Source organism: Equus asinus, chromosome 8, assembly GCF_041296235.1.
Source record: "Equus asinus isolate D_3611 breed Donkey chromosome 8, EquAss-T2T_v2, whole genome shotgun sequence".
In the NCBI taxonomy this organism is placed as follows: Eukaryota; Metazoa; Chordata; class Mammalia; order Perissodactyla; family Equidae; genus Equus; species Equus asinus.
The window spans coordinates 44,368,025-44,512,203 of NC_091797.1; the positions used below are offsets into that span (position 1 = coordinate 44,368,025).

General features: G+C 42.5%; 2 protein-coding genes and 1 pseudogene across 6 annotated transcripts; all 3 read right to left on the minus strand.

Annotated features, from left to right (window-relative positions):
* Positions 1–5,022: 5,022 nt before the first annotated feature.
* LOC106837800 (butyrophilin subfamily 3 member A3-like) lies at positions 5,023–69,243 on the minus strand. Of its 5 annotated transcripts, XM_070515476.1 has the most exons (21): positions 69,087–69,243; positions 67,829–68,000; positions 64,828–64,912; positions 64,225–64,572; positions 62,587–62,868; positions 60,961–61,119; positions 60,755–60,775; positions 59,697–59,723; positions 59,208–59,234; positions 37,111–37,203; positions 34,214–34,234; positions 34,098–34,124; positions 17,789–17,868; positions 13,642–13,726; positions 13,040–13,387; positions 9,420–9,563; positions 9,218–9,238; positions 9,103–9,129; positions 7,941–7,967; positions 7,460–7,486; positions 5,023–5,958 (listed from the first exon to the last, which is right to left on the minus strand). In XM_070515476.1, the coding sequence occupies exons 2-21, from the start codon at positions 67,832–67,834 to the stop codon at positions 5,429–5,431; spliced, it is 2,385 nt and encodes a 794-aa protein (XP_070371577.1). In that variant the 5' UTR covers positions 67,835–68,000; positions 69,087–69,243; the 3' UTR covers positions 5,023–5,428. The 5 variants fall into 5 exon arrangements, with proteins under 5 accessions (XP_070371577.1, XP_044632993.1, XP_070371578.1 ...); XM_044777058.2 differs by lacking the exons at positions 5,023–5,958; positions 7,460–7,486; positions 7,941–7,967; ... (7 more) ...; positions 34,214–34,234; positions 37,111–37,203 and adding an exon at positions 56,952–57,672 and having other exon boundaries at positions 64,828–64,917; positions 67,855–68,000; positions 69,087–69,242; XM_070515477.1 differs by lacking the exons at positions 5,023–5,958; positions 7,460–7,486; positions 7,941–7,967; ... (7 more) ...; positions 34,214–34,234; positions 37,111–37,203 and adding an exon at positions 56,952–57,672 and having other exon boundaries at positions 69,087–69,242.
* Positions 69,244–84,990: 15,747 nt separating this feature from the next.
* On the minus strand, positions 84,991–101,039 carry LOC106837875 (butyrophilin subfamily 2 member A2-like; annotated as a pseudogene).
* Positions 101,040–101,659: 620 nt separating this feature from the next.
* On the minus strand, positions 101,660–112,218 carry LOC106837805 (butyrophilin subfamily 3 member A2-like). The gene is made up of 6 exons (XM_070515480.1): positions 112,081–112,218; positions 107,759–107,848; positions 107,158–107,505; positions 105,657–105,850; positions 104,414–104,440; positions 101,660–102,069 (listed from the first exon to the last, which is right to left on the minus strand). Exons 1-4 carry the CDS (start codon positions 112,094–112,096, stop codon positions 105,660–105,662), a joined length of 645 nt encoding a protein of 214 aa, XP_070371581.1. The 5' UTR covers positions 112,097–112,218; the 3' UTR covers positions 101,660–102,069; positions 104,414–104,440; positions 105,657–105,659.
* Positions 112,219–144,179: the final 31,961 nt, after the last annotated feature.

Genomic DNA, 144,179 nt, shown 5'->3' on the forward strand with positions numbered 1-144,179 from the left:
GAAAAACCAGAGACCTAGAGGCACAGACATAGAGAAATCAGCCAAGGAGACTTGGAACCACAGTTCTCATCAAGGTCAAACTTTCCTGTTACCTCTGTTGGTATCATTAACACCCTAACTTCTGTCTTGGGCTCTTGTCCTTTCCTGGCTCAAGTATCTCTGATAGATTGACTCATGAAACATTCCATAGAATAAGTCAACAACACAAGGATGAAGAGGGAAGTTTTCTGCTCTCTTTGTCTCACTTTTCTGGCTGGAGTGGCATTTCTTCAGTTGTCATTTCACGTTCTTCTATACCCTCCCTCCCTTCCATTCCTCCTCCTGGTGAATGAGGCTGTGAGACCTCAGGTAAAGCCAGTCCTGAAGAGCCTCCCCACTAGGAAGCTTCCTCTCTCCAGGGACTCTGTCTTTCCCTTCATCAGGTTCCCTTCCTCTATTTCCTGCCCCACCGACATCCCAGACCCATAGAGCTTCCCCTCCCTTTTGTACCTTTTAAAATTAACTTCTGAGGTTTCTTTTCTCCTCTGATGCTCAAATGATGATTTTCCATTTATCCCTTCTCTCTCTAAGCCACCCATGGACACAGTCTAACCAGAGTACCAACTGTCCGGAAAGCAGAGAAAAAAATTTTCATCGTCTCCCATTAGACAGTGTGTGCAAGGCTGTGGGATATGGAACCCGGGCCACCCTGTGACTACAAAGTCCTTGTATTTCCAATGAATGGTTTAGAGCTCATGATTGGATGACTGTAGGTCAGCCACCCAATGGAATCCCTAAGCCTAGTTTCTCACCAGTTACTAGGTAGAATACACAGAAACTTTGATAATTAAAATCAAAGAGTACAGAATAGCCTTTAGAGATGATATGGCCTTTTTATTTCCTTTTTCTGTTTTCAGAAGGAAAGTATTTCTCATTTTTTTGGTGAAATCTTGAGATTCCTTGTGGATTTTAGCATTGCAGCTGGCCAGAGGAGACGCCTCTGTGTGTAGAAGTGTGTATGGAGAGGTAGATGGGCCTGGGGTGGGGAGGTGACGAGGCGAACACAAGCAGCCCACTTCTCAAACCTAGGGGAATCTTGTTCAAGTTGTTCCCCTTGTGGGGAACAGTGGAAAGATAAGGGGGAACACAGGGAACGGTTGGAGGGTAGAGAATGAAGCAAGACAGCACTGCAGCAGTAAACTGTAGACCTTGTCATTCAGTCAAAAACCATTGAGGGAGAGATGCTGAGGATACTGAGAGGAAAACCCTTTTTTCTCGAGGAGGTGGCATTCTAGTGGGGCAGGAAGACGGCAGCAAAGAAAGACTTTCCAACTGGGCTTCATCCTCTGCCAATAGACAGAGCTATTGAGTCCAACACCCTTACACCCACACAATGCTCCCCTCCCTTGCTCCACAGACCGCAATCAGGCCTTTGTATAGATTTCTTCTAGAATAATCTTCCTGAGACACATTACTTTACATTTCCATCAAGATCCTAAATGCTCCCCCTGGAGGCCTCCAGTTCCTTTCTGATTCATTTCAGAACTGTGCAATTAATGCACTAGCATTATGTGTTAATCCACAGTATCCTTACAAGACTAGGATGCTCTTGGAACGGACAGAAGAGAGAGCTGTAAGAGTCTAAAAGCCTGGCCTGCATACAGTCTCTCTATGAAGAAAATAAGGCCCATGGGTTCTGGGGAAGTGTGTGTCAGAAACATCCAGTGAAGCCAGGCCTCAACCCCTGTGGTAGCTGACCTGAGCCAGAGGCAAACACATGAGGACCCATTGTTCATGACGTAGCTCAGCAGGAAACCAGGTCCCACCAGGATGTGCTACTTTAGATCATGACAACCTGACCCAATCATTCTCTGTCATGAGAGGGATAAACCTAGAGGGTGTGTTCCTTCCTTTGAAGCACCTCCAGCTGTGGATTCCTTCCAGGTGAGGCCAAGACATCTGGGCTCACAAAAGACATTCTTACTCTGTCCTGGTCAAATTCAAATTACTGTTACTCATGGAATCAATGAGCATAGTAAAATGGTTGTGTTAAGTTGAGAATTTTCAGGACTGCAGCAATAGTAAACAGTACATTTACTTTGTTATAAAAGTACAAATTTCACAGAACATGCAGCACCAAGAAAACCGGGCCCCTATAGGCACTGGAAACAAGGATGGGAAAGTTGCCTAAACTCTCACCATCTTGAACATTTCTCTCTGCATATCTGCTTCGGTTTAATCTCTCTGGAGATGACCTTCGTTTTGCTTCTCTAGACCATGGTGTGGATGGAAAATGCCTTCCCACAGCTCCCATGCATACCTGCTACTAGCCAGGTATCACAGGCTACATATCACTGAGCCATTCATTCAAAATATGCAAGGTATTAACTCTGGTCTAGTCTGGGTCAGATGTCCATCCCACATCCAGTCCACGTCAGGGGTCAGTGGGGCCACTTATAGGGACATGTAGTGGAAGACAGGAAGCCACCACTGCTAAATCGATGGGCTTGGAAGGAGGGCAGACAGGTCTTCACAGGCATTCACTATGTTGTCAGAAGCAGAGCTTTATAAACAAATGCTGTTGATACCCAATTTCCTAGTCCCTTGGTCTACCTCAAGTAGACAGTTTCCTATAAGATAACAATTTCCCAGGTGCCTGCCTTTCTTCTTCTCCACCTGAGAGCTTTCTCTAACACCACTGATGCTTGCTTCTTTGCATATACACAGCCTAATTGGAATTGCAGGGGAGTCAGCGCTTCTCCAGGTGCAGCATTCAACCAAAGGAGGATATGAGTTGTGGAAGAATGGCCCAGGCTCCCCATCAGTGCTAAGAAGATTGTGAGGTATATTCCACAATTTCACATGGTTTCTCAGAGTGTCCTGGGTGGCACCAAGCCCAATTTCCCACTTAACAACCAGTTAATTAAAGTACCCTTTGTACCATTTTCACTTAGTTAGTTTTTCTCCTTTTATTTATTTCCGAACTTTGGTTTTCTGGAATCTCTTCCCAAATAGACTACCTGAACTCAAGTCCTTGAATCAGGTCAGCTTTTGGGGATCCCAAACTAAGAGATGGGATTAGGTAGAAATTTCTCCACACATTGTATCCAATGGTGAGAATTGTATTTTCTGGAGAGGTGCACTCTAACATAGATACTAGGCTCTATCAAGTGAATAAAGGACTACAGATAAAATTTCCAAAAATTCACAAGAATCTCTAATCATGGAGGGCCTTAGTCTATACAGGGGCCTACCAATATGAATAAATCTTCCTCCTACAAAGTGATGCTGTGATGATGATAAGTGTAGTAAGCTAAAGAGTCCACACCATCATCTCTGCAAACTGTGAATATGATTCTTTACACGGCAAAAGGAACCTTACAGATGGAATTAAGGTTTTGGACCTTTAAGTAAGGAGATTATCTTGGGTTCTTAGGAAAAGCATCCTGGATTATCTGGGTGGACTCAATCTAATCACATGAGATTTTTGTTTCTGTGTGTGTGTGTGTGTGTGTGAGGAAGATTGGCCCTGAGCTAACATCTGTTGCTAATCTTCCTCTTTTTGCTTGAGGGAGAGTGTCACTGAGCTACATCTGTGCCAGTCTTCCTCTATTTTATGTGGGATGCCTCCACAGCATAGTTTGAGGAGTGGTGCTAGATCCACGCCGAGGATCTGAACCTGCGAACCCCAGGCTGCTGAAGAGGAGCGCAGAAACTTAACCACTATGCAACCAGGCTGGTGCCTAATCACATGAGGTCTTAGGAATGGAAGCAGGCAAAAGTGTCAAGAGATTCAGTGGAAGAACAGGATAGAGTCAAAGATTGAGAAGGACTCAAGCTGCTATTGCTGCTTTGAAGATGTAGGAAGAGGGTCACAAGCCAAGGAAGGTGGCAGTCTCTAGAAGCTGAAAATAGCTCTGAGCTGACAGGCAGCAAGGAATGGCAACCTCAGTCTTACAACTGCAAGAAACCCACTTCTGCCAACAATCTGAAGGAGCAAGTACACAGATTCTTCCAAGAATCTCAGGGACACCAGAAAGGAACACAGCCTGCAGGAACCTTGATTTAGCCCAGTGAGACCCATGTTGGACTTCTGACCTACAAAAATGTGAGATAATTAATTTATGTTGTTTTATGTCCTAAAATTTATGGTAATTTAAGGATTTTGTGAAAATGTTGCCATGGACTACACTGTGAAACTGTGGTCACTTAAAATCTAGAAAACACTCAGTTGAAGAGTGAAGATAATTCACAAATTTACTTAAGAAATGTAAATTGACTACCACATCCTGGGTAGAGGGGATACAGAAGTGAACAATAATAACGATGATAATGTAGAGTAGCCTTTCCCCAGTATCCATCAGTTGAAAGGAACATCCCTCAACATCAATGAGTGATCAGGGGTGGAAATATGCCTTTCCTGGAGATGGATTCTACAGTGAGATAAAAATACCACTAAAGTACATCTAGCTTCCTTCTTCCCAAATTCTTATTCCACAGACAATCTTTAGGTGTTAAGTTAGGCTGCCTAGAGACCTTCAAAGTAGGAGCATTTGTTGTGGCTCCATGATCACACATCACTTTGGCGGAGCGGGTACACATGTGCCCATTATTAGGTAAGAGTTTGGCCTCTAGTCCCTTCACATCCTGTATGATGCAGTCCCTGTGAATTCATTCTCTGGACCAAGTCATCCTGCAGACTCAATCCAATGAAGTGCTAGACACATGGCTCTGACAACCGACCTTGAGGGAAACAAGAGGGGTGTGACCTCCATAGTCACCTATAGGGATCCTTATGGAGGGGGTCCTGGAAAAGGTGCCTCAAGGCTGCATATAGGGCAGTGGGGCTAGAAAAGAAGAACAGGGTAGCTGGAATGGATGGGACAGGGGCCCAACCTCTCCCAGCAGCACAAGTTTCTGTGTGAATTATGTAAGTGCTTAACTTGGCCCCCTTCTTCAGTTGCCACATTCTCGAAAGGAGACTACCTCATGGGGTAGTTGTGAGGAGTAAATGAGTGAAACTCACTTAAAGCATTTAGCACAGCACTCAGTACATTTTAATTTATCTGTAAGTGTCAGTCATTATTATTTAAATCCCAACTGTCGCTCACTTGCTGAGTCACCTTTGGAAAGTTAGTTCACTTTTTTACACATCCCCTGTTTCTTTATCTATAGAAAGGAGACAATAATGTGGTACCACACGCAACTGTCATGTGAAATAATGGAATTAATATTAGTGAAGTGCTCCACACAGTGTTTGCATTTAGTCAGTATTTTATTGTTGTGATGTGTTGCTGTTAAGGAGAGGGCCCTCAGCTCCAGGATGGGCAGGGGGCAGCAGGGATGTTACCTCAGCCTCAGGGTCCCTATTCCCGTCAGCTGAGCCTGGGGTCAGTGGGGTCTCCAGGGAATAGTCAGACACTAGGGCAGTAACAAGGGAACTGTGCACTCACGTCAGCACTGGGCATATGGTCAAGTCAGTGGGATGCCATGACATCAGTCTGAAAACTGGGTACACAGGCTTAGAGAAGGAGGTGTGCGGGAATGTGTAGATGTGAGATCCATCCAGGGCATTGTAGAATGAGACCTCACCAGTCTCATAGTCCAGGAAAACCCCCACTCTTTGAGGAGGGTTGGAAATTGTCAAGTCTGTCCTGGGGTCAGTGAGAGCCTGATAGTCTTCCCCATTAGACAGGCTAATAGTCCAGAATCCATTCTTTGGTGACATATTAACCCTAAATACTCTCTCCACGTTCTTCGTACATATCCCGACACACCACTCTCCCCTGTACCCAACCTCAACCTCCCAGAAATGTCTCCCTGACCTGAAGCTGTTGAAGCCAAGCACACAGTGATGCCCCAAAAATCTCCTAAGATTGTTTGGCCGAAGCAGTTTTCTATCTGTCCACCACAGGCTCTTCTTGTCCCCAGAAACACCGAGGTTGGGGTGTGCTGTGCCCCGATCCAGAATCACATCCGCTGCAAAAAGATTGGGGCAGGCCATGGGGTCAGCCATTTTTCCTAGACCTCAGAACCTCAGCCTTTAAGACCTAGGCCTGGCTGAGAAGGTCTGGGCCAGAGCATGGTGTCCCCAGCCTGCCCTGAATGTGATCTTCTCAGCTATAATGAAAGAAATGCCCAGGGGTCTTATGTTCGGTGGAGAAGAGTTATCAGGGTCATGGTCTGTATAATCCAACATCTCAAGCTGGTTCCTTCCTTCCATCTTTTTCCTATTTCCCTCCCCAAAAAGACTCTGCCCACATGTGGTTTATAGTCACATAGATTTGAATTTCAGTCCTTGCTCTGTCACTCCTGAGCTGAATGACTTTTCATTTTCTGAAGACTCTTTTTCCATAGACCCAAGCTATGTAATGTCTTTGAGCCTCAATTTCCTTATCTGAAAAATAGGGATAAAAATACTAATCTTTAGGGTAGAAATAGACAATACGTTTTATATGTAGCCCAGGGCCGGACATGGAGGAAGTGCCTGATGTTATAGTAGCTCCATGCCTTTTCTGTGCTAGAGGACATGTTGGGGGCTTTCTGTGCTCCCAGATGCACTCTCCTACCTTTTTCTACCCTCTTCTGGGACCCAGAAATCTAGTGTCTATGGATAGCATCACTGGCCCCCTTGTGTCTGGTTGTCTGCTGAGTTTGCCAATGAGATTTATTGGCATTTGCCAATGCCGATAGTATTTATTTCCCCCACTTCCTCCTGTCAATATCAGATGGTTATTCTCTCCCAAAGGCATGACTCTTCTCAGGCAGCTCTGTCCTTGAGCTGCAGTTTCCTCTAGGCTCCAGTAGTTGCTCACTTTCCCTATTCCTTTAAGCTTATTGTTGGTGACCTCTCCCCACTATTGAGAGCCCTGGGGCACTTCACATTCCCTAACCTGCCTCCTGTCTTTGTAAGGAGTTCCTTTTCTAAACATCCTTCAACCACCCAGTTTGACCATGCCAGCTCTTACGTGGTTTTTTGACCAGTATACGTACGTTACCTCATTTAGTCTTTGCCTCAAGCCTCACATAATAGGGATTATGAAAATAATTTAAAAATGAGGAGAGTGAAGTTCAGAAACATTAAGTAACTTGAGAACACACAGCAGGAGGAGGTGGCATAAGAATCTTGGGAAAAGCAAAGATCTTTGTGCACTGCCTTTCTCCTTGGTCATTCCACATCCTCACTCTCCCTGCAGGATTAGTTCACTCTGCCTCTCCTTCTCTCACCTCTACCCTTTATGCCTCTTTCTTCCCATAAAGATCTATGGAAGCCGAGCAGAGCAATCTTCCCTGCTTCTCTGGGCTCTCAGCAGGAAGGCCCTGGATATGGACATGCTTTTGAGACAAGAACCTAAAGTCATCCACCCAAAACTCTCCCAGTCATAGGGACTTTTCTTCCCGGAATCTCAAGAGTTGAAGAGGAAAAAGGGAATATGTTCCCTCAGGTTGTTGTCCCTGGAACATCCAGTGATTCACTCACCAGCTTGGTAGAGGGCCATCTTCCATTCTGAAAGGCAGGAGACACAGATAAGGGAAGGGCATTATTTCTGTTCTTGCCCCCACTCATTCTCCTCACTAGGCCTTTTCTCTCTCCCTTTCTTCAGTCTCCCAATGTCCAGCTTCTTTCATCTGCAGCTATGCCAGATCAGACATATAACATCTCAGAAATGGTGAACTTCCTTCCCTCCATCATGCTGGGGCTGCAGGCCACATGGCCAGGCTGTGCTAGGGTGTGTGCATGTGTACCAGCAGGGTGAGGGATGTCGGAAAATGCCCAGATGCCTGGAAGGTCCTCTCTGAAGCTCCAGAAAAGCAATGGTGGTGTCCCCCACAGAAAATGAGCATCTGGGCTAGATCTGATTATTCCTACTGGGAATACCAATGGGTCGAGTGACAGAGAAATGGTTTAAATGTTTACAACACATGTGCCAGGAAACTCAGAGGACATCAGGGTCACTCACCAGCATAGACCTGAGACATCCCTCCACCTGCAATGGGAGAAAGATAGAGACATCACCTGAAATGTGTCATTTCTGAGTCATGTCCTTTCTCTTCCTTTGCACCCATCTAATCTTTCTTTTGGACAACTAGCCCCAACGCTTCCTACCATCTCCCTCTGCCTGTTCCATTCTCTTATCCCCTCTCCTCTTTAATATCAAGTCTGAGGACATCAATTCCATGCTGATGATTCCACAGGCACCATGGAAGTGCTTTCCTAGCTGAGACCCAGCGGATATATTCTATGTGTATCTATGCTCCCATTCCTGGGCGTAGGTGTCACTGTGTGTATACCTATATGTGTGAGTGTACTAGAATCCCTGTGTCTCAAGCTGTATTATCTCTTGCCTACTTCTGAAAAGAATTGGGCAACTTAATGAGGAAATTTCAGGTGAGACTTTTTAAAAAGCAGTTCTAATAAATCTATGACTACTGAGCCACTGTGACCACTTGTTTTTTGGAGACACTGTTCTCTCCTTCTTCCTTGATTTTCTCATTGTTTTATTTATTTATTTTTCTTATTCTTCTCCCCAAGCCCCCACAGTACATAGTAGTATGTTCTAGTTGTGGGTGCCCCTGGTTGAGCTATGTGGGATGCTGCTTCAGCATGGCTTGATGAGCAGTGCCAAGTCCATGCCCAGGATTCGAAGTGGCAAAACTCTGGGCCGCCAAGGTGGAGTGAGAGAACTTAACCACTGGGCCACAGGGCCAGCCTCATGATCTTCTCATTGTTTTAAATCTTACATTCTTTGTGTTCTTCTAGGCAGCCTACAGATTATGTAAAGCAACCAGTGAGGTTCCCAGCTTAGGGAAGTCACTTGATCTAGCGAGTTCCACCCCCCTCCTCCTTTCCTTTCAAGTGCACTCCTGGATATTCCTTCATGCTTTGCTGGCTGGAGAGTATATGGGCCCCTCCTGGAGAGATACTGAAGGATCTTTTCTACATTAAAAATCATGACTTTCCTTGCTTCCCTAACCATCAGCTAACCTTATTTCTCTCCCTTGGTAAAGGGATCCAGGATATTTCTCAGCCCTGGGCAGAGTTAGGAGTGAGGAAATAGACTGGGAAATATCCTAGCAGAGATTCTTAGATGCAAATTCAGAGAACATGTCAGAGCTACTCACGAGCCATGTACTGGATCTTTCTCCACTCTGCAATGAAGAAAGGTGAAGAGTCATTAACACACTTAAACCAATGATAGGGAGGCATATATGGATCCCTGGGGGAGTCATAACTTACTGAGTTCATGCTGGAGGTCCTCTGGAAAATAAGCCAAAAAAAACCATTATTGATATGGAGATGGAATGGGAAGTACCTCTGGAAAATAAACCTTACAAATGACCCAGTGCAGGGATAGATGCGCAGGATGGGGAGGGGTTGAGGTCTTTGGGGGACACCTTCCCCTGCGCCAGTGCCTTGGGTTCCCTCCCTGGTCTGATACCTCTTGCCTTTTCTTCCATTTGCTCTTTCTCTTTCTCCTTCTGCTGTCGGCACAGGAAGTAACCCATCCCCGTAAGAATCAGCAGCAAGATGGACAGTGTCCCCACCAAGGCTGTGATCCAGGGCCAGGTCCTCCAGAAGGGGTCTGCAATGGAATGAAGCTTTAGCCTCTCATCCTCAGGGCAGGGATCACAGAGCTTATTTCATGACATTACATAATCCTTCTTATTCTAAAGTATCATTGAACTTTGGGTAAGACTTTGGTACACTCTTACTGTAACATAATATCATTACTTGTCTTGAACTGTCTGCTTCTCACATCTAAATATGAGTTGCTTGAGCATCAGAATCATGTTTTTTCTAGTTTAATTTTTTAAAAGGTTACATTTATGGGCTGGCCCATGGCCTAATGGTTAAGTTCGGCAAGCTTTGCACCAGTGGCCTAAGTTTGGTTCCCAGGAAGAGACCTATGCCACTTGTCAGCAGCCATGCTGTGGTGGTGAACCACATACAAAATAGAGGAAGATTGGCACAGGTGGCAGCTCAGGGTGAATAGTCCTCAAGAAAAAAGAGAATAAGAGGAAGATTGGCAACAGATGTTAGCTCAGAGCAACTCTTCCTCAGCCCAAAAAAAAAATAAAAAGGTTCAAATATCAGAAAGACATAAAAAGTCATCCAAACCTCCCATCCACTGAATCCTCCCTCCCCACCTTAATTAGCCTCTCATCAGTCAGCTTAATATGGTGGTTAAGAATATAAACTTTGGAGCTGGAGGGCCTGAGTTCAAATTCAGTCTCCTCCATTTGACTAGCAACGAGATATTGGACTAATTACTTAACTGCTCTGTATTGGTGTCCTAATTCATAACATAGGGTAATAACAGTATCTCACTCATAAGTTTAAAGGATTCAATTAATGCTTATAAAGGGTCTGACACATAGTGAGTGCTAAGCAAGTGTGTTTTAAATTTTAAAAAGATAAAGATATACTTATTTTTTTTTTTTGTTTACACCAAACATAGCATTCTATACAAATTGCTCTGCATCTGGCTTTTTCTGTTCATCTTGGAGATTCTGCCATATTAGTACAGAGAGAATGTCTGCATTTTCTTTCCCAGCTGTGTAATATTCCGTTGCATAGAAGTTCCCCATCGATGGATATTTCCATAGTTTCTAGCTTTTTTGCTATTATAATTGATACTATAAGAAATTACATTTTACAGGCGTCATTCCATAGAAATGCAAGTATATCTGTCAGATAAATTCCAAGAACTGAGATTTTGGATCAATAAATAAGCAGTTTGGAGAAATACTGCTATATGCCCTCAACAGAAGTTATGCCAATTTACATTAAAAAATATACCAAAGTATACCAACAAAAGTCTAAAAGTGACAGTCTCCCCACAATCCTGCCATCAGAATGGGTGATGTACCATGTCAGTTTTGTTTTGTGTTGTTTTATTGCCAATTGTACAAGCGGAAAACATTTAATACACATTCATCTCTTGGGTGAGATTGGATCGTCTCATGTCTTATTTCATTTTCTGTGAACTTATAATTCATGTCATTTGCTCATTTTTCTATTGGGTTGTTTTACATCTTAAGGAGATTAATTCTTTCTCTAAGATGTGAGTCACACATTTTTTTCCTATTTTTTCATTTGTCTTTGGTTAAGAGTCTAATCTTTACCATCTTTCCCCAATTCCCAATGCCTGTCACAGTTTCTGGCACACAAGAAATACTCAGTAAGTATTTGTGACATAAGCAGCTTTATGGGGAAAGAAAAACATCCTTGGAGTAGGAAGAAGGCTCCAGATTCCTGCTCTGTGCCTTATATTCACTACAGAGACCCAAGTCAGCAACAGAGAATTACACATCCTCCTTCTTTCAGTAGCCACAGCCCAGCAAAGTATACCTGAGGCTAAAGCAGGGTACGGACCTGCAATGGAAATCCTGGCTGTCTTTTCCTTGCTGAGGAGGGGATTTCTGATGATACAAGATTCCCCTTCCCCAGAGCTGCCTTTCGCTATGACAGATGCTGCGACTGCATACAGACCAGCTCTCTCTGCAACCAAAGGTGCTGCCACAGCTGGAATATCCCCTCCCTTGGCATCTCTCCACTGTATTTGGGGCTGAGGATACCAGCAATCGTACATGCACTCCAGATGGATCTCTCCAGCCTCATAACTCTTCACTTCAATGTGAAAATCAGAACACAGTGCTGTGGAACAAAAATGTACCTGAATTCTATGGAACCTCCTGTAGTGATGAAAGTCTCAGAAGGAATCAGATGGCACTCTCACATGAGATAATTCAAGGGCTGTTTCACTAAGGAGCTGTTTTCAAAAGCCTGGTCACGGTGAGGGGAAACTACATGGAACAGAACGATACCCCAGGGAGAGGAACAGTGGAGCTGTTACCACCCACCACTAAACCCAAAGAGAGGCTTAGTGGAAGCCCTTTTGAAGACCTAAGAGAGTCATGTAGAAAGGGCTTTCTTAAGAAGAGCTGTGATTTTCTGGAAAGGAATGCAGCCAGCTTGAGGTCATCCTATATGGAGAAAGCCAGGAGGAAAAGTTCCTAGACCTCCTGTGGTGTATCTTCCATCTTTTGGCTGCAGCTCCCCATTGACCAAATTCATCCAGAAGCCACAGGGCAAGAGAGTGCCATGAGAAAGAGAAGTGCAAACCTTGACTTCTGGACATCAACCTGGTCTCACCTTCTCCTGTTGAACATAAGCAATTTCATGGAACATCAACATCAGACAAGGGCACTTTGCCACTAAGATGGGGCAAGACAAAAATGAGACCACTCAACAATCATGTTTGAATATAGAGAAAAACACAAATACTGTCCAAACCACAATCATACAAAACATTTCCCTATCCTGGCTATGAATGACTGCTGCTCCTTTCCCTATTACAGCTTTAACCTCATTCTAGTCTTCCTCCTAGGTAAGACATATTAAGACATCCAACTACAGAATCACACCCCCCACCTTCCTGACAGAATCCAGTCCAGAGCAAAGTCCCACTTCCATAAACCCTCCCCCAACTCCCCTAACACAAGTCCAAATTCTATAGCAAGTCTTCTCTAACACCCTCTTACTGAGACACCCCACGGTTCCCACATGGCATGTGTTCTCCCCCCCTGCAATAAGTAATATACATAAATTGGTCAACTTGAGGTGTGTTCCTGGAGGCCTTTGGCTGGAGAACATTGGCAGCATGGATGCTGTCCTACAGGTCAGCCTTCCAGGGCCCACCACAGTGTATACCCGGAAGGGCCACAGAAGTAATCTGGGACACAACTGAACCAAACGATTGTGTGCTGAGGAGATATGTTCTTATCCTTCCTATCCTTGACGTTCCATTTCCCAGCTTAGACCCTGGCAGCCAGCTTGAGAGAGATCTTTACTTGATATCACAGAGTATAGGAGGGATTCCTCCTGGAGGAAAACCTGTGTCTTTCCCAAGGGCCTCAGAGAAACAAAGAGGGAAGGCAGTGGAGGCAGTTCCTAATGACCAGCCAGGATGCTCTGAGGTGGATTTGGAGCATGAACTCTGCTTCTGCCCCCAGGTCTAAAGGAGTAACCAGTTCAGAACAAAAGTAGGAGCCTCACCTGCAACCTTCAGCTCCATTACGGCATTTTCAGAGAAGTTTTCATCTTGGAAATAACACCGGTAGCTCCCTCTGTCAGAGGATCTGACGTCGTAAATTCGGAGAGTAGCCTTCCCTTCAGTGATGTCATCTCTTAAAATCAAAGTTCTCCCTCGATACTCTGCCATCTGTTCGTCATCTCTTTCCTCCCCATTTGCATACATGTATACTACCTCCCTAAGGCTGGATCTCACCCACATCAGATCCATGATCTCCGCGCTCATCTTCGGGGAAAGATGACAGGGCAGATCAGCATATTCACCCATGAGGGCCAGGATGGGCCCAGAGGGTCCAACCACAGCAAACTGAGCTGGTCGGTAAAAGGAGAAGCTCCATCAGAGGGAGTTGGGGCATGAGGGTAAGGGAGGGATCTCATGCAGGGAGGGTGAGGTACAAAAATCCTAGAGAGGAACATGATCTTAATAGAAGTACAATTTGTCTGAACGGCATGTATACCTTCAGTTTGGGATGGGACTTCCAGGTATAAGAAGTTATCACAGGTTCTAACTGGACAATAACAGATAATTGTATGATTCAGTAACATAAATGCAGAATGTTCCCTACCTGAGCAAGGGGTAAGCAGCTGGACCAAGATGACACAGACAAGGAGGTTGAGCAGAGGGATGTGTAGGGAACTTGCCATTTTCATCTGCGCTGCAGAGAGATGATGGAGTCAGGCAGAAATTATGACTTGAAAGAAGATAGTGAATTCCACATCAAACCTCCACCTCCCCAGGGGCGATTCAGGGTGAAACACACAATCATCAGTGTGGTGACTCAAGATCCTCTTCTGCTACAATGTCTGCTTGGGAGAGTCTTAACTTTGAGTTCAACATGGAAAATCACCAACAAAAATATGTAATGTTAAATGCACATTTAACATCCAAATATTATTTATTTAGGGTTAAATGTATGTATATTAACCCTAACCCATCAGGAAATCCTTAGCTCTACTGTCCAGAATCCTTCCACTTTCCCACACTTCTCCTGCTATAGCCAGGCCCAAGCCTCCACCCTCACACTCTGATTAATGCAGGACCCTCCTCTCTGGGTCCCCTGATTCCACTTGTGTCCCTTACTGTCTATTCTCAACACAACAGCCAGAACGTTCCTTGTGTAACATCATGCCACTCTTCTGCTTAGCAGCTTCCAGTGGCTCCCAATTCCCTCACAGTAGATGCTGAAGTCCTTACAATGGCCAACAAGGCCCTCCAGGACCTGAAACTCTGAATTCATCTCCCCTATTCTACTCATCTTATCCAGCCACAGTGCCCTTCTTGCTTGTTCTTGAATAGGCCAGGACAGAGGACACCAGCACTGACTCTTCTCTCTACCTGGAACCCTCTTCCCCCAGATATCCACAAGGCGCACTCCCTCACCTCCTTCAAGTCTTTGCTCTCAAGTCAGTTCCTCCATGAGACCCTCTCTGACCACAGGTTTATGGCAAAATTCTCCCATACCCCTGAGCGTGCTCTCTTTTTCTCATTGATTTTCAGCATCTAACATATCCTGGGTTTACTGTCTGTCTCCACCTGCTGGAATGGAGCTCCACAAAACAAGGACATTGGTCTATTTTGTTTCTTAATGTATGATGAGCCCATAGAACAGTGTGTAGTTCACCTGGAACCTTTAGTAAATATTTGTTGAATGAGTGAATGGATGAGGGGTAACGTATTAACCCACCAATGCTCCTTAGAATTTTATATCTGTTTCGGTGATCAGATTAAGTGGTTGTCATCCCACAGGAAGGGAGGTGGAAAGTTGTGAAGACAAAGTCTGCCTCCATAATGACATGGTCTTTTGGTCTGGCTTAGAGACTATAGCCTGGCCTCCTCTTTTCCCACTGAGACTTGCCTATATTATTATATTTAATCCTATTTTTCAGTGAGGTGGGTTCAAGGAGCAAGAATGTCCTGCATATACATATAAGAGTATTACAACTCGGTGTGCTTCAGTGCACTCACTCTTCAGTGTGATTGTTCTTTGGGGGAGAAACATCCCTGGGAAGGAAATTATTCATTTCCTGTCTTCCCTTTTCCCAGGTGTTCACCAATGCTCCTTGGCTGATGGTCTCATGGCTCACCAGCAATGGAAAAGTTCCTGGTCTTAATTTCTCCACTACTAGAGAAGTGCCTTCAGAGGCAGAAATGTAAAAGCTGGCATTTGCAAAGAATGGCAATTATGTCAATCTAGGAGCACACAGCAGTCCAACAAAGCTCATACTGGTATGAAATGTTCAGGTTCTCCAAGGTCAGAATGAGGGCCCCTGCAAACTCCCACTCCAAGCTGAGTGCTGTCAACTGTATTTTGGCTCAGAAAAGCACCTCTGTCGTCTTTTAGGTATAGTATGTAGCATCAATGTGAACACTGCGATAAGGGAATTGTAGCCCTCACCAGCTGGCAAGGCTTGATTCTAGCTGAGTTCTAGCTTGGCTTCCATCCTAACCACCCCAAAGTTGGCTGCATCCCTCGATAGTGGAGATCTATGCCTAGGTGGATTACTCAGAGATAGGACTGAGATCTCTGGACCTAACCTCCTCCTTTCTCCCTTGTTTCTCTCCCATCATGTATCCTCTCTTTCCATGAAGATGTCAGGTAGAATGGGGTCCTGATGAATGACTGGAGGGAGTGTCCATCTGGGGAGCAACACTGTGGACTCCTCTAGGGCCCAACACATGGCCATCACCAAGTTCAGATCATGCCTCCATCAGACTCTGGTTAAAATCCAGGCAGAATCCCTGGTGGAGGCTCTGGAGTCAGTCAGAGGCTGAACCTACCACTGCTGAGTCAAAAGCCTAGTGAACGGGAGCCCTAGGAAGAAGACCAGTTCTCACCCATCTTTTCATTCATTCACTCAACAAATATTTATTGAGCCCACACTATTTGCCAGGCCCACTATGTATTAGGTGTAGGAAGAAAAAGGGGGTGGAAACTAGGTAATGGCTGCATGATTCACAAGTTGTGTAATCTCAGCCATGTGACAAAACCTATTTGAGCTCCAGTCACTCATGAAAGAATGTGAAATACGAACTTCAGAATGTGCAGAATTGGCCCAGTAATTTTACTTCCAGATATCAGGTCCAGTGAAGTACTTGCATGCATCCAGAGAGAAGCATGTGTAAAGATGACACTGCAGCATTGTTTTCAAAATCAAAAAAGTGATCAAAACTCTAACTGGCCACCCATAGGAGACTGGTTAATTAAATAATGTTTCACCCCTGTGAAGGAATTCAATGCGGCAGTTAAGACTAATTTGTAGTCGGCAACCTAGATAATTAAGACCTATTAAGTGAACAAAATGCAAGTTGCAGAACAATATGAATGGTTCTATTAAAAAACAAAGCTATAAATTGTCATATACATTTTATTAAATTGCCATAAAAAGGGTCTAAAAGGACACAGGCTACACTGAGAATTGGGGATCGAGTGAAAGATGCTTTTGTCCTTTGTACCCTATACTTTGAAAATTTTTGAATGTCTTAAAGTTGAAACGTTTTCATGTAAAACTTAACAATTAATAACTGTTACAAGTAATTATAGTGGCTGAAACATATTAGTTTTTCAGAAAATACCAACTCGTCTAAAACAAACCAGCATGAGACCCCCGTCATAGTTCTGCAAGTCCAGGAACTGCCGGGGGACAAGATAGCAGAAGTCTGAGCAGCTGGCACTCCTTCGGACCCTTGCCTGAAACCTGGACATGACCGCAGACAAAATGTTGCCTTTCAGGACATTCTCTCCTCTTCAAAATATTCTTTATGCTACTTGAGAGAGGACGATATTATTGTTATTATTATAGGTAACAATTTGTCTACTGTCCTCAGAGTAGAGAATATGTTTTCACTTATTTTAGGGTATTTATTGTTTTTGCTCCTGACTATAGACAATTTTAAAGTGGAGAAAAATATAATGGAAAAAAATTTGGATAATCTGTGAGAGTAATATTATACTTTGCTTCACGGTAATGTAAATATTTCTGGAAGTATTTTGGCCATATATATACCAAATGCCTTGGAAACATTTCATCCTTTGACCCAGAAATTCCACATTTAGGAATTGCACTTAAAGGAAAATAATGAGATATTAACACAAAGATTTATGTTTAAGGCTGTTCATCATAGTAAAATCTGCAACAGTAAAATGTACATACAATTTAAATATCCCAATTGGATCCAATTTTGTTACAATGATAAATAAAATTATTTATTAAAAACATGACACCTAGTGACTGTATGTAAATCCCTTTATGATTGTAAAATGTGTTGTTTATCCATCTTCTGATTGTTGTATATGTGTATGTATGTAGTATGTAGAGGTTGGTTCAGATTTTTCTATAATACAAATAATTCTGTAATGACTATCATTACATATACACATTTAAGGTACATCTCTTTTTAGTATCTCTTAGAATACATTCCCAGAGATGGCCAGGAGAGATCATAAGAGTCCTTTGCTCCTTTCTCACCAGAGTAAGTTCTTAAGGACATGCAGTTGTTAAGTTTCTTCATTCAGGTTGTCTCCCTCCCACCAAATTTCCCAATGAAGGTCCTTACTTTTGGCACTGCATCCCGCCCCCATCCCCTATCCCCTCACCACACTCACAAGCACCAAACCCCTTTCTCTAGGTGAGGACTTCCCTGTACCCACTCTCAACTGTTTAGCTGCTGTCTTTCCAGGGCGGTCCTGGCTTTTACCAGTTTCCCTCACTTACCTCTTGACAGTCCCATCTGAAGATCACAGCCCACAGAATGAAGGGAATCAATAGCTCTCCGTTAATGTTAACAGTCTGCTCTGGAAGAAAGGGAAAAGAAAGAAAGACTGCTCACTGTGAGAAACAGTAACAGAGTCCCTCTCTAGAGGAATTAGTTTTTTCTTGGCTCCGAGGGGTGTTTCTTATCAGTTGCTGGACAGATGCCAGCGGGAAATGTTAGAATGAAAATGAAACTGGACTGGACTATACAAAATGAAGAAAAATTTCAGCCCTAATTCCCACACAGTTTGTGTCTCTCTGTGTTTACCTGTTTGAATCATTCATGTATGTATATATATGTAGATATATATATAATATATATATGTATATATGCGTGTGTGTATAATCAGTATTTCATTATGTACACCCATTTTCTGTCTTTTATATCATAGTAGATTTATCAGCAGAATTAAGAAGAAAAATTTTAAGATTTTAATGTATGAAGAGAAGAAGACAGCCACTAATTAAAATGTTTCTGTGGCTGTTTGCTAACATCTGTGTGCATGTAGGGGGGCACATGGAGGAGGACATCTTCTACAACAGAGTAAAATGGAAGTACGAACAGAAAGAAAACCAGATCCACATTACCTTTTTAGCATCTCTGAAACTCAAGTCTCTGATCTATGACCAAATTGTGTAACTTTCAGGTTTCCAGAGACAGTGCTGCCAGTGACTGATGGGCGTGTCCTCCATTTTTTAGAACAGTCTTATTTGGAGTGCTGCTGAGCAGCTTCCTTCACTTTCTATGCCTTATTTGTGCTACATTTGTATTTTCATGTGTATTTGTTTCCACTCTGCCCACAGGATTCTGTATTCTCTGAGGTTAGACTCTGGATAGGCTGTGAAGGCTTTTTCTATAAAGTGTCTTTGGACAAACTGGCCCTACCTGTGGCCTAGGGTTTCCCAAGACACTTTATGTGAGTCTCACATCATTGGTTAATGCTCCTTGGGCTTTGATGTGACCTTGGCTGATGGAATTTGATTATATTCCAACTCTTTGAATTTAGGCTCTGTGCATGGCTGGTTGCTTGTGCAATATCTACTCCCTACTTCTTCTTAGTAATCAAACCCAGTTTGGGGAGGACTTGCCATTTGCCCATCCCCCTTTTAGATAGGAGAGAATGAGGGACTAAGTTTGAATCAATGATTTGTAGAGGGAAGTTGTTATGTTTTTCAAGAGGGTTCTATACTCATCCTACTTCCACTTTTTTTTTTTTGCCTAGAACATGGTCCTTGGAGCTGGAGTGCAGCAATCATCTCAGGACCATGAGGCACCCTTGAGAATGGAAGCCACATGCTGAGATGGTAGAGAATAAAGATCGAAGAAATCTGGTGCACCAATGCATCTCTGAGTTGCCAGACCAGCTCTGGACTGCCGCTCTCTGAATTCATTTTATACAAAAGGAGATCAAAATCTTGTTTTGTTGATGCCAGTGGTACTTCCAGTCTCTGCTGTTAGCAGCAAAATACAATTCTTCCCTCCTCATCACCCACTATCAACAGTTTATCATGAAACTTTTCAAACATAGAGCAAAGTTAAAAGATTTTTTCAATGAACACCAAATTTACCTACTATCTATATTCCATAGTGAACATTTTACGATAGTTGCTTTATTATAATCTTTCCTTCTGTTTATCCCCCCATCCATCCTTATGTATTTAAAACCTTATTTATTTATTTATTTGGTGCCTTTTAAATAAAGTTGCAAATATCAATGCCCTTTCCCCTGGATATTTTGGCACATCTATCAGTTACGAGAACCCCGTCGTGAAATGCGTGAGGCACCAATGCTGTGTCTGAAACACAAATGTAGGAGTACCTTTCAGTCACATGTTCTAAAAGAATCAGGGGTGTATATTTATCTGGGTATCTCTAGCTCCTAAATGCCACACCATCCCCACCAATATTCACAGTCTGGCCCCTGGTACCTGGCCACTCCTGGTAAGAGTCAGACTCCCTCCAGGAGGCTGTGTAAGCAGGAGGCTCCAGGATTGCCTCTCAGGAACAACTTGATATAGGGACAAGCACTGCCTCAGGGACCTTCTGTCCATTCCCTGACATCTCCTGAGAGAAGTGCTCTCTTCTCTGCTGATATCACAAGAAGGGAATAGATATTTTGGAGGACCTGTAGGATGCAGGGCCCCACAAATTACTTGAAGAGGGGCAGGCGTAAATCACTCGTGAAGGAAGCTGAGGAAATGCATGTAGTTGAGTTCAGAGACAAAATAAAATAGGAGAGTGGACATCACATTAGAGATGGGTTAGAAAGTAAAAGTTATCTCAGAATATAACCATCTTCCCTGTCAGTAATCAGGCTGGTGTAAAAGACATATTTGATAAAGCCAACTACATGGTTAACAGAAAGAATATTTCTCCCAAGATCATGATGTTGCTGCAAAAGGGCAAAACAAACCCTTCTCTGAGTGTTTCCTGCTTTCTTACTCACTGAGAAACTTTCTTTTAAAAATTCAGTCACCTTTCATTCTTTTGGATATGGCTCGCCAGTTTTCCCAACACCATTTATTGAAGAGACCTTCCATTCTCCATTGTACATTTTTTACTCTTTTCTGAAGATTAGCTGTACATTATCTTTTTCTTTTCTTTTTTTTTTTTTGAGGAAGATTAGCCCTGAGCTAACTGCTGCAAATCTTCCTCATTTTGCTGAGGAAGGCTGTCCCTGAGCTAATATCCATGCCCATCGTCCTCTACTTTATATATGGGATGCCTACCACAGCATGGCATGCCAAGTGGTGCCATGACTGCACCCGGGATCCAAACCGGTGAACCACAGGTGACGGAAGTCGAATGTGCGCACTTAACTGCTGCACCATCGGGCTGACCCCAGCTGTACATTATCTTAAACCAGACACAAAAATTAACTCAAAATGGATTAAAGACTTGAATGTAAAATGTGAAACCATAAAACTCCTAGAAGAAAACATTCACTGTTTTCTCTTTGACATTGGTCTTAGAGTATCTTTTCAAACATCATGTCTGCTCAGGCAAGGGAAACAAAAGAAAAAATAAACAAGTGGGGCTATGTCAGGCTAAAATGCTTTTGCAGGGCAAACAAAACCATAAAGAAAATGAAAAGACTACCCACCAACTGGGAGAAAATTCTTGCAAATCATATATCTGACAAGGAGTTAATTTCCAAAATATATAAAGAACTCATACAACTCAACAACAAAAAATGAAAAATGTGATCAAAATGGGCAGAGTATATGGAAAGATATTTTTCCAAAGAAGATATACAGATGGCCAAGAGGCATATTAAAAGATATTCAACATCACTAATTATTAGGGAAATTCAAATCAAAACTACAATGAAATATCACTTCACACCCACCAGGATGGCTATTATTAACAAGACAAGAAATAACAAGGATGGAGAGCATGTGGAGAAAAGGGAAACTTCATGGACCATTGGTGGGAATGCCAACTTGCAAACTGGTGCAGCCACTGGGGAAAAAAGTATGGACATGTCTCAAAAATCAAACATAGAAATACCATATTATCCAGCTGTTTCATAACTGAGTGTTTATCCAATGAATACGAAATCAATAATTTTAAAAGATTTATGTACCCTTACATTCATCGCAGCATTATTCACAATAGCTGACACGTGGAAGCAACCCAGGTGCCCATCTATGGATGAATAGATAAAGATGGTGTGGTACATATAAACAACGGAATACGACTCAGCAATAAAAAAAATTAAATCATGCCATTTGTGAAAACATGGATGGACCTTGCTTTCATGGATGGTATGCTAAGTAAAATAAGTCATAGAGAGAAAGACAAACACTGTATGATACAACACATATGTGGAAGATAAACAAACACGTAGAGAACAGATTAGTCGTTAGAGAAAAGGGATTGGGGGAGGCTGAAAGGGTTAAAGGGGCACATATGTATGGTGACAGATAACATCTAAACTATTGGTTGTGAACATGATGCAGTCTACATAGAAACTGACAGATGATAATGTACACCTGAAATTTACACAGTGTTATAAGCCAATATGACCTCAATAAAATAATTTAAAAATAAAAATAAATAAAAATTTGGAGTCTATCCAAAGTCCATTAAATAAGAATGAACTATCCCATTCTTGTCTGGAGGATGCAAGTTACTTTGACACAGAAAAGCAACTTTGATTTCCATCCTAGATGCTGGACTTCAGACAAGGGGTTTCAGGGCACAACATTTTCTTAACTTTATAGTTTCCAAGAATATAAGACCCCAGGTCTACTCCTCATGCAGACCATTACATAAAGCCTTTGGAGAGAAATATTTGTGAAATAGGGATGGAAAAAGTTCATTAATTCAGCAAATTTTTATTGACAAGCCACCATGTAGTAGGTATCAGCACTGAACTTCAAACTCGTGAGGAGAGGTGGCGTAATGGAGGAGTTAAACCACAGACTCTGAAGCCAGGTTTCCTGGGTGAGCTTTGCTAGCTTGTGACCTTGGGCCAGTTACTTATCCTCTCTGTGCATTAGTTTTTCTATCTGTAAAATAAGGATGATAATAGCATCTGCCTTTTTGGATTGCTGTTGTGAAGATGAAATGAGATAATTCAGGCAACTTTCTTACAACAGATTATACAGATTAAGCCATAAAAATGTATGTTAAGTAAAAACTAGATTTGGTCCTCCTTCTCAGAGTTGACAGGTTGGCATTTTCCCCTAAGGAGGGTGAGATGCCGGGGATTGATGCTCAAGGAATGCAGAACCGAAGGGTGGACTTCTACTGTTAACTTCGGGGGATGAGCTTGATAGATCCCAAAAGGAATTCAGAGACTTCTTACCTGTAAAAAATAGGTGGGTGTACATATACTTAACAATTCCAGTCCCTTTTGTACAGCAATTGTACTTTCAAGAATTGATCTTAACGCCAAATGCCATAGAGAAATTTATTCTCTGTAAGTGATGAGGGCTACGAAAAATGATTTACATACAAAGATGTTTATAGTAGTATCATTTGTAACAAAAAAGAAAGAAAACCATCTTCATTATGAAAAATATAAGATTAATGTTGAAGGTTTAGTGTTGCAGAATAAGCATGTCATAGGACAATGTATATAGCAAGGTCCAATTTTCATTAGAAAAACTCTGTGTGTGTGTGTGTGTGTGTGTGTATCTGTATAAGCACAGAAAAGAGTTAAAGAATATGCACTTAACTGTTGATAATATAATGTATTTTAAACATAGGAAGTTATTTAAGAAAAGGAGCAGTAAACAAATTCACAAACCAGAGACAAAATCTTGAAAACTCTGGCGTGAAAAGTGTCACTGAAATTGTTTGACAAGGAATGATTTGGATTCTCCGGGGTAATATTATGTAGCGTTAGATGTAAGACTGTTGACTGTAGCATCAAGTCCCAGACCAGCAGGTGACCTGGAGAAGTGGCTTTTCTGTGTGCACTTTATTTAGTATCTCCTAGGGTTGCATGTGGCTCAAAATGAAATAGAGTTACTGAATGAAAAGACTGAAACAGCAAAGTCCCTTCCAGATCCAGCTTCCTGCTGTGGTTCTGTTGCTCAGGCATTCAAAACAACCACTGCTTGTGGGCACTGGCCTTTCTTCTCTTTATGACATTTCCAAGAGATCAAGGTCAGAGATTGTAACCAAAAGTTTGGTCTCTGAACCCGAGGCCAATCCAAATAACGAGAACAGAGTCTTGAGTGGAAGAGGAAAGGTTTTTACTATGCCAGGCACAGGGAGCAAAGCAAGGGCTCATGCCTCAAAAATTGCTAGCTCCCAGATGAGGAATGGGTAGGGATTTTTATTTGGGGTTTTGGGTAGGGGAGGGGGGAACAAGTAGCTTGTGCAGCTCAGTGCTTTCCCACCAGCCTTGAGAGGCTGCTTGCAGCAAGGCGGTGGAGGGGGGAGGGTGAGATAGGAGGATGGCAGGTGGGCGTCCTTCGCGGTTGTCTCTTGTCTCCTGTTTGAGGCGGGTTCGGATTCGAGTGCCAGGAGTCCAGGAGTTGAGGTCTGGGAAGCCTCCGCTCCTTGATATTCTTGACACAGCAGCTTTCCAGGCAAACTTCAAGGACACATGATTAGCTAAACTTTAGTGTGCCTCCAATTCCAGGCCACCTGGGCTTTTAACAATTTGTAACTCCCATTTAGTTGTAAAGCTCCAAGAGTCAAAGTTTAAAGAAACAGGTATTTACATGTGAGTGGAGCTAGAGAAGCAGGAAAGGTGGTGGTGGGTTTTAGTTTTAACCTCATATGCGCTGGGTTCAATTTGGGGGAACTGATATCAGGGCTGATGTTAAGACCCTGTAACAAGATCACTCTCCAGGCCACTAGTTTTTAGTCTTTCCACCAGTATTTCTTGTCTCTTGAAGTTCCTTTTCCAGTTTCCAGCTGTAATGGCAGCACCAGAGAGACTCTCTTAACAAGACTCTGTAGGGTGGCATTGTCCTTTCTGGACTTCTGCACCATGTAACCCTGGAGCACTACAAACTCTCTCCAGCCTGTTTCCAGTCTCATGGAGAAATGACAAAGAAATGGCCACAGCTCTGAGAGCAAAGGTCAGAGGGGCTCCACCTCCACTGCTGTCTCAGGTGGAGCTCTGGAGGAGTGGTCCCTAGAAGTGGCTCCTCAACCCCAGCGCCCAGTTCTCCCCTGGAGGTTCAATTGAGAGAAAGTCTGGGGACTGATGACCTCAGGGGCAGATGGTCAGAGGGGTTGGGTGATAGAACCAGAGGCAGAAGAAAGGGTGGAGGGGCCCAGTGAAGGAAGCCTAGGGGAAAGTGTGGATGTGGGACCCATGAGGCACACTATAGAAGGAGAATCTCCAGGCTCATAGTCCAAGAAGATCCCCACCTAGCTGGGGGGCTCACTCAGGCGGAAGAGGGTCTGAGGAGAGGTGAGGGCCTGATACTTAGTAGCATACATTTCCACAGCCCAGAATCCATTTTGAGTTGACTCTGTGCATCCACACACCCTTTCCGTGTTTTCCTCACAAATCACAAGGTCTCAGTAAGTTCTGTCACCCACTTTGACCTCCCAGTAGTGTCTCCTTGAAGAGAAGGACTTGTGGCCCAGCACACAAGGGTCAGGAAAAAACCTTCCAGGTTTTTTTGCAGAGATCCTTCCTTGCATTTTTCTGCCTCACACTTCAGCAATCTTTAGCCAGAAAGAGTTCAAAATAGGCAGTGTCTGGATCCGGAGTCACATTAGCTTCAGAAAGAGAGAGACAAGAGAGGCAGCCAACTCTGGTATCCCAGGGCCCTCGGGGACTGGAAAAGAGGAGAAAAGAAGCTAACCCTAACCCATGAAGTCCCTTTCTTTCTCAAAACAGCTAGAGTGATAAGTATCTCTCAAATGTCCTCAAGAACATTTTTCAAAGAACCAGTGGGAGAGCTCAGAAAATTTCACAAGGAAGAGATAATGCAGATTCCTGAACCCTGGAGGTCCCAGGTCCCTGGGAGTAGGGGTGTTTAATCAGGAATCCCCCTTTCCCATCCCATCCTCTCCTCTCCCACAGCAGCTTGTACAAATCCCTCTCATGTCAGTGCACTGATATTATTTGTTTCATATTTCTCTCTTCTACTAGATTAGGACCTGAGAAAGTGGAGACTGTGTGCTCATCACTGCATTCTCACTGTCTAGCACTGTCAGTATCTGACTCCCAAGTGATGCTTAATAATGTTTGTAGAGTGAAGGAATGGGGAAGATCGTGTGGAAAGCCTTCAGCCATTCCTCTCTGCCAGCCTGAAGCCCCAGGGGATCTGGTGGAGGGCTACCTGGCCAGAGTTTTTCTGCCAACTGTGTAGGATCCCTGATCGAATCAATGCTGATCTTTAATAGACTTTCCCAGAATCTCAAAGCTTAGAAGAGTCACATGGGAGAAACTGTTGTGTTTTCACCAAATGCTGGTTCCTTTTCCCCATAGGGACACAGCTAGATGACATTTCTCAGCCTCCCTTGGGTACCCAGGAGAAGAATTGGCCCTTGAGAAACCTTCTGCACAATATTTCCACCCCTTTTTCCCCATCTCTTGGCTGAATACAGAATAGAGTGAGGCCCTAGAACATCCATGTGGAGTAGAGCTCTCATCTCCCCATATGATCTGTCTTGAACTCTGGACAGATGCAGAAATACACTTTTATCGTGTTTACCTAATGAGGTGGCAGGGTTTTTTGTTACAAAAGTTAGTCTACCTTGACCAATATGAGCCATCAGCGAAAGTCAGCTCCCTTTACAGGCTGTTTCTGTGGACAGTTGTCTTATGTGCTGGATACTGAGGACCCAGAGATGGTAATACACAGTCCCTGCCCTGTCAAGGAACTCAATCTTGAGACAAAGAGACAAATAATATCACTTCAAAGGGAAAGTATATAAAATCCTGTCAGATCTTCCTTCTAAAAGCTGTCAAATCTACCTTTGATTCTCTATTTATTTGCTTCAGAGAATCCTGTATAATTGATCACTTTCCTCATATATATACTTATACACAATACAGTTTATAAAGCTCAAACTATGTGTTGGGTGGTTCATCTGGAGCCAGTACCACAGACCTAAGCTGCTCTTTGCTGGATCAGGGCTTCCCTGTCTGACAGAGCAGTTAACCCAGCCTAATCTTCACTATGTCTCTGCTTTATTTATTTTCCATCAGCCTCGTTTTGTCAAATCCAATTGTCACTTGCCAGTTCCCACTTATTCAAACTCTCAGCCATGTTTGACATAAACATTTCCTCCTTCTTCACATTTCTTTCCTCAGATTCTGGCACACACACCCTCTTGGGATTTTTTTCTTATTCCACTGGTTACTTTTTCTCAATCTCCTTTGCTGGATCCTCCATTTCCTAACCTCTGAATGTCTGGGGGCGCTGGAGCTCAGTATCTTGAACTTTTGTTCTTTTGTCTCTGAACACTCTCCCTCCCTAAGGAAACTCATCCAACCCCAGGATTTTAATTACTACATGTGCACACATAACTCCCAAGTCTCCAGCTCCAGCAACTTCCAGACTCATTCACCCAATTGACTATATGACTTAAGTCCAAAAGATAATTTTTAATTCTCTCCCAGAAATTCCCTATCATTCACCCATTTGCTTTGGCCAAAATCCCAAGCAGAGCCTACCAAATGGACCTATCATCAAGTCTTTTTCAACTCTTCCTTCAAAACATATCTCTTATTCAACAATCGCTTTTCACCGTCTCCATCAGAGCCACCAGGATATCATGCCTGGCTTCCTTGCTTCCCATCTTGCCTCTGTATAGTCTCTATAGTCTATTCTCAAGACAGAAGCAGCCAAGCTGATCTTAAAAACACATAAATCAGATGCCGTCACTCTCCACCTCTAAAGTCCCCAGTTTTTTCCTATCACACTTAAAATAAATCCAGAGACATCATCATGGTTTGGAACACTTTCCATCATGTGACCCCTGCTTATCTCTTGCACCACACCTCCTATCATCTTTAGGCCCAATCACATTGCTCTTTCCAGGCACATGGATTTTCTTCCAGTTCCTCAAACACTCTGGATCTTTCACACCTTGGGATTGTTGTATCTGCTCCCCACTCTCCCTGGAACAGGGAAAGCCCCGGGTGTTAACATTTGTATTCCTTCCTATTATTGTGTCCTGTCTTAAATGTCATCTCCTGAGAAGGACCCTCCTAGATCTGCCTCTCATATTAAGTCTTCCCCCTTCATTCTCTATCCCTTTGTTTAGTTAGTTTCCTTCATGGCTTAGCATAAACACTTAGTAAATATATATTGCATAAATGAGGCCGTAACAAGAGAAAAACAATACATTACAAAGGACTATCTGAATCAGAGCAATGCAGGGAGAGTAGATGATGGAGTTGAAGACGACTTAGAAGGAAGAACTGACAGGATTGACTAGCTGATTAGAATACAGTGATAAGGAAAGAGGGCTCCTGCATGATTGAAGTTCTTTCTTGGGCAATTGTGTAGACAATGATATCATAATACAAATACCAGAGAAGGAAAAAAACTAAGTGTAAGTTGGAGGAGTTGGGAGAATATTGAATTTAACTTGGTCTGAGCTGCCGTGGGACAATCCAGATAGAGAAATTTTAGGGTTCTGGTGGAAATGGAACTTTGGAAAGACATTGAGATATGAATGTGGGAGTACTCCACATGTAGGATTCTCAAGGTGTAATGTAGAGTGACACGTGTATTTCACTACAGAGTGACAAGTGGATCCAAGAATCCCTGGGGAACATGTACATTTAGCAGACAGACAGGGAAGAAGTATCAGCATCTCTTGAGTCAGAATTAATCAGTTGAGTGACCTTGAACAAGTTACTTGAAATTACTGGGCCTTCTTCATGTTAAGGATAAGGAATCAGAGTAGATCTATTCCAAATTTGGAATGTGGGACCAGATTCCCTGAGTTTTTGTCTTAGTGTCACCACCTCCTGGATGTATGATTTAGTGCAAGGTTTTTACTCTTTTTGTGGATTAATTTACTCCATTGTACATGGACATCATAATGGCACCTACTTCTTACGGCTGATGTGAGGATTACTAAATAAGAGAATATACATAAAGCACTCAGACCTGTGCTTGGGCATGGTGGTAGCTGCTCAATAAATGTTGGCTATTAAAAATGACAATTTACAAGATTTAACTTAGACCTCCTTTCTAGTGTTCTTCATGGGGGAACAAATTATGAGGTGGTCTCTCTGCTCTGAGGAGAGAGGGGCTCAGGTGAACAGGGTTGCCAGGTCTCCTCTAAGATGCACATAACATACTTGAGACTGAATGTCATTTAAATGGAGGCTTTCTAGTTGTATCCTTAGGTTTTTGGTAATGAAAATGTTGAGGAGTAGAAAAATCCAAGAAAAAAAGTGTGTGGGGAGGGCTTTAAGAAGGAGAAAGATAGAAATAAGCCTAAACTGCTGGAAAGAAAAAGGTGAAGATGCTCAACTGGGATGAGGTAGCACTTGGTCATGATGCTGTGTGGATCTTCTCCGGGTCTCCGTCCATCGCCCACCAAACCAGGCCACTATTTGGAGCTGGAAGATGGAGAAAGAACACTAAGATCTTTTTTTAAGGAGTCCTCTGCCTGAGACCATAGTAATGAGACAGCCATTCACCAGCATAGGAGCAGGCTTTTCTCCGCTCTTCAACAGGAAAAGGAGAGATGAGCACTCCCTTGCAACAGCCAGACATTTCTTAGCCTTTTCTGTGCCCTGGTTGCCTTCCCATCCCCTCCTTGGTGCCTGCTTCACTCATGTCCAGGACTTGTCTGGCTGTGTCTCCTCAGCTTCTTCACAAGGATGTGTCCAGAGAGAAGGAGGCCAGAGGAAATGGACTCTTCTATTTAACCTTCCTGGTTTCTGACCATGGGTTTGGACTCTATTGGGAGCTCTTTACTCAACTCTTCTCATTTCCTAAATTAGAAGGATTTGTGCTTCAGTATCTGAAAAACACCAACATACGAAAACTCATGTGAAGGCTGTCATTACATGGGACACAGCCCTAGACACAGGACAGAACTATGCTATATTTACCCTTCTCTTTTTTTCAGTGATCGCGATCCACTCATTTCTCTGGTCAGGAACTCGATTCCATCTTCTCTTTTATCTTTTCCAAGACCTAGTGCAGTGTCCTGCATGCAGTAAGTGTGGCCAACTGCCTGGAAATGTGTCTCTTTTATTCATTTAGCCTCAGTGGGAAGCATCTATTTCTCATGCTTAATATGTCACCTCTTGCTGCCATTAGGAACTCTCAGGAACAAAGATGGTTTTTATAGCTTTATTTGGGGAGCTGCTCATGTGTTTTAGGAACTATGGTTTTATGGCTACTAGCTCACATTTTTTTCCTCTATCTCCATACATTGTTATCCATGACTCATTAGCCACAAAATCCAGAGCCAGTAATTAACTACTCAATTTTTCTTCATCTGTAGTGTGGTGATAAAATCAACATTTGCTTCTTAAGTTATCTGGGGAGGACTTAGAATAGCACTCATGCATATGAACCCTCCATGAATGTCATTGTCCTCCATTTTGAAATGATCATTCATGACCCTTGCACTTGACTCCCAAATCTACCTCCCCAAGAGACAGCATCATCAGGTGGGTGTCATAGGGTTGGATTTTTAGCCATAAGGTGAAGGGGAACCTCTGAAAATTTCAGGATGAGAAAATGTATACTTTGAAAATAGCAGTAGGGCAGGTTAAGAGGGAGGTGGGAGGCAGGGGCACCATTTGCATTGTATGCTCTGGAATGATGCCTCCTGGGATTGCACAATGTAGCTTGTCCTTTTTTGGTGAGCCAGATGGAAGAGGCAGGGAGACCAAGTAGAAAGCTGCTGTAATACTCCAGGGAAAAAATGACAAGAGCTTGAAGCAAGTCCGTTGCCTTGGGGTCAGAAAAGAGAGTAGTAGATTTGATTACTACTATTAATAATAGCTAATACTTATATAGAAACTGTTATGAGCTTGGCATTGTGCTTAGGGCTTTACATGTATTAACAACACAACAGGTAGATCCTCTTACTTCTCACATTTTATACATGAGGAAGCTGAGGTCCAGGGAGGTGCAATAACTCACCAAAGGTCACACAAGTGCTTACTGGCCGAGCTGGGACTTGAGTTTAGGCAGGCTGGCTCCAGAGTCTGTGTTCTAACCACTAAGCTGCGCTACTTTAAAGGAAGTGCAATTAATAGGACTTCACTGTTAGTCAGATGAGTAGATGAGAGAGAGTGAGAGGAGTTGAAAATGACAATCAGATGGTGTCACTCACTCAGATAAAGAGGGAGGACAGGGTTGGTGGGAGTTTAGTTTTGGTTACACTGAAAGTGAAATGCCTTCATGGCCTCTAATTGGAGGTGTCTAGTGGGCACTGGGCTCAGGGCATGGGTGGGGTTAAAGCCAGAAATTCTGGGGCTGGTGGTGGAGGGGTGGTAAGCTTACAGGGTAGAGCCCTGGAAATGGATTGGCTTCTGCAGGGAATGTGTGTAGTATGAAAACAGAGCCCAGCACTGAAGCTTGAGGAATATTAGCAGTTATGGAGCAAGAGGAGCAAGAATTCTGAGAAGGAGCTCCCCTGGAGTAGAGAAAGGACCAGGAGGGGATCCTGGGAATTGATGAAGCCAAATTAAGGAGGAAGACCTACTCAGGGAGGTCCATGAAGAAAGGATAGAGAAATGCATAAGTGACTGGGAGGCCGTTAGTGACTGGCAGGAACAATTTATATGGTGTGGTAGAGGAGAGATCAGTCATCACAGCATATAAGTGGAGGCCGTTCGTGTGTTCTTTTTGCTCGTAACTTGCTTGTGTGGAAGTAGATCCCTGGGGAGAAGTGAGGAGAAGCATATTGCCCAGGGAAGAGGGAAGGAAGGAGCTGGTAGAGATGGAAGAAGCTTGTATTCATTCTAGCCTGTTGTGTGGCTGAAGAATCCAGCCCTGATCACTTCCACTTCACCCCTAGGTATTAGCCATTCTCTTCTCTCAAACGGATCCTTGCGGCACCTCCTGGCTGGCTTTCAGGTTTCCATCTTGCCATCTCTCCCCATAGTGTGGTTTCAGTTTAGCATCTGAAGTAACTTCTTAAAACACTAGCCAGATCCAGTCCATCTTCTGCTCAAAACTTGTCAGTAGCTCCCTTCTCACAGACAAAGCCAAGGCCAGATGATAGTGATCAAGACCAAATCCCTCTGACACTGTCCCCTCCAATTCTCCTGGTCACTGCCTGTCCTCTAGCCACACCAGCCTCTTTCTACTCTTCACACAGGCCCCACATGCTTCTGCTTCTGGACTTAGGCGATGCTGTTCTTTCTACTTGAAATGTTCTTCCCCCGGGTAGTCCTGTGACTTGGCCCCCTACATCATCACCACCCTATTTTAAATTGCAACTTCTGATGCCATATTCCTTACTCCAATTTATTTATCTCCTCAGCACTTATCATCACGTGCCACACCATATATTTTACCATTTATTTAGTTTTATGTCTGTCTCCCTCCACTAGACAGGAGAGATGTATGCAGTTGACAAATGCAGAATTTCTGTTTTGTTCACTTCTGTGCCCCAGGCACCTAGAATAGTAACTGGCATGTATTTAGTGCTCATGGATCTTTATTGAGTTAATGAATGAATGGGCTGAATAGAGAAGCCCTGAGGGAAGCTGGAGAGTGAGGGTCCAAGATGATGGTGAAGAAATAGCCTCAGATGGGGGAAAGGACATGTGCTCTGTTGAAATCAGAGCAAACAGATCAGGAAGGTCAGGTGCAAGTGGTGGGGCAGGAAGTTTTGGACCTCCTTATTCTATCTTCTCTCTGAGGTGGGGAGTTGCATCACCATCAGAGCTGTGGGGAAAGGATGTGGTGATGAGGATAATGGCTAAAGTTCGCTGATCACAGCCATGTGCTACATCCTTACTGGGTGCTCTCCACACCTTATCTCATTACCGAACATTGATCCGAGTGGTGGGTATAATTAATTCAATTTCTAGGTGAGGATAATAGAGTTTCAGAGAGGTGAGGTTACCTTTTTTCCTTTTTCCCAGGAGATAGGATAAACAGGAGCTTGCAAGGGTGTTGAACAGGCAGACGAAATGGACACAGCGGTGTGAAACTAAGTGATGCATTTGGGGCACTGCAGGTAGTGTGGTCAGGCCAGTGCAGGGCAGCACATGGCAGGGCCTGTCCAAGGATGGAGCAGACACAGGGAAACTGGATCACTGAGTGCCTATAATGCAAGGATAATACATCCAGGGATTGGACTTTATCTTTTAGGGTATTGTTTCTTCAGTTGAGTTATAAAAGAAACTTTCTTAGACAAAAACTAATTTCTAGAATCCATCTGAAAACATATCTTCAACCACTGAGAGAGCCACTTTGAAACTGTAGCACTGAAAGTTAAAATCTGACAGTAGGGAGTTCATTTGTCACTGATGTGATTATAAATATATCAGCGAGCCTAGCAACTGGAACCACTCAGAGATAATTGATTAAAGGAAGTTATCCAGGTGATACAGAGTCTGCTTACGTTGCGTTTGTTTAGATTAAAAATGACATTAAGGACCAGAAAGGCGGTGTAGTGTTGTGGTTAAGTTCACGTGCTTCACTTCAGCCGTCCAGTGTTCACAGATTGGATCCCAGGTGTAGACCTAGCACCATTCATAGGCCACGCTGTGGTGGCGTCCCACATAATGTAGAGGAAGATTAGCACAGATGTTGGCTCAGGGACAATCCTCCTCAAACACACATATATGAAAATGACATTAAGACCATTTTTCAAAAATTTTTGAAAATTATTTTAGAATTTACAAATCTCCAAATTATCCCCCACTCCCCTAACACTACAGAAGGCAATGAGAAGTCACAGGAGGTTTGGGAACTTAGAGAAATGTAACTCGATGTCTGTTTTAGGAAGTTTACTCTGAAACTCTAGACTGTGATCAATACTGTAATAACTTTGTGGGGGTTTTTAGATTCTATTTTTTGGTGAGGAAGATTGTCTCTGAGCTAACATCCATTGCCAATCTTCATTTTCCTGAGGAAGATCTGCCTTGAGCTAACATCTCTGCCCATCTTCCTCTATTTTGTATGTGGGACGCTGGCACAGCATGGATTGATGAGTGATGTGCAAGTCTGGGCCCAGGATCTGAACCCGCAAACCCTGGGCTGCTGAAATGGAGCATATGAACCCAACCATACCCAGCTGGCTGACCTCTGTAACAAATATTAAAGAGCAATATGTTGCTTATTATGGCTGTTTTCCAGATTTCTTTTCTGTTTCCTGATATTTATTTAAACTAAAAGCCTTAAGAGTTAAAAGACAGCAGTATCTCTCGGAGGAAGGGAAACAGAAACCAAAGAGTTACAGTGGTTTGTTGGTGTCAACTGTGAAGAGAAGGGCTATGGGAAACTGAGTCCCAGGCATCTGTGATAACAGAATAGAGAAAAATTGGGAGGTATTGTCTATGCTGAGAAGGAATCCTGGACTAAGCAGTAGAAAGGACTTTCTCTGAGGGGTTAGGAGAGAAAGGAGCCCACCTGGGTGGGTGGGGGCAGCCTTGAGGAATCAAGGGTGCACAGGAGGAAGAGAAGGTGGACAGGAAAGGACATGGAGTTCAGTTTTGGACGCAGGCTTTAAAACCCTTTGGGACATCCATGAGGTGTGACCAAGAGATGTTGGGATAATATGGGTTAAGTCCAGATTGTGTAGGAGTGAACAAGGCCTCGAGGGAAAGAGTAAAAATAAATGAACCTGTTAAATGATTCAGATTAAGTCTTAGGTTAAAAACATAAATTCCAATTTACTCACCATCCACTTTCTTGCCTTTTCTCCAGCCTCAAGTAGAACAAAAAAAACTCATGACATAACTGGCACATGAGAAGGTCTTAAATAGTACACAGAGATGAAGTAAGCACAGAACTTACTGAGTTCTCTTTGGAGTTTCTCTGCAAAAGGAGGAGAAGTTAATCAGTACCATCCATAGCAAAGGAGGCAGGTCTACTGGGCAAAAGGGTCTCTAGGAGACTCCTTCCTGGATTAGGTGCAGTGAGTACTGGTAGCTGTCCCAGAACTAGGAAGACTAGGGCACAGTCAGGGTCACAGGTGGGGAAGGAAATGGAGCAGAATTGTTGGTGTTGAATGATGAAACACTACATGAAAAATCTCAATGAAAACTTCTGCTGATGTTCTTGATCCTTGTCCTCTCCCTTACCTCTGTACAACCCCGTCTTCCACAATCTTCTTTGGACCTCACTGTCTTGGTCTTCTGATTGCTTTACCTTTGGTCTGGCATTCTCACTCTTTCTTCCAGAGAAGTTTCCAGATGAACCCCATTGCATCCACCAGGAGAAGATCCAGAAGAAGGAAGAGTGAAGTGTGAGCTTCTGCCCAAGGAAAGTCCTTGAGGAATATTGTTCCTCAGCTGGAATTGCTGAGCACTATTCCTGCAGAGAAAAGCAGGAAAGGGCCAAAGACAGTGTGGCACTTTGGCGCACAGAGGATGCTTCAAGGACTCTCCAAGATTCCTGGTCCAGCCCAATGCCACGGAGGGACATGGATGGGACAGTTACTCCTGCCTTACCCTATTTTCTCCCACTGGATGGTGACAAAGCCAAGAAATCTTGTGAGTCATTGTAGAAAACAAAAAATCAAAAATCCCTCTGGGAACTTAAATCAGGAAGCCACAAATAACCCCTGAAATATGAAACTGAGATCTGGAGGAATGGGTGGACACTGTTCCCTTTTCCTCAAATCATGGGAGGAAGAGTTTTTCACTGAAAATCATCTTGAACATGGGAGCCCCTCAAGTTACATTAAATTGTTAATTTTTGTCAGGGGAGGGACAACAGAATAAGAAGCCCTGAGGACTAGTCCCATCTCCTCTGCAAACTCCTCATGTAGCTTCTGTCAAGTCATCCAAAGTCCCTCTCTCTTAATTTTCTACCTATAAAACAGAGAGTTTGATCATGTTACCTGTGCTATTGACTGTGCTATTGACAGCGAGAAAACTGTGAGAAGAGAACTTGACCATTTAGATGAACTTTTATGCATGTATTTCTTGTGAATTCTCCTCTGCACTCAGTAGACAATGGTCATTTTGTAAGCATCCCATAAATACTGCTAAGTTGAAAAAATGAGAGTGTAAATCTTTTGTTTGCCTCTCAGAAAAAGGATTACACATGATGAGAAAGCCTTTTCAAGTGTTGCAAAATCAGTGAAATATCCTATGTATAGAAAAAGTAAATTAACAAATTAAAAACTACCCTTACAGCCAGAACAGAGTCATAAATGGACAGAAATGCAACAATCTAGGGCCAATGCATACCTAACCTGCTTTATTTTGTCCCTAACATCATGTTGTAATCAATTTATATTTCTCTTTATTTATTATCCGTCTCCCTGCTCTTGAATGTAAGCTTCACAGGGGCAGAAATTTTTGTTTGCTTTGTCTTCTGCTGGATTCCCAAAACCTAAAACAGAAGGTAAGTAGGATTGCCAAATATAATACATTGTATTTATATTTGCTAAATGAGGCAATCTTAAGCACAGAGGACTCTTGGTAAATATTAGTGGAATGAATGAATACTGTTTTCCACTTGGAGCTTGAATTTGGAAATAGACAAGCCAAGCAAAGCTCAGGCAAAGGGAACAAGATGAGCGGGGTTGAGGTTATAAGCAGAGACCCCTGTCTATTTGCTGTGAGACAGACACTGTGCTGAGTGCAGAGGTTGGGTAGGAGGAGTAAAGAAAAGAATCAGAGAGAGCCCTTCCTTCAAGGAGCCCTCTGACCTCACACTCACACCCTCCTGTCTCCTTCAACCACACCCATCTGGCAATCTCCCCACAGCCTTTTCTCAGATACTCACATTTCCCTGCTCCTCTGACTGACTCAGTCTTTGGATCACTTTGATTCAGGCTCTGGGCTGGGCCAGGGCTTCAGTCAGGACCCTCCTCTGCCTCCAGTATCTCAAAGTGGAATACTGTCAGAGGCAGGGGAGTGTGCAGGGGTTGGATATTGCTATTAGTAGGGCTCTCCTGAGGACTTCATGTAGATTTGTGTCTGGCCTGGGTGCCACATGTCCATGCCTGCCCCCAGTGCTGAAACAGATGATGACAGGGAATCACATATCGTCCTTCTTTCAATAGCCACAGCTCAGCACAGAATAACTGAGGCTAAGCAGGCTAAATCCCAGGTATCTTTTCCTGCCCGAGGAGGGGATTTCTGATGACACAGGATACCCCTTCCTCAGAACTTCCTTCCATGATCACAGATGCTGTGACTGCATATAGGCTGGCTCCATGTATAACCAAGGATGCAGCCACAGCTGGGATGACCCCTCCCTTGGCATCTCTCCACTGCATTTGGGGCTGAGTAAACCAGCTGGTCAACATACACTCCAGATGGATCCCTCCATCCTCATAACCCTTCATTTCAATGAGAAGATCAGAACCCAGTGCTTCGGAAGGACAAATGAGCCTGAATTCTTTGGAGCCTCCTGTATGGATGAGAATCTCAACAGAGATCAGTGGCAGACTCACATTAGACTATTCAAGGGTGGTTTCATTAAGGAGCTGTTTCCAAAAGCATGGTGATGCTGAGGGGAAAACTACGTGGGATAGAGTAATACTCCACAGCCAAGAACAGTGGAACTGTTACCACCCACCCAAAAGCCCAAAGGCAAGTGGAGAGGAAGCCATTTCAAAGACCTAAAAGAAGAGAGTGCTGTAGAGAGGGCTTTCTTGAGAGGAGCTGTGATCCTCAAGAAGGGAATGCAGCCAGCTAGAAGTGATTCTGCAAGGGGAAAGCCAGGGGGATACGTACCTTGACCCCTCTCTCCTCTCTCCTTCCATGCATCTTCTGCTATGTCTCCCCAGTGACCAAATCCAGGCAGAAGCCACAGGGCAAGAGAGAACCCTGGGGACAAAAAGAAAAACAACCTAGACTCTGTGTTCTCCTGTTGAAAATAGGCAATTTCACGGAACATCAACATCAGACAAGGGCTCTTTGTCACTGTGATGAGTCAAGACAAAAACAAGACCAATTAACAATCATGCTTGAATAACAAGAAAGACAAGAACACAGTCCAAACTACAGTCACATTCAAACATTTCCCTATTCTGGCTATGAGTGACTACTGCTCCTTGACCAATTACAGCTTTAGCCTCATTCTAGTCCTCCTCCTAGTTAAGGCTTATTGATGCCCAGCCATAGCATCACAACCCCCCAACCTTCCTGACAGCATCCAATACAGAGCAAAGCCACACTTCTGTAAACCCTCCCCTAACTCCCCTAACAAAAGTCCACATTCTACACCATGCTTCTCTAACACCCCCTTACTGTGACAGCCCATGTTTTCCACATGGTGTACATTCTCCTTCCTTGCAAAAACTAATAAACACAAATTGGTCAATACCAGGTGTGTTCCTGGAGGTCTTTGTTTGGAGAACATTGGCAGCACAGATGCTGTCCTACAGGACAGCCTCCCAGGGCCCACAACAGTGTGCACTGGAGGGGCCACAGAAGCGATCTGAAACACAACTGAACCCAAACAACTGCATGCCATCTCTGAAAAGATATTTCCTTATCCTTCATATCCCCGACCACCTACTTCCCTGCAAAGACACTGGTGGCCAGCATGAGGGCATTCACCCCAGGGCCCACTCAGGGTGAAATACAGTCACTAGTGTGGTGATTCGTGATCCTCCTCTACCAAAATGTCTCCTTGGGAGTCGTTTAACCTTTGGGTTCTAACACGGAAAATCACCCAGAAAAATATGTAATGTTAAATGTATGTACATTTAACATAAATGTTATGTTTGTGGTGTTATATGTATGTATACTAGCCATACATAGCCTCAGGAAATCCTCGGCTCTACTGTCCAAAGATGGTCAGAATCTTTCCCTTTTCCACACTTCCCCTGCTAGATCAGGTCAAAGCCTCCACCACCACACTCTGATTAATGCAGGACCATCCTCTCTGAGTCCCCTGATTCCACCTGTGTCAACTCTAGTCCATGCTCAACATAATGGTCAGAACGTTCCTTGAATCACATCACATCACTCCTCTGCTCAGCACCTTTCAGTAGCCCCTAGTTCACTCAGAGTAGATGCTGAAGTCCTCACCACGGCCCACATGGCCCTCTGGGACCTGTACGTCTCACTTCTCCCCTATTCTCCTCATCTGCTACAACCCCACTTCCCTTCTTGCTGACCCTTGAACAGGCCGGCACAGAGAGCCTCAGCCCTGTCTCTTCCATCTCCCTGGAACCTTCTCCCACAGATATCCACAAGACTCACTCCATTACCTCCTTCAAGTCTTTCATCTAAAGTCAGTTCCTCCATGAGACCTTCTCTGACCAAAGGATTATGGCAAACTGCTCCAATCCCCCTGGGCCTGCTCTCTTTTCCCCAATGAATTTTCACTATCCAACATATCCTGTGTTTATTGTCTGCCTCCACCTGCTCAAATGGAAGCTCCAAAAAGCAAGAATATGGGTCTACTTTGTTAACTGCTGTGCAACAAAACTTTACAACATGAAACCCTCAGTAAATATTTGTTGAATGAGAGAATGCATGAGGGAGTAACATATTATCCTATCAATACTTACTAGCATTTTAAATTGGTTTAGATGATCATATTAATTGGTTGTCATCCAACAGGAGGGGAAGTGGAGAGTTGTGAAGACAAGCATCTGCCTTGTTAATGATGTGCTCTTTTGGTCTGTCTTAGAGAAAGAGCCCACTTTCCTGTGATTCCACTGGGACTTGCCCATACTAATGTATTTATTACTATTTTTTGATGAAGTTGTTTCATGTAGCCAGCATGCCCTGGATATGCACATAAGAGTGTTACAACTCAATGTGCCTCAACACACTTGTTTACAATTGTCCTTCGGAGGAGAAACATCCCTGGGGAGGAAATTATTCCTTTCCTATCTTCCCTTGTCCAGATGTTCACCAATATTTCTTGGAAGATACTCCCTGGGCTCACCAGCAATGGATAAGTTCCCTGATCTTAGTCTTTCCATTGCTAGAGAAGTGCTTTTAGAAGCAGAGATATAAGAGGGGCATTTGCAAAGAAGGGACAAATATGTCAAGCTAGGAGCACACAGCAGCCCAACAAACCTCATGCCTCTACAAACTACTGAGGTTCTCTAGCTCAGAGGAAAGGCTCCTGCAACTCCCAACTCCCTGCCCAGAGCTCACAACCGTATCTTGGCTCAGAAAAACACCTCCACCATCTTTTAGGCATAGTCTGAGGAATGACTGTGAACCTTTCTGATAATGGAAAGTGGGGCTTTTGACAGCTGGCAAGGCTTGATTCTAGCCGGAGTTCTAGCTTGGCTTCCATCCTAACCACCTCAGAATTGGCTGCATACCTAGACAGTGGCGAGCCTGAGAGCAGGCCTAGGTGGATTACTCAGAGATGAGACTGAGAACTCTGGACCTAACCCCTCCCTTCTCCCTTGGTCTTCTTCCATCATGTATCCTCTCCTTCCATGAAGATGTCAGGTACAATGGAGAGCCGATAAATGACATAAGGGTGTGCCCATCAGAGAAGCTACACTGTGGACTCCTGTATGCCCGAACCCATGGCCATCAGTAAGTTCAAATCACACACCCATGAGACTTTGGTTAAGATTCAGGCAGTTTCCTGGCAGAGGCTCTGGCGTCAGTCAGAGCCTAAACCCATCACTTAGTCACAAGGTTAGTGAATGGGAAACCTAGGAATGAGACCAAGTCTCACTCATTTTACTTTCGTTCATTCAACAAACATTTAGAGAGTACTCACTATGTGCCATACCCAGTATGTGTTATGTGTAGGAACAAAAAGTGTGTGTGGACTAGGTAATGACACTCTGATTCACAAGCTTTGTGATCTTGGTGATGTGCCACAAACTATTTGAACTCCAGTCACTGATGAAAGAAGGTGAAATATGAACTTCAGAACGTGCATAATTGACAGAACAATTCCACTTCCAGATATCTAGTCCAGCAAAGTGCTTGCATGGGTCCAGAGAAAAGCATGTGTAAGGATGACACTGCAGCATTATTTTTAAAGCCCAAAAATAGATAAACAGCCTAATTGGCCAGCAGTAGGAGACTGGTTAGTTAGATAATGGCTCATCTCAATGAAGGAATTCAATATGGCAGTTGAGACTAGTTTACAGTCAGATAACCCAGATACTCAACACATATTAAGGGAACAAAAAGCACATTGCAGAACAATACTGATGATTCTATTAAAAATCACAAACAAAGCTATAAATTTGTACATACATGTTTGTAGATATGTGTAATCGCTTTAAGAGAGGTCTAAAAGGGTACATGCTACGTTGAGTTTTGGGGGATTGAGTAAAAGATACTTTTGTCCTTTGTGCCCTCTACTTTGAAAGTCATTTGAACGATATAAATTTGAAAAATTTTCATGTTTAACTTGACAATTAAAAATTGCTACAAGTAATTACAGCGACTGCAACATATTAGTTGTTCAGAAAATACCAACTCCTCCAAAACAAACCAGCGTGAGGCCCCAGTCATAGTACCTGTAAGTTCGGGAACTGCCGGGGGACAAGGGAGCAGAAGTCTGAGCAGCCGACACTCCTGCAGACCCTTGTCTGAAACCTGGGCACAACCTGAGACAAAATACTGCCTTTCAGTACATCCTCTGCCTTTCAATTTCTTTGTTGTCCTCAGGTGGAGATTATGGTTAAACCTATTTTTAAGGAGATTTATTGTTTTTTGCTCCCAATTATAGACAATCTTAAAATAGAGAAAAATATAATAGAATAAAATTTAAATAAGCAGTGATGGTAATCCTATACCTCACTTCATGGGAATGTACTTACTTCTGGAAGTGTTTTGGCCATATATATCAAACCTCTTGGAAAGCTTTCATCCTATGATCTAAAAATATTATGTGTAGGAATTACTCTTAAAGAAAAGAAATTAGGTGCTAAGACAATGGTTTATGTTTAAAGCTGTTGATCATCATAAAATCTTCAATAGCAAAGTCTAGATACAATTTAAATATCCAAAGTGGGTCCAATTTTGTTACAATTATAGTAAAAAACTCTTTATTAAACACATCTTTCCCAATGACTGTACCGAAATCCCTTTATGATTGGACAATGTGCTGTTTATCCATCCTCCAACTGTAGATATGTATATGTAAGTTGTATATGTAGGTTGGTTAAGTGTTTTTATGTGACAAATAATTCTGTAATGAACATCCTTACATATAAATCTTTAAGCACCTCTTTTTAGAATCTCTTAGGATACATTCCCAGAGATGACCAGGAGAGATTGTAAGAGTCCTTTACTCCTTTCTGACCACAGTAAGTTCCTAAGAGAATGCAGTTGGCAAGTTTCTTTATTCAGGTTGTCTCCCTCCCACCAAATTTCCCAATGCAGGTCCTTACCTTTTACACTGCCCCCTGCCCCCACCACCCATTCCCTCACCACAAACATAAGCACCAAAACCCTTTCTCTGTGTGAGGACTTCCCTGTACCCATTCTCAGCTTTTTAGCCTCTCTCCTTCCAGGGCCTGTGGCACTGGCTTTTACCAACTTCCCCCACTTACCCCCTGGCATTTCCATCTGAAGACCACAGCCGACAGAATGAAGGGAATCAGTAGTTCTCCATTATAGCTACCATTGGCTCTCAAAGAAAGGGAAAAGAAGCAAAGGCTACTCACTGTGAGAAATAGTAACAGAGTCTTTCTTTGGGAGAATTAGTTTTTTGATTGTCTCAGCGGGGGCAGTTGCTGGGAGACACCAGTGGGGAAGGATAGAATGAAAACTGAAACTATATTGGATTGTACACAAAGAAGAAAACCTCCAGCCTTCATGCCTACACTATTTGCGTCTCTCTGTGTTTACTCGTTTGAATCATTCATGTGTATGTTTGTGTATAATCAGTATTTCATTATATAAACCTATTTTGTGACTTTTATATCATAAAAGATTTATCAGCAGAGCTAAGCGGAAAAAATACAAGATTTTAATGTGTGAGGAGAAGAAGATGTGCATTAATTAAAATGTTTCCGTGGCTGTTTGCTAACATCTGTGTAGATGGGCAGATGGAGGAAGACATCTTTTACAACAGAACCAAATGGAAGTATGAATGGAAAGAAAACTAGACCTACTCTACCTTTTCAGTACCTCTCAAACTCAAGTCTCAGATCCATGACCACATCATCTAATTTTCAGGTTTCCAGAGGCAATGCTACCAGTCACTGATGGACATCTCTTACATTTTCAGAACATTCTTATTTGGAGTGTTGCTGAGCAGCGTCCTTCACCCTCTGTGCCTTGTTTGTGCTACATGTGTATTTTCACATGTATTTGTTTCTACTCTGCCTGCAGGAGTCTGTATTCTCTGAGGTTAGACTCTGGATAGGCTGTGAATGCTGTTTCTATAAGGTGTCTTTGGGACAAACTGGTTCTACCTGTGGCCTAGAGCCACCCAAGATACTTATTTACATCTCAAGGTAATGGTGAACGCTCTTAGGGCTTTGTTGTGACCTTGGCTGATAGAATTTGATTATATTCTAACTATTTGTATTTAGGCTCTGCTGTAGACATGCCTAGTTGCTTGTGCCATATCTTTCCCCCTCTTCTTCTTAGTAACCAAACCTGGTTTTCAGGGGGTCCTGCACTGTGCCCACCCCCTTTGTAGGTAGGAGAGACCAAGGGGCTAAGTTCCAGCCAAGGATTTTTAGGTGGAAGTTATTGGGTTGTGTTTCTCAAGGTAGGTGCATATATCCTACTTTCTTCCTTCCTTTTGCCTGGAACATGGTCTTTGGAGCTGGAGTGCAAAACACATCTTGCGACCATGAAGCAACCTTGAGAATAGAAGGAACATGCTGAGATGGCAGAAAATAAAGACAGAAGGAGTCTGTGGCATGGATGCTGCTCTGAGGTGCCAGGCCAGCTCTGGTCTGCTGCTCTCGGAATTCATTTTATATGAAAGGGAAACAACCCCTGTTTTTTTTAAGACATGGGTACATCTGGTCTCTGTTATCAGCAGTAAAATACACATCTTACCTCCTCGCCCCCCTCCATCAACACTTTATCATGAAATTTTTAAAAGATAGATCAAAATTAAAAGTATTTTTGGAATAACACCATATATATCTATCTAGAATCAACAGTGAACATTTTACTGTAATTATATTATTATAATGTATCCTTAGGTTTATTCACCTATTAATTCATATTTATTTATTTATGTCCATCCTTATTTATTTATTTCTTTGGTGTCTTTAAAGCAAGTTTCACACAAAATTCACTTTCCCTTGGAAACTTCAGCACACCTGTCAGGTAGACGAATACAGTTCTGAAATACTTGGTTCAACAATGTTGTATTTGCAAGATAAATGTAGGAGTACCTTTCAGTTATATAATCTAAAATGATCAGCGGGGTATTTTTATCTGGGTATCTTTATCTCCTAAATACCTACTCACCCCCAATGATACTGACAATCTGTCCCCAGGTACCTGGCCACTACTGATAAGAGTTAGGCTCCCTCCAGGAGGCTGTGTAAGCAGAGGCTCCAGGACCGCCTCTCAGGAACAACTTGAGACAGGGACAAGCACTGCCTCAGGGCCCTTCTTTCCATTCCCTGGCATCTGCTGAGAGAAGTGCTCTATTCTCCTCTCTAACCCCAGGAAGGGAATCGATGTTCTGGAGGAACTATAAGATATAGGGCCTCACAAATCACTTGACGAAAAGCAGCAATAAAATCACTTGTGAAAAAAGTTGTGGGGCCAGCCTGGCACCATAGTGGTTAAGTTTGCGTGCTTCACCTTGGTGATCCAGGGTTCGTGGGTTTGGATCCCGGGTGCAAACCTACATACCACTCATGAAACCATGCTGTGGTGGCGTCCCACATACAGAATAAAGGAAGATTGGCACAGATGTTAGCTTAGTGACAATCTTCCTCAAGCAAAAAGAAGATTGGTAACAGATGTTAGCTAAGGGCCAAACTTCCTCACCAAAAAAATTAAATAAATAAAATAAATAAAGAAAGAAGATATAGAGATGGCCAACAGGCACATGAAAAGATGTTCAACATCACTACTTATTAGAGAAATGAAAATCAAAACTACAATTAGATATCACCTCACATGCATCAGAATGGCTATATTTAATAAGAAAAAAATTAACGTGTTGGAAAGGATGTGGAGAAAGGGGAACCCTCATACACTGTTCGTGGCAATGCAAACTGGTACAACCATAGTGGAAAACAGTATGGAGCTTTCTCAAGAAATTAAAGGTAGAAATACCATATGATCCAGCTATTCCACTACTGGGTATTTACCCAAAGAACATGTAATCAATAATTCAAGAAGTTTTATGCACTCCTATGTTTATCACATTATTATTCACAATTGCCAAGATGTGAAGCAACCCCCAAAGCCCATCAATGCATTAACGGATAAAGAACACATGTTGTATATACACAATGGAACACTACTCACTCATACAAAAGAAAATATTGTGCCATTTGCAAGAACATGGATGGACCTTGAGGGTATTATGTTAAGCGAAGTAAGTCAGACAGAGAAAGACAAACACCCCATGATTTCACTGGTGTGGAAGAAAAACAACTAAATACACAGAAAGGAGAACAAATAGTGGTTACTAGTGGAAAAGTGGGTTGGGGAAGGGCTAAAAGGTAAAGAGACACATATGTACGGCGACAGATAAAAAGTAGAGTATTGGTGCTGAATTAATTAATTAATTAGTTAATGTTAAAAAAAGACCCCAAAGAAGCACCTGAAAATGTAGCAGGTGAAATGTTCTTGGCAACCGACACAGAACAAAAAATTTTCTCTTAAAATATTGTATTAAAAAAAGATGAGACCCTTAAAAGCTATGCCTTTTTATCCAAGAACTATTTTGTTGCTGTATCCATAAATTTTGATATCATGGTTTTCTTGTTTTCAAGTAGTCTAACTACAGCTTTTCTGTCCTTTTCCATATTTGTTATTAAGGATAATTTATATTTATTTACTTACTTTGTTCCTTTTTCTGTATTCCAGAGAATTTGGCTTGTACAAATTCTTCTTTTGGGACTTTATTGAGCTTGTGACTTATTGTGTAATAATAACAGCTAATATTAAAAAAGGGTATTATTTAGAAATATTTTAAGAAGTTGTTTATATGCAGATTTTATTTAATTCTCACAATAATCCTATGATATAGGTATGATTATACAGATGAAGACACTGATGTTTAGAGAAATTGAATGACTTACCCAAGATTACACAGTTCTAAGAGCCACTCGTTAAGCCCAAGATAAAAGCCAAATTAAAGATCAGGCAAATTGGCAATGACCCAGGTTACCACGTTATAAAGGGGGATTTATTACTTTGCCATAGAAAAGTACCACACACTGGGAGGCTTAATCAACAGACAGATGTTGCCTCAAAGTTATGGAGGCTGGAAGTCTAAGATCAAGGTGTTTTCAGGATTGATTTCTTCTAAGAGATGTGAGAGAAGGCTGTGTTCCATGTTTCTCTCCTACGTTATGATGGTTTGTTGTCAATTTGGCATTCTTTGGCTTAGAGAAGCATCACCCTGATCTCTGCCTTCATCTTCACATGGCATTCTACCCTGTGCCTGTCTCTGTTTGCAAATCTGCCTTTTTTTATAAAGAACACCAGTCATACTGGATTAGTACCCACATTAATGACTTCATCTTAACAAATTACATTTACAATGATCCTATTTCCAAATAAGGTCACATCCTGAGGTACTGGGGGTTAGGATTTGAAAATATAAACTTTGGGGGATACAATTCAGCACCTAACAAGCAGTAAATCCCCATAGAAATGAATCAAAAATCAGTTTTCAGGTCATTCAAGTTTCTGAACAGAGCTCCTTAAGTCACTGCTGCCCTGTAACTGGTACTGCTCTGAAGGAATAGACAGAGCTTCGAGAGGTCATAAAAAACAGATAAAACTCCTCGCCAGAGTTGAGATGTCTCTTCTATATTTTTCCTTGCGATAAACATAGGTAAGTCATTTGATGTGACTATGGGCAGTGCCACCATCTCTGAGATTAGCTAGGAACTTGTGCCTGATACTGTTTGCTGCAGCAGCTACAATTTTGAAACTAAATGAGGCAGAGTGCTGTTTATTGATAATAAATCATTTATTCTATAAAAATAAGTTTACACATTTCAAAAGTCCCTCCAAGAAATTATCCAGTCATAATATCATGTTTAAAGATGATACATGTTTAAAGGCAATACATACCCAAAGATATGCATGTCTATGTTCCCCAAAAACCATGTTCTGAAAAGTTCTTAATATCACCATTCCAAACAGGAAACAACTTGAATCTTGTCAACAGAATAATGGGTCAACAGTACGATAACTATCTCAAACATAATGATGAGCAAAAGAAGCCTGACATAAAAGAGTATACACTGTATGATCCTACTCATCTCAGTATCAAAACATGGACAAGCAGTTGTTGATGTCAGGGACATTTATCCTCAGGGGAGCTTGTGACTGGAAGGGACAAGATGGGACAGCTCTGGGGTACTGGTGTGGTTCTAGTTTTTGATCTGGTTACTGATTGCACGGAATGTTCAGTTTGTGAAAAAATATTGATCTACGACCTTATGACATAGATATTTTTCTTTAAGTGTATTATACTTTAATGAAAACTTAAAAATAAATGAGAATATTATATCTCTAAAGAAGAAATAAAAAATAAAAATACAAAAAGTTAAAATGTGTTAGTAGGGAGTTCATTCGTCACTGACGGGATTATAAACATAGCAGTTGGCTTGGAAACTAGAAGCACTCAGCGATAATTTATTACAATGATGTTAACCATTGCCATATACAGTCTGCTTAGATTGTGTTTGTTTAGATTTAAAGTGACAGTAAGGCAAATTTTCAAAAAAATGTGGAAATTATTTTAGAAATTACAAATCTCCATAGCATCCCCCACTCCAGTAAGACTGCAGGAGCCAATGGGAAGTCACAGGAGGTTTGGGAACTCAGAGGAGTGTAATCAGATGTCTGTTTGAGGAACATGACTCTGAAAATTCAGAATATGATCAATTCTGTGGGATCCTTTTCATCTTCCATCCAATCCTTCCCCTGTCAACTTACATAAACAAAGCAAACACCCAGATCCAGGGTGGCTTAATGACTTTTCCTTAACATCCCCTACCACAGTGACAGCTGTGGACTTCTCTGACTAAACTTGTGACTGTTATTCCAACTCACTGCCAGTATTCTTCACACCCAACATTGCCTTCCCAATCATTGTAATGTGAAAACATATTTAACAACGTTGAGGATTATGGAGAAGAATAATGCCTCCCAAATCTATGTCACTTCCCATTCTTTAATCTGTTGACATTTTCTTCAATTGCATTAGAAGTGCTGTGCATATGTAGCTTTTGGCCCTAAGACATAGACATAGAAACACACCTGCTCCTCTGTAAAGAATTCTTGAGCCTCCCATCACCATCTCACATTAAAACCAGGGAGTTCGCCTAAATGAAGATGATCACAGAAGAGGAGAGGAAGAATCTCTCCTTTATTCCTCCTAACTTTGCTCCTTCTTGGGAAAAGATCATGCTTCAGAATCCTGTTGTACCCTCTCTCTAAGACCCCAATAATAACACCCAGTAGTTATTCAGTGTTCCCCCTGCTCTAGGGGCTGTGTGCCTCCCCATGACTCAAGTGAGCCCCAGGGGGTGAGTTTTTGTTTATCCTTTATTGCAAGAAACCTGCCACAGAGGTATTATGATCCCAATTTTTGCAGGAAACAGGCTGGATCAAAGTACTGGGCTAGTGAGCTGCAAAGCCAGGGTTGAACCTGGCTCTGTCTGACTGTGAAGCCTGACCTCTGAACTTTTTCTGTCGTTCATCAGACCCTCCCCTCATTGCTTTGCCCTGTTTTGATCCTCAGCTAAGACTGGCACAGGCCGCTGGTGACCACAGCCAGCCAATGAGAGCAGGAGAGAAAAGTGTCAGCCAGCTGAGAACACATAACAGTGCAAAGGTCCTTGGCCAAAGCGCAGGAGGTCTCTGTCCTGCCCCCTGAGTTTACTTGCCCAAAGAGTAACATGAAAGGGATGATATGAGTTTCTTGTTCTCCCTCAGGGTTTCACCCAGAATGTTCCTTGCCAATCTCTCCTTTCTCTTTCTGCTTCCTCTGTCTTTCAGAACCTCCGGCTGAGTGATATGAAATGTTGAGTCTCTGGCATTTGACAGGTTTGGGTCACAGGAGCAGAAGAGCCTGGCTCAGAGGAGGGACCAGGAGAGGCCAGGCTCGGGGGTGCATAGTAGCCTCCACTCTCTGCCTGCAGAGACAGGTCAGCTGCAGATCTAGCAAAACACTGCCGCTGAGATGGGAGAAGGGCAGAGTCAGGGAGGTGACAAGGCCTCAAAATAAGCAGAAGTGTGAAAGGAGAGAAGCCAGGGTGGAGAGCTGCCTCAGAAAGGACACCCAGGTGGCCTGGGAAAAATGGAGCCTTGTTAACAGGAGCCTTCTCGACACTCGGTAAGTCCCTAGACCAGCTAAGGTTTTATAATCTTCCTCCTCAAGGTTCTAGGTTGGAGTTAAAGCAGACAAGTTCATTCAAAAAGCAGCATCATTTGTGTGCCAGGGATTGTACGAGGAACTAGAGATGTGATCCTTCTGGCCAAGAATTCACAGGCAAGTCATTCAAACAGCAAAAAGTTACCATTTACCATGTATCTGAAATCATTCTAAGTGGTTCATACATGTGTGAAATCCTGAGTCCTTAGGACAACCCTCGGAGGCAGGCACTGTTCCTCTTACCATCACCAGCCTCATCATGCCCATTTTACAGATGCAGGAAGTGATGCAGAAAGAGATTAAGTAACTTGTCACAATTAGATAGGAGTGACTCTTTCTAGACTTTGAAATCAGGCTATTGGATCCCAGAGTCTGCTGGGGGCCAAACAGCACAGACTATACTAACAAGGAGCCATGTATTGGTGCCATGATAGTGATGGGAGAGACCAGTGAGACTTCCAGGAAGGGGCAGCCTCTGAGGTGTGACTTGGAGAAAAGGAGAGAGAGAGTGACTAATATAGATAGTATCCAAGTTAAAATTTAATTTTCAGATAAACAGTAAATAATTTTTTTAAGAATGTTTAAATATTGCATGGGACAAATATAAATTAGTATCTTGTATTTTTATTTGCTAATCTGGCAACACTACACATCAGTCAGGCGTTTGCTTGTATAAAGACTGCGTGTCAGGGGTTGAGGGTGTGGAGAAGATGAGACTGTAGAGCCAGATGGGGGCAGGTCATAGAGGGCCTCGGACACCATGTGTAGTATTTTATACTTTATTCTCATGGAAGGATTTAAGTGAAGAGGGAATCAGAGGCCTAGGTTGAATGTATGTTCTGTGAAGGTCTCAGGACAATGTGGTGGAAGGACAGTTAAGGAAACAGGAAGTAGCAAAACTACTGTGACAGTCCAGGGGGGAACTTACAGTAACATGGACAGAGGCCACAGGACTGAAGAGGAGGGGCATTTCCAAGAGGTTATAAAGAGAAGGAAACAGGGCTGGCTTCACAGGGTGTCACCTGTGCAGTTGCACAGGACCCTACGCTCAGAAGGGCCCCACACTTGGTTTAATGCTCTGCTGTTGCCATCTTGGAATTCTTAATAATTTTATCTGAACTTGTGGGGTTTTAAAATTAAGATACAGTTTACATATAATACTATATTTGTTTCAGATCTACAACGTAATGACTAAATATTTGCATACATTATGAAATGATCATAAGAAGTCTCGTTAACATCCATTACCCACATGGAGTTACAAATGGTTTTCTTGTGATGAGAACTTTTACAATCTACTCTCTTAGCCACTTTCCAGTAACAATCCAGTATTATTAACTACAGTCACCATGCTGTATTTTACATCCCCATGACTTATTTATTTAGTAACTGGAAATTTGTACCTTTTGACTCCCTTCATCCATTTCACCCACCTCTACCCCCAACCCCTGCCTCTGGCAACCAACAGTCTGTACTCTGTATCTAAGAGTTCAGGTTCTTGGACTTTTTAGAGATTCGACATACAGGTGAAGTCATATAGTATTTTTCTTTCTCTATCAGACTTATTTCATTTAGCTTAATGAGGTCCAATTACGTTGTCACAAATAAAATTTTCTTCTTTCTTATGACTAAATAATATTTTCTTTACCACATTTTCTTTATCCATTCTTCCACCATTGGATGCTTTGGTTGTTTCCAAATCTTGTCTATTGTAAATAATGCTGCGATGAACATTGGGCACAAATAGCTTTTCAAGTTAGTATTACTGTTTTCTTCAGATAAATACCTAGACGTGGAATTGCTGAATCATATGGTAGTTCTATTGTTAATTTTTTGAGGAACCTCCATACTGTTTTCCGTAGTGGCTACACCAATTTACATTCCCACCAACAGTGCACAAGGGTTCTATTTTCTGCACGTCCTCACCAACACTAGTTATTTCCTGTCTCTAGATGATCGCCATTCTATTAGGTGTAAGGCAATATCTCACTGTGGTTAGGATTTGCATTTCCCTGATCATTAGTGATGTTGAGCACCTTTCCATGTACCTGTTGCCCATCTGTATGTCTTCTTTGGAAAAATGTCTATTTGGTTCCTCTGCCCATTTTTAAGTTGGATTGTTTGTTTTCTTTACCACTGAGTTGTATGAGTTCTTTATATATTTTGGATAGTAACCCCTTGTCAAATATATGATTTATGAACATTTTCTCCAACTCAGTAGGTTGTCTTTTCACTTTGTTGGTGGTTTCCTCTGCTGTGCAGTTTTCAATTTGATCTAGTCCCACTTGATTATTTTTGCTTTTGTTGCCTTTACTTTTGATGTCAAGCATGGCAACACCTGTTTTTTTTTTTTTTTCACAATTAGCTTGGAGTATCATCTTCCATACCTTCACCCTCAGTCCGTGTTTGTCTTTGGGGCTAAGATGTGTTTCCTGGAGGCAGCATATTGTTGGGTCTTGTTTTTTAATCCATCCTACCACTGTGTCTTTTGATTGGAGAATTCAACGCATTTACATTTAGAGTGATTATTGACATCTGAGGGCCTAATGCTGCCATTTTGTTTCACATTTTCCAGTTCTCCTGCATTTCCTCTGTTTCTCTTCCATGTATTTTGGACTAGCAATTCAGTTAGGTAGTGTTCTATGCTGGTTTTCTTAGTTTTCTCCTTATTTATAATTTGTATCTCTGTTCTAATTATTTGTTTATTGGTTACCATGTGGTTTGCATAAAAAATCTCATAGATGAGATTGTCCATTTTCTGATAGCCTCTTATTTTCTCAGACTAAACTGGTTCCATAGCTTTCCTCTTCTGCTTCTAAGTTATTATTGTCACACCTTATTTCATCTTGCGTTGTGAGTTTGTTGTTAAAATGACAAGATTATATTTGTTCTTGGTGTTTTCCTTCCTTTTATCTTTACTCTTATAATTAAGCACTTGCTAACCTGTTCTGATGGAGAGCTGCAATCTTCTGATTTTGTCTATCTACTTATCTCCTTGCTCAGGGTTTTGTAACACCTTTCCTTTTTTTTTTCAGCTATGGGGGCCTTCCTGAGGATTTCCTGCATGTGGGGGTGGTTCTTGTGGCAATGAACTCCCTTAACTTTTCTTTATCTTGGAAAGTTATTATTTCTCCATCACATTTGAAAAATATTTTCCCTGGATAGAGTATTCTTGGCTGAAAGTGTTTTTCTTTCAGAATTTTGAATATGTCATTCCATTTTCTCCCAGCCTGTAAGGTTTCTGCTGAGAAACCCACTGACAGCCTGATAGGTGTTCCTTTGTGGATAATTTTCTTCTGCCTTGCTGCCCTTAATATTTTTTCTTTGTCATTGACTTTTCCCAGCTTTACTACTGTATGCCTTGGGGTTGGTCTTTTTACATTGATAAAGTTTGGAGATCTATTGGCTTCTGTAAGGTGGATTTCCAGCTCTCTCCCAAGTTTTGGGAGTTTCTCAGCTATTTATTTCTTTGAACTATCTTTCTGCTCCATTCTCTTTCTCTTTTCCCTCTGGGATACGTATAATCCTTATGTTGCATTTCCTAATTAAGTCGGATATTTTTCATAGAGTTTCTTCATTTCTTTTTAGTCTTAGCTCTCTCCTCTTCTATCTGAAGCATTTCTACATTCCTGTCCTCCAGACTGCTGATGCTATCCTCCATATTATCAGCACCACTGTTTAGGGAATCCAGATTTTTCTTTATCTCATCCATTGTGTTCTTCACCTCCAACATTTCTGATTGGTTCCTCTTTATAGTTTCAAGCTCTTTTGTGACATAGCTCCTGAACTCGTTGAGTTGTCTATCTGTATTATATTTTAACTCATTGAGTTTTTTAATGAAAACTATTTTGAATTCTTTGTCATTTAGGTTATATATTTCTGTGTCTTCAGGATTGATTTTTGGGTACTTGCCATTTTCCTTCTATTCTGGAGATTGAATATATTTTTTCATACTGCTTGATGGCATGGATTTGTGCCTCCGCATATAGATAGAATTTGGTCACGGTTTCTGCTTACTGCCACTGGGGAGAAGGGCCAGGAGCTGGGTCTTCTATTCCCACTAGGATCCCCTCCAGCTGTTCCTCTCCAAGCCTAGGCCACCTCTTGGGATCACAGTGGCCCTGTGGGGTCTCCCACTAACTGTGGGAATAATCACACGGGGGCTTCAGGTTGCTGCCACATGCCTCACAGACCCATCAAGAAAATGTGCTCCCCTCTTAGGCACTGCAGCAGTGGTATGGGATTCTGAGGCGGCTGGGAGCTTGTTCGCCAGATTCATGGCTCTGCCACCATCTGGTCCTAGGTCATACCAGCTATTATGCTTGAAGGGTGGGACCCCCCGCCCCCCTTGGCCCTGGGCCAGAACCTCTCCCTGTGGCTGTTGTGGGATTGTGGACTCTCCCACTGGTCAAGAGAGTGATCACACAGGGGCTCAGGGATGCAGCTGCCTTCTCTCACAGTCTTGCCAGTTGCAATGCACCTTTGGGGCTGCTATGATACTGTGGACATTTGCAGTAGATGAGGGCACTTTCCCCCAGGCTGCAGATATGCTGCCATCTGTTCGTAGGTCACACCAGTGTTTGTGCTTGGTGGGAGGGGCCTTCCCACTGGGTAAGAGCCCGAGTCACTCCCTTGGGCCACAGTGGGACTGCAGACATTCCCACTGGACCTAGAGCAATCATGCTGGGGCTCAGGGTTGTTGACACACACTTCCACAGTCCCACTGGGTCTCACTTTCCCCTTTGGGGCTGCAGCAGAGCTATGGGTATTTAAGACAGCCAGAGGATTGTTGACCCCGACTTGCAGCTGAGCCACATCTGCTCCTAGGTCACACCAGCCTTTCAGCTTGGTAGGCGAGGCATCCCCATTGGGTCTGAGCCCAAATTACTCCCTGGGGCTGTAGTGGGACTGTGGGCTTTCCCACTGGACCAAAGAGTAATCATGGGGCGCTCAGGGCTGCAATCACTTGTTTCCATAGCCGCACCAAGGTGCATGCTCACCCTTGGGGCTATGAGCACTTTAGTAGGAGAGCAGTTGCTCATATGTACTGGCTGTCTTAGGCTGGAGAGTTCTCATCTATCTCCACCTCCTCCCTTGGGGTAGTTCATCCACCTTCCGATATATAGCAGCATGGGTCTCTCAGGCATCATGAGGTGCTGTGTGGCTACCCTCCATTGATCAATGAATGTCCATTTAGTTGTAGTTCGAAGAGGGGGAGACAAAGAGAACCACTCACTCTGCCATGCTGCTGATGCCACTCTCAAACTCTCTCCTTCTTGAATTATTTTCTCTGCATGTCAGCTTCAGCCTATCTTATCTGTAAATTACCTTTGTTTTGCTTCTTTAGACAACACTGTGGATGGAAAATGCCTTCCCACAGCACCCATGCATACCTGCTATTAACCAGGTATAATTCATTTCATATCACTGAGCCATTCAATCAAAATATGCAAGAAATGACCTCTGGTGTAGTCTGGGCCAGATGTCCATCACAGGTGCAGTCTACATCAGAGGGTAGTTGGGCCACGTTATGTGGACATGTTTTGGAAGACAGGAAGTCACCACTGCTAAATGGATGGGAGTTGAGGGAGGGCAGACAGGTCTTAACAGGCATTCAGCATATTCTCAGAGGCAGAACTTTATAAATAAATTCTGTTGATGCCCAATCCCATAGCCCCTTGTTCTACTTTAAGATAACAACTCTCCAGGTGTTTGCCTTTCTTCTTCTCCACCTGAGAGCTTTATCTAACGCCAATGACGCTTGCTGCTTTGCATATACAAAGCCCAAACTCGAAGTGCAGGGGAGGTAACACTCCAGGGGTCACCTTCAACCAATGGGGGATGGGAGTACTGTATCAATGGCCCAGGTTCCCCACCCCTTTTAGAAGGATTCTGAGGTATATCCCAAAATTTCACATGGTTTCTCAGAGTGTCCTGGGTGGGATCCTGCCAAGTTGCCCACATGATAACCAAAATTAATGTTCCCTGAATGACATTTGTCACTTAGTTGGCTTTTTTCGTTTTATTTATTTCCAAACTTGGGTTTCCTGGGGACATTTCCCAAATAGACCACATGAAACCAAGGCTTTGACTCAGAGTCAGTTTTTCAAGAACCCAAACTAAGAGATGGGATTAGGTAGAAATTGCACAGAACATTGTGTCCAACAGTGAGAATTATCTTTTCTGGAGAAGTACACTCTGACATATACACCTGAGTCTAGCAAGTGAAGAAAGGGCTACAGATAAATTTTCCAAAGATTCACAGGAATCTCCAATCATGGAGGCCCTTAGTCTATATAGGGGCCTACCAGGATGGAGGTCTCATTCTCCTTCAGAGTGAGCCAGGCTGTGAATATGGTAAGTGCAGTAGGCTAAATAGTCAACACTATCATCTCTGCAACCTGTGAATATGATACATTACATGGCAAAAGGAACCTGACAGATGGAATTAGGGTTTTGGACCTTAAAGTAGGAAGATTATCCTGGGTTCTTAGTAAAGTTATCCTGGATTATCTGAGTAGACTCAATCTAAACACATAAGTTCTTAAAAGTGGAAGAAGTCAGAAGAGTCAAGCAGAGTCAATGGAAAAAGAATCAGAAGAGATTCAAAGATTGAGATGGACTCAACCTGCCATTGATGCTTTGAAGATGGAGGAAGAGGGCCATAAACCAAGGAAGGTAGCAGCTTCTAGAAGCTGGAATAGCCCTCAGCTGACAACCATCAAGGAATGGCAACCTTGTCCTAGAACTGCATGAAACTGAATTCTGCCAAAAATCTGTGTAAGCAAGTAAACAAATTCTTCTCTAAGGCCTCCAGAAAGGAACACAGCCTGCATACACCTTGATTTTAGCCCAGTGTGATCCGTGTTGGACTTCTGACCTACGGAAATGTGAGATAATTAATTTATGATGTTTTAGGTCCTGAAATTTGTGGTACTTCATTATGGCAGCAATAGAAAACTAATACAATCAGAACTTTGTGAAAAAACTGCAATGAGGTAAACTGCGACACCTTAGGAAATAAACTGTAAGTGATTAAATTCTAGAAAGAGCTCAGTTGAAAATGAAGATTAGTAACAAATCCATTTAACAAATGTAACTTGACAACCACATGCTGGGTAGGGGATATACAGTGGTGACCAATAATGGTGATGATAATGAAGAGTAACCTTTCACCAGCATCCATCAGTTGAAAGGAACAACTGTGAACATTAGAGAATGATCAGGGGTGGAAATATCCCTTTCCTGGAGACAGTTTCTAAAGTGTGATAAAAATATCACTAGAGTTCATCTACCTTCCTTCCTCCCAAATTCTTATTCCACAGACAATCTTTAGGTGCTCAGTTAGGCTTCCTAGAGACCTTCAAAGTAGCAGGATTGGTTCTGGCTCCATGATCACGCATCACATTGACAGAGTGGGTACACATGTGCCCATTATTAGTTAAGAGTTTGGCCTCTAGTCCCTTCACATCCTGTATGATGCAGTCCCTGTGAATTCATTCTCTGGACCACGTCACCCTGAATCCATTGAAGCACCTGGCCTTGGCTCTGACAACCGACCTTGAAGGAACCAAGTAGATTGTGGCCTCTACGGTCACCTACAGTGATCCTTACCCTGGGGTGCCCTGGGAAGGGAAACTCAGGGATGCCTGTGGTCCCTTCACCACAGAGGCAGAGGGTCTGGAGAATAAAACAGGCAAGGGGGTAGGGGTAGGGCAGGTGTCAAACCTCTCCTGGCAGCACAACTTTCTCTGTCAATAACAAGATACTCAACTTGGCCCTGCCTCAGTTTCCACATTCTTGAAATGAGACTACCTCACAGAGTCATTGTAGCAACTAAACGAGTGAAATTCACTTAAAGCATTTAGCACAGCACCCAGGATATTTTAAGTTATCTATAAATGTTAGTTATTTTTGTTCAAATCCAAGTTCTCACTCACTTGCTGAGTCAATTTTAAAAAGTTAATTCACTTTTTTGCATCCCTGTTTCCTTGTCTACAGAAAGGAGACAATAAAGTGGTACCAAACTCAACTGTCATATGGAATAATGGAATTAATATGAGTGAAGTGCTTCACACAGTGTGGGCATTTAGTAAGTATTTTATTGTCATGATGTGTTGCTGTTAAGGAGGAGGCCCTCAGCTCCAGGCTGGGCAGGAAAAGCAAGGCTGTTACTTCAACCTGAGGGTCCCCATTCCCATCAGCAGAGACTGGGGTCACTGGGGTCTACAGGGAAAGATCAGACACTAGTTCAGTAACCAGGGAACTCTGCACTCATGTGAGTGCTGGGCAAATTGTTAAAGCAGTGGGATCAAAAGTACAAACTTCAAAAATAGGCCGCAGAGGGCCAGAGAATGTGGCACGCAGGAAGGTGTAGATGTGAGATCCATCCAGGGCATTGTAGAATGAGACCTCACCACTCTCATAGTCCAGGAATACCCCCACTCTTTGAGGAGGGTTGGCAATTGTCAGGTTGGTCCGAGGGCCAGAGAAAGCATGATAGTCATTCCCATGAGACAGCTCCATAGTCCAGAATCCATTCCGGGGGTTTATAGAAACACGATATTTCCTCTCCACATTCTCCCTACACACCCCCAGAAGCCACTGTTTCCTGCCCCCCACCTCCACCTCCCAGAAATGTCTCCCTGATGTGAAGCTTTTGCATCCAAGCACAAAGTTAAAGTAATCAAATCTCTTAGGATTGTCTGGTACATTCTGTGGTTTAACTGCCAGCTTCAGGCTCCTCTGGTCCTCAGAAACAAGGAGTAGGGGGTTTGCTGTGTCTGGATCAAGAATCACATCCTCTGCGGAAAGTTGGAGCACAGACCATGGGGTCAGCCACTGTTCCTAGACCTCAGAGCCTCAGACTCCAAGACCTGGGTCTGGCTGAGGAGGTCTGAGTCCAGTGTCCAGTGTCCCCAGTCAGCCCTGAATGTAACTCTCTCAATAATAGCAAACAAAAGGCCCAGGTGTCTTGTGTTCAGTGGCCAGGAATGCTGAGGGTCAGGGTCTGCCTAACTCGACATCTCAAGCTGGCTGCGTCCTTCCATATTTTTTCTTACTTCCCTCCACAAATTGACTTTACCCACCTGTGCTTTATAATTATATAGATTTACATTTTAATCCTTGCTTTACCACTCATGAGCTGAGTTACTTTTCCTTTTCTATAGTCTCTCTTTCTATAAACACAAGGTATACAATGTCTTTCAGCCTCAATTTCTGTATCTGGAAAATGGGGATAAAAATCCTAATCTCTAAAGTAGAAAAAGACAGCACAAGTTTTATATGTAGCACAGGGATGGTCCTGGAGAAGGAGCCTTGATAACATAATAGCTCCATGCCTTTTCTGTGCTAGAGGCCATGTTGGGGACTTTCTTTGCTCCCAGATCCACTCTTCACCTTTCTCTACCCTCTTCTGGGCCCCAGGAATCTAGCCTCTACAGACAACATCACTGGGTGCTCTTGACTGTGGTTACCTGTTGGGTTTGGCTAATGGGAGGTGCTAATTGGAAGCAGAAGGAAAAGAGAAGCACAGCGTTTGTTTCCCCTACTTCCTCCCTGCCAACATCAGATAGTGATGCTCTAGCAAAGGCATGACTCCTCTCAGGCAGCCCTGGCCTTGAGCTACAGCTTCCTCTGGGCTCCAGTGACTGCTCCCTCTCTCTATTCCTTCAAGCCTAGGGGTGGTGACACCTCCCCACTATTGTGAGCCCTGGAGCACTTCACATTCCCTTGTTGATTTTCCTTAATCCCACTCCCATCTCTGTAAAGTATTCCTTTCCTAAACCTTTTTCAGCCACCCAGTTTGAACATGCCATCTCTTTCTTGTTGGTTTTTGAACAAAACACATTCATCACCTCATTTAGTTTTTACCTCAGCCCTCACATAATAGGGATTATGATCATCATTTAAAACTGAAGAAACTAAACTTTAGAAACATTAAGTTACTTTAGGACACACAGCAGCAGGAGGTGGCATAAAAAGCTTGAGAAAAGCAAAGGCCTTAGCTCATTGCCTTCTCTCCTTGGTCATTCCACATCCTCACTGTCCCTGCAGTATTATTTCACTCTGCCTCTCCTTCCCTCAATCTACCCTTTATGCCTCTTCCTTCCCATGAAGATCTGTGGAAGCCAGGAGAGCAATCCTCCCTGGTTCTCTGGGCTCTCAGCAGGAAGGCCCTGGAGATGGACTAAGGTTTGAGATGAGGACCTCAAATCACACACCCGGAACTCTCCCCGTCATGAGGAATTTTGTTCCCAGAATCTTGAAAGTTGGAGAAGAAAATAGGCGTATGGTCCCTCAGGTTGTTGTCCTAGGGAGCATACAGTGATTCACTCACCAGCTTGGAAGAGGGCCATCTTCCATTCTGAAAGGCAGGAGACACAGATAAGGAAAAGGCGTTATTTGTGTTCTTCCTCCCACCCATTCTCCTCACTAAGCCTTTTCTCTCTCTCTTTCTTCAGTCTCTTCCAATGTGCAGCTTCCTTCATCTACAGCTCTGCTGAATCAGACATACGACATCTCAAAAACAGTGGACGTCCTTCCCTCCATCATGATGGAGCTGCAGCTGACACGGTCAGGCTTTGCTATGGTTTGGGCATGTGTGCCAGCAGGGTGAGGGGTGGCTGAAAATGCCCAGATGTTTTATCTGGAAGGTCCTTTCTGAGGCTCCAGAAAAGCAGGGGTGAAATTCCCCACAGAAAATGAGCCTCTGGGCTAGATCTTCAGTATTCTTACTGAGAATGCCAACGTGTCACATAGCAGAGAAAAGGTTTAAATGCTTAGTACACATGTGCTGGGAAGCTTAGAGAACATCATGGTCACTCACCAGCATAGTCCTGAGACTTCTCTCCACCTACAATGGAAGAAAGGTAGAGATGCCACCTGAAACATGTCATTTCTGAGTCATTTCCTTTCTCTTGTTTTACATCCATGTAATTGTTCTTTTTGACCCTGAACCCCACCCTTCCCATCTTCTCCCTCTGCCTGCTCAATTCTCTCCTCCCCTCTCCTCCTTCATACCATATCTGAGAACATAAATTGCATGCTGATGATACCACAGCCACTATGTAAGTGCTTTCCCAGCTGAGACCCGGCAGATCTATTCTGTACGTATCTATGCTCCCATACCTGGGTGTGGGTGTTACTGTGTGTACACGAGTATGCGTATGTGTACTAGAATCCATCGATCTCAAGCTGTATTACGTCCTCTCTACTTCTGAGGAAAATAGGGCAACTTAATGTGGAAATTTCAGATTCTATATTTTAAATGTAGTTGTAATAAATCCATGACAACTGAGACACTGTGGCCACTCCTTTGCTTAAGACACACTTTTCCCTCTCCTTCTTCTCTGATTTTCTCATTCTTTTAAACTTTTCATTCTTTGTTTTCTTCTCAGCAGGGTACAGATTACGTAAAGCAACTAGTGAGGTTCCTAGCATAGGGAAGGCACTTTATCCAGGGGGTTATATCCCTTCCTGCTCCTTTCTTTTCAAATGCACCCTGGATATTCCCTGTTGACTTGATGGGCTGATGAGCCTGTAAGCCCCTCCTGGAAAGAGACTGAAGCCCCTTTTCTCCACTAAAAAAAAATACTCCCCACTGTTTCTCCCAGTTCACCCACTCTTATTTCTTTCCCTTCTAAAGGCATCTGGGATATTTCTCAGTCCTAGAAAGAGTTAAGGGTGAGGAAACCAGCTGCAAAATATCGGAGTGGAGAGTCTTAGATGCAAATTCAGAGAAAATATCAGAGCCACTGAGGCATGAGCCATGACAGGCAGTCTATCTCTCTTAAGTTTGCAATGGAAGAAACCTGAAGAGTCATGAAACAGCTTAATGCAGAGATACCAAGACGTGAGTTGACCCCTGGGGGAATCTGAACTTACGCAGTACAAGCTGGAGGTACTCTGGAAAATAAGCAGGAAAAAAAAAAGACACTACTGTTATGGGGATTGAATGGGGAGGACTTTTGGAAAATAAAACTTACAAATGACCCAGTGCAGGGGTGGGTGCCTGGGGTGGGGATGGGGTGAGATCCTGGGGGGCACCCTCCCCTAAGCCAGTGCCTCAGGTTCTCTCCCTGATTTGATACCTCTTGCCCTTCGTTCCTGCTCCTTTTCTGCTTGCTCTTTCTCTTTCTCCTTATGCTGTTGCCAGACGAAGTAACAGGCCACTGTGAGAAGCAACAGCAAGACTGGGAGGGTCCCCGCCAGTGTGGAGATCCAGGGCCAGGCTCTCCAGAAGAAGGGGTCTGCAATGGAATAGAGCGTTAGCCTCTCACCCCCAGGGCTGGAATCATAGAGTTGATCTCATGATGTTAAATGATCTTTCTCCTCCAAAAGTCTCAGGGAACTTTGGGGAGGACTTCGGTAAACTCTTACTACAAAATAGTCTATTACTTATCTTGAACTGTCTGCTTCTCACATGTGAATAGGAGTTACTTGAGCATCAGAATCAAATGTTTTTTCTACGTTAATTTTTCAATAGGTCAAATGTACATGGTTCAAATATCGAAAAAGTCTAAAAGTCTTCCAAGTCCCTCCTCCCTACCCCCATTTATTAGCCTCTCATTAGTCAGCTTAATATGTGGTTAAGAATAGGAATGTTGGGGCTGGAGGGCCTGCATTAAAATTCTGGCTCCTCCATTTAACTGGCAGTGTGATCTTGGACTAATTACTTAACTGCTCTGTTCATGGTGTCCTAATCTATAACATGGGGGTAATAATAGGACCTCACTCATAAGGTTAAAGGATTAAATTAATGCTTATAAAGAGCCTGACATACAGTGAATACTTGTATTATTTATTTTTATACCAAAGACAGCATTCTATACAAACTGGTCTGCGGGTGGCTTTTTCTCTTCATCATGGAGATCTTGCCGTATTATTATACAGAGAATGTCTGTGTCTTCTTTCCCAGCTGTGCAGTATTCTGTTGCATAGAAGTTCTTGTGCATAGTTTCTAACTTTTTGCTATTGTAATTAATGCTACAAGAAATAGCCTTTTACATGAGTCATTTCATACAGGCAAGTACCTCTGTCAGAGAAATTCCCAGAAGTGGGATTTTGGATCAATATTTATTAAGTAATTTGGAGAAATTCCACTTATTGCCCCCAATAGAAGTTGTGCCAATTTGTACCAAAAACATACCAGATTGTCCCAATAAATTTCTAAAAGTAACGGTCTCCCCACATTCCTGCCACGAGAGTGTGTTATCTGCCACCTCAATTTTGTTTTCCTTTGTTTTGTTGCCAATCTCACAAGTGGAAATGTTTTCATACACATTCTTCTATTGCATGAGATAGGACAACATCTTGTATTATTTCCTTTTTTGTGAACTAATAATTCATATCCTTTGCTCATTTTCTATTGCATTGCTTTATATTTTAAGGATATTAGTTCTTTCCATAAGATACCAGTTGTGCATATTTTTTCCAGTTTTATCATTTGTCTTTGCTTAAGGGTCTGATCTTTACCATATTCCCCTAATTCACATTGCCTATCACAGTTCCTGGCACAAAGGAAATAGTAAATATTTGTGACATAAACAGCTTTTGGAGAAAAGAAACATCCCTGGTGTAAGAAGAAAGCTCTGGATCCTGCTCTGTGCCTTATATTCACTGCAGAGACCCAAGTCAGCAACAGAGAATCACACATCCTCCTTCTTTCAATGGCCACAGCTCAGCACAGTGTATCTGAGGCTAAGTGGGGTACTGACCTGCGATGGAAATCCTGGTGGTCTTTTCCTGGTTGAGGAGGGGATTTCTGATGATACAGGTCACCCCTTCCCTAGAGCTGCCATTCAGGATCACAGATGCTGTGACTGCATACAGACCTGCTCTATTTTCATGCAAAGATGCTGCCCGAGCTGGCATGTCCTCTCCATTGACATCTCTCCACTGTATTTCCGGTTGGGGATACCAGTCGGTGGACATGCACTCCAGATGGATCCCTCCATCCTCATAACCCTTCATCTCAATATCAAGATCAGAACCCAGTGCTGTGGAAGGATAAATGAGCCTGAATTCTTTTCAAAGAAGCCTCCTGTATTGATGAGAGTTTCACCAGGAATCCAATGACACACTCACATTAGATAATTCAATGGGAGTTTCATTAAGGAGCTATTTACAAAAGTGTGGTCATGGTGAGGGGAAAATTACATGGGATGGTACAATACCCCAGGGCCAGGAACAATGGAGCTATTACCACCCACCTCTAAACCCAAAGGAGGGTGGAAAAGAAGCCATTTGGAAGACCTAAAAAAATAAAGTCATGTAGTGAGGGCAGTCAGCTGGAAAGGTCCTGCAGGGAGAAAACTGGGAGGAGAAGTACCTAGACCGCTCTCTCCTCTCTCACTTCTCTCATCTTCTGCAATGGCTCCTCATTGACCAAATCCAGCCAGAAGCCACAGGGCAAGAGAGTGCCCTGACACAGAGAAATGCAACCCTTGATATCTGAACATCAGCCTGGTCTCAGTGTTCTCCTGTTGAATATAAGCAACTTCATGGAACATCAGCATCAGACAGGGGCATTTTGTCACTACGATGGGTCAAGACAAAAACAGGACAACTCAAAAATTGTGTTTGAACATAGAGAAAAATATGAACACTGTCCAAACCACAGTCATGACCAAACATTTCCCTATCCTGGCTATGAGTGACTGCTGCTCCTTGACCAGTTACCGCTTGGGTTTTACTTTAGTCTTCCTCCTTAGTAAGACTCATTAATACGCCCATCCATAGTATCACACATCCCACCTTCCTGATGGCTTTCAATCCAGACCAAAGCCCTACTTCCATAAATCCCCCTCCAACTCCCCTAACACAAGCCCAAATTCTATACCGAGTCTTCTCTAACACCCTCTGCCTGAGACACTCTCCCTGCAACATTAAATCAACACAAATTGGTCAACTGCTGGTGTGTTCCAGGGGCCTTTGGCTGGAGAACGTTGGCAGCACAGATGTCCTGCAGGTGTGACTCCCCAGGCCCACAGCAGTGTTCACATGGAGGAGCCACAGAAGCGGTCTGGAACACAACTGAACCAAAAAAGCTGTGTGCTGTCACAGACGAGATATTTTCTTATCCTTCCTAACTCTGACCTTTCAATTCGTCTCTTAGACCCTGGTGGCCAGCATGAGGGAGTTCTTTACTTGATACTATAGTGTACAGGAGAGATTATTTCTAGAGGAAAACCTGTGTCTCTCCCAAAGGCCTAACTGAAACAAAGAGGGAAAGCAGTGGAGGCAGATCCTAGTGACCAGCCAGGAGTGCTATGAGGTGGATTTGGAGCATGAAATATTCATCTGCCCCCCAGAATCACAGAGGAAAGATCTCAGAACAAAACTTGGATGCTCACCTGCAACCTCCAGCTCCACCATGGCTTTTTCATAGAAGTCGTCATCTTGGAAATAACACAGGTAGTTTCCAGTGTCAGAGGGTCTGATGTTGTAAATTCGGAGAGTAGCCTTCCCTTCAGTGATGCCATCTCTTAAAATTGAAGTTCTCCCTCGATACTCTGCCATCTGTTTTTCTTCTATTTCCTTCCCATTTACATACTCATATACCACCTCCGTAAGGCTGGATCTCACCCACATCAGCTCCATGGTCTCTGCACTCATTCTCGGGGAGAGATGACAAGGCAGATCAGCGTCTTCACCCACCATGGCCAGGATGGGCCCATGGGGTCCAATCACAGAAAACTGACCTGGTCATTAAAAGGTGAAGCTCCATCAGAAGGAGTGGGCCATGATGGTAAGGGAAGGGGCCTCATGTAGAGGCAGTGAGGTACAAAAAAATCTAGAGAGAAACAAGATTCTAACAGAAGTACAATTTGTCTTAATGACATGCACACCTTCTGTTTTGGATGGGACTTCCAGGTATGAGAAGTTGTCAGAAGTTCTGACTGGGTACTAATAGGCAATTGTCAGCTTCAGAAACATAAAAGCAGAATGTTCCTTACCTGAGCAAGGGGTAAGCAGCTGGACCAAGATGAGGCAGACAAGGAGGTCAAGCAGAGGGAAGTCTAGGGAACTTGCCATTTTCATCTGTGCTGCAGAGAGATGATGGAGAGAGTCAGGCAGAAACAATGACGTGGAAGAAGATCACGAATTCCGTATCAAACCTCCACCTCCCCAGCGTCGACTCAGGGTGAAACACACAGTCACTAGTGTGGTGACTCAAGATCCTCCTCTGTCAAAATGTCTGCTTGGGAATCTCTTAACCTTTGAGCTCAACATGAAAATCAAGCATAAAAATATGTAATGTTAAGTGTACATGCATTTACCATAAATGTTATGTATGTAGGTTTGAATTTACATACATTACCCCTAATCCATCAAGAAATCCTTGGCTCTGCTGTCCAAATATGTTCAGAATCCTTCCTCTTTCCCACAGCCAGGTCCCAGCCTCCACCATCATACTCTGATTAATGCAGGACCCTCCTCTCTGGGTCCCCTGATTCCACTTGTGTCCCCTACAGTTTATGCTCAAAACAACAGCCAGAACATTCCTTGCGTCACATCATGTCTCTCCTCTGCTCAGCACTTTTTGTAACTCCCGTTTCACTCAGAGTAGATGCTGAAGTCCTCACAATGGCCAACATGGGCCTCCAAGACCTGACCTCTCACTTCATCTCTCCTACTGTCCTTGTCTGTTCCAGCCACACTGCCCTTCTTGCTGGTCCTTAAACTGACCAGGACAGAGGGCCTCGGCTCTCACTCTTCCCTCTACCTGGAACTCTCTTCCCTCAGATATCCACAAGGCTCATTCCCTCACCTCTTTCAAGCCTTTCCTCTAAAATTGCTTCCTCTATGAGACCTTCTCTGACCACAGGATTACGGCAAACTGCTCCCGTCCCCCTGAGCCTGCTCTCTTTTCCCCATTGAATTTTCATCATCAAACATATTATGTGTTTACTATGTTTCCACCTGCTGGAACGAAAGCTCCACATGAAAGGATATTGATCAATTTTGTTTCCTGATGTGTAACAACCCTGTAGAACAGTGTGTGGTTCACATGGGACTCTCAATAATATTTCTTGAATGAGTGAATGGATGAGGGGTAATATATTAACCCATCAATATTCACTAGCATTTTATACAAGTTAAAATGATCCCATTAAATGGCTGTCATACAACAGGAGGGGAGGTGGAGTCTTGTGAAGACAAGCGTCTGCCGTTAGAATGACATGCTGTTTTGGTCTGGCTTAGGGAGCCATTCACAGCTTCATATGCTCCCACTGGGACTTGCCTATATTAATGTATTTATTCCTATTTTTAAATGAAGTGGTTTCAGGGAGTAAGTGTGTCCTGGATATGCCTGTCAGAGTGTTAGCACTCGTTGTGCCTCAGTAGAACCTTTTCACAATAGTTCTTTGGAAAAGAAATATCCCTGAGAAGGAAATTATTCATTTCCTGTCTTCCCTTTCCCCAGGTGTTCATCAATGTTCCTTGGCTGATAGCCTCTGGGCTCACCAGCAATGGATAAACTCCCTGGTCTTAGTCCTTCCACTGCTAGAGAAACATCTTTTGAGGCAGAGATATAAGAGCTGGCACTTGCAAAGAAGGGGCAAATATGTCAAGCTAGGATCTCACAGCAGCCCAATAAAGCTCATGACTCTACAAAGTGTTGGGGTTCTCCCAGCTCAGAGGCAGACTCCCCACACGCTGCCCAGTGCTCCCTACTGTATCTTGGCTCAGAAAAACACCTCTACTATCTTTTAGGCAAGGTCTGTGGCATCACTGTGAACATTTGTGATAAGGGAGGTGTGGGGCCCTTGCCAGCTGTTAAGGCTGGGTTTTAGTTGGAGTTTTAGCTTGGCTTCCATCCTAACATCCCCAGATTTGGCTGCATCCTTAGATAGTGGAGAGCCTGAGAGTAGGCCTAGGTGGATTACTCAGAGACAGGACTGAGATCTCTGGACATAGCCTCTCACTTCTCCCTGGTCTTCTCCCATCATGCATCCTCTCCTTCCCTGAAGACATCAGGTGGAACTGGGTGCTGACAAATGACTTGAGGATGTGCCCTTCTCTGGAACAACACTGTGGACTCCTCTAAGCCTCAACCCATGGCCATCACTAAGTTTGAATCAGGACACCATAAGACTCTGGTTAAAATCCAGGCAGACTCTTTGATGGAGGCTCTGGAGTCAGTCAGAGGCTGAACCCAGCATTTCTGAATCACAAGGCTAGTGAATGGGACAGCTAGGGATAAGACCAGGTCTCATCCATCTTTTCATTCATTCACCCAACAAATATTTACTGAGCACACACTATGTGCCAGGCCCACTAGCTGTCAGGTGTAGGTACAAAACAGGATGGAAACTATTTAACAGCTCTGTGGTTCACAAGCTGTGTGATCTCAGTCATGTGACAATGCCTGTTTAAACTTCAGTAACTCATGAAGCAATGTGAAATATAAACTTTAGAATGTGTATAATTGGCCCAGCAATTCCACTTCCATATATTTGTTCCAGCAAAACCCTTGCAGGTGTCCAGAGAGAAGCATGTATAAGGATGACAATGCAGCGTTATATTTAGAACTAAAAAAAGGATCAGAAACCTATAAGGTCACTGATAGGAAACTGTTTAGTTAATGGCTCATCGCTATGAAGGAATTTAATGAGGCAGTTAAGACTAAGTTATAGTCACTAACCCAGACAGTTGAGACATATTAAGTGAACAAAAAGCGCATTTTAATGATTCTATTTAAAAGAAAACAAAGTTATAAATTTGTATATACGTTTGTATAATTGCCTTAAGAAAGTTCTAAAAGGATACATGCTACTCTGAGAACTGAGGATTGAGTGTAAGATACTTTTGTCTTTGACACTATATTTTGGAAGAAGGTTTTAAATTCAAAAAGTTTTCATGTATAATTTAACAATTAATAACTGTTACAAGTAATTATAGTGACAGTAGCATGTTACTTTTTCAGAAAATAACAACTCTGCCAAAACTAACCAGCATGAGGTCCCAAGTCAGGCTACCTGCAAGTCTGGGAACAGCCGGGGAACAAGGGAGCAGAAGTCTGTGCAGCTGGCAGTGCTTCAGACCCTTGTCTGAAATCTGGACACACGCTCAGACAAAACATTGCCGTTCAGCACATCCTGTCCTCTTCAAACTGTTCTCTGTGCTGCTAGAGAGAGGACAATATTATTATTATTATTATAGGTACAATTACTCTGCTGTCCTCAGAGTGGGTAATAGGCTTTGTTTTTTAGGATATTTATTGTTTTTGGTCCTAATTACAAACATATTTATAATGGGGAAAAATGTAAAATAATAAAATTTAAATAATCTGTAATGGTAATCATATACTTCACACCATAACAATGTAGATGTTTCTGGAAGTATTTTGGCCGTATATATATACCAAATATCTTGGAAATGTTTCATTCTTTGACCCAGAGATTCCACTTGTAGGAATTACTCTTAAAGTGGGAAAATCAAGTGTTAACACAATGATTTATGTTTAAGGTTGTTCATCGAAGTAAAATCTACAATAGCAAAATGTAGATATGATTTAAGTATCCAAAGTGGATTAAATTTTGTTACGATTATAAATAAAAGTTCTTTAATAAAATTATAAATTATAAATTATAAAATTATAAATTAAATTATGTTCACTCTGAGGACAGCAGAGTAATTGTACCTGTAATAATAATAATAATATATAATATATATTTATATATATGTATATATATAACAATTATAAATAAAAAGTCTTTTTGACTGTCTGGAAATCCCTTCATGATTGAACACTGTGTCATTTAGCCATCCTCCAACAGTTATACATGTATATCTATCTTGTATATGGAGGTTCGTTCATATTTTTCTATATTACAAATAATTCTGTAAGGAACATCTTTACATATAAATCTTTAGGGCACATCTCATTTTAAAATCTCTTAAAATACATTCCCAGAGATGATCAGCAGAGATTCTAAGAGTCCAGTGTTCCTTTCTGACCACAGGAAGTTCCTAAGAACATGTAGTTGGCAAGTTTCCTCATTCAGGTTGTCTCCCTCCCACCAAATTTCCCAATGCAGGTCCCTACGTTTTGCGCTGCCTCCCACCGCTACCCCTCATCTGCTCACCACACACACCAGCACCAACTCCCTCTCTCTGGGTGAGGACTTCCCTGTGCCCACTCTCAGCTGTTTAGCCTCTGTCCTTCCAGGGCCTGTGGCCATGGCTTTTACCAATTTCCCCCACTTACCCTATGGCATTCCCATCTGGAAATCACAGCTCACAGAATGAAGGTGATCAATAGTTCTGCATTATAGTTAACATGCTCCTCTGGAAGAAAGGGAAGAGGAGAGTCTGCTCACTATGACAAACAGTAACAGAGTCCTTCTTTGGAAGAATTGGTTTTTGATTGGCTCAGAGGGGTGTTTCTCATCAGTTGCTGGGCAGGCAACAGTGAGGAATGTAGAATGAAAACTGAAACTGTACTGGATTGTACAGAATGAAGAAAAATTCCAGCCCTAATCCCCTCACTGTTTGTGTCTCTCTGTGTCTACCTATTTGAATCATTCACGTGTATGTTTGTGTGTAATCAGGATTTCATTATCTACACCTGTTTTATGTCTTTTATACCATAATAGATTATCAGCAGAACAAAGCAGAAAATTTACACGATTTTAATGTCTGAAGAAAGGAAGAGGTATATTAATTAAGATGTTTCTGTGGCCATTTGCTGACATCTGTGTGCATGAAGGTGGGCACATGGAGCAGGACATCTTTTACAACAGAGCTAAATGGAAGTATGAATGGAAAGAAAACCAGATTCACTCCACCTTTTCAGCACCTCTTAAACTCAAGTCTCAGATTCATGAGCAAATCATCTAATTTTCAGCTTTCCAGAGGCAGTGCTGCCAGGGACTGATGGACGTGTCTTATCTTTTTCAGAATTTCCATATTTGGAGTGTTGCTGAGCAGCTCTTTCACCCTCTGTGCCTTATTTGTGCTACTTTTGTATTTTTGTCACTGGAACCAAAGGGGGTTCCCTCCTGGCAAGTTAAATCAGACTCTTCCCCAGAAGTAGTTGTCTCACAAAGTAAGGTGTATTTGTAGCAAATAGCAGACCATGAGGAATCATTTCCAGAATCATGGCATCCCCCAAACAAAGAGAAGCAGGGACCTTTTATTTCAGATGGTGAACAAATATTCAAAAGAGAGAGGTGGGTATTTGCTTGCACAGGCTCAGTTGGAAAACAAGCTTCCACATACACTTCAGGGATGGTAATAAGGCCTAAGCTCCCCCTGGAGAGATCTCAGCATTAAAAATAAGACAAAGGTCATAGGCATAGATCTTGTGGTGAGGCTTGGTCTGGTTCAGGGTGGTTGGTGATTGTATCTTCATAACATAGCAAAAGGGGAAAAAACAATTTGAAAAAACAGTTAAATGCTTCCAAACCCACCCTGAGTTACTTGGAGCAACTAGTCTGTGATGTTTTCACATGTACTCGTTTCTACTCTGCCCACAGGATTCTTTGCTCTCTGAGATTAGACTCTGAATAGGCTGTGAAGGCTATTTCTATAAGATATCTTTGGGACGAACTGGTCTTGCCTGTGGTCTATGGTCTCCCAAGACACTTTATTTGCATCTCAAGTCCCTTATTAAAGCTCCTAAGGCTTTAATGTGAGCCTGGCTGATGGAATTTGATTACATTCCAACAGTGTGAAGTTAAGCTACATGGTAGACATGGCTTGTTGCTTGTGCAATATCTAGTCCCTGCTTGTACTTAGGAATCAAATCCAATTTGGGCAGGGGCGGCGGGGGGGGGGGGATCCTGCATGTGCCCATCCCCCTTATAGATGGGAGACACCAAGGACTAAGTTTGAACCAGTGATTTGTAGGTGGGAGTTGTCGGGTATGTTTCTCAAGAGAGGTCCATATTCTTCCTACTTCCTCCTTCTTTTGCCTTGAATGTGGTCCTTGGAGCTGGAGTGCAGGGACCATCTCATGACAATGAAGCAACCTTGGGAATGGAAGCCACATGCTGAGATGGAAGAGAGTAAAGACAGAAGGAGGCTGGGGCATGGATGCGTCTCTGAGCTGGCAGATCAGCTCTGGACTGCTGCCCTCTGAATTCATTTTACATGAGAGGGAAAACAACCCTTGTTTTATTTAAGCCAGTGGTACTTCTGATCTCTGTTATCAGCAAGAAAATATAATTCTTCCCTACCCACCTCTCACTACCAACAGTTTATTGTGCAACCTTTCCGGCACAGAGCAAAGTCGAAAGACTGTTTCAGTGAAAACCAAATATACCTACTATCTAAATTATGCAGAGAACATTTTCCTATACTTGCTTTATTGTAATCAATCCTTTTGTTCCTACCTGATCCATCCTTATTTATTTATTTCAATCCTTATTTATTTATTTATTTGGTGCCTTTTGAAGTAAGTTGAAAACACCAATGCACTTTCCCCTGGGTACTTCAGCACACCTAACAAGTAAAAGAACACAGTTCTGAAGTGTTGAGGCACCAATGCTCTGTTTGAAACACAAATGTAGGAGTGCCTCTCAGTTACATGTTCTAAAATGATCACTGGGGTATATTTATCTGTGTATCTCAACTCCTAATGCCTCGCCATCCCCAAAGATATTGATAGTCTGGCCCAGGTACCTGGCCACTCCTGGTAAGAGTCAGGCTCCCTCCAGGAGGCTGTGTGAACAGGAGGCTCCAGGACTGCCACTCAGGAACAGCTTGAGACAGGGACAAGCACTGCCTCATGGCCCTTCTGTCCATTCCCTGGCATCTGCTGAGAGAAGTGCTCTCTTCTCCACTGATGACACAAGAAAGGATCGATGTTCTGGAGGACCTGTGGGATATGTAGGGTCCCCAAATCACTTGAGGAAGAGCAGGCATAAAATCCTTCTGAAGGAAGCTGAGGAGAAGTATGGGATTGAGTTCAGAGACAAAATAAAATAAGGAAGTGGGCATTCCATTACAGAGGGGTGAGAATGTAAAAGTTACCTCAGAATGTATCAATCTTTCTTGCCGGTGATCAGGTTGGCATTACAGACATATATGATAAAGTCAATTACATAGTTAACCAAAACTGTAATTGTCCCATGGTCATGCTGAAGCAAAACAACCCCCTTCTCTGAGTACTCCCTGCTTTCTTACTCACTGAGAAGCTTCTTTTTAAAAATTCACAGTCTACTTTCATTCTTCTTCACATGGCTGTCTAGTTTTCCCAATATCATTTTTTGAAGAGACTTTCCTCTCTGTATTGTATTATTATGGCTCCTTTCACAAAGATTAGCTGTCCATTATCTTATGTCATACACAGAGATTAACTCAGATTGAATTAAAGACTTGAACAGAGACCAGAAACCATAAGACTCCTAGAGGAAAACATAGTCAGTATTCTCTTTGACATCAGTGTTAGCAGTGTCTCTTTGAGTATCATGTCTACTCAAGCAAGGGAAACAAAAGAAAACATAAACAAGTGGGACTACATCAGACTAAAAAGTTTCTGTAAGGCAAAGGAAACCATGTATAAAATGAAAAGATGATCCATCAACTGAGGGAAAATATTTGCAAATCATATCCCATAGCAAGTTAATTTCCAAATTATATAAAGAATTCATACAACTCAAGAAGAAAAAATGGACAAATTGATCGAAAATGGGCAGAGGTTATGAACAGACATTTTTCCAAAGTGTATATACCGATGGCCAACAGATACATGAAAACATCACTAATATTAAAAAAAAAATCAAAACTACAATGAGATATCCCCTCACACCCATCAGAATGGCTATAGTTGACAAGATAAGAAATAACAAGTGTTGGAGAGGATGTAGAGAAAAGGGAACCCTCATACACTATTGGTGGGAATGCAAAATGGTGCAACCACTACGAAAAACATTATGTAGATTTCACAAAAAATTAAAAATATAACTACCATATGATCCAGCTATTCTGTGACTGCATATTTATACAAAGAACATGAAATCAATAATTCAAAAAGATTTATTTCCCCCTATGTTCATCACAGCATTATTCAAAAATGCAGAGATGTAGAAACAACCCAAGTGCCCATCCATGGATGAATGGATAAAGAACATGTAGTGTATAGATACAATGGAATACTACTCAGTCATAAAAAAGACAAAAATCTTGCCATTTGCTACAACATGGATGGACCTCGAGAGTATTATACTAAGCAAAATAAGTCAAACAGAGAAAGACAAATACTATGTGACTTCACTCATATGTGGAAAATAAATAAACACACACAGAGATAAGGAAAACAGATTAGCAGTTACCAGAGAGGAAGGTGGGGGTGGGGCAAAAGGTATAGAAGAGCACATACGTATGGTGACTGATAAAAACTAGACTATTGGTGGCAAACATGATGCTGTCTATACAGAAACTGCAATATAATAATAAAAACCTGAACCTTACCCTGTGTTACAGGGCAATATGACCCCAATAAAATAATTAAAAAAGAAAAATAAAAAACCAAAAATTCAGAGTCCATCAAAAGCTTTGCTACTGGAAATCATATCAATAAGAGTGAACCCCTCAATTCCTGTCTGGAGGATCTAAGTTACTTTGCACAGAAAAGCTGCCTTGATTTCTAACCTAGAGGCTGAACTTCATATAAGGAGTTTCTGGGCACAACACCTTGATCTCTTGACTTTACAGTTTCCAAGGAAATAGGGACCCAGGAGGACTTTTCATTCAGACATTTACATAAAATGCTGGGAGAGAAATGTATGTGATAAGAGGCAGTAAAAATTCATTAATTCAGCAAATTTTTATTGAGAACCTACCATCTAGTAGGTATTGGGCACTGAATTTAAAATTGGTGAGGAGAGGAGGCATAGGGAGTAGTTAAACCATAGACTTTGAAGCCAGGTTGCTGGGTGAGCTTTATTAGCTGTGTGACCTTGTGCCAGTACTTATCCTCTCTGTGCCTTAGTTTTCCTATCTGTAAAATAAGGATAAAAATAGCATCTGCCTTTTTGAGTTGCTGTTGTGAAGAAATAAGAAAATTCATGCAATTTTCTTACAACAGTGCTCCATAGAGAATAAGCCATGAAATGTATGTAAAGTAAAAAGTAGATTTGTTCCTCCTTCTCAGAGTCGATTGGTTGGAGTTTCCCGTGGAGGAGAGTGAGAAGCCTGGGATTGATGCTGAAGGACTGAAAAACTGAAGGGTGGACTTCCACTGTTAACTTCAGGAGATGATCCTGATAGATACCAAAATGTACACAGAGACTTCTTTCCTGTAAGAAATAGATAAGTGTGTACATATACTTAATAACAATTCCAGTCTCTTTTGTACAGCAATTGCACTTTCAAGAATTTATCCTAATGACAAAGGCCACTTGGGAATTTACTGTGTGGAAGTGATCAGACTTATGAAAAACAACTTACATACAAATGTTTATAGTAGCATTATTTGTAACAAAAAAGAAAGAAAACTATCTTGATTATCAATAATATAAGATTAGTATTTAAGATTTAGTGTTGTAAAAGAAGCATGTCATGGGACAATACAGATAACAAGGTTCAATTTTCATTACAAAAACTGTATATGTCTGTGTGTGTGTATTAGAAAAAAGTTAAAGAGTGTGCACTCAACTGTTAATGAAGTAAAATATCTAAAAATAGGAAGTTATTTAGGGAAAGGAGCAGTAAACAAATTCATTAATCAGAAAAGAAATCTTGAAAAATCTGGGGTTAACAGTGTCATTGAGAGGGTCACTGAAACTGCTTGAGAAGGAATGACTAGATTCTCAGAGGTGGAATGATGTGGCATTAGATGTAAGAATGTTGAATGTACATCAAGTCCCAGACCAGAAGGTGACCTGGAGAAGTGACTTTTCTCTGTACGCTTTATTTAGTATCTCCCAGGGTTGCAAGTGGGTAAAAATGAAATAAAGTTCTTGTATGAAAAGACTGAAAACAGCAAAGCCCCTTCCAAATCCAACTTCCTGCTGTTGCTCTGTTGTGCAGGCATTCAAGACAACTACTGTGTGTGGGCATTGGCCTTTCTTCTCTTTATGAGGATCCAGGAGATCACAGAGATCCCTCTCTAAGCCACTAGACTTTAGTCTTTCCATCAGTACTTCTTGTCTGTTGAGGCCTATTTCAATTTCCAGCTATGGTGGCAACACCAGATAGACTATGTAGGGTTGCGTAGTCCTTTCTGGCCCTCTGCACCACCCAGCCCTGGTGCATTATAAACTGTTCCCTACTTTGTTCAGTCCCATGGAAAAATGGGAAAGAAATGACTTCAGCTGTGATAAAGGTCAGAGGGGCTCCACTTCCACCTCTGGATCAGGTGGAGCTCTGGGACTGTTGTTCCTAGAAGTGGCTCCTCAACCCCAGTGTCCAGTTCTTCCTTGGATGTTCAACTGAGAGAAAGTCTGGGGACTGATGGCCTCAGTGGAAGATGGTCAGAAGTTGGGTGATAGAACCGGAGGTAAAAGAAAGGAGAGAGCGGCCCAGAGAAAGAGGCCTGGGGGAAAGTGTAGATGTGGGACCCAGCAACCACACTATAGAAGGAGACATCCCCAGCCTCATAGTCCAAGAAAATCCCCACCAGGCTGCAGACTCACTCAGAGGGAGAAAGGTCCTCGGGGAGGGGAGAGCTTGATGCTTATTAGCATACAGTTCCAAGGCCTAGAATCCATTTTGAGGTGACTCTGTGATTCCCCACGTCCTTTCTGTGTTTTCCTCACAAACCCCAAGCTCCCAGTAAGTCCTGTCGCCAACTTCTACCTCCCAGTAATGTCTTCCTGAGAAGAAGGACTGTGACCCAGCACACAAGGGTCCAGAAAACACCTTCTAGGTCTCTCAAGGAGATCCTGCCATGTATTTTCCTGCCTCACATTTTGGCAGTCTTCAGACAGAAAGAGTTCAAAGTAGGCAGTGTCTGGATCCAGAGTCACATTAGCTACTGAAAGAGCAAGAAACAAGAGAGAGCCACATCAACTCTGGCATCCTAGGACCCTCAGCGACTGGGAAGAGGGAAAAAAGAAGCTGTCCCTAACCCATGAAGTCCCCTTCCTTCCTTCTTGAAACAGCTAGAGTGATAAGCTTCTCCTCAAATGTCCTCAAGAACGGGTTTCAAAGAGCCAGTGGGAGAGCTCTGAAAATTTCACAAGGAAGAGATCATCCAAATTCCTGACATCAGGAGGGCCCAGGTCCCTGGGAGCAGGGGTGTCTGATCAGGATCCCCCTCCAGACCCCATCCTCTCCTCTCTTGCAGGACTTTGTACAAATCCCTCACGTACCAGTGCACTGTTATTGTTAGTTTCATATTCTCTTCTCTACTAAGCTAGGACCTGAGAAAGTCATCACCCCTTCAATGTATGATTTGGAACAAGTTTTCTACTCTCTCTGTGAATTAATTTCCCCCATTGTAATGGACATCATAAAAGCACCTGAGAAAGTAGAGATTGCGTGTGTTCATCACTGCATTCTCACTGTCCAGCACTGTCAGTCCCTGGCTCACAAGCGGTGCTTGATAATGTTTGTAGAGTGAGGGAATGGAGAAGGTCCTGTCGTGAGCCTGCAGCCATCCCTCTCTGCCAGCCTGAGGTCCCAGGGGATCGGGTGGGGCTACATGGCCAGGGCTTTTCTGCCAACTGTATAGGTTCTCTGATCTAAGAATACTCATGTTTAACAGATTTTCCAGGACCTCATAGCTTAGAAAAGTCACGTGGGAGAAACTGTATGTGTTCACCAAACCCTGGTTCATTTTCCTCCTGTGACCAGCAAGATGACATTTCCCAGCTTCCCTTGGGGACCCAGTGAAAGACTTTGTCTCTTCCAGGCTGGCCCATGAGAAAGCTAATGCACAATACTTCCATCCCTTTTCCCTCATATGCTGTCTGAATGCAGACAATCTGTATGGAGCTGAGCTCTCACCTCCCCATATGATCTGTCCTGAACTGTGCAGAGATGGAGAAATACACTTTTATTACGTTTACCTAATGAGATGTTTGTTTTTTTGTTCCAACAGTTAGCCTATACTGTTATACGGTTAGCCTGACCAATACAAACATGACTGAAAGTGAGCTCCCTTTACAGGCTGTTTCTGTGGACAGTTTTCCTATGTGCTAGATGCTGAGCACTCACAGAGGGTAACACACAGTCCCTGCCTGTCAAGGAACTCAGTCTTGAGACAAAGAAACAAATAATACCACTTCAAAGAGAAAATCTATAAAATACTGTCAATTTTCCTTCTAAAAGCCCTCAAATCTGCCTTTAGTTTTCTATTTATTTGTTTCAGAGAATTCTTTATAATTAGTTTCTTTCCTCTTATATATATTTATATGTCAGTCTCCAAAGCACAAACCATCTTTTTGGTGGTTCATCTGGACCCACACAAAGGAGCCAAGCCAAAGCCAAGCTTTGCTGGATCTGGGTGTTCCTTCCTGGCCTAGGAGTAAAACCAGCCTAATCCTATGTCTCTGATTTTTTTATTTGTTTTTCACGGAGGTTCAGCACTCACCTTCATTTTGCACAGTTCAATCATCAATTATCAGTTCCCAACTTACTCAAACTCTCAGCCACATTTGACATTAAGATTTTCTCCTTCTTATTATATTTTCTTTCCTCAGATTCTGGGACACATACCCTTCTGGAATTTTCTTCTTATACCACTGGTTACTTTTTCTCAGTCTTCTTTGCTAGATCTTCCTTTTCCCAACCTCTCAGTGTTGGGAGGGGGAGGGAAGCTGGAGCTCAGTGCTTTCAAATTCTATTCTTTTCTCTCTAAACATTCTCCCTAAGGAATCTCATCCAATCCCAGGATTTTAAACATCATAGTTGCACACATAACTCCCAAATTTCCAGCTCCAGCATCTTCCAGGCACTCCAGATGGATACATCCAAATGCCTATGTGACTCCAGTCCAAAAGAGAACATTTAATTTCCTCCTAGAAATTCCCTATCATTCACCCAGTTGCTTGGGCATAAAACCCAAGCAGGACCCACCATATGGACCTATTAGCAAGGGTTTTTCAGCTCTTCCTTCAAAATGTATCCCAAATCCAACAACCACTTTTCACTGTCTCCATCAAAGCCGTCATGAAATCTTGCCTGGATTCCTTCTGTAGCATCCTGACTGGCTGCCTTGTTTCCCATTTTGCCTCTCTATAGTGTTTTCTCAACACAGCAGCAGCCAAAGTGACATTCAAAAAAACATAAATCTGACGATGTCACTTCCCAGCCCAAAAGTCCCCAGTGATTCCCCATCACACCTGAAATAAATTCAAAGACATCACTACCATCTGGAATGCTTTCCATGATGTGGCCCCAGTTTACCTCTTGCACCCCATCTGCTGTCATCTCTAGGTCCACTCACACTGCCTCTTCCAGGCACATGGGCCTCCTTTCAGTTCCTCAGTCTGGATCTTTCCCATCTTGGGATCTTTGTATTTGCCCCCAACTCTGCGTGGAACAAAGGAAGATCTAGGTCATTATGTGCTTGTCCCTTTCTATCCACTGTGCCCTGCTTTAAAGGTCGTATATTGGAAAGACCTTCCCTCACCGCCCTCCTCTATTAAGTTTTCCCTGTTCATTCATTATCCTGCATCTGGTTAGTTTTCCTTATAGACTAGCAAATGAAAAGCACTTAGTAAATACATATTGCATAAATGAGGCCATAACAATAGAAAAATCTACAAATTACAAAGAATTATCTGAATCAGAGCAATGCATGGAGAGTAGAAGATGGAGTTGAAGGCCACTTAGAAGGAAGAACTGACAGTTTTGGCTAGCAGATTAGAATGTGATGATAAAGAAAGTGGAGTCCTGGATCATAGATGTTCTTTGCTTGGGCACTTGAGTAGATGATGGTGCCATTAACTCAAATACCAAGAAGGAAAAATAGTAATAATGTATTGGAGGGTTGGGGGAATATTGAATTTAACTTGGTCTGAGTTGCCATGGGACAATTTAGATAGCCAAGCTTTAGGGGCTGGTGGAAGTGGACCTTAGGAAAGAATTTCAGATATGAATATGGGAGTACTTCACCAGTAGGTTTCCCAAGGATCATATGTAGAGGGACAAGTGGACCCTGGAACCCCTGGGAAAAATTCACATCGGGAAGTAGAGAAGGAAGAAGAGTCAGCACCTCTTGAGTCAGAATTAACCAACTGCGTGAGCTTGAACAAGTCATGGGCCTTCTTCATGTTAAGGAAAAAGAATCTGGGTAGGTCTATTCCAACCATATGAACAGGGGAGTGTGGAACCAGTCTCCCTGGGTTTGTATCCCAGTGTCACCACCTCTTCGATGTATCATTTGGAACAAGGTTTCTACTCTCTTTGTGGATTAATTTCCCCCATTGTAAGGGACATCGTAAAAGCACCTACCTCTTAGGGCTATTATGAGGATCAATAAATGGGAGAATATATGTACAGCACTCAGACCTGTTCCCAGTGCTTGGTAGTAGATGCTCAATAAATGTTAGCTATTTAAAAAGACAATTTACAAGATTTTATTTATCCCTCCTTTCTAAGGTTCTCCATGGGGAAACCAATTATGAAATGGTCCCTCTGCTCTGAAGAGAGAGGTTCTTAGGTGGACAGAGTTTCCAGGTCTCCTCTAAGATGCACATAACCCACTTGAGACTGAATGTCACTTTAATGGAGGCTTTCCAGTTGTACCTTTAGGCCTACGGTGATCAAAATGTTGAGGAGTAGAAAAATCCAAGAGAGGAAGTGACTGGGGAGGGCTTTAAGAAGTAGAAAGAAAAAAAAGTTCTAAAGCTGTAAAGAAAAAAGTGCAGGTGGTAAAATGGGATGGTGCAGAACTTGGTTATGATGCTGCGTGGATCTTCTCTGAGTCTCCATCAATGGTCCTCCAAGCCGGGCCACTCTCTGGAGCTGGTAGATGGAGAAAGAACACTCAGACCTTTTTTATGGAGTCTTGGACCTGAGACCTTCGGAATTAGATGGCCACTCACGGGCATCGAACAGGGCTTCTCTCTAATCTGCAATAGAAAAGAGAGAGCTGAGCACTCCCTGACTAGAGCCAGACATTTCTTGGCCTTTTCTGTGCCCTGTCTGCTTTCCCTTCTCCTCCTTGGTGCCCTCTTCACTCATCTACAGCACTTGTCTGGCTGCTTTTCTTTGTGTTCTTCACAAGGATGTGTCCACAGAGAGGGAGGCCAGAGGAAATACGCTCTTCTATTTAACCTTCTTAGTCCTTGAGCATGGGCTTGGACTTCACTGGGAGCTCTTTACTCATCTCTTCTTGTTCTCTAAATTAGATGGCTTTGTGACTCAGTATGTGAAAGGCACCAGCATATGCAAACTCATGTGAAGGCTGCCATTACATCGGACACAGCCCTGGACACAGGACAGAACTATACTAGATTCAGCGTTCTCTTAACAGTGATCGTGGTCCACTCACTCTCCTGGTCAGGAACTTGATCTCATCTTCTCTTTCAGCTTTTGCAAGACCTGATATAGTGTCCTGCATGCGGTAAGGGTGGGCAACTGCCTGGAAATCTGTATCTTTGATTTAGTTAGCCTCAGCACGAAGCATATATTTCTCATGGTTGATATCTCAGCTCTTGCTGCCATTAGGAACTCCCAAGAACAGAAATTTCTTTTATAGATTTACCTAGAGAGCTGCTAGTGTGTTCCAGGCACTAATGGCTTATTGTCTACTAGTTCCGGGTTTTTCTCCCTGTCTCCGTATGTTGTTATCCACCACTCATAAACCATGAAATCTGACGCTGGTTAACTAACTACTCGATGTCCCTGTTCCTTTATCTTTACGGTGTGGATAAAACCAGCACTTGTATCTTAAGTCGTCTGGGGAGGATTTAAAACAGCACCCATGCATATGGACCTCCACGGATAGCCATGTCCTCCATTTTGAAAGGTTTATTCATGACCCCTGCACTGATGACTCTCAAATCCACCTCCCCTGGAGACAGCATCATCAGGCGCCTGCTGCAGAGTTGGAGTTTTAGTGCAAAGGGAAGGGGAACCTCTGAAAAGTTCGACATGAGAAAACGTATGCATTGAAAGTAGTAGGAGGACAGATGCATAGGGAGACAGGAGGCAGGGGTGCCACTTACACTGTATTCTCTTTTTTAATAATGCAATGGCTTCCCACTGTACTTAGAATAAAATTCAAACTCCTTAGCTGTGCCGTGACTCTTCACCTGATCTGGCTTTCCCTACGTCTCTAGTCCTGCCCACTCTCTCTGCTATCCATTGGCTTCTCTGAACTTTGGTTCTAGTAGTATCCCAATCCCAATTCCACTCTAGTCCTTTGCCCTTGATGTTCTTTCTCACACTGCCTAGCAAGAGCTCTGGTCATTGTCCAGGGTCCTGGGAGATAACCTAAACCCTTGGAATTTCCTTAGTGATAAGAGGGTCTTTGTCATTTATGGGGATCCTCTTTGACTGCACCTCATAGTTTATTCTCTTGTGGTGGCTCATGTTGAGCACTGGTCATGTCAGAAAGACCAATCATGTGATTAGAGGGTTGGGGCTTTGAGCTATGTGATCTCAGCTTGACTGGGGAGGGGTGGGAGCTGGAGAGTGAGTTCAATCACTATGTAGTCAAAGATTCAATCAATAAAACCTACCTAATGAAGCCTCAGTAGAAAGCATGGACACCAAGGCTTGAGGGTACTTCCTGACTGTCAATACTCCATACATATCACCTGTCCTAATCACTGCTATTTTCCTCAATGCCTAGCAGAGTGCTTGGCTCATGGCTTACAGTTAATGATTGTTGGATGGATGAAAGAATTAACTACAGGTGTGTTGATTCATACTTACAAGAGACTGTCTTGATATAAACCCCAGTACTGATAATTGTACATGCACCTTATCTGTGTCAGATTATTTCAGTCAAAGTCCTGTAAAGTTGCTTAGTAACACTGTAAATTGAAAGGTCTTGGATAATTATACATGTACCTTTGAACTCACGGTATAGAGGGTTTACTTGGGGCCAATATTGGGGTAGCTGGGGAGAAGAAGAAATGATCCCATGAACTGTCTTGGGAGGAATGTGCCTGACTGTTCCTTTCCAGGCCTCTGCAAATGGTCATGTGATTAGGGAAAGCTCTTCATGTCCAGGAATATGTAAGTTTTACTTTCCCTAAAGTTGGGAAACTTGTAATTATGGTAGGATATGCCAAGAGACCTACATTCCAATCTTCCCACTCCCAACTCTCTCCTTGGCCCAGTCTGTTCTCTCCCACACAGGGATCAAAAGGTACCAAGATTAGCCATCAAGGAAAGTACTGCACCATAACCACTGATAATAACAACTCCCAGCCCATTCCAGAAAAATATCAACCAGGTGTCTCTTTAATTCAGGATACCAAAAATCTGAAAAGCTTCCACCAGAAGATCTCGATACAGAACTTATTTTTTCTGTTCTTGGGGTTGATCTAAGCCATAGTCAAACCAGGGAGGGAAGAGAGATCATAGACACTGAGGGTCCCATCACGGAAAGGGCTGAGTTCACTACACCAGGCCTGACGGATGACACCCAGAGAAGAGGAGAAGAGTCCCTGGGAGGCTGTGTCCCTTTTCTCTATACTCTACTCCACCACATCCCCAGCCCCCAAACCCAGGAAAGAGAAGGAAACTCTGGATGATTAAATTCCCCATGCTGATGAGAATGAGGCATCCTGGGAAGAAGACATAAAAAATAACACTTGGATGACTCCAGACATTTTCTGTTCATTTGAGCTCTGGCTTTCAGTAAGACTCTGCTTCTGTTTGATTCTCAGCACTTTGCTGTGAGGCCCCAGATGGTCTGCTTTCTTCTGAAGTCTCCTGCCTGTCCCATTCTCAGTCTTTGCTCTGACTGCAGGAGAATCTTCATGTCCCTTCAACTAGTTAGTTCATTTCTGCTTTGGGGCTGCTGTGCTCACTGTTCCCCCCCGCTCAGCACCTCTTCCCCAGCTTCACAGGGCTGGTTCTTCCTTAGTCCTCAAGTCTCAGCAAATCCGTTACTTCCTCCAGGAGGTCCTCCCTATCGTTGCCGGCTACAGTAGTCCCTCCCCACCTCCTAACCATTTCTCTCCATAACATCACCCAGCTTATTTCCATCATGGAACCATACATTGCACACAGTTGACACATTAAAGGTGCTAAATTTGTTGAGAGTGAATGAATAAGTAAAGATATGAATACAAGACTGAGTAAAGGAAGGTAGGGGCCAAACTTTACACTATTTTAATGCTCCCATAGGGACTAGTACATGACTGGGTTCATGTCTAGTTTCAGTACATAATCAAAATATTTGAATGTTGATATATTTGGAAGACACCTTAAAGATAAGGCATGATTTATGAAAAAAGTATGAACGAAAACTGTTTTCCTTAAACAAAGACTGTCACTTTATTGGTTATAGACCTCAATATTTCACTGTGAAATGGGGTAATTCTATTTGCTGTGAGAATGCAAGGATGCAGCATAAGTGAAGTTGTTTTGTAAACTATAATGAAAGATACAGGAACCCGCTCAAAGCCTTATTTTACAGAATCCTGAAACACTGAGAAGCTGTAACTTGCTGAAGATGAATAAAGCCCATTATCAGCAGCTCTTGTTTCTGACTTGCAGTCTGGTGCTTTTAGTTAAAACTGTTCAAATAAAATTACGACAACACACCAAATATGAAAATAACACGCATATGCATTAATAACCCAGTCTCCCATCTCATCGAATCAGCTATTTCAGTGTTCTTTGATTCCCTGATTCTTTCCAGAATGTTTCCATTTGTAAATGCAGTAATAAAATTTTGAACTTTTTAAGTACTTTTTTTTTTAGCTCTGTCATAATTGGATACTGAATTATGTAAAGTCCAAAACACTACCATTTCAGCCATCATTTTAAATGCCTGACTCAGTTCCAGGATCCTCTATCCTGGCTCTCAAAATATGTTTTGCAGATTTCTGGGGGACTCTGTTACACTTTCAAGGAGTCCACAGGGTTAATATTATTTCCATAATAATAATAATAATACACTATTTCTTGTGTTGGCTCTCATTCCCCTACTGTGTACAGTGAAGTTTTCTAGAGTCCAAAGGAGCTGTGATACCCAACACTGAACACAGAGGCAGATCGGAGGATGTAGCCATCTTCTAGTCAGCCAGACATTAGACTTTGCATTAAAGAATGTCACACATCTCAGTAAAATTTATTTTGTTTTGGAAACAACAGTTATTTTTCATAAAGCTTGTTTTCTATATTGACCTATAATTGGTTTATTATTACTATTTTAATAAAAGTTAATAAATACATTTTAAAAATTTCTCAGTTTCAATCTTTAATGTGATAAATATTGACAGATATAACCAAAAAGAGCAAAAGCTCTTTGGAGTCCCCAACAAATTTTCAGGGGCTAAAGGCAGCCTGAGACTAAAAAGCTGGAACCCATTGCTCTCCCCAGTGAACCTGAACCTTGTGATCCTCTTGGTCCAGTATCCACCTGCTCAGCTGGGACCTAAAACCTTAGGCCATACTCGTAACTGAGTATTGACTCCCTGTTTATTGCAGAGACACTTGAGCCAGGCCAGATCCAGGTGTGTCTTCATCCTTCATTCTTCTTTGCCCCAGTTCTAGTCGTGGGGAGCTTTACTGTGTGGTCTGAAAACCTTGGGGGTGGGTTGGAAATGGACCGGCAGCTCCTGTGACCCCTTAGCTGTAATGATGGAGCTTAACAAAGCCCACAGCCTTGGCCCTGTCTCACCCCTCTTGTCCTGCTTCTTCTATTTCTGATCTGCATCTTTGGTTTCCCCCTACCTCTCATATTCTAGTGAATCCTGTTGTTCTCACCCTGAGTCCACAGTGTCTGATGTCAACTTGAGTATCAGGCTGAATATGTCACTCTGATGTTAAAGTGCCAGGTTTTCTGTCTGTCACTTTCTTACAGTTTCTTTGTGGTTGGCAGCCATGTGACAGCACTAGTTGCTCTGAAACTGGACCCTGCCCCATAGTTACAAGGAAATGAGTTACTAATGCAACAGCACAATGAGGGAGAGAAGGAGCTGGCGCCTGAAGAGGCTGTCAAGAGGGTCTCTGGAGGATGTAAAAGGGAAGGAGGGGAGTTTTCCTCGATAGGGTGCTGTGCTGTGTTATCAGAGATGGCCAGGGCTTCTCTATTTGGCTCTGAGACAAGGACATTGGTTCTGGTGGCTGCCATGGGTCCCAGTCCTGTGAAAGATCAGGCCACCCTCAGGTACTATGACCCCCTGAACCCCTGAGAAGACTTGGCAGAAGGAGAGGCTACAGACATCAGACCCCAGCCTGAAGAAGGGTCTAAGAGGCCCAGAGAATGGTGAATGGGGACATGTGTAGATGTGTGATCTGTCCCCATGTTATAGAAGGAAACATCTCCAGCTGCATCATCCAGGAAGATGCCCCCCTGGTGAAGGTGCTCTGTCAGGGGAGAATCTTCTCCGGAAAGGACAGGTTTCCAAACATATCTAAGGTGCAGAAGCCATTCTGAAGAACCAGTAGGGCCTCCCCTTTCCTCTCAACACTGTCTCTACAAACCCAACAGCCCACACTACCACATTTTCCACCTTTACCTCACAGTAATGTCTCCCTGAGGAGAAGCTTTCCAGGCCCAGGACACAAAGCTGACAGTCAAATCTCCCTGGGTTATCAGGCACATTCTGCCTGGAGGGGCCCCATCCTATGCTTCTCCAGTCGTCTGACAGGAAGAACTCAGGATGAGCAGTGTCTGGGTCCAGGACCATAACAGCTGCAGAGGAAGACTCAGGTTTATACCTGGGGTCTCAGGAGATTGTGCGATTCCTGGTCCCCAGAGAGGGCCAAGAAAGCAGGTGGGAGATCGCCCATGTGGCAGGCTTTTCCATGAAGGACCCTTGATCCCAGGTCCCAGGGAGCTCACAGCCTGAGAATTACTGAGGCTGCACCTCCGTCTCTTGAGTGACAGGAGTGTTGCTTCAAGTAGAGGATAATTGGGGCTCTAGGAAATGTAGAAAGTTTAGCAAATGACGTGAAATCAACGGTTCACACTTTCTCTCAACATTCTCAGATCAGCCCCCTTTTCTATTCAAGACATATGATCCATGGGACTTTCTGTAGGTAGAAACTTTCCCACTTGGCTTAAACCAGCAAAGAGGCCCTATCTTTCTCCCAATGAAGCAATTAAGGCCAATTTTTCCCTACACAGCTTCCTGGGGGGTAAAGGGTCCCTTCATTGGTACTTCGTGTTCCACCAGTTTAACCAGATGACAACTGACTTAGATGACCTGCAAGGGTGCCCTTCAAAGAGTAAAAAAGGAGGATAGTGTCCCCAAAAGTCAATCTGCTGCCTGAGAGGTGTGTGTGGCAAAAAGGAGAGGAAACTATTTCCATCCAGTTTTGCTTTAACAACAGGGGTCTGGGTCTGCAGCTGTGACCTCTCTGGATGTAGGAAATGCTTCAGACCCTGACATTCTGCAGACTCTCCCGTCTGCAGTTATTATTACTTACTCAATCTACATTTCTATTGTGTTAAACTGACTTTCTCCTTTCCCTAAGTTGATATGTCTGACTGTGACAATTTAGAAATTGAAAAGAGGAAGGAGGAAAGGTCCCAGTGCCGTAGTATCTAGTAAAGTCTGGATTCTTTGGTGCTTTTGCGCAGAAGGTGACAAATTGTAAAATGCAAAGTGCTCATTAGGACCAGGCAAGTGGATCTCCTCCTCTCCCACTTGCCCACCTCCCCTCCCCTCGCAGGCTACACACAGAGTATCAGTGTTCTCTTGGAGCAGGAGGCATTTCTGGCACCTGTCTGCGCACCCCTGAGACAGGCTTGGGAAAGCTTATTCCCTTTCCCAGATGTGGCTTTTAAACTGTGCAGTCTGTACCATCTCCCAGGTTATAAATAGTTAAGCCAGTATTGTCTTCTTTCAAATTAATCCAGGATCCATAGAGCAACAACTACTACAATGTAACCTTTGTGGAAGTCTACTATGTATGGTAGACCTCTGTAATCATGGAACAAATAATTATAAAAAGCAAATTTTGGTGAGAACTCAGCCGTAGAGTTGATTGAAAGCTGCACAGATTCCCTGACAGAAGAGCTGGGATAAAGCTTTGTGGGGGATACTGACAGTGAACCAATCCCAGCCCCCTGCTGCCCCCAGCCTGCTTCAGGCCCCCTTGTTCATCATCTCTCATGTGTCCTGTTGGCTGGTTAGTGGGGAGGAAGCTCAGGAACTCAGGGAATGTCAGAGGGGCTGAGCAGCATGTAAGAGTGTTCTTCTCCATCCTGCACTGGGGCAGACAGAGAGGTGAGCTTCATGAGATAATGTCTAACCAAGCAGAAGACAAATTGTGCATTGAGTATTTCAGAAATGCTAAATTTACACAATTCCTCTTGAATTAACTCTGAAAACACAAAAACAAATGAATGTCCTCAAAAGAACCAGCAAGAGTATTTGAATTTACATTAAACGATGGAGGACTGGCCCTTTCTATGAACACCATTGGCCCCTTCCCACTGCCAAGGGAATTGCCAGGATACAGAAATGATATATGATTAGCTGGATGAAGATTATAAGTACTGACTTAGCTTTACTTTTGGTCAAGAATATAGTGCTCCACGTAGCCATATGAATGGATGCAACCCGTGCAGATTGGAAGCAAGCAAGGCTGAGGGATTAACTAGGACATGAGAGTTCCAAGCCCTTGCTGCTGCCTCTACTCGTTTCCTCTCTCTGTTTCCCAGGCTTCCAGCTGTCAGAGGTGTGGCCTTTGTGTGACAGTGAACTTACTCTTTTACTTTTTATGTGATGTTCTTTCTCTTTTACACATTTTCTTTCCACACTTACGTGAAATTTCTTTCTCCTTTTTCAATCTCCTTTTCCCCTGTGAGAATCTCTTTTTTTCCTATGGAGTTTCTTGATAAAACAGATGCTCCTAGCAATTAGGAGGAGCAGAGTAGACATGATGACAGCCAGGGACATCATCCAGGGAGATGTGCTGAGAATAAAGGATTCTGAAAAGGGAGCCAGACAAGTCCCATATAGTGAGAAAAACGAGACCTGGGATGAGAGCTGCCCTCAGGACTCATAATTGAAGAGCTCCCCCAGGTCCCTGCTCTGTTGGCTTCTCTCTCAGAAACCCCAGATAGAGAAAGGGTCACCCCACAGTGAGTTCCAGGGCTGGGGGCCCAGGGGACAAAAAGCAGAAATACCTGGAGTCAGCATGAGAAGGACCATGGTGAATAAAATCTAACCAGCCAAGCTGGATCACCACAGCCATCACCCTAGGACAAGCCACTACGCCTTCTTGCCTGGAATATTGCAATTCCCTCTTCCTGCTTCTGCCCACATCCTCTGCAGCCTATCCTCAGCACAGGAGCCTAAGTGAGAGCATGTTATTTTTTTTTTCAAAACCCTATAATTTTTCCTATCTCACTCAGACTAAAAGCCATACGCCATTTGTGGCCTACATTGCCCCATATGGTGTGGACCTATTGCCTCTCTGAGTTCATCTCCTCCAACTCTCCCTACACTCAATCTATTTCAGCCATACCTGCCTCTTGGGGTTCCTTGAAACTTCCAGACATGCTTCTGCCTCAGGGCCTTTGCATGTGCTTTTCCTGTTAGCTGACTTACTCAGTCCTCAAATAATCTTCACAACTCATTCTTCACTTGTCAAACTGCTATCTTTTCCATGAAGCCTTCACTGATTACAATAATAACACTACCTATAATTACAACTCTGCTATACACTAGCACTCGCTATGCCCTCTCTCAGTAATTTTTTCTACAGTATTTATCACCGTCTGATATAATCCACAGTTTAATGAATCCACAGTTTCACCCTTTGTTTTAATTACTTCATTTATTGCGCTCTGCTATGTTAGAATGTGAGTCCCATGAGGGCGGGGATCTACATGTATTTTGTTCAGTGATTTATCTTCAGTTTCTAGAACAGTGCCTTGAACACATGTGATGCATGTTAAATGTTTGTTGAATGAATTCATGAATGTCTGTGGATAGAGAATTTCCCTGCTCTGGCCCTTGGGAAACCTCATGGGCAGGAAGGGAGGGTTTCAGTAGGCAGCACCTCTGGGTGTAAATAGACAGCTCCCTATATCACTCTCATGTTTTATGATTCTTCTAAATGTTAAAAATTGAGGCAGGATAAGGACCATAAAAGGGAAAAAACAATCAGATTTACTCTCAGAGAAGAGGATAATATCCATGTGTTTTGAGACTATTTGATTTTTCCCTGTGTGAAGATGAGCCCACCCGAATCACTAAAGACATATTTCATGTGTTAGAAATGGACCTTTGTGTGTGGTGGATATGGAACTTATGTTTGTAGGCACTAACAGGAGGAGATCTTTTACAACAGAGCCAAATGGAAGTACGAATGGAAAGAAAACCAGATCCACTCTAACTTTTTAGTACCTCTTAAACTCAAGTCTAAGATCCAAGACCAAATCATATTATTTTCAGGTTTTGAGAGGCAGTGCTGCCAGTGACTGATGGGCGTGTCTTACATTTTACAGAACAGTCTTATTTGGAGTGTTGCTGAGCAGTTTCCTTCACCCTCTGAGCCTTATTTGCGCTACATTTGTATTTTCATGTGTATTTATCTCTACTCTGTCCACAGGATACTGTATTCTCCGAGGTTAGACTCTGGATAGGCTGTGAATGCTGTTTCTATAAGGTATCTTGGGGACAATCTCATCCTATCTGTGGCCTAGGGTCTCCCAAGACACTTTATTACCATCTTGAGATAGTGATGAAAGCTCCTAGGGCTTTGATGTGACCTTGGCTGATGGAACTTGATTACTTTCCAAGATTGAATTTATGCTCTGTAGTAAGCATTGCTGGTTACCTGTGCAATATGTATTCCCTGTTTCTTCTTAGTAATCAAATCCAATTCTGGGGGAGTCTTGTAATGTATCCATCCCCTTATAGATAGGAGAGACCAAGGGGCTAAATTTGAGCCAATGATTTGTAGGTGGAAGTTATTGGGTTGTGTTTCTCAAGAGAGGTTCATTCTCTTCCTACTTCCTCCTTCCTTTTGCCTAGAACATGGTCCTTGGAGCTGGAGTGCAGGGACCCTTCCATGACCATGAGGAAAGCTTGAGAAAGGAAGCCACATGCTGAGATGGCAGAGAACAAATACAGAAGGAGGCGGGGGCATGGATGCACCTCTGAGCTGCCAGACCAGCTCTGGACTGATCCCTTCTGAATTCATTTTACGTGAAAGGAGAACAAAATCTTGTTCTGTTGAAGTCAGTGTACTTCTGGCCTCTGTTATCAGCAACAAAATACAATTCTTCCCTCCTCAACCCCTACTATCAATTGTATATCATGAAACTTTACAAATATACAGCAAAGTTAAAAGATGTTTTTCAATGAGCAACAAATATACCTACTATCTAGATTCTACTGTGGATATTTTACTCGGCTTCCTTTATTATAAGCTATAGTTCTGTTCAACCCCTTATCCATTCTTACTTATGTATTTATTTTTTTCAATCCTTTATTTATTTATTTATTAATTTACAATAAATCCAAAGACATCACCATGGTCTTGGACACTTTCCATGATGTGGCCCAGGCTTATCTCTTGCACCACATCTCTTCTCATCTCTAGGCCCACTCACACTCTCAACTGCTGCTTCCAGGCACACAGACCTCCTTTCAGTTCTGCAGACATTCTGCATCTTTCCTACTTTAGGATCATTGTGTTTGACCTGCCCTCTGGAACACAGGATGCTGAGGGTCTTTACATGCTGATTCTTTCCTATCCATTGTATCTTGCCTTAAATGTTGTCTCCTTGGTAGAACCTTCCCTGACATCCCCTCTATTAAGCTTGATCCCTTATTTCTTTTTTCTAGAATCTGGTTAGATTTCCTTATGGCCAGTGTATGAAAAGCTCTTAGTAAATAGATATTGCATAACTGAGGGCATAACAAGAGAAAAACAAAACATTAAAATGCATTATCTGAAGCAGAGCGATGCAGAGGGAGTAGAAGATGGAGTACAGGGCCTCTTAGAAGGAAGAACTGACAGGGTTGCCTAGCTGATTAGAACGGGATGATAAAGAAAGTGCAGTCCTGGATGTTTGAAGTTCTTGCTTGGGCAATTGAGTAGATAATGGTGCCATTAGTATAAATTTGAAAGAAGGGAAAAGAGCAAGAGTGTATTGGATGGTTTGGGAGAATATTGAATTTAACTTGTTCTGAGTTGTCAAGGGACAATCCAGACAGACAAATTCTAGGGTGCTAGCGGAAGTGGAGCTTGAGAAAGAAATGGAGATATGAATGTGAGAGTACTCCAAATGTAGGTTTCCCAAGGAGCATGTGAAGGGTGACAAGTGGACTCAGGAAACCCTTGGTAACACCTACCCTTAGGAGATAGACAGAAAAGAATTCAGCCTCTCTTGAGTCAGAATTAATCATTTGTATGACCTTGAACAAGCTACTTGAAATTACCAGGCCTTTTTCATGTTAAGGATAAGGGATCAGAGTAGGTCTATTCCAACCCTACAGCATATGAGCAGGGAAGGAAGCATAGCCTGTGGCACCAGACTCTCTGGGTTTGTATCTTACTGTCACCACCTCTTAGGTATATGATTGGGAGCAAGGTTTTTGCTCTTTTTATGGATTAATTTCCTCCATTGTAAATGGGCCTAATAATAGCACTTATCTCTTAGAGCTGTTGTAAGGATCAGAAAATGGAAGAATACATAGAACACTCAGACCTGTGCCTCGTGCATGGTAGTAGCTGCTGAATAAATGTTAACTATCTAAAAAGACAATTTACAGGATTATTTATCCCTCATTTCTAGGGTTTTCCATAGGGGAACCAATTATGAAGTGGTGCCTCTGCTCTGAGGAGAGAGTGCTTATATAGACAGAGTTGCCATGTCTCCTCTAAGATGCACATAACCCACTTGAGACTGAATGCCATTTTAATGGAGGCTTCTTAGTTGTATCTTTAGGCCTATGGTGCTGAAAATGTTGAAGAGTAGAAAAATCCAAGAGAGAAAGTGGGTGGGGAGGGCTTTAAGAAGGGGAAAAAAGTCTAAACTGCTGGAAAGAAAAAGGTTCAGGTGCTGAACAGGGATGGGGCAGAACTTGGTCATGTTGCTGCATGGGTCTCCTCTGGATCTCCATCCATGGCCAACCCAGTTAGGCCACTATTTGGAGCTGGAAGATGGAGAAAGAACACTAAGATCTTTCCTTATGGACTTTTGGTACTGAGACCTTAGGAATTAGACAACCATTCAACAGCATAGGGCTGTTCTCTAATGTGCTTTTCTCTAATGTGCAATAGAAGAAAGAGAAGTGAGCACTCGCTGGCCAGAGCCAGACATTTCTCGGCCTTTTCTGTGCTCTGGCTGCCTTCCTTTCCTGTACTTGATGCCCTCTTCCCTCCTCTCCAGCACTTGTCCGGCTGCCTTTCATTATGTTCATCACAAGGATAGTGTCCAGAGAGAAGGAGACCAGAGAAAATGGACTCTTCTATTTCCCCTTCTTGCTCCTTGAGCATGGGCTTGGACTCCACTGCCAGCTCTTTACTAATCTCTTCTCATTCCCTAAATTAGGAGGATTCATGTCTCAGTATCTGAAAGGCACCAGCAGGTGCAAACTCATGGGAAGACTGCCATTATATGGGACACAGCCCTGGACATAAGACAGAACTATGGTGGATTCACCCTTCTCTTCACAGTGATCATGGTCCACTCACTCTCCTTGTCAGAAATTTGATCTTATCTTCTCTTTCATCTTTTCCATGATCTAGTGCAGTGTCCTACATGCAGTGTGTGGCAAAATGCCTGGAAATCTGTCTCTTTGACTTAGTTAACCTTAGCAGGAAGCATCTATTTCTCCTGGTTAATATGTCACTTCTTGCTGCTGTTAGAACCTCCCAGGAACATAAATTTGTTTTATAGCTTTACCCAGGGAGCTGCTCGTGTGTTGCAGACACTTTGGCTTATCATCTACTAGCTTACAGCTTTTGTCTCTATCACCATAGGTTGTTCACAACTCATTAGGCATGAAATCCAAAGCCGCTTAACTAACTGCTTGGTGTCTCTATTTCCTCATCGGCAGGGTGGGGATAAAACCAACAATTGCTTCTTAAGTCATCTGGGGAGGACTTAGAACAGCACCTGTGCATATTAACCCTCCATGAATGTCATTATCCTCCATTTTGAAAGATTCATTCATGACCCCTGCACTGTTGATTCCCTAAACTACCTCCCCAGGAGACAGCATCATCAGTTGTCTGCTGTGGGGTTGTGGTTTTACTCCAAAGGTGAAGAGTAACTTCTGAAATGTTTGGCATGAGAAAACATGTGCATTGAAAATAGTAGTACTCTTACCAAACCAAAGTGAGTTCTCTTCCTGGTGAGTTAAAATCAGACTCCCCATCAGAAGTAGTTGTCACAGAAAGTAAAGTATAGTTGTAATAGATAGGAGACCATGTGGAATCATTTCTAAAGGTGTGGTTCTCCTGGAGCACGGGAAAGCAGGGACCTTTTATGGCAGATGGGGAACGAATATTCAAAAGGGAAAGGTGGGTATTTTCTCAGTTGGCACCTATTGGCTCATCTGTGCAGTTGCTGCTCTTGAAGTGGCCCTCAGTCTGGTTCAGAGTGGTTGGTGATTCCATACCTTAACAACAAAAAACCCTAATTTGGATAAATAGTTAAATGTTTCCAAACACTCCCTTGAGTTTCTCCGGGTAATTAGTGCGGGGGGAGATGGGAGACAGGGACACCATTTACATTGTATTCCCTTGTTCAAAGTCAGGCAATTGTTACCAAACCAGATTTGCTTTGCCTGCTGCATGATTTTTCCAATCACTGAGACAAGGAGTTTGCAAAGAGAAAGGATTTAATCACAAAGCAGCCAACTGAGGAGGTGGGAAAATCAATCTCAGATCCATCTCCCCAAATATGGAAACACAAGGATATTTATGGGGTAGTAGGCAAGGAGGTTTGAAGGTTTGAAGGAGGTTTGAAGGATGATTGGAGGTAAAGAGAAGTGAGGTACCTGATGATCTGCGCAAGCATAGTCAAGTTTCACGCGTCTTCATAGGATGCATGTTCACAAAATGGTGGTGTTATAGCAATCTGAGTGTGGACTTTCTAGCTCATTGAGATTAGAATGTTCATTGTCCAGTAATTTCTGAAGGCCCAGTTGATGGGTTGGTGGTCTCAACCGGACTGTACTGGACAAGGGGTCTCATTTCCTGAAAAATTACTCTTTATTACTCTGTTGATAAAATGGGGTTAGTTGAACTGGTCCTGGAGTGCCCAAGGTTACAGAATGGCTTCCCATTATACTTAGAATAAACGATAAACTCCTTCACTGTGCCATGAGTCCCCACCTGATCTGGCTTTCCCTATTTCTCTAGTCCTGTCCACTCTCTCTCCTGCCATCCTTTGGCTACTCTGACATTTTTGTTCTGGTTGTGTCCCAAACCCAATTCCACTCTAGTCCTTTGCCCTTGATGTTCTTTCTCGTACTGTGTAGTAAGAGATCTGGCTTTTGTCCAGGTTCCTGTGAGTTAACCTAAACCCTTGGAATTTCCTGAGTGATAAGAGGGTCTTTGTTATTCTTGGGGAGCCCCTTGGATTGCATCTCATAGTTTGTTCTCTTGAGGTGACTCATGGTGAGGGCTGGTCATGTCAGAAAGACCAATCAAGTGATTAGAGGGTTGGGGCTTTGAGCTATGTGGTCTCAGCTTGACTGGGGAGAGGATGGGGCCTGCAGAATTAATGATTCAATCAATCAAACCTACATAATGAAGCCTCAATAGAAAGTATGGACACCAAGGCTTGGGGTGCTCCCTGGTTGGCAATACCCCACTCATATCACTTGTCCTATTAGCTCCTATTTTCCTCAATGGCCAGCACAGTGCTTGGCTCATGGCCAACAGTCAATGATTGTTGGATGGAACAAAGAATAAGCTACAGGTGTGTTGATTCATATTTACAAGAGACTACTTGGACATAAACATAAGTTTATTTAGTGATAATTGTACATGCACCTTATCTGTGTTAGATTATTTCAGTCTCTGGATGCCAAAGTCCTGTAAAGTTGCTTAGTAACACTGTAAATTGAAAGGTGTGGGATATTTATACATGTACTTATTTCCTTAAGATATAAAAGGGCTCGTTTGGGGCCAAGCTTTGGGAAGTCTGGGGAAAAGAATAGATGTTCCTGTGAACTGGCCTGGCAGGAACATGCTTGACTAGTCCTTGTCAGGCATGTGCAAATGGTCATGTGGTTAGGGAAAGCTCTTCATGCCCAGGAAAATATAAGTTTCACTTTCCCCAAAGTGGGGAAAACTTGTAATTATGGTAGGGTATGCCAAGAAGACCTGCATTCCAATCTGCCCACTCCAAACTCTCTCCATGGCCCAACCTGCTCTCTCCAACACAGGGATCAAAAAGTACCAAGATTAGCCATCAAGAAAACCACTTCCCAATAACCATTGATTATAAAAACTCCCAGCCCAACCCAGAAAAAGATAAACCAAGTGTCTCTTTAATCTAGGATGCCAAAAATCTGAAAAACTTCCATCAGAAGATCTTGATTCCGATTATTTTTTCTCCTCTTAGGGTTGATCTAAGCCATAGTCAAAGCCAAGAGGGCAGATGGCATCACAGATACTGAGGATCCCATGATGGAGAGGGCCAAGATTGCTACACTAGGCCTGACTGATGACACCCAGAGAAGCAGAGAAGAATTGCTGGGGACTGTGCCCCTTTTCTCCATACTCTACTCCACCATGCTCCCAGCCCCTAAACCCAGGAAAGAGAAGGAAACTCTAAGTAATTAAATTCCCCGTGCTGATGAGAATGAGGAATCCTGGGAAGAAGAAATAAAAATAACACTTGGGTGACTCCAGACAGTTTCTGTTCATTTGCGCTTTGGTTTTTAGTAAGACTCTGCTTCTGTTTGATTCTCAGCACTTTGCTGTGAGGCTCCAGATGGCCTGTTTTCTACTGAAGTCTCCTGCCTGTTCCCTTCTCAGTCTTTGCTCTGACTGCAGGGGACTCTTCCTGTCTCGTCAACTAGTTAGTTCACTTCTTTGGGGCTGCTGTGCTGTCTGTTCCCCCTGCTCAGCACCTCTTCCTCAGCTCTCACAGGGCTGGTTCTTCCTTAGTCCTCAAGTCTCAGAAAAACCATCACCTCCTCCAGGAGGCCCTCTCTAACTTTGCCAGCTAAAGTAGTCCCCCTACCCATTTCTCTCCATAATATCTCTCTGCTTATTTCCCTCATGGCACTGCACATTGCACATGATTGACATATTAAAGGTCCTAAATTTGTTGAGAGTGAATGAATAAGTAACAACATGAACACAAGACTGAGTAAAGGAAGGTAGGGACCAAGTTTTACACTATTTTAATGCCCCCATAGTGGCTAGTACAGGATTGGGTTCATGTCGAGTTTCAATAAAGACTTGAAATATTTGAATGTTGGAATATTTGAAAGACATCTTAAAGATGAGGCATGATATATCCAAAAAGTATGAATGAAAACTATATTTTCCTTAAACAAAAAATATCACTTTATCATTGTGATAGACTTCAGTGTATCACTATGAAATGGGTAAGTATATTTGCTGTGAGAATGCAAGGATACAGCAAAAGTGAAAGTGTTCTGTAAACTATAATAAAAGATACAAGAACTCACTCAAAGCCTTATTTTAGAGAATCCAGAAACACTGAGAAGCTGTAACTTGCTTAAAATGAATAAAGCCTGTTTTCAGCAGCTCTCGTTTCCCAACTCGTAGTCTGGTGCTTTTAGTCAAAACTGTTCAAATAATATTACAACAACATACCAAAAATAAAAACAACACATACATACACACAGTAATAACCCAGTCTTTCCTCTTATGAAATCAGCTATTTCAATGTTCCTGATTCTTTCCAGAATGTATCCATTTGTAAGTGCAGTAATAAAAATTTGGATACTTTAAATACGTTTTTTTCAGCCTAGTTTTACAATTGGGGACTGAATTATGTAAAGTCCAGTATCCGACCTTTAAGCCATCATTTTAGATGCCTGACTCAGTTCCAGGATCCTCCATCGTGGCTCTCGAAATATGTCTTGAAGATTTCTAAGGGGCTCTGTTACACTTTCGAGGAGTCCACAAGTTAACACTATTTCTATAATAACAATACTATTAAGATATTATTTGTTGTGTTTTTTATCATTCTCCCACGCGTGTACAGTGAAGTTTGCTAGAGCCTGCATGACCTGTGATACCCCAACATTGAATACAGAAGCAGATATGAAGATGTAGCCATCTTTTAGTCAGCCAGACATTAGATTTTTGTGTTAAAGAATACCATACTTCTCAATAAAGTTTGCTTTGCATTAGCAGCAATAGTTATTTTTCATAAAATATGTTTTTATGTTAACAATAATTGGCTTATTATTACTATTATAATGTAAATTAATAAATATATATTTTTAATTTCTCAATTTCAATCTCTAATGCCATATATATTGTCAGATATAACCCAAATGAGTAGAAGCTCTTTGAGGTCCTCAATAATTTTAAGTTTTCAAAGGCAGCCTAGGCCAAAAAAGATGGAAACTGTTGCTCTCCCCACCAAACCAAACTTGTGATCCACTTGGTCCAGTATTCATCTGCTCAGCTGGGACTTTAAACCATAGTCCCTACTCAATAACTAAGTACTGACTGCTTGTTTATTGCACAGACACCTGAACCAGGTGAGATCCAGATGGGTCCTCATCCTTCATCCTTCTTCATCCCAGTTCTTGGCCTACAGAGCTTTCTGAGAAGCTGATGGGAGCTAGTAGCATGCTCTCCACCTGAAACCAGTGCAAATAGTTGAGGAGGTGGAAGAAAAGAAGGGAGCCTGGCAGGGAGAAATGCAGGGCAGCTGCTGGCTCCATAAGCACCAAAGATGAGTCACCCAGGAGCTTCAGCAGGCAGCACCTCTGGCTGTAGATAGACACCCACCCATAACACTCTCCATGTTTTATGATTCTTCTAAATGTTTAAAAATTGCTACAGGATAAGGACCATAACAGGTCCATAACATTTTCCCTTGTGACAAGGAAAGAGGCTGCAGCCTCCAGCCTTTCAGGACCCAGGACCATTCCACCCCACACCCCTACCTCCCCATTTACACTCCAGCCTCCAAAATGACTGTTGAGGATTCTGCATCCACACAATGAGGCTCCAGAGGGCCGGGAACTAACCTGGAACGAAAATCACAGTTTCCTACTCTTGGCCAAGCAGGGTGTTATTGATGGAGCAGGACACGTTCCTCACAGAGTGGTCCGTGATGCTCACAGCCATGGTGACCATGAAGAGGCTGCCTGCACTTACAGTGTAAGCGTCCCCCAGGGCTAATATGATCTCACCATAAGGGTCTCTCCAAACTGCTCGGGGCTCTGGGTACCACTCTACAGATGTGCACTCCAGCCAGATGCCCCCATCCTCCTGGCCCTTCATTTCAATGAGGGGCTTAGAGACCAGACTTGAGGAGAGAGACCAGGGCTCAGATAAAAAGGCAATGGTGTCTTAGCAAGAGTGTCTTAGCAGTGAAAGCCAAGGGAAGCGGGGAGAGAGCAAGTGTCCAGAGCCCAGAGAAACTGATTATGCATAGTCCATGCATCCTTGCTGTACCCCTTCTGTGAAGGGAGGAACGAAGGAAAGAAGAGAGGGATGAGGAAAGAAGGAAGAAGATAGGAAGGACAAAAGGAAGGAAGAAAACCTTGACATTGGAGAATGTAGAGAGACCAAAACGCCAAATACAATGGTGAGATCTCTAAGGACAAAGGATGACATTGCACTTTTCTTTGTGCTCCACCTACAGGCCCCATCACAGTACCAAGCTTCTGCTGCTAATAAGTGTTTGTTGATTGATTCATTCAGCTAAAAGTTTTAATGTTCTCACTTCTGTGTGGGTGTGTCCACTCTGACCAGGAACAAGCAGGTGGAAGACTCCGCTTTTGGCCCTGGTAGAGCTTCTCAGTAGCCTTGGCTTCCTGAAACTCTAGGTTAATACGATAAGGACAGAAACCTGCCCGGCAGGCAGAATCTTATGAAACTTTTTAACCTCAAGACCATGATCCCAGCAAACTAACATGTGTGAGGAATAGGCACTGCTCTTTGTTGTTGTCAGTAGTGGTTATGTGGATTATAATTCACAATATCAGTAACCTGTACAGTAATGAGTTTTTCTGTACGTGTATTGTATTTCCTAAGAAAAAACTGTCTAATTCTAATACACGTTACTGAGGAAGACCCTCAGAGATCTCTAAGAAGTAAGCATAAGAATAACCTGTAGGGATTCAACATTCTCCCTGTTCAAGGCTACAGCTGAGTTCTGTGTGCTTCTCAAGGGTTGATGCCCACAGCCGAGCAGGGCAAACCCACTCATCTGGCCCTTGGGCAGGAGGAAGCCACCCTCCCTGTGTAAATGGGACTCCAGGCAAATATCTGCTGCTCTGCCATGGGCATGGGGTTCGGAGAGAAACTTTACCCAAGCGTCACACTGTGAAAATGAACAGAAAAAATGAAATGACACATTTGCCACCATCAGGAGCATGATGGCCTCATCTTAGGATTTCCCTTTTAGGAAATAACAATGGTAGATGCCATTTTCACGGGCTGTGACATTGTGGATGATCAGCGCCAGGCTCCCCTTGCTGATCTCTTCTTTCACAAAGGTTGTCCTTCCTCAGTACTCCTCCATCTGTGCCTCTGTCCTCTGTTGCCCGCCCTTGTACACAAGCACTGCGGGGGAGAACTGACACCGGAACCACCACATTTCCATGTCTTCAGCGCTTTTCTCAGGTGACAGGTGGCAGCAGAACATGCTGTTCCTCCCATCATGGCCGGATGGATCAGCTGTTCCCAAGACAGTAAACTGCTCTGTTCAACAAAGGGGTAGAATCACACAGGGGCCTCAGCCACCAAATATCGAAGGCAGGAAAGGAAGTGCATATTCCAGGGCACGGACAGATTCCTTCTCTATTTCTAATATGTTCTTGCAGACATATTCTTTCTGAGGCCACAGGGGCTTCCTGGGCTGAGGATTCTGGGAGCCAGTAGCTGTGGCTGGTCAGCAGCAATAGATACCTAGTAGGAATATCTATTGAGGCTGCTAATGCTTCCTGAACAAAACACTGAGAAGCAGACACTGAGCGCCCCCTACTGACGCTGTGCTCACAGAGGTTTCCTTCCATTCCCCAATCTAGCACAGAGCCTGGAGCAGAGTATATGAGCTGTCCAAAATGGTAGCCATTAGCTGGTCCCAATGGAAATGGGTGGTAAATGTAAAATAAACACAGACAATTTTGAAAATCTAGCATAAAAACTATTAAATATGTTATTGTTAATATTATAAAATAAAATCTAGATGACAGTATTTTGAGTTTGGGGTTAAAATATATTATTAAAATTTTTTCATCAATTTCTTTTTAATATTTTGGCTTTTTTCTGTTTATGTTTTATTTTTTTTGTTTTTTTGTGAGGACGATTGGCCTTGAGTTAACATCTGTTACCAAACTTCCTCTGTTTTTTGTTTTTTTTGCTTGAGGAAGGCTGTCTCTGAGCTAACGTTGGTGCCAATCTTCCACTATTTTATGTGAGATGCCACCACAGTGTGGCTTGACGAGCTGTACTAGGTCTGTGCTTGGGATCAGAACCTGTGAACCGTGGGCATCTGAAGTCTAGTGCAGGAAATTAACCACTATGGCAATGGCTGGCCCATTAACCTTTTTAAATTTAAGTAAAAATTTCAAAATTGTATATTCAGCTTCCTTTTGTAGCTCTCATTGCATTTCCATGGGATGGCGCTGGTATAAATTCAATGAGCATGTGCAGAAGGAAAGAATGAGTGAACACAGCTGCAGCACTTCTTCAGACTGCAGTGTTTTGCAGACTGAAGTGTTGATTTTACTTTCTGAGAAGCTGATGGGAGCTAGTGGCATGCACTCCACCTGAAACCAGTGCAAATAGTTGAGGAGGTGGAAGAAAAGAAGGGAGCCTGGCAGGGAGAAATGCAGGGCAGCCGCTGGCTCCATAAGCACCAAAGATGAGTCACCCAGGAGGGGCAGGGACCAGAGACCTAGAGGCACAGACAGAGAAATCAGCCAAGGAGACTTGACACTAGTTCTGATCTGGGTCAAACCTTCCTGTGACCTGTGTTGGGATCATCAACGCTCCACCTTCGGTCTTGGGCAGCCCCCTTCCCCTTCAGGTTCAGTTTTCTCCCAGTAGATTGATTCATTCAACATTCCATGGAATAAGCCAACAATACAAGGATGAGGGAGGCAGTTTTCCACCTTCCTTGGCTCACTTCTCTGGCCAGAATTGAATTTCTCCAGTTGTCACTTCATATTCTTCCATACCCTTCCATCCTTCCCTTCCTTCTCTCTGGAAATCAGGCTTTACTACCTGAGGTAAAGATTTTGGGGGAAAGTCTCCCCTCCTAGAAGGTTCCCCTGTCCTGTATAAATGATATAAGTACTATACCTGCCCCTGCCTCAGTTTCCACATTCTTGAAATGAGACTACCTCACAGGGTTGTAGTGAGGATTAAAACAGGGAAATGCACCTAAATAATTTAGCACAGCACTCAGTACATTTTGTTGCCAATGGATTTTAGTCATTGTTTTTAAGATCCTAGCTGTCATTCACTTGCTGAGTAAACTTTAGAAGGTTAATTCACTTTTCTGCAGCCTTGTTTCCTTTTTTATAGAAAGGAGACAATAAAGTGGTACCAAACTAAACTGTCATATGGAATAATGGAATTAACATTAGTGACATGTTTCACACGGTGTGTACATTTAGTAAGTATTTTATTGTTGCAAAGTGTTGCTTTTAAGGAGGAGGCACTCAGCTCCAGGCTGGGCATGGAACAGCAAGGATGTTACTTCAGCCTGAGGGGCCCCATTCCAATCAGCAGATCCTGGGGTCACAGTTGTCTCCAAGGAATGGTCAGACACCAGGTCAGGAACAAGAGAACTCTGCACTCAGGTCAGCGCTGGGCAAATGTTCAAGGCAGTGGGATCCCATGATTGAATTCTGAAAACAGGCCACAGGCCACAGATGCCCGCAGAAGGTAATGTGTGGGAAGATGTAGATATGATATCCACGATGGCATTGTAGAATGAGACCTCACCAGTCCCATGGTCCAGGAAAACTCCCACACATTGAGGAGGATTGACAATTGCCAGATTGGTCCTGGGGTAGATGAGAGACAGATAGTCATTCCCGTCAGACAGCCCCACAATCCAGAATTTATTCTTGGGTGCTATATAAACCCACTTTTCTCTCACGTTCTCCCTACACACCCCAACATGCCACTCTTTCCTGTCCCCCACCTCCACCTCCCCAAATGCCTCCGTTATGTAAAGCTCTTGCAGCCAAGCACCCGATAATGCCCATCAAATCTCTTAGGGTGGGCTGGCAGATTCTGTTGCTCCTCTGCCCACCGCAGGCTCCTCTGGTCCTCAGAAACAAGGAGGATGGAGTTCGCCGTGTCCAGATCCAGAATCACATCCACTGCAGAAAGTTTGGGGATGGGCCATGGGGTCGGCCATTGTTCCTACAACTCAGAGCCTCAGCTTTCCAGACCTGGGTGTGATTGATGAGGTCCAAATCCAGACCTGGTATTCCCAACCTTCTCTGAATGTGACCCTCTCAGCAACACCAAAAGAAAGGCGCAGGAGTCTTGCTTTTGGTGGGGTAAAGTTCTGAGGGTCAGGGTCTGCCTAACGGGATATCTCAAGCTGACTCCTTCCTTCCATGTTTTTCCTATTTCCCTTTCCAAAATGACTCTGCCCACCTGAGCGTTATAGTCACACAGATTTGCATTTCAATCTTTACTCTACCACTCCTGAGCTGAATGACTTTCCCTTTTGTGCAGTCTCTTTTTCCATAGGCTGAAGCTACATAATATCCTTGAGCTTCAATTTCCTTATCTGAAAAATGGGGATAAAAATACTAATCTCTAGGGTAGAAAAAGATAACACTTGTTTCATATGTAGTCCAGGGCCAGGCAGGGATGAAGTGCCTGAAGTTACAATAGCTCCATGCATTTTCTGTGTTAGAGGCCACGCTGGGGACTTTCTGTGCTCCCAGATCCACTCTCTTCCTTTCTCTACCATCTTTTAGGCCCCAGGAATCTATCCTATATGGAAAGCGTCACTGGGCTTCCTTGCTTCTGGTTACCTGTTGGGTTTGGCCAAAGGAAGGTACTAGCTGAAGATTGGAAGGAGAAAGAGAAGAGAGGCACAGCATTTATTTTCCCCACTTCCTCCCTGTCAACTTCAGAGGGTGATGCTCTCACAAAGGCATGACTCCTCTCAGGCAGCCTGTCCTTGAGCTACAGCCTCCTCTGGGCTCCAGTAACTTCTCCCTCTCCCTATTCCCTCAAGCCTAGGTGTGATGACAGTTCCTCGCCATGGTGAGTCCTGGGGCACTCCACACTCCTTTGCTGGTTTCACTTAACCCGAATCCTGCCTTTGTAAATAGTTTCTTTCTAAATCCTCTTCAACTACCCAGTTTCAACATGCCATCTGTTTATTGTTGGTTTTTTGACCAATACACATTCATTACCTCACTTAGTCTTTACCTCAACTGTCACATAATAGGGATTATGATCATCATTTAAAAATGAGGAGACTAGAGTTCAGAAACATTAAGCAACTTGGAGACACACAGCAGCAGGAGGCAGCATAAGAAGCTTGGGAAAAACAAAGATCTTTGCACACTGCCCTCTCTCCTTGGTCATTCCACATCCTCACTCTCCCTGCAGTGTTAGCTCACTCTGCCTCTCCTTCCCTCAGCTCTACACTTTCTGCCTCTTCTTTCACGTGAAGATCTGTGGACCCAGGAGAGCAATCCTCCCTGGTTCTCTGGTCTCTCAGCAGGAAGCCCTGAAGATGGGCAGACCTTTGAGACCAGGACCTCGTCACCCACTCGGAACTCTCTCAGTCATGGGGACTGTTCTTCCAAGAATCTCAAGAATTGGAGAAGAAAAATGGAACAAGCTTTCTAAGGTTGTTGTCCTAGGGAACATACAATGATTCTCTCACCAGCTTGGAAGAGTGTCATCTTCCACTCTGAAAGGCAGGAGACACAGACACGGAAAGGACATTATTTCTGTTCTTCCACCACCCCTTCTCATCACTAAGCCTTTTCTCACTCCCATTCTTCAGTCCCTTCCAATGTCCTGCTTCCTTCTTCTACAGCTCTGCTGGGTCAGGCACACAAGCTGTCAAAAATGGTGCACTTCCTTCTCTCCATCATGATGGGGCAGTGGGACATGGCTAGGCTTTGCTAGGTTGTGGACATGTGTGCATGCCTGCAGGGTGAGGGGTGGCTGAAAATGCCCAGACCCTGTCTCTGGAAGGTCCTCCCTGAGGCTCCAGAAAATCAGGGGTGGTATCCCCCACAGAAAATGAGCCTCTGGGCTAGATCTGATTATTCCCACTGGAATTGCAATGGGTCACACAGCAGAGAAAAAGTTTAAATGCTTAGGACACATGTGCCAGGAAAATCAGAAAACATCTGGGTCACTCACCAGCATAGGTCTGAGACTTCCCTTCACCTGCAATGGAAGAAAGGTAGAGACATCACCTGAAATATGTAATTTCTGAGTTGTGCCATTCTCTTCTTTTGCACCTATTCAATCTTTCTTTTTGACACCCACCCCCACCCTTCCTACCTTCTCCTTCTGCCTGTTCCATCCTCTCCTCCCTTCTCCTCCTTGATATCAAGTCTAAGAACATCAATTGCATGCTGATGATACCACAGGCACCATGTAAGTGCTTTCCCAGCTGAGACCTGGCAGATCTATTTTGTATGTGTCTATACTCCCATCCCTGAGTGTAGGTGTCACTGTGTGTATGCTTGTATATATATGTGTATGCTGGAATCCATCTATCTCAATTGTAGTATTTTCGGCATGTTTCTGAAAAGAATTTGGCAACTTTCTGAGGAATTTTCAGGTACTATTTTTTTAAAAGCACTTCTAATAAATCTATGACATCTGAGTCACTGTGGCCAAGCCTTTTTTTTAGAGACACTTTTCATTCCTTCTTCTCTGACTTTCTCATTCTCTTAAATCTTGCATTCTTTGTTTTCTTTTCAGCAGCTAGTGAGGTTATGTAAAACAACTAGTGAGCTTCCTGGCATGGGGAAGGCATTTCACCTAGAGAGTTCCATCTGCCTCCTCCTCCTTTCCTTTCAGGTACATCGCTGGATATTCTCTGGTGCCTTGATGGGCTGAACAGTCTGTGGACCCCTCTTGGAGAGACATTTAAAGTGCTTCTCTGCTTTAAAATAACACGACTCCCCCCAGTCAGCATTCCTTATTTCTGCCCCTTTATAAATCGACCCAGGACATTTCTCAGCCCAGGGTAGAGTTAGGAATGAGGAAAGGGGCTGGGAAGTATCCCAGCAGAGAGTCTTAGATGCAAATTCAGAGAAAACGTGAGAGCCACTCAGGCAAGAGCCCTGCAGTCCACCTCTCTCAAGTCTGCAACGGAACAAATGTAGGGAGTCATTAAGATTCTTAAAGCAGTGATACCAAGAACTACTTGGGACCTTGGGGGAATCAGAATTTATGGAGTTCACACCAGAGCTTCTCTGGAAAACTAGCAGGAAAAAAATTACTGTTAGGGAGATGGAGTGTCGGGGACCACTAGAAAATAAACCTTAGAAATGACCCAGTGCAAAGGCAGGTGTGTGGGGTGGGGAAGGGGTAAGGTCTTTGGGCTCCCTTTCCTAAGCCAGGGTCATATGTTCCCTCCCAGGTCCGATACCTTTTACCCTTCATCCTGTTCCTCTTGTGCCCATGCTGGCTCTTTTTCCTTTTGTTCTGTCTCTTTCTCCTGGGATACAGCCTCTTTTGGCTTCTCTTGCCACAGGACGTAACCTGCTACTGAGAGAAGCAGCAGGAAGACTGCCAGGGTCCCAGCAAAGGCTAGGGTGAAGGTGCGGGTCCTCCAGAAGGGGTCTGCAATGAAATGGAGCTTTAGCCTCTCACCTCCAGGGCACAGATGACAGAGCTGATCTCATGACATTAAGTGCTCTCTCTCCTCCTAACGTCTCAGCAATCTTTGGGTAAGACATTGATAAACTCTTACTATAACGTAATACAATGGCTTGTCTTGAAAAGTCTCTTCTCATATCTGAATATGAGTTACTTGAACAACAGAATCACATGTTTTTTCTAACTTAATTTTTCAATAGGTCACATTTAAATGGTTCAAATATCAAAAAAATATAAAAAGTCGTTCAAGTCTCCCATCCACTCCCTCCTCCATGCCTCCATTTATTAGCTTAATTAATCAGCTTAATATGGTGGTTAAGAGTGTGAACTTTGGAGCTGAAGGGCCTGAGTTCAAATTCTGGCTCCTCCACTTGCCTAGCAGTGTGATCTTGGACTAATTATTTCACTGCTCTGCTCCTGGTATCCTAATCTGTAACTTGGGGTAATAATAGTACCCCACTCATAAGGATAAAGGATTAAATTAATGCTTATAATGTGCCTGACACACAGTGAGGGCTATGCAAGTGTACATCAAATTTTAAAATATAAATATGTCTTATTTTTTCTTCTTTACACCAAAGACAGCATTCTATACAAACTGCCCTGCATTTGACTTTTTTTTAAGATACCCACCCACAGAATCACACCCCCCACCATCGTGACAGCATCCAATCCAGAGAAAAGCTCCACTTCCATAAACCCTCTTCAAGCTCCCCTAACACAAGCCCACTCCTATAGCAACTCTTCTCTAACACTCTCCTACTGAGACACTCCATGGTTCCCACATGACGTGCATCCTCCTCCCTGTAACAAATAATAAACAAAACTTGGTATGTTCCTAGAGGCCTTTGTTTAGAGAACTTTGGCAGCACAGATGCTCTCCCACAGGTCAGCCTCCTGGGACCCACAGCACCATGCACCTGGAGGGGCCACCGAAGCCATCTGGAACACACCTGAACCCGAACAACTGTGTGCCATCACTGAGGAGGTATTTTCTTATCCTTCCTATCCCCAAACTTCCACTTTCCGCTTAGACCCTGGTGGCCAGCATGAGGGAGTTCTTTACACGATATTACAGGGTGTAGGGGGGATTCTTCCCAGAGGAAAACCTGTGTCTTTCCCAAGGGCCTCAGAGAAACAAAATGGGAAAGTGGTTGAGGCAGTTCCAAGTGACCAGCCAGGGTGCTCTAAGGCGGATTTGGAGGATGACGTCTTCCTCTGCTTCCAGGTCCCAGGGAGGAACTAGCACAGAGTAAAATCTGGAGGCTCACCTGCAACCTTCAGCTCCACCAGGGTTATTTCAGAGAAGTTGCCATCTTGGAAATAACACAGGTAGTTTCCACTGTCAGAGGCTCTGACATTACTAATTCGGAGAGTAGCCTTTCCTTCAGCGAGGCCATCTCTTAAAAGCGAAGTTCTCCCTCGATACTCTGCCATCTGTTTGTCTTCCACTTCTTGCCCATTTGCATACTGGTATACTACTTCCCTAAGGCTGGATCTCACCCAGATCAGCTCCATGGTCTCCATGCTCACTTTCAGGGGCAGATGACAGGGCAGATCAACATCTTCACCCGCCATGGCCAGAATGGTTACAGTGGGTCCAATCACAGAAAACTGAGCTAGTCAATAAAAGGAGAAGCTCCATCAGAGGGACTTGAGGCCATGAGGGTAAGGTGAGAGCATCACAGGCAGGGAGGAGGAGGTATGAATAACCTAGAGAGGAACATGATCCTAACAGAAGTATAATTTGTCTAATTGTCATGAGTACTTTCAGCTTGGCATGGGACTTCCAGGTATGAGATGTTGTCAGAGGTTCTGACTGGACACTCATAGGTAATTGCTTCAGATACATAAAAGCAGAACGGTCCCTACCTGAGCAGGGGGTAAGCAGCTGGAAGAAGATGAGGCCGACAAGGAGGTCAAGGAGAAGGAAGTCTAGGGAACTTGCCATTTTCATCAGTGCTGTAGAGAGATGCCAGAAAGAGTTGAGAAGAAACTATGACCTGGATCTAGAAAAAGATTGTGAATTCCACATCCAACCTCCACCTCCCCAGGGCCAATTTTGTGAAACACACAGTCATGAATGTGGTGACTCAAGACCTCTTCTGCCAAAATATCTACTTGGGAGTTTCTTAACCTTTGAGTTTCATGTGGAAAATCACTCATAAAAATATATAACGTTAAATGTACAGGCATTAACCCTATTCAATGAGGAAAACTTTGTCTCTACCGTCCAAATATGTTGAGAATCCTTCCACTTTCCATACTCCAACTGCTACAGCCACATCCAAGCCTGCACCATCACACTCTGATTAATACAGGAACCCCCTCTCTGGGTCCCCTGATTCCACTTGTGCCCCCTACAGTCTATGCTCAACGCAACAGCCAGAATGTGCTTTGAGTCACATCATGTGGCCCTCCCGGACCTGCACCTCTCACTTCATCTCGCCAACCCTCCTTGTCTGTTCCAGACACCCTGCCCTTCTTGCTGGTCCTTGAACGGGCCAGGACAGAGGACCTCAGCTCTGACTCTTCCCTCTAGCTGGAACCCTCTTCCCCCAGATATCCACAAGTCTCACTCCTTCACCTCCTTCAAGTCTTTCCTCTAAAGTCAGTTCCTCCTCAAGAACTTCTCTGACCACAGGATTATGGCAAACTTCTCCCATCCCCCTAAGCCTGCTCTCTTCTTTCCATTAAATTTTCACCATCTAGCATACCATGTGTTTACTGTCTGTCTCCACCTACTCAAATGGAAGCTCCACAAACAAGAATATTGGTCTATTTTGTTTTCTAATGTGTGATGAGCCTGTACAATAGTGGGTGGTTTACATGGAACCCTCAGAAACTTTTCGTTGAATAAGTGAATGGATGAGGATGAATTTATTAGCCCATCAATACTCACTAGCATTTTGTTTATTTATCTATTTTATTATTTATTTATTTTGAGGAAGATTAGCCCTGAGCTAACATCTGCCACCAATCCTCCTCTCTGTTTTTGCTGAGGAAGACTGGCCCTAAGCTAGCATCCGTGCCCATCTTCCTCTGCTTTTTATAGGTAGGATGCCTACTACAGCATGGCTTGACAAGCGGTGTGTGGGTCCACACCTGGGATCCAAACTGGCGAACCTTGGGCTGCCAAAGCAGAACATGTGAACTTAACTGCTGCACCACTGGCTGGCCTCACTAGCATGTTAAATTGGTTTTAGATGATCAGATTAACAGCTTGTCATCCAACAAGGGAAGGCAGAGAGTTGTGAAGATAAGTATCTGCCACTACTCAAAAAAGTAGTAACCTACTTTTTTGGTCTGGCATGGAGAGAGAGCCTTGTCTCCTGTGCTTCTACTAGGAATTGCCTATATTAATGTATTTATTCCTACTTTTCAATGAAGTGGTTTCACGGAGCAAGTATGTCCTAGATAACATGTAAGAGTGTTACAACTCGGTGTGATTCAGTGCACTCTTTTCACAATTGTTTTTTTTTGGGGGAAACATCACTGGGAAGGAAATTATTCATTTCCTGTCTTCTTTTTTCCCAGGTGTTCACCAATGCTCCTTGGCAGATGGCCTCTGGGCTTACCAGCAATGGATAATTTCCCTGGTCTTAGTATCTCCACTGCTAGAGAAGTGCCTTTTCAAGGCAGAAATGTAAGAGCTTGTACTTGCAAAGAAGTGGCTAATATGTCAGGCTAGGAGCACACAGCAGCCCAACAAAGCTCACGGCTCTACGAAGTGCTGAGGTTCTCTCAGCCCAGAGGCAGGGCCTCTGCAACTCCCCACTCCATGCCCAGTGCTCCTAACTGTGTCTTGGCTCGGAAAAGCACCTCCACCAACTTTTAGGCATGGTCTGTGGCATCAATATGAACCTTCGTGATAAGCAAAGTGTGGGGCCTTCACCAGCTGGCAAGGCTTGATTCAAACTGGAGTTCTAGCTTGGCTTCCATCCTAATGATACCACAGTTGGCTGCAGCCCTAGATAGTGGAGAGCCTGAGAGCAGGCCTAGGTGGACTACAGGACTGAGATCTCTGGATCTAGCTCCTCCCTTTTCTCTTGGGCCTCTCCCATCATGTATCCTCTCCCTCCCTGAAGATGTCAGGTGATATGAGGGTGTGCCCACCTGGGGGGCAACACTGCAGTCTCTGCTAAGTTCCAACCTGTGGCCATCACCAAGTTCAAATCATGTCTCCATCAGACTCTGGTTAAGATCCAGGCGGACTCCTTGGTGGAGGCTTTGAAGTCAGTTAGAGGCTGAACCCACCACTTCTGAATCACAAGACTAGTGATGAGAGAGCTAAGACTAAGACCCAGTCTCACTCATCTTTTCATTCATTCATTCAAAAAATAGTTATGGAGCATGCACTATGTGCCAGGCCTGCTATGTGGCAGGTAGAAGAACAGAAAGGGAGTGGAAACTAGGTAATGGCTCTATGATTCACAAGCTCTGTGATCACTGCCATGTGAGAAAACCTATTTGAACTTTAGTCACTAATGAAGCAATGCAAAAAATGATCTGTAGAGTGTGTAGAATTGCCCCAGTACAGCCACTTGCAGACATCTAGTCCAGCAAAGCACTTGCATGGGTCCAGAGAGAAGCACGTGTGAGGATGACACTGCAGCATTATTTTTAAAGTGAAAAAAGGGATCACAACCTATTGTGACACCCAGAGGAGACTGGTTAGTTAAATAACTGTTCAACCCTGAATGAATTCAATGCGGCACCTAAGACTAATTTATAGTCTCCTACCCAGATAATCAAGATATATGAAGTGAACAAAAGGCAAATTGCAGAACACAATAATTATTTCTGTTAAAAACAAAAACAAAACTGTAAATTTCTACTCATTTTTTTATGCCATTACCTTAAAAAAGGTCTAAAAGGAAACATGCAAAACTGAAAATTGGGAATTGAGTGAAAGATTCTTTTGTCTTTTATGCTCTGTACTTTAAAAATTATTTGAGTGTTTTAAATTTTAAAAATTTTCATATACAACTTAGCAACGAAGAATTGTCACAAGTAATTATAGTGATTGCAACGTATTAGTTGTTCAGAAAATACCAACTCCTCCAAACGAACCAGCCTGAGGCCCCAGTCATAGTACCTGCTAATCCAGGAACTGCCGGGGGAGAAGGGAGCAGAAGTCTGTGCAGATGGTCAACCTTTGAACCCTTGTCTGAATGTGAAAACCACATCAGACAAAATGTTGCCTTTCAGTCCATCCTCTCCTCTTCAAACTGTTCTCTATGCAGCCCGAGAGGACGGTATTATTATTATTATAATAAGTACAATTTCTCTGCTCTCTAAGAGTGGGGAATATGTTTTCACTCATTTTGGGGGATATTTATTGGTTTTTGTTCTTCACTAAGACAATTTTAAAATAGAGAAAAATTTAAAAGAATAAAATTTAAGTAATTTGTTCTGGCAATTATATACCTCTCTTCAAAGGAATGTAAATATTTTGGAAGTATTTTGCTCATGTATATATATGAAATGCCTCTAAAATGTTTCATTTTCTGACCCAGAAATTCCACTTGTAGGAATTATTCTTAAGGAAAAAACATCAGGTATTAACACAAAGATTTATGTTCAAGGCTGTTCATCATAGTAAAATCTGCAAAAGCAAAATGTAGGTACATTTTAAACACCCAAATTGGATCCAATTTTGTTACAATTATAAATAAAAACTCTTTATTTGTAACGTGTTTCTAATGATTATATGGAAATCCCTTCATGATTGCACAATGTGTTGTTTATCATCCTCCTACTGTTATATATGTATATGTATGTTGTATACAGAGGTTGGTTCTGATTTTTCTATACTACAAGTAATTCTGTAATGAACATCTTCACATATAAATTTTAAGGCACATATCTTTTTTATAATCTCCTAGAATACCCTCCTGGAGACGACCAGGACAGATTATTAGAGTCCTTTCCTCCTTTATCACCACAGTAAGTTCCTAAGAACATGTAGTTGTCAAGTTTTTTCATTCAGATTTTCTCCTTCCCACCAAATTTCCCAATGCAAGTCCTTACATTTTGCACTGCCTCCTGCCCCAATGCCCATCCCCTCACCACACACACAAGCACCAAACCCCTTTCTCTGGGTGAGGACTTCTTTACACCCATTCTCAGCTTCTTAGCCTCTCTCCTCCCAGGGTGTGCAACACTGGCTTTTACCAATTTCCCCCACTTACCCCTAGGCGTTCCCATCTGAATATCGCAGGCCACAGAGTGAAGTAATCAATAGTTCTTCGCTACAGTTAACAGTCTGCTCTGGAAGAAAAGGAAATGAAGGAAATGCTGCTCACTGTGAGAAACAGTAACAGAGTCTCTCTTTGGAAGAATTAGTTTTTTGATTGGCTCAGAGGGGTGTTTCTTATCAGTGGGGACAGACACCAGTGGGGAAGGTTAGAATGAAACTGTAACTGTATTGGATTGTGCAAAAAGAAGAAAACTTCCAGCCCTAATTCCCACACTGTTTGTGTCTCTCTGTGTTTACCTATTTGAATCATTCATGTGCATATTTGTGTATAATCAGGATTTCATTATATACACTTAGTTTATGTCTTTTATATCATAATAGATTTATCAGCAGAACCAAGCAGGAAAACTACAAGATTTTAATATGTGAAGAGAGGAAGACGTGTATCAAGTAAAATGTTTCTGTAGCCGTTCGCTAACATCTGTGTGGATGTAGGTGGGCACACAGAGGAGGACATCTTTTACAACAGAGACAAATGCAAGTGCGAATGGAAAGAAAACAAGATCTACTCTATCTTTTTGGCACCTCTGAAACTCATCTCAGATCCGTTACCAAGTCATATAATTTTCAGGTTTCCAGAGGCAGTGCTGCCAGTGGCTAATGGGCATGTCTTAGATTTTTCAGAATATGCTTGTTTGCAGTGTTGCTGAGCAGCTTCCTTCACCCGTTGTGCCTTATTTGTGCTACATTTGTATTTTCATGTGTATTTGTTTCTACTCTGCCAACAGGATTCTGTATTCTCTGAGGTTAGACTCTGGGTAGGCTGTGAATGACCGTGGCCTAGAGCTTCCCAAGACACTTTATTGACATTCCAAGACAGTGATTAAAGCTCCCAGGGCTACGATGTATCTTGGCTGATGGAATTTGATTCTGTTCCAAAAGTCTGAATTTAAGCTCTGTGGTAGACATGGCAGGATCCTTGTGTAATATCTACTTCGTGCTTCTTCTTAGTAATCAAACCGAATTTGGGGGGAGGGTTTACAGCAATCTGCCCCTCCCCCTTGTAGATAGGAAATACAAGGGCCTAAGTTTGAGCCAATGATTTTTAGGTGGAAATTGTTGGGTTGTACTTCTCAAGAGAGATCCATAGTCTTCCTATTTCCTCCTTTCTTCTGCCTAGAACATGATCCTTGGAGCTTGAGTGTAGCCACCATCTTGTGACCATGAGGAATCTTTGAGAATGGAATCCACTTGCTGAGATGGCAGAGAATAACAACAGAAAGAGGCTGGGGTATTGATGCATCTCTGAGCTGCCAGACCAGCTCTAGATAGCTACCTTCTGAATTCATTTTACATGGAAGGCAAACAACTCTTGTTTTCTTTAAGCCAATGGCACTTACGGTATCTGTTATCAGCAACAAAATATGATTATTCCCTCTCCATCCTCTACTATTAACAGTGTATCATGAAAATTTTGAAGCATAGGGCAAAGTTAAAGGACTTTTTCAATGAACTCCAAGGATACTGACTATCTATATTCTACAGTGAACATTTAATCTACTCAATTTATTATAATTTATCCTTCTGTTCATCCTCCTATCCATCCTTATTTATTTCAATTCTTCCTTATTTATTTATTTGTTTGGTGCCTTTTAAAGTTAGTCGCAAACATCAAAGCATTTTCCCATGGATACTTTAGCACATCTATCATGTAGAAGAACACAGTTGTGAAAAGCTTGATGCACCAATGCTGTTTTTGAAAAACAAATGTAGGAGTTCCTTTCAGTTACATGTTCTAAAGTGATCAGTGGGGCATTTTTATCTCGGAGTTTCTAGCTCCTAAATGCCTATCCATCCCCAATGATATTGACAGTCTGGACCAGGTACTTGGCCACTCCTAGCAAGAGTCAGGCTCCCTCCAGGAGGCTGTGTAATCAGGAGCCTCCAGGACTGCCTCTCAGGAAGAGCTTGAGACAGGGACAAGCACTGCCTCAGGGCTCTTCTGTTCATTCTCAGGCATCTGCTAAGAGAAGTGCTCTCTTCTTCAATGATGATGCAAGAAGGGAATTGATGTTCTGGAGGAACTGTAGGATGTGGGGCCTACAAATAAGTTGAAAAAAGAGCAGGAATAAAGTCACTTGTGATGAAAGCTGAGGAGACACATGGGGTAGAGTTCAGAGACAAAATAAAATAAGGGAGTGGGCATTACAATAGAAAGGGTTGAGAATCTAAAAATTAGCTCAGAATATAATAATCTGCGCTGCCAGTCATCAGTCTGGGATACCAGACATATTTGATAAAGCCAACTACATAGTTATCAGAAATAATATTTCTCCCCAGGTCATGCTGCAGCTGCAAAGGGGCAAAACAACCCCTTTCTCTGAGTGCTTCCTGCTTTCTTACTCACTGAGAAACTTCCTTTAAAAATTCACCATCTTCTTTCATTTTTTTGCTCAAGGTTGTCCAGTTTTTCCCACATTATTTACTAAAGAGACTTTCTTTTCTCCACTGTATGTTCCTGGCCCCTTTGTTAAAGATTTGCTGTACATTATCTTACACCATACACAAAATTTAACTCAAAATGGATTAAAAACTTGAAAGTAAGACTTGAAACCATAAAACTCCTACCAGGAAACATAAGCAGCATTCTCTTTGATATGGGTCTTAGCAATATCTTTTTGAATATAATGTCTGCTCAGGCAAAGGAAACAAAATAAAAAATAAACAAGTGGGACTACATCAGACTAAAAAGTTTCTACAGGTAAAGGAAACCATCAACAAAATGAAAAGGCCACTCACCAAATGGGAGAAAATTTGAAAATCACATATCTGACAAAAAGTTAATTTCCAAAAAATATAGAAATGCATTCAACTCAACAACAAAAAAAATGAACAACCCAATCAAAATATGGGCAGAAGATATGAACTGACATTTTTCCAAAGAAGATATACAGATGGCCAACAGGTGCATGAAAAGACGTTCAGCATCACTAATTATTAGGGAAATTTAAATCAAAACTACAATGAGATATCACATCACATCCACCAGAATGGCTAGAGAAGACAGGAAATAACAAGCGTAGGGGAGGATGTGGAGAAAATCCTCATACACTGTTGGTAGAATGCAAACTGGTGCAACTACTATGGAAAACAGTATGGTGATTTCTCAAAATATTAAAAATATGATCCAGCTATTCCATTACTGGATATTTACCCAAAGAACATGAAATTAATAATTCAAAAGGATTTATGCTCCCCTATGTTCACCTCAGCATTATTCACAATTGCCGAGACATGGAAGCAACACAAGAGACCATCAATCGATGAATGGATAAAAAAGGCGTGCTGTATGTATACGATGGAAGACTACTCAGGCATAAGAGGCAAAATCCTACAATTTTCAAAAACATAGATGGACCTTAAGAGTATTATGCTAAACAAAATAAGACAGACAAAAACAAATTATCTTATGATTTCATTTGTATGTGGAAGACAGATAAAAGACCACATAGATAAGGAGAATAAATTAGTCGTTACCAGAGGAGAAGCTGGTTGGGGGAAGGTGAAAGGGGTAAAGGGGCTCATATGTGTGGTGACAGATAAAAACTGGACTATTAGTGGTGAACAGGATGCAGTCTATACAAAAACTGAAATATAATAACATACACTTAAAAGTCACACAGTGTTATAAGCCAATATGACGGCAATAAAACAATTAAAAAATAAAAATAGAAAAAATAAAAACCTACTATTTATGGAAAGCTTTGCTGCTGTAAATCATATGAATAAGAATGAACCATTCCATTCTTGTCTGGAGGATCCAAGGTACTTTGACACAGAAAAGCAGCCTTGATTTCCAACCCAGAGGCTGAATTTCATATAAGGGATTTCTGGACACAACACTGTGTATCTCTTAACTGTATGGTTTCCAAGGAAATAGGGCCCCAGGTTGACTTCTCATTCAGACCTTTACATGAAGCTGTGGGAGAGAAATGTATGTTAAACGGGGCAGTAAAAATTCATTAATTCAACCAATTTTTATTGAGAACTTATCATTTAGTGAGTATCAGGCACTGAACTTAAAATTGGTGAGGAGAGGTGGCTTTATGGAGTAGTTAAATCATAGACTCTGAAGCCAGGTTGCCTGAATGAGCTTTATTAGCTGTGTGACCTTGGGCCAGTTACTTGTCCTCTCTATGTCCTAGTTTTCCCATCTGTAAAATAAGGATAATAATATCACCTGCCTTTTTGGGTTGCTGTTGTGAGCATGAAATAAGATAATTCACACAATTTTCTTACAACAGTACTTCATACAAATTAAGCCATAAAAATGTACGTAACGTAAAAAGTAGATTTGGTCCTTCTCAGAGTTAATATGCTGGAGTTTTCTCTTGAGGAGAGTGAGATGCCTGGGATTAATGCTGAAGGAATGCACAACTGAAGGGTGGGCTTTTATTGTCAACGTTAGGAGATGAGCCTAATAGACACCAAAATGGATGCAGAGAGTTCATTCCTGTAAGAAATAGACAGGTGTATGCAGACTTAATAACAATTCAAGTCTTTTTATATAGTAATTGCACTTTTAAGAATTTATGTTAGTGGCAAATGCCATTTGGAAATTTATTCTGTGGAAGTAACCAGAGCTATGCAAAATGATTTATATACAAAGATGTTTATAGTAGCATTATTTCTAACATGAAAGAAAGAAAACCATATAGATCATGAATAATATAAAATTAGTATTTAAGGTTTAGTGTTGTAAACAAGTATGTCCTGGGGCAATATATATAGCAAGATCCAATTTTCATTAGGAAAAATGTTTGTGTTTTGTGTGAGTGTGTATTAGAAAAAAGTTAAAGACTGTGCACTTAACTGTTGATGAAGTAAAATATTTTAAAAGTAGGAAGTTATTTAGGGACAGACACAGTAAACAAATTCACAAACCCGAAAAGAAATATTGAAAAATTTGGGGTGAAAGGGTTATTGAAATTGCCTGATAAGGAATCACTGGACTCTCAGAAGTGGTGGGATGTGGCATTAGAATGTTCGAATGTTCAATGCAGCGTCAAGTCCCAGAACAGCAGGTGACCTGGAGAAGTGACTTTTCTCTGTGTCCTTTATTTAGTATCTCCCAGGGTTGCATGTGGGTCAAAATGAAATAAAGTTCTTGTAGAAAAAGACTGGAAACAGCAAAGCCCCTTCCGGATCCAGCTTCCTGCCGTGGTTCTGTCATGCAGGATTGAATAGACAACCGCTGCTTGTGTGCACTGGCCTTTATTCTCCTTATGACATTTCCAGGAGATCAAGGTCAGAGATCTCTCTCCAAGCCACTAGGCCTTAGTCTTTCCATCAGTATTTCTTATCTCTTTAGGTTCCTTTTTAAGTTTCCAGCTGGGGTGGGAGCACTAGACAGACTTCTTAACAAAACTCTAGGGTTCCATTGTCCTTTCTGGCCCTCTGCACCACGGAGGCATGAAATATTATAAACCGTCCCTTACTTTGTCCAGTCCCCTGGAGGTTTTGGAAAGAAATGACTTCAGCTCTGAGAGCAAAGGTCAGAGGGTTTCCACATCCACCACTGCCTCTGGTGGAGCTCTGGAGGAGTTGACTGTAGAAGTGGCTCCTCAACTCCAGTGCCAGTTCTCCCTTGCAGGTTCAACCAAAAGAAAGTCTGGGGACTGATGGCCTCAGTGGCAGATGGTTAGAGGGGTTGAGTGATAGAACCAGAGGCAGAAGAAAGGGCAGAGGGCACCAGAGAAAGAGGCCTGGGTGAAAGTGTAGATATGGGACCCAACAACCACACTATAGAAGGAGACATCCCCAGCCTCATAGTCCAAGAAAATCCCCACTGGGCTGAGGGGCTTGCTCAAGGAGAAGAGGGTCCTAGGGGAGGTGAAGGCCTGATACTTATTAGCTTACAGTTCCATGGCCCAGAAGCCATTGTGAGGTGATTCCCGATTCCCCACGTCCTTTCCATGTTTTCCTCACAAACCCCAAGCTCCCGATGAATCCTGTCATCAACTTCTACCTCTCGGTAATGTCTCCTTGAAGAGAAGGACTCGTGGCCCAGCAGACAAGGGCCAAGAAAAAATCTTCCAGGTTTTTCAGGGAGGTCCTGCCGTGTATTTTTTCACCTCACGTTTTGGGAATCTTCAGACAGAAAGAGTTCACAGTAGTCAGTGTCTGGATCCAGAGTCACTTTAGCTGCAGAAAAAGCGAGAGACAAGAGACACCAGGTCAACTGGCATCACAGGGCCTTCAGTGATTGGGAAACTGGGGAAAAGAAGCTGACCCTAAGCTATGAAGTCCCCTTCCTTCCTCCTCAAAACAGAAAGAATGATAAGCATCTCCCTAAATGTCTCAAGAGCAAGTTTCAAAGAGTCGCTGGGGGAGCTCTGAAACTTTCACAAAGGAGAAGATAATCCAGATCCCTGAGATCTGGAGGTCCCAGGTCCCCGGGAGCAGGGGTGTCTGATCAGGAATCCCCCCTTCCCACCCCATCCTCTCCTCTCCCACAGCATTTTGTACAAATCCCTCACCTGTCACTTCACTGATATTATTTGTTTCATATTTCTCTTCTCTACTAGACTAGGATGTGAGAAAGTAGAGACGATGTGTGTTCATCACTGCGTTCTCCCAGTCCAGCACTGTCAGTCCCTGGCTCCCAAGCTGTGCTTAATAATGTTTGTAGAATGAAGGAATGGGGAAGGTCCTGTGGAGAGCCTGCAGCCATCCCTCTCTGCCAACCTGATGCCGCAGGGGATCATGCAAGGTTTACTTGGCTAGGGCTTTCCGGCCAGATGTGTAAGATCCCTGGTCTAATCAATACCCATCTGATTTTAACAGACTTTCCCAGAATCTCATAGCTTAGAAGAGTCACATGGGAGAAACTGTTATGTTTTCACCAGACGCTGGTCCCTTTTCTTCCTGAGGATTCAACTAGATGACATTTCCCAGCCTGCCTTGGATACTCAGGAGAAGAGTTGGCTCCTTCCAGGCCTGGTTCATGAGAAACTTTCTGCAAAATATTTCCATCCCTTTTTCCTCATCTTCTGTCTGATTGCAGAATAGAGTGAGGCCCTAGAAAATCTGTGCGGAGCAGAGCTCTCACCTCCCCATATGGTCTGTCCTGAACTCTGAGGAGATGGAGAAATACACTTTACTATGTTCACATAATGAAACGTTGAGTGTGTTTGTTACAACAGTTAGTCTACCCTGAGCAATACAAGCCATGACCAAAAGTGACCTCCCTTTACAGGCTATTCCTGTGGACAGTTTTCCTATGTGCCACATACTGAGCACTCACAGACGGTGACACACAGTTCCTGCCCAGTCAAGGAACTCAATCTTGAGACAAAGAAGCAAATAATATTACTTCAAAGAGAAAGTTTATGAAATCCTGTCACTTCTTCCTTCTAAAAACCCTGAAACCTACCTTTAGTTTTCTGTTTATTTGTTTCAGAGAACCCTTTATAATTGACCCCTTTTCTCTTAAGTAAACTTATGTATGTCAGTTTCCAAAGCTCAGACCATTTCTTTGGTAATTCGTCTGGTGCCCACATTAGAGACTCAAGCCCCTCTTTGCTGCATCAAGGCTTTCCTGCCTGTTCAAGCAGTAAAACCAGCCTAATCCTCATTATGTCTTTGATTCTTCACCTGTTTTTCATCAAAGTTCAGCACTCACCTTTATTTTGTCAAATTCAATCATCATTTGTCAAAGCTTATACAAATTCTCAGCCATGTTTGACACAAACATTTCTTCCTTCTTGATATATTTTCTTTCCTCAGAATCTGGGACACGTACCCTCCTGGGATTTTCTTCTTATTCCACTGGTTACTTTTTCTCAGTCTCCTTTGTGGGTTCTGCCTTTTTCCAACCTCTGAACGTAGTTTGAACGTCTATTCTTTTCTCTCTGAACACTCCCCCTAAGGAGTGTCATTCAATCCCAGGATTTTAAAACTACGTGTGCACACATAGCTCCCAAGTCTCCAGCTCTAGCATCTTCCAGACACTTCAGACTCATATGTCCAATTGCCTACTTACAGTCAGTCCAAAAGAGAACTTTAAGGGCCTGCCAACTGGTGTACTCATTAAGTTCCTGTGCTCTGCTTTGGTGGCCTGGGGTTCGCAGGTTCAGATCTCAGGTACAGACAAAGCACCACTGGTCAAGCCAGCGCTAGAAGATCGAGAAAGAACACTAGGATCTTTTCTTATGGAGTCCTGAGCCTGAGAACATAGGAATGAGATGGCCACTCACCAGCATAGGACTGGGCTTTTCTCCACTCTGCAATGGAAAAAAGAGAGGTGAGTGCTCCCTGGCTAGAGCCAGACATTTCTTAAACTTTTCTGTGTCCTGACTGCCTTCCTCTCCCTTCTTTGGTGCCTTCTTCACTCATCTCCAGCACTTGTCTGGTTGCCTCTCATTATGTTGCTGACTAGGATAGTGTCGAGAGAGAGGGATGTCAGAGGAAATGGACCCTTCTATTTCCCCTTCTTGGTCCCCAAGCATAGGCTTAGACTCCACTGCAAGCTCTTTACTCATCTCTTCTCGTTTCCTAAATTGAATAGTTTTGTGATCAGAATCTGAAATGTACCAGCATGTGCAAACTAATGCGAAGGCTGTCAATACATGGCACACAGGCCAGTACACAGGATGGAACTATGCTGGATTCATCCTTCTCCTCACAGTGTTGATGGTCCATCCATTCCCCTGGTCAAGAACTTGATCTCTTCTTCTCCTTCTTCTTTTCCAAGACCTAATACAGTGTCCTCCATACAGGAAGGTTGGCCAACTGCCTGGAAATCTGTCTTTTTGATTTAGTTAGCCTCTGCAAGAGGCTGCTCAGGGTTAATATGTCACCTCTTGCTGCCATTAAGAACTCCCAGGAATTATGTTGGGTGAAATAAGCCAGCGAGAGAAGGATAATCTGTGTATGACTCCACTCATGTGAGGAATTTAAAATTATGGACTAAGAACAGTTTAGTGGATACAAGGGGAAAGGCGGGATGGGGGGTGGGCACAAAGGGTGAAGTGGTGCACCTACAACAAGAATGACAAACATTAATGTACAACTGAAATTTCACAAGATTGTAACCTGTCATTAACTCAATAAAAAAAAAGAACTCCCAGGAACACAAATTTTTTTATAGATTTACCTGGGGAATTGCTTGTGTGTTCCAGGCACTATTGCTTGTTGTCCATTAGCTCCCGGTTTTTCTTTCTATCTCCATATGTTTTTATCCACGACTCATTAGCCATGAAACACAAATCCAGTTAACTAATTACTCAGTGTCCCAGATTCATTATCTCTAGGGTGGGCTAAAACTAACACTTGCTTCTTAAGTCATCTGGGGAGGACTTAAGACAGTACTTGTGCATTTTAACCCTCTATGAATGTCATTGTCCTCAATTTTGAAAGGTTCATTCAAGACCCCTGCACTGATGACTCTCAAATCTACCTCCCCAGGAGACAGCATCATCAGGTGCCTGCTGTGGGGTTGGGGTTTTGTCTGAAAATGAAGGGGAACATCTGAAAAGTTTGGCATGAGAAAATATGTACATTAAAAATCACACTAGGGCAAGTGTAGGGGGAGATGGGAGGCAGCGGTGCCATTTTCATTGTTTTCTCTTGAATGATGCCTCCTGGGATTGTACAACGTAGCCCATCCTTATTGGAGAGCCAGAGGATAGGAGACAGGGAGACCAGGTAGAAGCTGCTGTAATACTCCAGGTAAAAAATGATGAGGGCTTAAAGAAAGGTGCTAGCCTATGGGTCTTAAAAGAAAGGAGTGCATTTGATAACTGCTGTTAATAATAGCTAATACTTATATAGAACCTACTATGAGCTTGGTATTGTGCTAAAGGCTTTACATGTATTAATGACACTAAGAAGTAGACACTCTTGTTTCCCACATTTTATACATGAGGATACTGAGGCCCAGAGAAGTTAAGTAACTCACCCAAGGTCACACAAGTGGTTATTGGCTGAGTTGGGACTGGAGTCCAGGCAGTCTGGCCCCAAAGTCTATGCTCTAAGCATTAAGCTGGACTACTTTAAAGGAAGTGCAAATAGCAGGACTTGTCTGTTAGTTAGATGTGGTAGATGAGAGAAAGTGAGAAGAGTTGAAAATGACTCTTAGATGGTGTCATTAACTCAGATAAAGAGGGAGGGCAGGGTTGGTGGGGTTTTAGTTTGGGGTTCACTGACTGTGAGATGCCTTCAAGGCCTCTAAAGGGAGATGTCCTGTGGACATTGGACTGATGAAGTGGGTGGGGCTGGAGTCAGAATTTAGGGGCTGGTGGTGGAAACAGATAAATTCTTAGACTCATACAACCTCCCAAAACTGAATCAAGAAGAAATAAAGAAACTCAATAGACCAATCAAAAATAGATTGAAGCAGTAATCAAAAACCTCCCCAAAAAGAAAAGTCCAGGATCAGAAGTCTTCTCCAGAGAATTCTACCAAGCACTCAAAGAAGATTTAATACCTATCCTTGTCAAACTATTCCAAAAAGTTGAAGAAGATGGAACACATCCTAACTCATTCTACGAGGCCAACATCACCCTGATCCTAAAGCCAGAAAAGGAAAACACAAAGAAGGAAAATTACAGTCCAATATGGCTGATGAACATGGATGCAAAAATCATCAACAAAATACTATCAATTCAAATACAGCAATGCACTGAAAGGATTATATACAATGATCAAGTGGGATTTATATGAGAGATGCAGGGATGGTTCAACATCATCAAATCAATCAATGTGATACAGCACATTAACAAAATGAGGAATAAAAACCAGATGCTCATCTCAATACATGCAGAGAAAGCATTTGACAAGATCCAACATCCATTTGTGATTAAAACTCTGAATAAATGGATATAGAAGGAAAGTACCTCAACACAATAAAGACCATAAATGACAAACTAACAGACAACATCATACTCAATTGGGAAAGACTGAAAGCCATCCCTCTGAGAACAGGAATGAGATAAGAGTGCCCACTCTTGCCACTCTTATTCAACATAGTCCTGGTAGTTTTGGCCAGAGCAATTAGGCAAGAAGAGCAAATAAAAGGTATCCAAATTGGCAAGGAAGAAGTGAAACTCTTGCTCTTTTTAGATGACATGATTTTATTATTTTTTTAAACCTCAGGGCTATATTTTTTCTTTTATGTATCATTTTTTTGGTGAGGAAGATTGGCCCTGAGCTAACATCTGTTGCCAATCTTCCTCTTTTTTTTCCTCCCCAAAGTCCCAGTACATAGCTGTATATCCTAAGTGTAGGTTATTCTAGTTCTTCTATGTGGGATGCCACCACAGCATGGCCTGATGAGAAGTGTGTAGGTCTGCGCCAAGGATTCAAACTGGCAAACCCCAGACCATCGAAGTGGAGTGTGTGAACTTAACCACTTATTCATGGGGCAAGCTCCCAGACGACATGATTTTATATATAGAAACCCTACAGAATCCATCAGAAAACTATTAGAAATAATCAACTACAGTAAAGTTGTGGGTACAAAACCAACTTACAAAAACCAGTTGCATTTCTCTAATAATACTCTAATAATGAACTAACAGCAGGAGAACTCGAGAATACAATTCCATTTACAATTGCAATGAAAAGAATAAAATGGCTAGGAATAATAAATTTAAACAAGGAGGTAAAAGACCTATATAATCAAAACTATAAGACATTATTGAAAGCAATTGATGATAACATAAAAAAATGGAACGTTATCCCATGCACATGGATTGGAAGAATAAACATAGTTAAAATGTCCATATTACCTAAAGCAATCTACAGATTCAATGCAATTCTCATCAGAATCCCATTGACAATCTTCACAGAAATAGAGCAAAGAATCCTACAATTCATATGGGACAACAAAAGACCTTGAATAGCTAAAGCAATCCTGAGAAAAAAGAAAAAGCTGGAAACATCACCATCCCTAACTTCAAAATATGCTACAAAGCTGTAGTAATCAGGACAGCATGGTACTGGAACAAAAAGAGATACACAGATCAATGGAACAGAATTGAAAGCCCAGCAATAAAACTACACATTTATGGACAGCTAATCTTTGACAAAGGAGCCAAGAATATACAATGGAGAAAGGAAAGTTTCTTCAATAAATTGTGTTGGGAAAACTGGACAGTCACATGTAAAAGAATGAAAGTAGATCATTATCTTTAGCCATACACAAAAATTAACTCAAAATTGATTAAAGGTTTGAAGATAAGACCTGAAACCATAAAATTCCTAGAAGAAAAAATATAGGCAGTACACTCTTTGATATTGGTCTTAAAGGGATCTTTTTGAACACCATGTCTATATAGGCAAGAGAAACAAAAGAAAAAATAAACAAATAGACTACATCAGACTAAAGAGCTTCTGCGAAGCAAAGGAAACCAGGAACAAAAGGAAAAGGCAACCCATCAACTGGGAGAAAATATTTGCAAATAATCTCTCTGAAAAGGTGTCAATCTCCAAAATTTATAAAGAGCTCATAAAATTTAATGACAAAAAAGCAAACAACCCAATCAAAAGATGTGCGGAGGATATGAACAGATATTTTTCCAAAGAAGATAAACAGATGGCCAACAGACACATGAAAAGATGTTCAACGTCACTAATCATTAGGAAAATGTAAATCAAAACTACAATGAGATATCATACCTGTTAGAATGGCTATAATGAACAATAAAAAAAAAAAAAAACAACTATTGGGGCCAGCCTGATGGCATAGTGGTTAAGTTCACACACTTCACTTTGTCGGCCCAGGGTTTGCTGGTTCAGATGCCTGGTGCAGACTTACACACTGCTTATCAAGCCATGCTGCAGTAGGCATCCCACATACAACGTAGATGAAGATGAGCACAGATGTTATCTCAGGGCTAATCTTCCTCAGCAAAAAGAGAAAGATTGCTGGTGGATGTTAGCTCAGGGCTAATATGCTTCCAAAAAAAACAACATTGGAGAGGATGTGGAGAAAAGCAAACACTCATACATTGCTGATGGGAATGCAAACGAGTGCAGTCACTATGGAAAACAGTATGGAGATTTCTCACAAAATTAAAAATAGAAATACCATATGACCCAGTTATCCCACTACTGGGTATTTATGCAAAGAACTTGAAATCAGCAATTCAAAGAGATTTAGAACCCCTGTGTTCATTGCAGTATTACTCACAATAGCCAAGATGTGGAAGCAACCCAACTGCACATCAACTGATGAATGGATAAAGAAGATGTGGTATATCGATACAATGGAATACTACTCAACCATAAAAAAGACAAAATCATGCCATGTGCAACAACATGGATGGACATTGAGGGTATTATGTTAAGAAAAATAAGCCAGACAGAGAAAGACAAACACCCCATGATTTCAGTCATATGTGGAAGATAAACAAACACAAGGACAATGAGAATAGACTAGTGGTTACCAGAGTGAAAGAGGGTTGGCAGGTGGGCATAAGGGATAAAGGGTCACATATATATGGTGACTGACAAATAATAATGTACAACTGAAATCTCACAATGTTACAAACTATTAATACCTCATTAAAGTTTATAAAAAAATAATCCCCTGATCCTCTTCATCTTTGTCCTCTCCCTTTCCCTCTGTCCAACCCCCTGTTCCACAGTCCTCTTTGGGTCTCACTGCCTCAGTCTTCTGATTGATTTCCCTTTGGTCTGGCATTCTCACTCTTTCTCCTGGCCATGTTTTCTGGTGAAATCAAGTGCACCCATCAGTAGAAGTTCTAGAAGAAGCAAGAGTGAAGTCTGTGCTGCCACCTAAGGAAACTCCTTCAGGAAGAGTGTGCCTGATCTAGAATTGCTGAGCATTATTCCTGCAGAGAAAGGTAGGAAAGGGCCAAAGACAGCAGGGTGCTGGGGCACACACAGGATGCCTCAAGGACTCTCCAAGATGTCTGGTCCAACCCAATGACTGGAAAGGGCCTGGATAGGATAGTGACTCCAGCCTTGCTCAATTCTCTCTCACTGGATGGTTGGGAATATGAGAAATCTTGAGAGTCACTGTGAAAAAACAAAACAAAACAAGGTCCCTGGGACTGAAATCAGGGAGGCACAAATCATGCCTGAAATATATTACTGAAACAGATCTGGAGGAATGGGTGAACATTATTCCCTTTTCCTCAAATCATAAGAAGAGGAGCCTTCCACTGAGAATCACTTTGAACCTGGGAGCCCTTCAAGTTCCACACAATTCTGCAGTGAAGTATATTTTTGGCAGAGAAAGGATGCTGGTAGGAATGAGAAGCCCTGAGTACTAGTCCCATCTCCGCCACTTATTCCACATGTGGTTACAGCCAAGACATCTAGTGTCTCTGTGTCTTGATTTTCTACCTATAAAATCGAGAGTTCAGTTATGTTACCTGTGCTATTGACACCGCCAGATCAATGAGAAAACTGTGAGAAAAGAACTTGACCATCTATACGAGCTTTTATGCATGTGTTTCTTGTGAACTTTCTTCTACACCCAGGGCACGCTAGTCATTTTGTAAGCGTCCAACAAATACCATTGAATTGAAAACAATGAGTGTTAACCTTTGTTTGTCTCACAGAAAAAGGATTCCATGTGACTAGAAGCCTTTTCAAGGAGGTGTTGCAAATTCAGTGAAATATCCCATGCACAGAAAAAGTTAAATTTACTAAAATAAAAACTACCCATACTTCTGGAACAGAGTCATAAATGGACATAAATGCAACAGTCTAGGGCCAATGCATGCCTCAGAAGCAAATTTCATGCAAATAGCTAATAAACATTGTTGTAGTGAGGATTAAGGGACAAGAGAACAATAGGTGCCGTTATCTTCCTAATGTAGTGGAATTTTTATTAATAGTTTCTGGCAATTTTTCCTGAATCTGAACATCATGTTTTTTGTTGGTAGTCACTATCTTCCACAGCAGCCCACACAGGACTTCCTCATTTGCTGTACTTATGTTCTTCCTCCTTAAAATTTAACCCTAGATTGTGTACTGTTTTGTATCATTTCCTAGTTGTTTCATAGTAGTAACAACTTCTGAGTGAAAACCCTCTATGTCCTGATAAAAGATAGTTTTCAAAAAAGGTAAATATTCATAAAGAATATGTGTCAACAAGTTTATTTAACTTATTAATTAATGACAAAACCAGTGAAAATGTTAAGAGTGGTTCAAATGACGATTTGATTTACAGAAACTTCTATTCTCTATCAGAGAGACATCATGAGCATTGCCAAGGACAGGAATCATTTGTATTACTGTCAGTGTTCGATGAGTTAACATTTGTCTCTACAAAGTTGTAAAATAGCCTAGAAAAAGAACAAGAGCACACTCCTATGGCATCAGAGATCCCTGGTGTGCAGTTCACAAGACAATGCCAGTATTTCATTGAAAGATACCCAGTCATTTTTTTTTTTGACCATTTGAAAGTCTTTCACAATTTTTCTTGGAAGATCTTATTTCTTTCTTTTTCCTACAGCATTCAGGACAAAGCAGGCAGTGGTGGTTTACACAAAGGCTGCAAAAATTAGATAAAATATGAAACAGATGAACAGACTGTTTCCGCAAAAATACTGCCTAAGCGGCACTTCAAAAAGGCCAAAAAGAGAATTCCTAAAATGATTCAGACCATTTGCAAAGGGCCTAAGATGAAGACAGAGGACTACACTCATGCACACCATCTGTTCCTTTAAACAGTGTCCTCACCTGTCTCCTCTCCAGCAGTGGCTTCAGTGTAGTCACCTCCTTGTAAAATGGAGAGTATTCAAGGACTCTGAGGCATCTCTTGGTGGAAGTGCAACAGGCCTCCCCTCCATGGTGCTGATGGGCCCCGTCTTTGTGGAGCCCATGACCAGAAAGAATGCACCTACAGTTGTTGTACCTCCGTGTGCTTGAGTCTCACCTCCGGAGAAAGGGACAGTGGAGCTCGCTGTCCTCTACACCTTAGCCAGAAAATCAGTCAGCTCAGGGTCACTCCCTGTCCATGGAGCTGGTTACGAACCAGTAAGAAGGAGAAGAGGTGGAGACATGTGAGTAAAGGGAGGACGCTGGACTAACCTCAAGGTGGGTCATACCTCTCCCTCGGAAGTCTGGGGAATAGACACAATCTGAGACCTGCTTTATTTTGTCCCTAACACTTATCGGGTTATAACCAATTTACATTTCTCTTTGTTTATTATCTGTCTCCCTGCTCTTGAATGTAAGCTCCACAGGGGCAGAAATTTTTGTCTTCTTTGTCTTCTGCTGGATTCCCAGCACCTGAAACAGAAGTTAGGTAGGACTATCAGATAAAACACATTGTACTTTTATTTGCTAAATCAGGCAAGCTTAAACACAGAGTACTCTCAGTAAATATTTGTCGAATGAATGAATGCTATTTTCTGCTTGGAATTTGGATAGGGAAACAGAAAAGCCAAGCAAGGCAGCAGGCAGAGGAGACAAGAGGGATGGGTTGAATTTATAAGCAGAGACCCCCGTCTATTTGCTGTGAGCCAGACACTGTGCTGAGCACAGAGATTGGGTAGGAGGAGTAGAGCAGAGTGGGAGAGAGTCCCTTTTTCTAGGGCCCTCTCACCTCACACTCAAGCCCTCCTCTCTCCAACCACACCCACCTGGAAGTCTCCCCACTGCCCTTTCTCAGACTCTCACATCTCTCTGCTCCTCTGACTGACTCAGTCTTTGGATCACTGTGTGATTCAGACTCTGCGCTGGGCCATGGCTCCAGTCGGGGCTCTCCACTGCCTCCAGTATCTCCCTGTTATACTGTCAGAGGCAGCAGAGTGTTCAGGGGCCAGGTATTGCCATCAGCAGGGCTCCCCTGAGGACTCTATGTAGATTCATGTCTGGACCTGATGCCATCACGTGTCTTTTTCTGCCCCCAGCCCTGAAACAGATGATGACAGGGATGAATTCTGGACTGTGTACCCCTTTCCCCTTTCTGGTGTAAGATAGCAGTGATTTCATGGGAAAAAGCTGAGTCTAGAGATTTTCCCGCACAGACTTGGCTAGTCAGTCTCTCCACAGCTCTGCCCATCTGGCAGAATGCATGACGCTTTTGAGCTCAGTGGGCCTGTTGGCAATCCTTCATGTGTGTCCTTGAGGAGAGCAGGTGATGCAACTGGGGATCCCCAAAATGAGAACAAGCTTCAGAAAAACACTATTATATTAAAACAAAACCAAAAATAAAACCCAATGCAGGATGCATCTGTCAAACACTTTTTACTTCTTTGGTCCTACAGGGATTTGCAGAAAGGTGGGAGACAATGGGGACAAGGAGCAATTGCTGGGGAACAAGGTCAGGCAGGGATGAAGTCAGAGACAGTGCAATTTTCTTATTAGGAGAGATCTTCAGTGGCAGGCAGGTGGAATGGATGAAGCTACTGAAATGAAGATCTGGAGCAGTTAGAACCCAGGAAATATATGGATCAAATGAGTCATCAACTATTAATATCTTCAGTCAACTTTGGTGGGATAAATCCTCTACAAGCTTCCCTTCAAAATCTGAATCTCTCCCTGGCTTTGGCAGCATTTAAGCCCAGATTCATGTAGCAGCTTGACCGAGGGGTGTAGCATTTTGTTTACGTGTGTGAGCTCCAGAGTTACCCCATCTGGATTCACAGGTGGCTGCACTCCCTTTTCTGGCTGTGCAATCTTGGGCATATTATTTATCTCTCTAAGCCTCCTCTACAGAATGGTTGAATTGTAGTGACAGCGTCATAGGCAGGCTGTGAAGATGGAAGAAGGGTATACGTGCAGTGCCTGGTACAGGATGCTCAGTAAGAATAAGCTATTGCTCTAATATGTCTTACTCCAATTTACCAGATAATGTGATTATTTACTAACATCCAGCATCTCTCTAGCTTGCAAATCCTTGAAGAGAGCTATGTGGCCTGGTTAATCTTTATTTGTACTTCTGTCTCTCTCTCACCACCTCCATCCACTCCCTACTCTTTTCTAGTCAGCTCTGTGCCCTACAGGTTGACCTCTGAGGACTGTATCAGCAGCCTCTGCCATCTGGCTTCTGATGTAGATCTGTCAAGAGGAGACAACAGCAGAAGACCCAATGGTGGAAGGGCAGAGACTTCAGGGTCTTTATTCCCCTAGCTCCCTCCATACTGAGCAGCAGGTGACAGTGGGTGCCTTCCTGCTCTAGAGGCCACAGTTCTGTCAGGACGCTCTATCATGGCTTTAAGTCTCATCTGCTGTGAAAACACTCTCCCCTTTCTCCATCAGACCCGTTTGTGATGGTTCCTGCTGTAGCCCCAGGGTATGTCACCATTTCTTGTTGGTATCCCTTAAACCTTCCCCTGACTTTTACAAATAGTCCCTCCATTAAACTCTTTTCAGTTGGCTTTCTGGATTGTGCCCAATTTCCTGTCAGGACTGTGGCTGATTTGGTGCTTTATCTTATTCATTTTTTCATGTCTTCAAATGTCACCTGATCCACGAAAGCTTTTCTTGATCTTTAAAGCCAGAAAAAGTCTCTCCTTCCCACGAATGTTCAAAACACTTTATAGGACAGAAGAAGGGATCTGGAACTCCATTCGCCCTATCAACTCAGCCATTTTAGAACCTAGGTTTCCTCAGAATTCACAATATTTTTGGTCTTGACTACTTTCCTCCCTTTCTCCTTATACTTTTGTGGAAGGCAATTGAGGCTAAAATGCTTTAAAGGATTTGTCCAAGCTCAGAGTTAGTTTTTTTCTGATTTCTAGCCTAGGGATCTTTCCTTGACCCCAAGCTGCTCCTTCTCAACTCTGAGAGTCAGATCTGGAGGCTCCCTAGGGGGAAAGAGTCCCCGCTCCCGGGAATATGGAGACCTGAAGTGGCAGTTTTGCCTTTGTATTCAGGCAGAGTGGCTTGCTCTCCAAAGGACCATTCCATGCATAGAAGATGAAGGCATCTTCTGGATGGAGCAAGAGCAGGGATCTATGATGGGACCAGGGACATCTGAGCACAGGAAAGGATGGCACTAAAATGAACTTGAGAAGCAGAGTCTGAAGAGGAGGAAGAAGTGGAGAAGGTAGAGGGCAGGGTTTTAGTCTGACTTCTGGTGTGACTTCTTGCTGTGCGCAGCACTCTTTAGGCTCCATCATTAGTCTCCTTCCAAACTGCATCCAGTTCTAATTCTTTCTCTTCTCCTCTATCCTCTCCTCCCACATCTTGGTTGCTACTAAAGCATTGAAGTGAGAACCATCATTCTCCAAAATTTCTTCTTCAGCTAAAATAGCTGCCACCCCAACAATGAGATGAACATTCCCACAATTGGCTGCAGACTGTTCTTCCTAGAACATTACATGTCTCTAGGATATTCTCATTCAACCCTGCTGCTACAATGGGTCCATGAATACTAAGACTCTGGGATCCTTTTCGGTCTTCCATCCAATCCCTGCAAACATTCAGACATATGGTGGCTTAGTGACTCTTTTCCTTAATATCCCTTAACACAGTGACAGCTCTGGATCTGTCTGACTAAACTTAGTGATCATTATTCCAATTCACTGCCAGTGTTCTTCACATCAAACATTGTTTTCCCAATGGTTATAATGTGCAAACATATTTAACAAAGTTGGGGACCATGGAGGATATCTATGACTCCCAAATCATCATCTCCCATTCTTTACCCATTGACGTTTTCTTCAATTGCATAAGAAGTGCTTTGTATATGTAGCTTTAGACCCCCAAGACACACACACAAGAATCCTCTATAGAGAATTCTTGAGCCTCCCATCATATTCTCACATGAAAACTAGAGAGTTCTCAAAAGTGGGGAGGATCACAGAACAGAAGGGGAAGAATCTCTCCTTCATTCCTCCAAACATGGCTCCTTCCTGGGAAAAGATCACACTTCAGAATCCTTGTTGTTCCCTCTCTCTAGGACCCCAATAATAACACCCAGTAGTTATTCAGTGCTCCTCCTACTCTAGGGGCTGTGTGCATCCTCATGACCCAAGACCCCCAGGGGCTGAGTTTTTGTTTATCCTTCTCATTGCACCAAACCTGCCAGGGAGGTATTATGATCCCAATTTTTCAAGAAAACTGAGGCTGAAAGAAGTTGAATGACTGGGTCAATGTACTCGGCTAGTAAGCAGCAATGCCAAGGTTGAACCCAGCTGTCTGACTGGGAAGCCTGACATCTGAGCCATTCATACAGTGCAGCAGGCCCTGCCCTCATTGCATTGGACTACCATGGCCACTCACACTGACCCTGGCGAACAGGACCTCAGCTTAGATTGATGCCAGCCCCTGATGACCACAGCTGGCCAATAAGAGCAGGAGATAAAGCACTGGTCAGCTCAGAACGCACAACAGTACAAAGTTCCCTGGCCAAAGCACAGGAGGTCTTTGACCAGCCCCCAAAGTTTATTTGCCCAAAGAGAGTAACATGAAAGGGATAATACAGTTTTCTTGTTTCCTCTCAGGCTTTCCTCCAAACTTACCTCACACAGAATATTCCTTGTCCTGCTGCTTCCCCTGTCTTCTAGCACCTCAGGTTGAATAATATGAAACATTTATTTCTGCAGTTTCTCAGATTTGGGTCACAGGAACAGAAGATTTTGGCTCAGATGCTGGACCAGGAGAGGCCGAGCAGGGGTGTGCAGGGTAGCTCCCTCCCTCTGCCTGAACAGACAGGCTCAGTTGCAGATCTAGCAAACACTGCCACTGAGATGGGAGAATGGCATAACCAGGGAGGTGATGAGTCCTAGAAATAGGCAGGTGTGTGGAAGCAGCAGAAGCCAGGGTGGAGAGCTGCCCCAGGGAGGACACCCAGTGGACCTGGGAAAGATAGAGCCCTGTCAACAGGAGCCTTCTTGACCCTGGATAAGGCTGTAGGCCAGGTAAGGTTTTACAATCTTCCTTCTCAAGGTTCTAGGTTGGAGTTTAAAGCAGACAAGTTCATTCAATAAGCATGCCTCATTGTGTGATAGGGATTGTATGAGGAGCCAGGGGAGCAGTAACTAGAACACAGTTCCTGCTGGCCAGGAATTCCCAGCCAAGTCATTCAAACAGCAAATAATTACTATTTACTATGAGCCAGAAATCATTCTAAGTGCCTTGTACACGTGTGAACTCCTGAGTCCTTACAACAGTCCTCAGAGGCAGGCACTGCTCCCCTTATCACCACCATCCTCATCATGCTCATTTTACAGACGCAGGAAGCGAGGCAGAAAGAGATTAAGTAACTTGTCACAATTAGAGAAGAGTGACTCTTTCTAGACTTTGAAATTGGGCTATTGGATCCCGGAGTCTGCTGAGGGCCAAGAGCACCAACTATACTAACAAGGAGCAATATGCTGTTGCTGTGATAAGGGGAGTGGTGGCAGAGGCCAGGGAGACTTCCAGGAGGGGGTGGCCTCTGAGGAGTGACTTGGAGAAAAAGAGAGAGAGTGGCTAATACAGACAACGCCCAAGTTAAAATTTGAATTTCAGATAAACAACAAGTAATTTTTAAATATGTCCCAAATATTGCATGGGACAAATTTAAATGGGCATCCTGTGTTTTCATTTGCTAAATCTCGCAACACTACCCATCAGGCAGGCATTTATTTGTATAATGACTGCTTGTCAGAGGTTGAGGGTGTGGAGAAGATGAGACTGCCGAGTCAGATGGGGGCAGGTCATAGAGGACCTTGGGAGCCATGCTTAGAATTTTATACTTTATTCTCACTGAAGGACTTATAAGGAGAGGGCATTAGAGGCCTAGATTAAATGTGTGCTTTCTGAAGGTCTCTCTCAGGATGATGTGGAGGAAGGATAGTAAAGGAAACAGGAAGTAGGGAAACTACTGTGACAGTCCAGGGGAGAAATTACAGTGACATGGACAGAGGTCAGGGGGCTGAAGAGGAGGGGCAGCTCCAAGAGGTGATGAAGAGAAAGAAACAGGGCTGCTTCACAGGGCGTCACCTGTGCAGTTGCACAGCACCCTGCACTCACAAGGGTCCCACGTGTGATTTAATGCTCCGCCATTTCTGTCTTGAAATTCTTAATAATTTTATCTTTGAACTTGTGGGTTTTTAAAATTAAGATACAATTGTCATATAACACTATATTAGTTTCACATGTACAAGATGTTGACTAAGTACTTGTATATATTAGAAATAATCACTACAATAGTTCTAGTTAACGTCTATCACCACATATAGTTATAAATTTTTATTAATGTGATGAGAACTTTTAAGATCTACTCTTTTAGCAATTTTCCAATATATAATACAGTATTATTAACTATAGTCACCATACATTACATCCTCAGGACATTTATCTTATAATTGGAAGTGTGTACCTTTTGACTGTTTCACCCATTTCATCCACCTCCCACTCCCTTGCTCTGACAACCATCAGTCTGTTCTCTGTACCTATGAGAGTTTTAGATTTCACATATAAGTGAGATCCTATGATATCTGTCTTTCTCTGTCTGACTTATTTCACTTAGCCTAATGAGGTCCACCCATGTTGTTGCAAACGGCAAGATTTTCTTCTTTTTCATGGTCGAATAATATTCCAATGTGCGTGTGTGTATATATATCTATATCTATATGTATGTATGTATATGTATATATATGTATATACACACACATATATATACACCACATTTTGTTTATCCATTCATCCATTGACGGACACTTAGGTTTTTTCCACATCTTGTCTATGGTGAATCATACTACAATGAACATGACGAAGCATAAATTTTTCAAGTTAGTGTTATCGTTTTTTTCAGATAAATACATAGAAGTAGAATTGCTGAGTCATATGGTAGTTCTTTTTGTAGCTTTTTGAGACACCTCCATGCTGTTTTTTGTAGTGGCTGGAACAATTTATATTCCTGCCAGCAGTGCACAAGGCTTCCCTTTTCTACACATCCTTGCTAACACTTGTTATTTCTTGTCTTCCTGATGATAACCGTTCTAACAGGTGTGAGGTGATACCTCACTGTGGCTTTGATTTGCATTTCTCTGATGATTAGTGATGTGGAGCACCTTTTCATGTACCTGTTGGCCACCTATAAGTCTTCTTTGGAAAAATGTCTATTTAGTTCCTCTGTCCATTTTTTTTCCATTAAGCATTTGTTATTGTGATTTTCTTTTTTTTTTTATTGAGGTAACATTGGTTTATAGCATTATATTAGTTTCAAGTGTGCATCATTATATTTCAATTTCTGTGTAGATTACATCATGTTCACCATCCAAAGACTAATTACTATCCATTACTGGGCATACAGGCAAATCACTCATTTCTGTCTCTTCCTTCCCCTCTTCCCCTCTGGTAAGCAGCAATCCAACTACTGTCCCTATGTGTTTGTCGTTGTTTTTATCTTCTATTTATGAGTGAGATCATATGGTATTTGACTTTCTCCCTCTGACTTATTTCACTTAGCATAATATCCTCAAGTTCCATCCATGTTGTCACAAGTAGCCAGATTTCACGGTTTCTTATGGCTGAGCAGTATTCCATTGTGTATACATACCACATCTTTATCCATTCGTCCCTTGATGGGTACCTAGGTTGCTTCCAAGTCTTGGCTATTTTGAATAATGTTGCAATGAACACAAGGTGTATATATCTTTACACAGTCGTGTTTTCATGTTCTTTGGATAAATACACAGTGGTGGAATAGCTGGATTGTATGATAGTTCTATTCTTAAATTTTTGGAAATCTCCATACTGTTTTCCACAGTGACTGCACCAGTTTGCACTCAGCGGTGTATAAGCATATGAGTATCCTTTTCTCCACATCCTCTCTGACACTTGCTATTTCTTGTCTTGTTAATTACTGCCATTCTGATATATGTAAAGTGATATCTCGTAGTTTTGATTTGCATTTCCCTAATAATTACTGATGTTGAACAGGTTTTCCTATGCCCATTAGCCATGTGTAAATATTCTTTGGAGAAATGTCTGTTCAGATCTTTTCTTCATTTTTTAATTGGGTTTGTTAGTTTTTTTGTTGTTGAAATGTATGTGTTTTTACATATTTTGGCTATTAACTCCTTATCATATATATAGTTTGAAAATATCTTCTCCAAATTGTTAGGTTGTCTTTTGATTTTGTTGATGGTTTCCTTTGCTGTACAGAAGTTTTTTAATTTGATGTAGTCCCATTTGTTTATTTTTTCTATTGTTTTCCTTGCCTGGTCTGACATGGTACTTGAAAATATGCTGCTAAGACTGATGTTGAAGAGTATACTGCCTATGTTTTCTTCTAGAATTTTTATGGTTTCAGGTCTTACATTAGATACTTGGTTTAATTCACTTTGAGTTATTTTTTGTGTATGGTGTGAGACAATGGTCTACTTTGATGCTTTGGCGCGTGGTTGCCCAGGTTTCCCAACGCCGTTTATGAAGAGACTTTCTTTTCTCCATTGTACGTTCTTGGCTCCCTTGTCGAAAATTAGCTGTCCATACATGTGTGAGTTTACTTTTGGGCTCTCAACTCTGTTCTATTGATCTATGTGTCTGTTTTTGTGCCAGTCCATGCTGTTTTGTTTACCATAGCTTTGCAATATATTTTGGAATCAGGGAGTGTGATATCTCCAGCTCTGTTCTTTTTGCTCAGGATTCCTTTGCTATTTGGGGTCTTTGGTTTTTGCATATCAATTTTAGGATTTCTTGTTCTATTTCTGAGAAAAATATCATTGGAACTTTGATAGGGATTGCACTGAATCTGTAGATTGCTTTAGCTACTTTGGATATTTTAACTATGCTAATTCTTCCAATTCAAGAGCACAGAATATCTTTCCATTTCTTTGTGTCTTCTTCAATTTCTTTCAACCATGTTTTATAGTTTTCAGTGTACAGGTCTTTCACCTCTTTGGTTAAATCTATTCCTAGGTATTTTATTCTTTCTGTTGTAATTGTAAATGGGATTGTATTCTTAATTTCTCTCTAACTTCGTTGTTAGTATATAGAAACACAACTGATTTTTGTATGCTGATTTTGTATACTGCAACTTTACCACATTCATTTATTATTTCTAAAATTTTTTCTATATATTTTCTATATATAAAATCATGTCATCTGCAAATAGTGACAGTTTCATTTTTTCCTTTCCAATTTGAGTGCCTTTTATTTTTTTGTATTGCCTGATTGCTCTGGCTAGGACTTCCAATACTATGTTAAATAAAAGTGGAGAAAGTGGGCATCCTTGTCTGGTTCCTGAAAATCAAGGATAGCTTCTTGTTTTTCTCCATTAATAATGATATTAGCTGTGGGTTTGTCATATATGGCCTTTATTATGTTTAGATACTTAACTTTTATACCCACTTTATTGAGAATTTTCATCATAAATGGATACTGTATCTTGTCAAGAGCTGTCTTGGCATGTATTGAGACGATCATGTGGTTTTTGCTATTCATTTTGTTAATGTGGTGTATCACGTCAATTGATTTGTGGATGTTGAACCATCGCTGCATCCTTCTAATAAATCTCAGTTGATCATGGTGTATTATGTTTTTAAAGTATTGTTTTATTCTACTTGCTAGTATTTTGTTGAGGATTTTTGCATCAATGTTCATCAGTGGTATTAGCCTATAATTTTCTTTTTTTGTGTTCTCCTTGTCTGATTTTGGTATCAGGGTAATGTTAGCTTCATATAACTAGTTAGGAAGCTTCTCCTACTTTTTAAGTTTTTGGGAGAGTTTGAGAAGGATAGGTATCAAGTCTTCTTTGAATGTTTTTAGAATTGACCATGGAAGCCGTCTGGTCTGGATTTTAATTTTTGGGGATATTTTTGATTACTGTTTCAATCTCCTCACTAGTGATTGGTAATCAAATTCTCTATTTCTCCCTGATTCAGTTTTGGAAGGTTATATAGTTCTAAGAATTTATCCATTTCTTCTAGATTATTCAATTTGTTGGCATATAACTTTTCGTAGTAGTCTTTTACAATCTTTTGTATTTCTGAGATATCCATTGTAATTTCTCCTCTTTCGTTTCTGATTTTATTTATTTGAGTCTTCTCTCTTTTTATATTGGCGAGTCTAGCTAAACGTTTGTCAATTTTGTTTATCTTTTTAAAGAACCTAATCTTTGTTTCATTGATTTTTTCTTTTGCTTTTTTAGTCTCTATTTCATTTACTTCTGCTTGATTTTTATTATTTCCTTCCTTCTACTGATTTTGGAATTTGTTTGTTCTTCTTCTTCTAGTTCCGATAGGTGCACTGTTAGATGGTTTATTTGAGATTTTTCTTGTTTGTTGAGCCCCTCCATTTGTAAATTGAATTGTTTGTTTATTTGTTATTGAGTTGTATGAGTTCTTTATATATTTTGGATAGTAACCCATTGTCAGATATATGATTTGTAAATATTTTCTCCCACTCAGTAGGTTCCCTTTTCATTTTCTTGGTGGTTTCCTTTGCTGTGAAGAAGCTTTTTAGTTTGATCTAGTCCCACTTTATTATTTTTTCTTTTGTTGTTTTTGCTTTTGGTGTCAAATAAAAAAAGTTATCCACAAGACTTATGTTAAGGAGCTTACCACCTGTTTTCTTCCAAGAGTTTTAATGTTTCAGGTCTTAAATTCAAGAGTTTAATTCATTTTTAGTTAATTTTTCTGTATGTTGTAAGATAGTGATCCAGTTTCATTATTTTGCATATGGCTGTGCAGTGAACCTTTTTTTTTAAGTGAAATCCAATGGATCAACAGAGTACGTCTGGATATATGCACATTATGCATTTCCACCACTCCTTGCCACTTCATTCACGTGTAGCATTTGTGGTGCTTCAAGAGCACAGATTTCCAGTGGACCCAAATGCATGGGAGTTCTGTGAAAGTTATGGTGCATACAGGGCAAGCCAGTTACATCTATAACTGAGTAAATGGGGGTACTGACAGTCTCTAGAGGTCATCCTCCCCTTTTGAACCAAACATTGCTTCAAATTCAAAAATAAGTCAATGGAATTCTAAGAAATACATCCTATCACAGCCTTTCATGTGTTACTTCCCTGTGCTTGCCAAAAATTTGTGCAGAAAATAATGACTTAGATGGCAAGGAAAAGATAGGGCAACCTATAGTTCCTTTTCCTTCCACTTCTTTGGTTTTCATCAATAAGCCAAAAATAATGTTGGTAGAATGTACACCTACAAAGAAGAGAAATAAAAACAGTTGAGTTAGTTTCTTTTTTTTTTTTTTAAGATTTTATTTTTCCTTTTTCTCCCCAAAGCCCCCCGGTACATAGTTGTGTATTCTTCGTTGTGGGTTCTTCTAGTTGTGGCATGTGGAACGCTGCCTCAGCGTGGTCTGATGAGCAGTGCCATGTCCGCGCCCAGGATTCGAACCAACAAAACACTGGGCCACCTGCAGTGGAGTGCGCGAACTTAACCACTCAGCCACGGGGCCAGCCCCAACAGTTGAGTTAGTTTTGTGCAGGGTTTCCACTGTTCAGGTAAGAATGGAATATGTGTACAGGCTATGAAATACAAATGAGGAAAGTTTAATGATTCCACACATGAGTTCAATGCTCTTATTTTTGCTTTTAAAACTAGCATTGCACATTGTAAAGATGAATGGCAAAATTTACGGAAATAATTAAAAATTCTAGTGCTTCATTACATTGTAGAACAATAATAACTAGCAAATAAAAGCCACTATGACAAGTCGAGGAAGAGAGAAAGACGGTAGAAGAAATAGAAAAGTTTTATATTTTAGTACTTTTAAAGGCACTTTTTCCAGCTTTTTGAACAAGGGGTTCACATTGTCATTGTGCTCTGAGCCCTGTAAATTACGTAGCCAGCACTGGATAGAAATTGCACCTGCTAGAGGTAGAGCAGAGAGAATGAGTTTTCTGGCATGATTCCAAGGTCTTTGTTTGGTGACTGGGGATGACAGTGTCACTGCTGGGTCAAAGGAGCCAGGAAGAAGAGCAGGAAGAGATAACAGTAGCTCAGAGTGGAATGAGATAAAAACAGAAATCCCCCAAAACAGAATAATCCAGAAAAACAAAATGGACTCTGTGTGGCTAACTGGGACCTAAAAACAAAATGGATCAAGCAGCCATACTAGGCTCCAGGTATAGTCACATACTCTGTTCTCAGAAAAACCTCAAGCTACACTTGAAAGCAAATGGTTCCTTCTGTATCTAGGTACTCAGCTCAGACAGCCTCACCCTAAGCAAGCAACCAATCAGCACAAGACAGTGGTTTCTATGTGAGGATAAGCTAGTGGAGGAACTGCTAAAATGTTCCTGTAGCTTCTGTAGTTTTAGACTTTAAAACCTTCTCTGTTCCTCCACTTTTTCAGAGCATACTTCCAGTTTGCTCCAAATGCTGTGTCTCCCTGGTTTGTAAACTGTTCATGCAAATGCAATAAAACTTTCCCTTAACCAAATTCCTATTTTCCAGAGATTTTTGTTGACATCAGTGTACGTTGCATTTGAGGTGCCTGTGGAACATTTAGACAGACACATCTGGCAGATGGAGAGGCAGGCCTGGGCTTATGAGAAAGATGGGTTATGCAAGGAAAGTCTCTTTCAGGGAGCAGTCAGAAAGAGGGAGAAGAACCATGAGAGGAGACCACAGGTGAAATGTGAATCAGCACAGAAGGCAGAACCTGTGTTAGGGCAAGACTTGCCTAAGACACTCCAGGTACAAGAAATGTCATGTTTTTTAATGTTTCTAAACAAACCAAATTCTGTCCTGGGATCCCATTTGAGAGATTGGCAAGAAGCCCTCTACCCAGTCAGTTTGCATGGCTCCATGTTCCTCTGCTGGAGGAGCAGCACTCTCTAGGTTTACACAGTTTTGCAAACTCCTTTGGTTTCATGGTTTTGCTACCATGCACCTTAGCTAAGAAAGGGAAAATGTGCAGGCAGCCTTCTTTCTTTTTGTCTTGCCCACCTCCCTTGCTGCCCATCTTCTTCTGTAGGCATGAGAGGTGGATTTAGAGTGATGCAAATAAATTTTACATTTCAGAGCCTCTTCCAAGGGCCTGTACTTAATTTATATGCATAATTTTGTATATTTCTCTGAAAAGAGGACCTAAAATTGTATCAGCTTCAGGGCTAGAAGCCACACTTTTTCCCCCAGATATAGTATAATATGCACACTAAAGGCCCAGAAACACAGATAAGATCATGTGCTCTAGGCCTGGATGTCTTGATTTCACTGTGAATGTTACACAATTTCTCAATGTCGTTTTCATCAGGATTATTTAGGGAGGGACTACCAAGCTGGGTAAAGTGAGGAAACTTTTTGAGATATGACCTCTCTGAAGAACTGTTATTTCTATTTACTCTAGAATGTGCAAGGTATATATATTGTTTAAAGTATTGCCAGCTGCTGCAACAAATATCTTCCAGAATGTCAGGGGCTGCACCCAACAGTGATTGCGTCCTTGCTCCCATAATCATTCATGCGGTTGCTCCTGGTTGGCAGCCAGGTTTCATGGGTGTGACCCCTTACATCTGACTTTCCCCCTCCTCCCCCACCCCCCAGCCCAGAGCACAGAGTCCTCTGCATCTAGCTAGAAAGAAGGAAGGGAAAGTGGCCACCTCTGAAATGATTTGGCCCAGAGGGTACAAACTTCACTTCCACTCATATTCCATTGTTGAGAAACAGTCCATGGATCCACCAAGATGCAAGGGGTGCTGGGAAATGAATTCCCTGGCTGGACAACTGATTACCAGTGGTAACTCTATATTATGGGAGGTAAAAATATGAATCGTGGTGGACAGTTAGGTTTCTCAGCCTAAGTGGGAAAAGCTGGCATTCATACCACACATCAAGAGCAAATCTCACTTTCTGATTACACTGGGAAGAGCAAATAAATGCTGCAGACAATCACTACTCCTTTGTTTTTTGGGTTTTTTTTTTTTTTTCCTGTGGGGCTATCATTAGCCAAAAGAAGATGCTTTCAAGAAATGTTAGTCTCAGCTCCAGGGACGGTAATTTCTAACTGACAGAGCGCTTGTAAAGGCTGCTCCAGGCTCTGAATGAAGCACACGTCTTTAAACTCTATTTCTGTTTGTTTCAAAAATAGACTGTATCTGAGGCCAACTTGTGGAATTTGAGAAGTTCAGGCTATCCAATGTGCTCTTGGTACTCAGTTTCAGATGTCCAGGGCCTGCTGACTTTTTAACCCTATCACTTATCTGACAAGCTTCTGCAAGGCAAGGCCCTTATCTATTTCACATTTGCAGACTTGAGGGAATGGGGGAATGGAGTTTGTGCCTGAAAGATAGGGATAGGTTCTCAAACCATTGGTTGAATTAAAGAGACAGAAACAGGGAGAGAGAGAGAGAGAAATTATCATCATTATTGACCTTAAAAACTCATTTGCTCTACTTTTCTATTGCATTTGTAGTCTTTTCTATCTCATTGTGGAATAAAAGGCTCTCTCCTTCATCAAACAGACTCCAGGCAACAGGAAGCAGGTGGGAGTCTTCTGGTGCAAGGGAGCCTTCTTACCCCTGGATTATCCTTTATCCAACTCCTGCCCTGGGGTTAATCCTGTTTTCAACACTTTCCCTTTAGGGGAGGGAGAGCAAGAGCCTTTCCTCCTCATGTTCCTGCCCCACCTTCATGCTGAGCAAGATGATTAAGCTGCACTGATGCACAAAATGGGGAACCTCAGACCTAGCCAAAATAGTCCCCTGACTAATCTGTGACAAGGAGTTACTATTAATATTAAAAATAATAATAATGGTAATAACATTTACTCTATACCAGCTGTATGCATATGAGATATGTTTCTATTTCAATCATGCCTCAAAACAAACACCAAACATCTCAGGAGATTATATCAACATTTACTTTTCTCCTTAATGGGTCTGTAGGGTGACTGGCACGCAGCTGGTCCGGGGTGGGCTCAGGTGGGCTTAGCTGACTAGGTTGGATTCCAGGCTGGAGGTTGGGTTCCCATCAACTCCAGAGGTCTCTTTATCCTGGGACCAGGAGCTACCAGACAAGTACTTCTCTCCAGTCCTGGCAGACGGCAGAAGCAAAGGAGCCAAGGTAAACCATGCAAGCATGTTTAGAGCCTCAAATGCACTAACGTTCCATCGACTAAGCAAGTCACATGGCCAAGCCCAAAGTAATGAGGTATGACACTGCAAAGACTCATGGCTGACAACAGGAGAATGGGGGCACAAAAATAACATGTGCTAAACACAGAAAACCAGAAACACACACACACAAGCACACAGAGCATACGTAAGTCCACCAGCAAAGGAAGCACAACTGAAATACTTTTCTCCTAGTCTCCTGCCATCTACCCAGGTGCTCGAACCAAAACCTAAAAGTCACTCTTGCTTCTATCCTCCTCTCACTCAGAGTCTAATCCATCAGTGAGTCCAATTTCCAAGTAAGTCCTGAATCCACTACATTCTGCAATTCCATGGTTACCACTATGGGAAACCTGCATCATCATCTCTTGCATAGATAACTGCAATTGTTTCCTAATTGGTCTCTGATGCGGGGTCAGTGAGCCGAGGAGTCGAAAGAAAGATTTCTTGGACTCTGAAGATCTGGCAGTAGTGCTCTATTATTTAGAGAATAGTGTGGAATAGCATGGGGACAGGACCCATGGGCAGTCAGAGCTGCTGCTGCTGCCCTGAGTTGAGGGTTAGGGCTAATTTTATAAGGCATGGGTATGTGAGTCATCTCTTTACAAGACAAAGGAAAGAACATGAAAAAAGTTAAAATGGTATCAGTGTAGGTGGGGTCTGGTCATTGGGTGATCCCACGATTTTTAGACAAGAATCAAATCGGATTAAGTAAACGTTAGAAAGGTTAGAAGCCATCACCCTAAATCAGTTACATGAGATTGCCAGACAGCAACCAACTTAAGTTCTTGCCTTCCCCATTAAGAGTTTCTAGGGATAAAGTCATCTCTCTCCTTCTTCCTGGTACAGAGAGGGAGGCACCTTTTACAGATAGAGATTTACCTTACAAATGTAAATATGTCCCAACAAGGGCAAGTTCCATTCCCCAGAGCCTCCTTCCCTGTCCCAGTTTATCAAAAGCAATCAGCCCCAAACAATCCCGATGCCAAAGAAACATATCCTGGGATGGCCAATTTCAGGTCCCTACAAGGTCATCCCCCCTTCCTTCACAAATGCAAATGTCTCTCAAAAGGGCAAGAAAA

Bases quoted from the DNA above. Each gene is read 5' to 3' on its own strand.
- LOC106837800 (XM_070515476.1), bottom strand. The intron at 34,235-37,110 runs GTACGTATCCCC...CTCCTTTTGCAG, and splicing joins GAGAGGAGAGAGGGGTCAAG to AGAAACTCCAAAGAGAACTC. The intron at 17,869-34,097 runs GTGAGTAAATTG...CCTTTCTTCCAG, and splicing joins AAAAGGCAAGAAAGTGGATG to AGCAGACTGTTAACATTAAC.
- LOC106837805 (XM_070515480.1), bottom strand. The intron at 107,506-107,758 runs GTAGGGACCGTT...TTTATTGACTAG, and splicing joins GCTGCTTACCCCCTGCTCAG to CTCAGTTTTCTGTGATTGGA. The intron at 105,851-107,157 runs GTGAGCCTCCAG...ATTTCATTGCAG, and splicing joins GGTGGAGCTGAAGGTTGCAG to ACCCCTTCTGGAGGACCCGC.